Source organism: Dermochelys coriacea, chromosome 2, assembly GCF_009764565.3.
Source record: "Dermochelys coriacea isolate rDerCor1 chromosome 2, rDerCor1.pri.v4, whole genome shotgun sequence".
NCBI classification, from domain to species: domain Eukaryota; kingdom Metazoa; phylum Chordata; order Testudines; family Dermochelyidae; genus Dermochelys; species Dermochelys coriacea.
The window spans coordinates 58,239,072-58,354,266 of NC_050069.1; the positions used below are offsets into that span (position 1 = coordinate 58,239,072).

The 115,195-nt window shown below is 41.6% G+C and overlaps 3 protein-coding genes across 9 annotated transcripts; 1 reads left to right on the plus strand and 2 right to left on the minus strand.

The window, feature by feature from the left end:
• Positions 1-6,931: 6,931 nt before the first annotated feature.
• RDH10 (retinol dehydrogenase 10) lies at positions 6,932-45,749 on the minus strand. 2 transcript variants are annotated; one of them, XM_038388961.1, is made up of 6 exons: positions 44,522-45,590; positions 43,096-43,331; positions 14,273-14,371; positions 11,535-11,680; positions 10,310-10,441; positions 6,932-8,343 (listed from the first exon to the last, which is right to left on the minus strand). In XM_038388961.1, exons 1-6 carry the CDS (start codon positions 44,811-44,813, stop codon positions 8,220-8,222), a joined length of 1,029 nt encoding a protein of 342 aa, XP_038244889.1. In that variant the 5' UTR covers positions 44,814-45,590; the 3' UTR covers positions 6,932-8,219. The 2 variants fall into 2 exon arrangements, with proteins under 2 accessions (XP_038244889.1, XP_038244888.1); XM_038388960.2 differs by having other exon boundaries at positions 7,643-8,343; positions 43,096-43,334; positions 44,522-45,749.
• A 532-nt stretch (positions 45,750-46,281) lies between these two features.
• On the plus strand, positions 46,282-60,692 carry RPL7 (ribosomal protein L7). 2 transcript variants are annotated; one of them, XM_043507712.1, is made up of 7 exons: positions 46,282-46,310; positions 49,472-49,574; positions 50,261-50,427; positions 51,299-51,436; positions 52,232-52,341; positions 54,486-54,696; positions 60,627-60,692. In XM_043507712.1, exons 1-6 carry the CDS (start codon positions 46,297-46,299, stop codon positions 54,692-54,694), a joined length of 741 nt encoding a protein of 246 aa, XP_043363647.1. In that variant the 5' UTR covers positions 46,282-46,296; the 3' UTR covers positions 54,695-54,696; positions 60,627-60,692. The 2 variants fall into 2 exon arrangements, with proteins under 2 accessions (XP_043363647.1, XP_038244891.1); XM_038388963.2 differs by lacking the exon at positions 46,282-46,310 and adding an exon at positions 47,988-48,127.
• A 23,381-nt stretch (positions 60,693-84,073) lies between these two features.
• C2H8orf89 (chromosome 2 C8orf89 homolog) lies at positions 84,074-109,218 on the minus strand. Of its 5 annotated transcripts, none has more exons than XM_043507713.1 (8): positions 109,041-109,213; positions 106,716-106,767; positions 99,777-99,937; positions 98,501-98,657; positions 96,588-96,689; positions 91,082-91,192; positions 88,487-88,551; positions 84,074-84,393 (listed from the first exon to the last, which is right to left on the minus strand). In XM_043507713.1, the coding sequence occupies exons 1-8, from the start codon at positions 109,072-109,074 to the stop codon at positions 84,242-84,244; spliced, it is 834 nt and encodes a 277-aa protein (XP_043363648.1). In that variant the 5' UTR covers positions 109,075-109,213; the 3' UTR covers positions 84,074-84,241. The 5 variants fall into 5 exon arrangements, with proteins under 5 accessions (XP_043363648.1, XP_038244892.1, XP_038244893.1 ...); XM_038388964.2 differs by having other exon boundaries at positions 88,487-88,590; positions 109,041-109,212; XM_038388965.2 differs by having other exon boundaries at positions 88,487-88,590; positions 98,501-98,654; positions 109,041-109,211.
• Positions 109,219-115,195: the final 5,977 nt, after the last annotated feature.

Below are 115,195 nucleotides of genomic sequence, written 5' to 3' on the forward strand. Positions count from 1 at the left end.
ATCTCTCTGGAGTGCCAGGGGTGCCATCCATTTGTGTTCATTGAGTCAGAGGAGGGAGACTTCCTGTTGCCGGAATCTGAGACAGCAATAGAGCCATCAATGGTAGAAGCTCTGAGCATGTCAGACTCAACGGATCATGACGTTTTTGATTTGGACAGTATTAATTGAGTGGGTATCACTGGCACAGAGTCTGGTACCAGTAGAACCTTGGGTTTATGGGCTTTAGAGTCATGGCCGTAGGACTTAAAATGTACTAAGTTTTTAGGGATTGAATGAGCAGATTTACTTGATTTAGGCAGAGTTGTGTCAGACGTCTTCAAAGCAGACCTAGAAGGAGACCTGCTTTTATGCTTGTGCAAGTGTTCTCTGCCTCCTGGATGAGACCCTGACAGGAGGGCTGTTGATATGGAGTCCCCTGCAACAGAGTTAGACTTCATGGCAGGAGGCACACGCCATGTTGATTCAGGCTGATGTACTGGAACTTGGGGATGGGGGGGTAGGGAGGCCTACAGCCTGGGTCTGACTGTGGCATCATTGCCTTCTCCATGAGGTGTTTTCTAAGGCAGGGTTCCCTTGCCTCACAGGTATGGCTAGGGAAAGAACAGCAGATATTACACTTAGCTCTGCTGTGCACCACCCTGAGACAGTACAAACAGCACTGGTGGTTGTTGCTGACCGAGAAGGAAAGGGGGCAGGACACACCGTTTTTAAAGCCTAGAGGTCTGGGTATAGTCCAATATGTGTAATGGGGGGTGGGGAGAGGATTCCCCAAGGTGAGGAAATCACTAGAAAACTATTAGAAACTTACTAAGTATAAAGACCTTTACACAATAAGACACAAAGGCAAACTTTGAAATAATTGCAGATTGAAGAAATCAAAGGAAAACTCTGGACAGTGGAAGTTCTGACCCAGGCCAGGCATCAGTAAGAAAGAACTGGAGAGGTTGTTATTCCGCTCTGCTCTGCCCTTTATGCCTTCCATTGAAAGCAAAAGGCAGGCAAGGGCACATGCGCGGACCAATGGACACTGCTTACAAGAATGCTCCAACACCAGGAGCATGGAATGCATTCACACACCTACAGTGGAATATAAATAGGGACCAGCACTTGATGAAGAATTTACAGTTTGTCCAGTCCAAACTACTGCCAGGCCATGTAGTAATTAAGTCTAATATTTATACAATTAAACATGTAAAAATTCCATCCACTTCCTGCTAATAACTTCCCAAATAACTATTGCCTGCCCAGGCTATGAGCTCCAGGTCAGTGGATGCCTACAAGGAGCCCCATTAACTTCAATTGGTGGGGTCTGCCTGAATGCAGCACTTTGCAGGATCAGACCCTAAGAATGTGAACTGTGTCCAAAAAATCAGTTCAAACATGTTTACTCCCTTGCATGGGTGTAACTTGTTTTGAATCCACATCTTTGTGCAATACAAGTACGGACAATAATAGGATTTTAATTCTACATTTCAGAGGCTGGACGCAAGAGAGATCACATTTGTGACTCATCAACTGATGGTGACGTCAGAGACTGGCTTTTACCTGCAAAATTCCCAAGCGTTCGCTCTGCAAAGTCTGAAGGCACCAGCTGTGGATGTCTGGTGAGAGTTCAGGGAAGTGTGACACAGCAGAGAGAATGGTAGTGAGCTGCATTTCAATTTTCTTTAGCTGCTGTTTTGCTTGGAATGTCATAGGCTCACATCATTTCACATGAAGGGATTTAGAAGCCTTCCTATAAAATGTGTGTTAAATCAATGAAACCTGTATGACATTTTTTCCTCCAGTGGTAATTTGGCTCCTCCGTGTCAGTGTCAACTAGAGTTTTTACTGTGTGGGGTTGTGTTTTCAATATATATCCCTTTGGCTCCCCAAAAGAAAAAGAGAACCAACGCAGACTCAGCCCAAACAACAGAATAGCCACCCCAACAAAAGTCTTAGCACTGGCTCAGACTTATAATAAAATGAGACAATTGCTGCTCTTTTGCCTCCCTGAATGAGGAAGGACAACACAGATTTTAACTGCTGAAACATTATTTAAAACACCTGCAAATGCATGCCCCCTAAAAGGAAGACTTTTTTTAAGGTGGAGAGTAGAGAGGATGGGAGTTAGCAGAGTGTGTGCACTGTGCCTTCTGCCTGGTGTTGCATTTTTCTAATGTCAGAGATGCCTTTGTTTTAAGCCACCGAATAGCTCTGAGGACAAGCAATTCAATCTCTCCCCCCTGTAGCTGTAATTGAAATTGGGCTAGAAATCTGTGTGCAGGCCAGTCAGAAAATGCCAAAAGAATAGCCTCTCTCACTTTATTTCTCTCTTTCTGAATTGCCTGGTTGGGCTCAGAGACGCAGAGGCAAAAAACAACAGTAAGCAAACAAAAATGCATAGCACCTTTTAACCCCCCACCCCTCCAAATAGTTTCCATTATTTTGTACCCAAACCAGAGCATCCATCCTCAATGAGAAATACAGCAGAGTCAGATACTTTTATCTCTGGCAGGTGAGAAACTTCAGGCTTTCAAACACAAAATCCTGTCATGAATGGTCTGGTTTACTTGGTCTTGCCTAATTGACCTCTTAAGGTCTCTTCCAGCCCTACCTTTCTATGATTCTGTGCTGCTGGAATTATCTTCAAGGACTACAACTTGAGGAAGAACTCCAGGCAATGATGGAACAGGAAGTTACAGCAGCTGTAGAATCTGAGGTTAATGATTTTCCCAGTGGGGCTTTAGCTTTTGCTCTGTCTCATTCCCTCTGGCCCAGAGTGCTTTATTAGTTTCACTGCTTCCCAGCCCTCTCAGTCCCACAGGCTACTTAGCTGACAAATTTTCAAGGCAGCAGATTGTGTTATAGGTCCCATGTGAGAGAATAATTCTAAGTCCAATTCCAAATGTTTAGTAACAAAGGCTCAGCTTCCCAAGGTGGATCCCAGGAACACTGAAAGCATCTCCACATCTGACTGTTCATGCATCAGAAGAAAAAGGAAAGGAAAAATGCAGTTTCTGGAAAACAAGAGATTTGGGCCTCACAAGCATATGAATTACGGATTTGCATGTGTTTTTTTGCCCCTTCAGTAAAAGGGGATGGGTTTGGTTGACCCAACTGTTCTCATTAAATACTCCAGGTTTTCAGATGAGACCCTTCAAATGGGACTGCAAATATTTACATACCAAAAATTCAGGGGAGGGAGGAAAGTTGTTTGGAGCATCTGCCTCCCTAATCTAGCCTAATTGTTCACTTCAATTAAAACTGTGTCTTGAGAAGAGACTTTGGGCATGGCATTTCTGACTCCCTGGTTTGACTTTCTTAGGCAGTGACTCACACTAGACAGTTTAAATGACTGCCTCTCTCTTTAAGTGAGGTTGAAATGACTTGTTCGCTTGAGAATACCGCAATCTCATCAATAGCTGTGGTTGATAAGTACTCTCCTCAAACTATAAATAAGGCTCCCTTATTAAAATACTTTTCAAATTATTTTTTAAAAATTTCTTCCATCAGAAAGGTTACAAACATTTTATGGTCTTTGGAGGGTTCAATAAAGGTAGGCCTGTTGCCCTAACTAGTGAATTTGCTTATTTGTCTCTGTATTGATCAATTTCCTCTAGCAGGCCATAAAAGTGTTCTAGAGAGAGACCCTTTACCTAACCACTTGAACAGCCTGCACCTTCCCCCTTCTGCAGTATTCCTCATACATTCCCAGCTGTCCTTGGAACTGACCAAGTGCCTTATTTTGCAAATACTGAAAGATGTATGTCAACAACAAATTAAACTTTAATGTAAGATTGTGGTTGTTTAACAGAGAGAGTTAAACTCTGGAAATGAAGCACAGAGAGCAATCACTACACTGATTTTATTTTAAGCCACAGCAAGCAGACATAAAATGGCATTTGTCATTTGGATAGGGGATATTAGGGAGATGAAAAAGTTCACAACATTTTTTAGGACCTGTTCTCATTTGTTGTCCTTCTGTTGGTAGCCTTGATCTCATCTGCACACTGCCTATTTCTCAAATTTCCTACCACTCCTAGCACTGGTGTAGACAAGAATTTGGCAGCCACCATCACTTTAAGCATGACGATACATAGACCTGCTCTGAGCAGTTAAGCAAGCATGGTACTTAAAAACAACAGCCATCTGCTACTGTATGTACATTTAGTGGTCTCAAGGTTGCTACCACCCCTGGAGCTGAACCAGTACAGTGGGAACTTTGGTGATTAAGGGCTAGTGTAAACATCCAATGAACTGATGAAAAAACAGCAGCTAAAATGCACAGTATGTATCCTTTTGGTATGCTTTATAAAGTCACCACCAATGAAAGCTCATCATAAGACTTCTTAGATAAAACCACTAGCTGTACTGATGACTAGGCTTTAGCTAGTCCCAGGTATCACTGCTGCAGGAGTAATCAATACAGGGTAATTTGTTTGAAAGATAATGAGGCTTTTAGTTAGGACTCTGATTTTGAGAGAGATTTTGGGAAATATTATAGCCTGGATTGATATTAATTGTAATTAGTACAGTCTAGGGAGAGGAAAACAAATACCCTACTCAATTAATCCCTACTTTTGACCTGGTATTTAGGTGTCCCATCTTATAGTTTGAAAGCTTTTTATGGCAAAGATTTATTTGTGTAGTGTCAGCACAAAGTGAAAAAGGAAGCACATATCTTAAAGTACTGTAGTCTTTAATATTACTTAAACATAGATAGCCCCAGGGTTTAAAAAAAAAAGTCATGAATTTGCTTAAATTGGCAAAAATCAGTCATGGGCTTCTCCCTACTTCCATCTCATAGCCATGCTGAAGCACACCAGACTACTTGGGATTGTTTATTTAGCACCATGTTGCTGACTCCACTGTCACAGAAATATTGGCAAAAAGAACAGGAGTACTTGTGGCACCTTAGAAACTAAAATTTGTTAGAGCATAAGCTTTCATGGGCTACAGCTCACTTCATCAGATGCAAAGATATATACATAGATACAGAGAAGATGGAAGTTGCCATACAAACTGTAAGAGGCTAATTAAGATGAGCTATTAGCAGGAGAAAAAAAAAAACTTTTGTAATGATAATCAAGATGGCCCATTTAGACAGTTGACAAGAAGGTGTGAGGATACTTAACATGGGGAAATATTGCACATATTTGAATCTAACCCAGCCACTCTCAGTCTCTATTCAAACCCAATTTAATGGTATCTAGTTTGCACACCTTCTTGTCATCTGTCTAAATGGGCCATCTTGATCATTACTACAAAAGTTTTTTTCTCCTGCTGATAATAGTTCATCTTAATTAGCCTCTTAAAGTTTGTATGGCAACTTCCACCTTCTCTGTATGTGTGTATATATCTTCTTACTATATGTTCCATTCTATGCATCCAATGAAGAGGGCTGTAGCCCACGAAAGCTTATGCTCTAATAAATTTGTTAGTCTCTAAGGTGCCAAAAATACTCCTGTTCTTTTTGCGGATACAGACTAACAGAGCTGCTACACAGAAATATTGATCATTCTAGCTTCTTTGGAAGGAAAGAGTGGCAGTCTAGTTAACTATCTGGAATTTAGAGTTCAGAGTTTTATTACAAAGTCAATTTAAAATCAGATTTCTCCATCAACTATTGCTTCCCCAGTCTGTTTTGGGCATCTTATACTCCTTCCTGTGTTGATTTTACTTTTGTGGCAGCCAGTTTTATTTCCCATTCTTTGGGTACTTCGAACAGTCATTCATTTGCTACTTGAGTACAAGAGACCTATTTCATACGCAGCGTTTTCTTCATGAGGGTCTGCTTTGGGAGGGAATGTATTCAAATCACTATAGACAGGCACAGGCACACTTCATGGCTCAAGTTTTAAAGGACTGCCATTTGTGCCATGACCACTGGGCTTTGTTAGTGTCACTAAGATGAGAAAATGAATGAAAGTGATATGGAGGGGCTTCTCAGAGAACTTCCAGATCAAGTATGAAAGCAAGCATTTAATTTCAAACTCAGGATATTACAGCAAGAAAATGAGGGGAAAACAAGAAGATTCTACAATAAAAAAACCAGTTAATTCCAGAAAAGGACAGAGTCCAGCTCATTCTGGTATAACTGTATAGGGCTGCCAGGGACTAAGTAAAAGCTTATTAAACCAGTTCCAATTTGAAGTCACTATCATAAAGAATAATTTCTACAATAACACAAACACTTGTCTAACACCTTAAAGGAAATTAAGCAGCTTAAAGCTAGCTTCTCCCTCCTGTGTTACCATTACAGAAAATACAAGCTCTTTTGAAGGAGCAAATTTGGTAAGTTCATCTAGATATAGACAGTATAGCCTTGAAAAACCAGCATTTTTTTTTTTTTAAGTTGGTAGTTTATATAGGAGGATTTAGTACAAAGACTAGAAACTAATATACTGTGCGTAGACTAAACAAATTGAAGTAGCATATAGTCAGCGCAGTACAATCCCCTCATATACATACTGTAACCACAGTATTTATTGGCATTATGGTATTTTTACTGAAACAAGCTATAGAAACAAGCACCTTTTAGATTGTTACAGTATAACTGTATGTACAGTAGGGGGTTACAGTGCATTGTCTATCAGTTTCTGAACAGATGGAGTTAAAGTGCTGCCAAAACCCAAAACCAAGATTGTTTAGACAAATCCTAAGCACATATTTTGAGTGGCTTCTGTAACCAGTTAGTTAGTGAACGAGATCTGATCGCTTTGAAACACTGTAACCAGAGGCCTAATCCTTCAGTTCTTACTGAGGCAAGACTTTCATTACCTTCATTAAGGGTTGCACCACCAGGTCCTATAACATGCAGAAAGTCAGTTCAGGAAATGAGTAACTGTTCATTATTTGAACTAGGTTGAGGCTAAAGGCTATGCAACTGATATCAGTAAGTTAGTACTGTGACATCAATAAGCCGTTCAAGAAAACATCCCAATCACGGTTTAAGTAAAAGGTGGCTCACTTTAATAAACAAACATTGGTCACTATTTAACAAGACATTCTAAAAAAGTAATCACATAATTTGTTTGATAGTAATTTACAAGTGGATGGTATACATTAAGATACAGAGGTAGAAATTCACTTTTACAATGTTTCACTAATACACAAATTACCAAATTCAAGGCACAAAATTGTTTGCTTTACAAAAAATACTGTAAAAACATCATTTGCTGTTCTACAATGCAAATACAACTTTCAAAAAAAAGTCTTTACACCTTTCCATATTCCACATGTAAAGTTGCATCAAGCATTATTTTCTTTTTCTTTTGTTAATAGTTGGCACAAAACCAGGACTTGCATAAACAATTTGTATCTCTGCTGGAGTTGCTTTGTATTTTAGGCAAGAGCCCAGCTACAGAAATTTAATACAACTTCCTCGGAGGGTGTGGTGGTGGGGGTGCAGTGGGGCTGATGGAAGCAAGATTAAGAAGGAAGAAAAAAAATATAGTCTGCTAGGGGAGGAGTCTGCCATCCAGAGTGATGGACAGAACACAGAGCATATTTCAAGTCAAATGACTTGAAAAAGAGTTGGATGGCTTAAACTACAGACTTCATTTCTCAGGAAGAAGAAAATGAGATGCCCAATACAGCTTTGCTCTGAAAAAATTCCAAAGACATCTATTTGCCTTTGAATTGGAGATTTACAAATTCCTTTTTAAACACAGAAGGCATGCAGTCACTACGTAAGAGAATTACACCACAGGTCAGCCCTGGGTCCTTTACAGCTTGGGTTAACATGTGGAAAGACGCATTCATAATCAGTCCTTGAATTTGCTAAAAAGGTCACGCGTAGAAATAGTTTAAATTACATGATTTTGTTTTAATACATAGAGAAAGAAAAAGCAATTTCTGAAACACTGAAAATCTTCTAGTTGTAGACAGCTTTAAACATTGGCAGTCTGAGGAAAAGATCTCACACAGTGCATCTCTACAAAAAGTAGTATAACTAGCTTTACTGTACATACAGTAATAGTCTAAAGAACAATGGTGGCAGCTACATTTTAAATTCACTTTACCTATCACATTTTCCAAGTACTCTATAGTCAGTTTATTTACAGCATGTAAAAAAACCATTGATTTAAAGTTCAATACACAGGTTTAAGATCCAAGAGAATGCCACAGTAAAATGTTGACATTTGCATCAGCTAGATGCAAGTGCACTTCAAAATTCAGTCATGTAACATTTTTGATCATATTCAGCTACAAATGCCAGTCCGTACAAAACAGTATTAAATTCCATTTTTTGCTTCATTGTTGTTTGTAGCCTGTTTTCTTTGAGCAATGAAAGGGTACATACACTTGTCTGCTCCCAAGAACCGGTACATGCACACAACTGCTTCAAAGGGCAGGATGCTGAAGAAAAGGGGAGAGGTTATAAAACTGTTATATGGCAGTGGAATGAACTTACGGTGTACCATGATCACTTTTATGGAGACACAGTTTAGCCATTTCTGGGCTACCTAAGGGGCAAAACATTTATGTTTCTCATTTCACTAGGATATTTATGGAGAATAAAAATACAAGTCTGCTCAAACTACATAGATGGCCTCTTTCTTTTGTCTCCTACTCATTTCTAAGCCTTTAGCATGGAACCCTTACATCCTCTTCATGACCTGGCCCATGCTGCCTCTGTCAGCTTCTTGATTAAAAACAAAAGGTCTGCTAAAATCTAAACCTCCCCACAAAGCAGCATTAGCAAAATAGGCCATTGTACATTTAAGAGACACAAAACTCCCAAACAACTGTAGAGATAAAGATGTGCAGTAACTCCACAGCTTAATCACTTACTGTCTGTGGCAACCCATATCCCCATCTTTTGGGCCCAATTATCCCTCCCATAGAAGGTACCCCAGAATAAGAAGGAGTGAGGTTCCCCTCAGTCTTCTCCAAGGAAATTCCAATGGGCAAAGCAGGCTTTCCACTCTCCTCCCTCCACTCATACATATTTGTATTACCATAGCACCCAGAAGCCCTAGTCATGCACTAGGTGCCAAGTAAGATGTTGGGAGCTGAATGGCTGCTGGATTGGGACCAATGAGGCACACAGCACGATCTTAGCTGTTAGAATGCAACTCCTCCACTGCCGGAGCATTGGGAGGTAGATGTTGCTGATGCAGGTTCTGCGGCTCCTGGTAGCACTGCTTGTGCAGTAACACTGGAAAGAGGCCTTTGATCTAACTGCTGCTGCCTGGGGCATGGATTGCCCAGAAGCTGCTGGGAGGGCCTTTGATCTCCCTGTTGGAAAGCTGGAGCGCTAAATGGGAGACCCCAGGAGAGGCCTTTGATCTGGCTGCTGATGCTGCATGGAGCACAGTCTGTGCAAAGAGACCGAGCCAGCCTCAGAAGGAGCCACTGAGCACGCTGCTGCTCCAGCCAGTTCTAAAGGAGTTGCCGATAAAGCTTGTTGCCAGAAGAGGACAGACTCCCTCCCAAGAAGGGCTGACATGATGCTGAGGAGCAAAAACACCTCCTAGACTCTTGGGTGTGTCTGTCCACCATGATCGGGAGCTGCTGCGTTATGAATGGAGCAGAACCCTCAAACTCCTAGGTCCAAATTCCTCACAAGAAGGCAGTAAAAAAGGGTTGAAAAAAAGACTTTGCCATGTTTTAAACACTCTTCCTATGTGCTGCATACTGCAGAATAAAAATCTAGGAATAGATCATCTATTGAGCTGCCAAAAAGCAGCATGAATGGAGTGTTGCTCAAGTGGGTGGAATCCAGTCAGCTCCTTATGAGCAATTTGTCTGGTTCTGCCTCTAATATTGAGAGGAAACCCCAATGCTGGAATAGCCAGCTTAGCTACAGAGAAAAGAATCCCCACCACTTAAAAAAAAAAAAAAATCACTCAACTGAGTGGGGAGAAAGGAAGGTTTCTGTTCCCCTGCCTTTTCAGAATGAGTAGTAGATTCTACTTACAGATTTCCCCCTCTTCCCCACAATCTGTGTAGATCCCAGGGAATCTGCAGGAGGCTAGGGCCTTTGCATTGACTCTGGGGCTTGGCTGCTACAGATTCTTCTGCTGGCAACTACCTCAGGACCCACCCATAAATGTGATTCTACAGCGTGGAAGATGGCTGCAGGGAAATTAGTGGAGCCTCAGGCTTTTCTGGAAAAGGGAACGGGGAAAAATAAACACACAGTGCCATGTCCAGGGTAAGTCCCCAAGTCCATGGAGCTCATGTTGTGGAAAGCGATCTTGTGAGCCAAGGGAGAGATCTGTGCACAGAACTCCAGGGAAATAGGCCTCTGACTAAGCTTTTTGGATTTAAAGCTGTACATTTGTCTGAAGTGCTTAGTAGCTAGTATTTCACAAGTTACCTTTTCATGAAGGTTACCATGTACATCAAGCGAGGTGTGCAAATCATAGGCTGATCTGTAAGGATAGCTCTCATAGCCTGCTTTACACAGTAGTCTGGTTTCAGAGGTGGGAGGAAAGGCTCAATTTCTTTTCTGAAAGATTCATTTTTAAAACAGGTTATCAAAAGTAGATAGATGAGTTTTGGTAAAATCTGTTTACTTCATTAATAATTAAAGCAGAGTGTCTACTTCTAGAGTTTATTAGCTCACTTGTTTAGAGTATTTAAAAATGAATTTTTTAATACTCAAGTAGCAGCAACTTTTCAATGATTCTGTATTAATATTTTAGCTTTGTTTATAAGATTATCGATGGTCTTTATAATTAGATTTAAGCTACACACAATACATATAATTTGATAACATTGTTCTATTAAGTGCCATTTTAATTCAATATCAAGAAACTCATTAAATTTTAGTGCAGCTGGTGTATGAAAGATTGCTTCAGGTAAAGACAAATGTCAATATTTTGCTGGCATAGATCCCTGCCAGGACTACTGTTAGAAAATGCATGCAAGAGATTAACACCATTTACTGTCGCTAAAATAATGGATATTTGTATAGCACTACAACCCGGGATGTCAGAGTGCTTTAAAAAAAAAAAAAAAAAGGCAAGTGTCATAATTCTTACTTCAAAAACAAAAGCTAAACTCGAGGGAAGCAATTCAACTTGCCCAGGATCACACAGCAAATCAGCTATTGCTATATCGACCCATTGCACACAATACCTTTAATCACTAGAATTTTATTGGTATTGGAATAAATGCATTTTGAGTAACATCTTACTTCAGGCATAATATATGATATGGAGGAAAAAAAATACAAAAGTACATTACACAACTGAAACATTTCTCTACACATGACTAGCAAGATATTCCCCAAGTCAGTAGTCAGTCACTCAACATATGCTTCACCAGTACCCACTCTGAAGTGAACGTGTCCCCATCTCACACCCATCTTTACTGCCACATGCTGAGAGGAGTTACATAAATAAAAGGTACTGCTGGTGTCATTTCAACTGTTTTTCCTTTCCTATTAATTTGCAATCCCAAACCTCAGTGTTTTTGTGGTTTTTTTTTTTTTTTTTTTTTTAAATAAAAAGTGCTCAGAATTAGAGGATTAAGACTAGAATTCCAGTGGTGTGGAGGGAAGGAGGAAGAGAGAAAGAATATGCAGTTGGTCTACTCACCTGATTCTACATCCTCTGAACATTCCTGTATCTACAAGGTAAGGACAGACCAGGGTTGTTTTAATGCCATCTTTGTCAGCAGCCTTCAATTCATGGCTCAAAGATTCATGGAAACCCACAGCTCCAAATTTGCTGGCACAATAATCCTGTGTAGGCAATGAATTAAGAAGAAAGAGGACTATCACAAGGAAGAGTATAACAGATTGAATGGGCCTATCCCTTTAACCTTTCAATCAAAGTTAAAGGTGATGATGGAACAAAGAATAAATAGTATTAAAAGGAAAGGCATGTGGTGTTGTGTAGCTCTATTTTCAAAGCGGCAACACGATGAAAGATGTGCATTGAATACACAGCCACATCAGCCCAAGTGTCATGTTACATTTAGGGCAGTTAACACAACTCCTCCGTAAAAGCAGACAAACTTGAGTTAAATATCAAGGAGATGCCCTTTGAAGTGTATTTAAATGGCCTTATTCAGCAAACTATACGGATAAGGCAGTTTGTTTAAAATAAAAGTTAGAACAAGAGACTAGAGACACAGTAGCGAGTAATAACTACTTTTAGAGTCAAGTTCTGAGAGTGCCTAGTCCTGGAGCCAGAAACCCCTTATTTTTAACCCTGGTTTCAATGTGTCACTTAAGTTGCTATGGATCCTTGAGCAAGTTACTTACTTTTCCCTCAGTTTCTCAACTGTAATATGGATATAGCTTTCCCATCTCAGAAGTGTATGTGGATTGAAGTCCAAGAGTTACTTAGTACATAGGTGCAATTCTAAAGTTTCTATTAGAATCATCCAGTAGAGATACTTGAGTGCTGATCAGTTCAAGCAAGCATACTTCCTTGGCCATATGGGTCCATTGGAAACACTAAGACGGGGTGCTATAATCTACAAAGTGTTGAGAGCTATGCCCAATTTAATTTTTATTCAGTGGTGCAAGTAGAAATCATTTCTTACTGGTACACTGCACTCATGGGAGGGACACGTGACCTCCCCACGTGACTCCTCCCTGCCCTGTCCCCAACCCGGGCCCTTGTGCTCTCCCTGTCCCCTCCCCATGATCCACATCCATCCCATGTTACCGGGGGAGTCCCTATCCTCCTTCCACTGCGCCGGAGACTTCTGCTGTACAGACCCCCAGGCAGGACGACTCAGGAGATTCCTCCTGTATCTTACTAGTACGGTATACTGGACCGTTCAACCGTACTTGAACCACTGGTTTTATTTCTATTCAGGGACTTCTGCAATTCACAGGTCTTAACCAGGCCAGCCCTAGAAAAGCTTGTACAACACTAGAGTGTTTCCAGTGTTTTGCCAGTAACATGGATGAATTTTTAGCGATTAACTATTTGAAATGGATTGTAACGGCACAGGGTTAGCTCATGCTTGCTGCTTTCCAGTCCCTTGGCTCCCAATACAACTGCAGTACACAGAAGTCTTATTGCCTATTCTGATGCACCAACAAGTTATGCAAAAAGGCCAAGATTCAGAACTGACTAGTTGTTTTGGGTGCCCAATTTGGCATACCTTAAAGGGGTCCGATTCCAGGTCAGTGTTCAGCACTTTCTGAAATATTAGGTCCCTTTAAGATGTCTCAGAGTAAGCACCCAAAAAAGTCACTAGTCACTTCTGAAAATCTTGGCCTAAAAGCTTCAAGAGTAGCGTTAAAAGAAAAGGAGTACTAGTGACACCTTAGAGACTAACAAATTTATTTGAGCATAGGCTTTCCTGAGCTACAGCTCACTTCGCTGAATGCATCCGATGAAGCGAGCTGTAGCTCACGAAAGCTTATGCTCAAATAAATTTGTTAGTCTCTAAGGTGCCACTAGTACTCCTTCTCTTTTTGCGAATACAGACCAACACGGCTGCTACTCTGAAAAGAGTAGCGTTACGACACTTATGCTTAACCCTCATCCACATTCGCAGGGTATTCGTAGTATTGTACCCAATACGCATATACGTTGTGATAATGCACCAACTATTGGCCATGCAACTATGATGTTTTAGGACATTCAATTTGCTGATTGATAATGCACTGCATTGACAGTGGTTGCCGCATACAGTCACTCTAAGGAAGGTACTCCAGAGTTGTGTGAAATCTGCATATAGGCTCACACTGAACAAGACTCCTACTAGTTCTTTCAATTTGCTAGTTAAATAAAGTGGTGGGTTTTTTGTTTTTGTTTTTTTTTTTCTCAAACTCAGACAATAAAGAATTGTTCTTGGTTTCTGAATGCATTTGGTAAAATTGAAGTAGGCAAAAATTAAAGTCAAGTCAATGTAATTTTTTTTCTCCACATTAGGATGAAAGTTAGGTTTGACAGCATTCAATGTTTACTGTTTGGATAATATTGAGGTTTGTTTTAAAGCATTTTTTGTGAGTTTCATGGATTTAAATTTTCACAGTTGCAGGAAATTGGTGACAGCAGTCAGACAAATTATATAACAGTAAATGTTGAGCTTAAAAAAAAGTTAAAGCTTTATAATTATTAAAATAAACTGTCAACATCACGTCAAAATACACTAAAAATTTCTCAACCAATGCTTTTCTTACTTTGCCTATTTGTAAATTTTGGTAAATATCGATAGAAATACCTTTTCATCAGTTTGTGTACAGTGAAATTGACATTTACTGACAAAAATCTAATCTTTCCAAACCTACTTACGCTATATTGTTTACAGGAGAAGGCATTTATCTTTTGTGATAAATATGTAATCTTTATTATACAGTTAAACAAACCTCCACTCCTGCAGTACTGAACAATCCCAGGGAACTTGCAACTGTCACAATGTGTCCATGATTCATCTCCAGCATCTTGGGAAGGAATGCTTTAGTGGTCTATAACATGAAAGAGAGAAAAAGAGTGCACGCAAGTCTATTACTGTAAGAATAAAGAGTTAGTCATTCTAAACTCTATTCCAGTTCAGTATCAAATGCAAGATGGTTACACATGATTTTGAACTTCTGAGTTTTTCCAAAATTAATGCCAACAGAAAAACTATACTATGTTCTTCACATCAGACTATGGGGCATAGAGGATTATAGCCTGAGAAATCCTAAGGTTAAAGGATCAGTTCAACTCAGACATGTTTATTTTTCTACAAGCTACCGGGAGGTTTGGGGGGAGATTGACTTCCATTTTAGGGTCAAACTATTTTATGAAAAAAAGGAAAGGAGAGTGTTTAATTATACCATGGTTGTGTTAAGACTAGTGAAAAGTTACCAACTAAAGTTGCCTGTTGGCCAGGTCTTTTTTAAATTGGGAGGTTCTTGTGATTATCATCTGATTTACTCATTATCTTCTTGAACATTTTACAAGAGCAGAAAACCTTGCCTCTAGTATTTTGGTTATTACCTTCCACATATAAGCTAAACTACCTATCTGTTAATCTCAACTACTCATCTCATGGTTACTGGCATGGTTATAATTAATGATAGGTCTATAAGCTTTGTTATAACTAATGATAGGTCTATGTTTTTATTGTAAGACTTAAGAGTTTCAAAATTCAGCAGTAAAACTTCACTTAAAGTAGAAGCTTTGCATGTTTGATTTTTGCCCACTTCAATTTTACTAAAGGTTATTGCACTTATGATATTAAATCAGATCTCTTAATGCTATAAGATTGAACATAAGTCGTCAAGAGATTCAGACTCTGGGCTGAATCTCCTATTATGCCCAGAAGCTAAATGTAAACTCTGTACATGCTAAAAGATTTAAATTACCCAATAATTGTATTGCAATTAATCACACATTTCTAATCTGAAAAGAAAGAATAAAAATTTAAAGTCTAATCCCAAGCAATTAAATTACTTTATCAATGAAATAGCAAGATGTCCAATAGCCGTTACAATATTTTAATAAAAATGCTATCACAGTTATGATTTACATTAAGTTCTAGTACAATAGCCTGGATCAAAGTGTTCTTAAACTACAGCAACCTTAGGTAGTTTTAAGAACAGAGGAAGTTATTACATTTAGAAGCACATTTCTGGTTAATAACCAGGTCCCATGAAAATCATACCAACAATTCTTGATCTCAATACCAACTACCTCTAGCAGGGCCATTATTCTAATCATTCAGGGCCATTATTCTAATCAAGTCAATACCACTGAGGACTGTTTCAAAATGTCTTTTGTCTTCCCCAAAAACAAAACTTCCCGCATAAAACTTAGAACGAGACTCAAAGCACGTAAGAGCCCCAATAAGTATTTGCTACTTAATTGATGTCAGCTGCATACTTTATTAAAGTATAAAACTTCAGCTGGATTCATCTAATTCCATTCTTACGCTATCTGCATTTTCTAATCAGATGTCAGGACAGTTTTGCTTCAACAATTTTCACATGTTCTTGTGCTACATTTTTGCCTGCAGGTGTTAAATGACTAACCTAAACCTAACTCCACATAAAAACGGTTTTCAGTGAACAGTTGGCAAGTGATAGAAGATTACACAGCCCTGACTCCTTGCCTCTTCTGTTGATTACCATACATCTTTTAGATTCTGTTTCAGCCATATAATTAATTTTTTCCCCAGAAAGTCTGAAGTGAGTTCCCTCTTGTTTATTCCTCCCCTCATGGCAGGCCACGGTAAATTTCTTATGGAGTTTGAAACAAGAGTTCAGTTCACTTGCCAGACTAATCTGTGCCAGGCAACACAGAGTCCAACTTCTCTTCCCGTGCTGCATGGCAACAGAACCACTTGTTCTAGGGCACCATGGTCTGAAGTGTAACAGGCTTCACCCTGAGGGTACAGTTGTTTTAATGTCCGTTCCAGCCTCTGACACTACTAAGTTATCAGAAGAGGTGTCCTACAAATCATTCTCTTACAATATTGAAGTGGATGGGAACTGGGAGAAACACACCAGAGGTTAGAAACAATTTATATTCTAACAACTGGCTAGAGGCCCAATACAATAGGCTGAAAGCAATGCCAGAGCTACATGTTGCTGTTGCTTCCACCACAAAGCTCTACTTTTATATCTCAATCCTGAGCTGAAAGTCTTCAGCTCAAGGAAGGCCCAAGATTACAATAAATTAGAGACACAAGGTGGGTGAGGTCATGGGATCAACTTCTGCTACAACTACACTGCATACAATAAATACAGATGCAATAGGTGAGCTAATAGACTTCAGAGTCATCTAAACAGTTGGCTTAGGCAGTTTGTATGTTTTGAGTTGTCATATGCTGTCATATCCCTGTTGTGCATTTTAACTGGTATAGTGTTCCCTTTTAAAAGATGAGCCCAATAGTTTGGGTGGATAGTGATAACTGCTACCATTGGGCTACAGGCATCCTATGTTGATTTCTCATTTCCATTAAACCTTCCTCTTAAGTTGTTTCAGAGGGCAGAATTTACCCCTGCTGCAGGCTGGGTTTATTCCTTCCAAAAACCTGCAGCTGCCTTTTGATCTCTGCACCGAGGCACAGTGCTTCCACAAATCCTAGTCTCCACTCCCTTCCTTATGAGAGTCAGGCTCCCATATGGTCTCCACAGGGAGCTGGCCCAAATGCCTCCCCCACAAAGGCTTTATAGGTGGTTCCACCATCAGCTTCTATTCAGAAGTCTAGACGGTCATTCTGAAATGACCTGGACAGACTGCTCCCATCTCATGTTCCCACAGAACTGCAGAGCCTCACTATGCAGAGTGAAAGCAGAACTGTTGGTATATGGTGGAAGGGTTGGTGAAGAAAAGGGCATTCACTTTGGAGCCAGCATGCTTCTGCCTTTTGGGGGACTTTCTGGCTTTTTTTGGGGGGAGCCCACCATGCAATGTTGTGAAAGGGTGCATGTGATCTATCAAATGATACACAAATCTTCTACTTCACCCAAGACTCAGTGATGTGGCTCCTCCAATGGACTCGCTGTTAAACATGGTGTTTCACAACATTTAACAAACGAGTGTAACAATCAGGGTGTATCCATAAGTAATGTTAGAGTTTGAAAGATAGATATCTCCCCCTCTCCCTCTCCTCAATAAAGAGAGTGTCCAGTTCACCAGTATATATTCAAGGAAAGTAACTAACAATTAGACATCTAAAAACAGCTCTAAAAGCCCATTCTTATGTTACATTCCTTCAAAATCAGAGAATATAGATTTTTTGCTGCATATCCTCAAGGTCAGATTTGGCCTATCTTGGACCAAGAGGAAATAGAGAATACCTTGCTAACAATCCTCATTAAACCAGTTTCTGTTGGTGAGACACAAGCTTTCAAAATTTACACAGAGCTCTTCCTCAGGTCTGGGAAAACATACTGAAGAGCTCTGCAGAAGCTTGAAAGGTTGCCTCTCACCAACAGAAGTTGGTCCAATTAAAAAAAAAAAAATTCTCAATCACCTTGTCTCTAATATCCTGGGACCACCACCACCACCGCAATCCTCATTACAGACGGTTGGAGATGCGCCTCCACTTGTTCAGCTAGAGACCAAGCACCTCCACCAGCAGGACTGAAATCATATTAAATAGGGAGAGCTAGTCTCTTAAAAGAGCAGGTCCCAGACCATTTAGGGCCTTATAAGCCAAAAGTACCACCACCCTGAAGCTACTTAACACATGCAAATCCTACAACACCAAGGTCATATGCTCATACTAAAATAGTCTGTTCAACAAGACAGCACCTGTACTGTGCCTCAGAGTCAGTTTTTGAATGTATTTGAAAGATAGTACACTACAATAGTTTATCAAAATGAAGGCACAGATGTCACTTGTGAAATTGGCATCCTGAAGTAAGCCGTCAGGCATAGATGAAAGAGAAAGGCTTCTCAGACATTGCCACGTCCTGATCAACTGCAGCAGCTGGGTATCTAACTAGTTAAAAACATGCATCACAAGTTATGGACACATGGCTTATTGGAGGGACACAAATGTCTAGAATCAGTGTATTTGTTACAGGATAGGCTCTTACAGGCCTACCCATTGGTCCTTCCAGCCTCTCTCTCTATAGGAAAAAAATCCCCAAGTTAAGTTATTCCCTCCTGGGCCATGAATAGTCCCCAAATAAGAAAGAGACCTTATTGAGCTTCTGGCCCAATCTACACCTGTGATCAGTGCAGCCTCCTCCATGCTCTGGTCCCCAGTTTGCTATTACTGTTGGTTATCTAAAGCAGCTAGACCTGGTTTCCAGCTGAGCTACAGCTGCCTTAACCTCACAGATCCTTAATCTTTTCCTGCCTAGTCCCTGAATCCTAAATGCAGCACAAGGGTCTGAGTGTTATGTGCCTCTTGGGTGGCCCTGGTGCCTGAAAGTTGGGAGACCTAGATGGACAGTATAGCCCATACCAGTCATCAAAAGTGGTACACATGAGCTCTCCACAAAATATTAAGCTACAGGAGACTTGCAGTATTGCCAACCTAAAGCATTCAAAAGTCACGAGTCAAGTCCCGCAAAAACACTCGCTCAAGTCATGGAGATTTTAATAAACAGATCTCAGACTTAATTGAATTCTGAGCATCCCCTGCCCCTACTTTTTCCCTTTGCAGCCAGGATGGATGTAGAAATGTAGCTTTAAAAAAAAAAAACCACTCTCTTATATTCACGTGACTCAGAGCTGGTGCTCTTAATTTTCATAGGAGCGGGTGGGTGAGATTCTGTGGCCTGCGCTATGCAGGAGGTCGGACTAGATGATCAGAATGGTCCCTTCTGACCTTAGTATCTATGAAAAAAACGACACCAAATATGAGACTTGCCAACACTAAATATGAATCCACTGATGATCACAGAACAGTAGGTAGAATAAAGTTTAGCATGATATGGTGGGTCAGAGCAGGCATGCTGGGATAGTGATTATGAAAAATAAACTTTAGTTATAATTTCGGTCAGTCTAATGTGTTCTAAACTAACCATGGTTATACAGAGAGTTAGAAAGAATCCAAGACAACTTTCTAAACTGTAGAATAGTTCACCAAGGAAGCTGATGAAAGACCCACTTGAAACGCAATGTATGATGAACAACCCGGCACTAGCAGGGGGATTGACTAAACAGCTCTTTTCCCAACTCTAATTTTTATAAAAAGAAAAGGAGTATTTGCAGTACGTTAGAGACATTTGCTCCAACCCCTCAGACAGAAACAAACACCTACAAGATCTCTATCAAGCATTCTTACAACTACAATACCCACCTGCTGAAGTGAAGAAACAGATTGACAGAGCCAGAAGAGTACCCAGAAGTCACCTACTACAGGATAGGCCCAACAAAGAAAACAACAAACTGGACAGTCTACGTAAAAGAATAAATGGACACAAATCAGACATCAAGAATTAGAACATTCAAAAACCAGTTGGAGAACACTTCAATCTCTCTGGTCACTCAATTACAGACCTAAAAGTTGCAATTCTTCAACAAAAAAAAGCTTCAAAAAACAGACTCCAACAAGAGACTGCTGAATTGGAATTAATTTGCAAACTGGATACAATTAATTTAGGCTTGAATAGAGACTGGGAGTGGATGGGTCATCACACAAAAGTAAAACTATTTCCCCATACCTCCCACTGTTCCTCAGATATTCTTGTCAAGTGCTGGAAATGGCCCACCTTGATCATCACTACAAAAGGTTCTTCCCTCCCCCCCACTCTCCTGCTGGAAATAGCTCACCTTAAGTGATCACCCTCGTTACAGCGTGTACAGTAACACCCATTATTTCATGTTCTCTATGTGTATAAATCTCCTCTCTGTATTTTCCACTGAATGCATCCGATGAAGTGAGCTGTAGCTCACGAAAGCTTATGCTCAAATAAATTTGTTAGTCTCTAAGGTGCCACAAGTACTCCTTTTCTTTGTGAATACAGACTAACACGGCTGCTACTCTGTAACCTCCAATTTTTATGGATTCTTTAAATCAATTCCTTGCTCTCCAAGCAGCTTCCTCAGAGCTTCTGAATACATCACCGAAAGAGCATGGACGATCCCTACAAGCGAAAATCAAAGCTCGTTTCCTGTGCACACAGCTTTAATGACTTATTAGACAAATGTGTGAAACTGAACAAGCATTTACATGTCATTTCATAGCTTTAGTAATCCGTTCTCAATCTTTTGGTTTACGGCAAATTAACTTCTAACAGTCTAGCACTTCTTTCCTCCCCTTCCCCAAATTCTTTAGTTTCATTCTTGGTGCTCTTAATGAAACAAAATTCAAAAGATTGTGCAACACAAAGAGCAGTGCAGCTGCAGTGTCAAAACAAATTAGTCTAAAGTACAACAAATGAGAATATGAAGAAATACCATGTTTGGGAAAGTCTGATTTTAATTAAATTTTGGATTAATTAGGTTTTAAAATAGTAAGTTAAGCATCACAAAATGTCAGCATCCATAGCTGTATACAAGTTCAGGACTAAGTGCAAAGGGCTACAGGAGTTTTCCCACATGAAAATGGGAAAAGGTCAATGCCTCCCCATGTACACAAAACTGTCTTGATTTCATCAAAAAGGAGCAAGAAAGCCTGTACCAGCTCAGCAAATATAAATTTAGGGAAGGGGCTTTACAATACAGTGGAAGTTTTCGTAACTTCTGACTCTTCATTCAAGTGCCTAATAGCCCCTTTGCACCATTCTGGCAGCACAAAGGAGCTGGTTAAACTGGCTTTACAGCTATGCAGGAATTCTGCTTATTGTGACACAACAGTTCCATACTACTACCCTCCTTATAGCCCCCTCATATAAGGGGAATGGTTAGAGGAAAGGAGCATGATTATGCTTTTTACTTTAGGGTCTTGTCTATGCAGGGAAGTTTACCGGCATTACTATAGCTGTGTAATCATATTGTTATAGTTATATCAGTATAGTAATGCCTGTAAATTTACCCATGTGGACAAATACTAGCTATTCTCAGCTGCCAGAATAGCCCACTGGACAGCAGTGTACATTAAAGTAGCCTCCATCTGGCTCCATCTTCAGCTGAAGCCCCTTCCTTTGAATCAAAGTTCTGTGTTAAGCACAGTTCAGTCAGACCCAAGAATTGAAAATAGTCTAATAAGATGGATCCGATTTAGAAATTTCCACCAAGCCTGCAGCCATAGGGAACCTCACCTCAGTAAGGACCAGATGATGGGTTAGCTACTCCTGTTCAAATGCCACATGGTGCAGAGTAAAAGTTGCTTCTTGTAGATTGAACTCTGGAATGAATAACCAAAGATCCTGGAGGAATGGGGCACATCCGAGGTTCTAGCCTCCTCAGGCAGAATAGGAAATCACTAACTCCCTTTACAACCAACCAACCACCTCTAGACTTACTTCCTATGCACAGCCATTCAACAGAACTACTACATGCCCCAACTCCCTGCACAGCTGTCCATGGAGGGTGGAGAGAGAGACAATGTATCCTTAGCCTAGCAGAGGTAGTACCCAACTGATGGAGGCACAGAGCTGCAGGCTGTATTGCACACTCGTTTATGGAATAAACTGAGTGTGAAAAAGACAAGAATCAGTGGGTTTGTCACTGGAAACATGAAATGTTTTCAACTATGATGTTACAGGAGGATTTGTTCAAGACGACAGCTTCTTTAAATTATTTTGTAATTTCAATCTAACTTTGTTGACTGGACTACAGTTTCAGAGCCATCCCAAAAACAGTTGAGAACACACAAGAAGTTATCTGTAGAACCCTCTTATTAGTTATTTATGCATAGAAAGCAAACTATATCCCAAAACTGTAGCTTGACTGAAATACATTGATAGAAGTCAAGGCTTTGTTTTTATTTTTAGATCTTTTTACTTAAGAGATTCCAATCCAAACTGACCAAATGAAAGAGTTTAATGTACGGAGAGCTATGAAAACATAGTAACATTTTCAAATAACTGATCAGCACATCTTTTTGAATATGCAGAAGATAATATTTTTAATTAGTAGCAAGACATTTACAGTGGAGTTTAAATTTTAGGATAAGAGTGGCAACTGTGCTAAAACTGAGGTGTGTGCAGTAACAAGACCTGTATGAATTGGAGAGTGCATGAGCAAGAGTTGGGGGAAGATAACGTGGCACCATAAAACAGTAAGCAGAGCTAGAAAAGTAGAACAGAAGGTCAGCCAAACTGCACAGTTGCGTGAAAAGAAACCTGGTACATAGTGTTGAAACAGACCGTTTTTCCCCTACATACAAAGCTTTTCCACCACGTAAGTTATTGTCTGCGATATTCTGCCACAGTCACAGCATGGGGACACCAAGCTGGTGCAAGGTTGCTGCAACCCTTGTCTAGCCGGAGAGTAGCCTGTTGAGTCTGGTCCAGGATCTATGATCAAGTGTGGACAAGGAGGCAGGTACAGCAATGGATTCCTGAATTTGCTTACTGTGTTAGACTCTTTCCAACTGATGCTTCCATTTGGTAAGGATGCAATTTTCAGCTCCCTGGCGGCACTGTCTGTGCACAATAGACCAGTAGCTTTATCCAAGACTCAATCTACACGAGTGCCGACACCTGCCTGGAACGGCTGATCAGAAAGACTTCACCACAAAAAACTTGTGACCATTTCAAGGGGATGAGGAAATTAAATGGTTTCTTGGTTTATTTTATTGTGATGATCATCTTAGATTCTAAGCCTGATAAAAATATTTTAATTCTGCACCACAATTTGGAATGGATAGTTTTGTTGATCTGAAATAGTTAATTTATACTGTTCTCTGATTTACATATAGATTGTTTCTGCTCTCAGGCATCTGGATGCATCAGAAGATTCATATTATTTTTCCTCAAGCCAGACCTTCATGAAAATAGGCATCTATCTTAAAATATGAAAGGAAGCTATTCTAGAAATCTCCCTCATGTGTGTCTGAAACAGGCCTTCTATTCACAACAGAAAAGCTAGACCTCCCAAGCTTTTATTTCGAAAGAAGTCCCTTAGTTATTTAGCTCCTAGCAGGCAATACAACCTTCAATTTCTCACTAAAGCTTCATTTGCCCTTCACATAAAAAACCCACTGTTTAGAAACCATGGGGATTCGTTTAATATTGAACTTCAACAGTAGTTAATACTTAACATACATGCACAGGAATATTGTTACAGTTGCCTTGCAACCAGAAGCTTATAAAAGAGCAAGATGGACTTAAAAAAGTCTATAATGATGACACAATAAGCAAGCAACCACCCCCTCCCCGCCATATTAAGCGTGCTTGCCGATGAGGTGAAAATTGAGAAAGTTTGTCCAGGCTCAGAAGCTGGAGGTAACAGAGTAAAGGTTGGTAGATGGAAAACTAAAGAATTTGCGGTAGCATAGAAACTATTTGTCTTAGACTATGCTTTTATTTATATTTAAGACAAATATATGAATCATTTTCCTCCAACTCTGCATGACATTGTTTTGAAGTTACATGAAGCACTTGTTTTAACATTTACAGTTCTAAGAAGTTAACTATTATTTCACATACACTGGATTAACATTTCTTTCCTTCCCACTGCCCCTAAAATAGATACATCAATATGGGCTACAGCATTTGCTCAGAATGTGACTGACGCTACTGAACTGAGATACAAGTGTCAAAGTTATGTCTCTCCAAGATTAAATCCAAATGAAACTGATTTCTGACTTAAACTACTATTAAAAAAATCTGCAGCATACCATCTACAGGTACTATCTTTTGTTATAAATAGGTCTAAATACACCACTCTTAAAGACTAAACATAACTAATGTGATCATGTAATGATCAATTACAAAAATTCCTCTAGATTGAGATCTTTGAGTACAATTGCTATTCACAACCATTTCTACTGCTGCAGTGCTTTTCTTGTGTTCAGTAAGCAAACGTGCAATGTATCAGAAGCAAACTGAAACTGAATTAAGTAGTTTTCTTAATCAAAACTTAGTCCCACAAAGCTCTTCACAATGGGGAGACAGCAGAGATAAGATAAGTAGTTCTATACAAATCATAGATAGCTGGTGGTATTAGTCTGCTAGAAGCATTAGTCAGTTTTCCATTCTTTACCTACTATACGAGTAATTGTGTCACGTCTATGACAGCTGAACACAGTCTGGCTAAATTAAATCTCATACACTGTATTAGAAGGCTTACTGGGGGGGTTAGAGGAAAGTATGGAAAATTAGAAGTGTTTTTTTACATAGAAAAATGAACGGATGCGTGCGTTACTGTTGGCTCATTCATGTAGTTACGTAGGTGCCCTTACGTTATCTAAAGAGCTCAGTTTCTTGTGATCTTGTGCAACTCAAGGCATGTATGCGACAGTGGAAAGGAGCTCTCTTTTTTTGGTAATCTGCAGATAAATACTCAGACTGAAACTAATGGGTTACTTGAATAAAATATGATTAGGCCATGTTCTGTTCCATACAGGACTACATTTTTTTCTACTTTGAGTGGAGACTATAATTGACTCCAGAAGTTTCTTTCCTTCCTGAGATTCTTTTCAGATAGGGGTGCGGGGGGAGTATCTCAGGTTTATGTGGGGTTAATGTATTCAGATTCCCATTTGTCTTAGATCACACTTTTCTAGAGAGGAAGAAAATAGCAATGAATAAAGGAAAAGTAGAATACAATTCCCCTGGGTTTACACACAAATACCAAAGGAAAACGTAGTAGTGAATTTCCTCCTCTTAATAAAACCCAGTTTTTCCTTTAACATTTCACACACCCCGGGCCTGAGAGAGACCATCATCTTCATCCCTTTCTGGGGGTAAGGAGAGAAGATTGGGAGAACCAGTTGCGCATCTCATTATACTATCAAGGGGAAAGTTACAGCTTTTATCTTGTTGGCATGCAGCCTCCTCCATTTCTTTGCTCATAAGCTGGTACATCCCTGTTTCTCCTGACAAAAGAATGGCAAATGCTTTATTTTTTAAAAAAAAGTAAAGTAAAGGGGAGGGGAGGGGGGGCTTTTCCTGGGTTCAGTGTGGGAACTGACTGGCCAGGGATCTTTTACTATGATAGTCTTAACATTTCTTGGAGTGGTGAAACTGAAAGATGACAACTTGCTGACAATTCTAGAATGAAGAAAGCACCTGTTCCAGGTAAACACCCATCCATCTATGCCCCGGAAATCCTTTTTGTCAGCAAATTACTAAAGTGAATATTGATGCCTTGGAGAGGTTTAATAAGCTACAAAAGAAAGCATGGGAAATTAGCTCCATCTAAAAACCTGGCAGATCATTTGGAGCTGCTCCTGCACGAAAAGTTCTCCTGCATCACTGGACTAAAATTCAGGCAAACATCAACAGGCTGCTGAACTAGGATGTAGCCACACGGAACAACCAGAGACATGCCCTTTTAATTCCCCACCTTCCACCTCTGGCAGCTGGATCCACAGACCAGCTTTGGACTTCAGGAATTTGATTCTTTAACCTGCACTTAGATGCCTCCAGTGAATACTGTCCGCTGCCAGCTTCTTGAATAGGTACTCGTGCATCTCTCTAAATTTCGGGTCTTATCAACCTCACAACAATGGCCCACTAGCCTACTGTTGTCAGTATTCAGCCAATTGGCAGCTTACTGGGAGAATAATTTCTTGGCATCTTTGTTCAAGTGCTGAGGAACCACAATAGTAATAATGTAGCAGGCCGTGAGCTATGTGTACAACAAACACCAACCTGGTGTACTTAAATTATGTAGGATGAATGTAGTGCAAAAGTAGCGAGTACATAGAGGGGAAGAAAATAGAGGTCAGAGAATTATGAGAAGGCTCTGAAGGACTATTGGCACTAGTGTTGATTAGCCTGCATCGACACTGCACAACTCAAGTAGATATGTACTAGCTCCTAGAGCTAGTGCACTAAAAATAGCAGCATGCCAGGGTAGCATGTGCAGTGGCTCAGGCTAGGTGTCTGAGTACAAATCTACCCAGACCTTCTGGGCACAGAAGCTGCCACCTCTGCTACCCCCAGCAACATGACTCTCTTTAGCTCGCCAGGTCAAGTAGAGGAATAGGCATCTACTCAAGCCATGAAGCATGCTCCCAGCTGCAGTGTAGACATACCTTTAGAGCCATATTCCACTCATCATACAGTTCTCAAATGAGCAGAAAGGGGCTAAACGCACGTGGTCTGGACTATAGAGTTCTACCACAGTTGTAACACAATTACCACTACAGCTATTACTACTACCACCATGTTGCTGTTTCACCTAGATACATTTGCCAGTGAGGAAGACAGAACATATATCGATTCAAGTAACAAACTCAGTTCTTGGAGAGTTTCCACTGGCTCAGTACTGTCCTGAGTTAATGGGTACTCTCCCTCCCTTTCATAAAAATTAGGGGTTCAAGTCCTGGCTGAAATCAAGTGACTAAATATATTATTGTTTATAGATAATCTAGAGGCCAGGGCTTCAATTAGCAAAAGTACTGCAAAGCTGCACTCACTGTTGTGTGAGTAAGTCTCTCACCCTCATTAATATACGTTTGTAGCAAGTGTCCAAACCAGTTTGGGGTACAAAATATATTTATCTATCCCCAAATATTGGAAAGTCTTGCCAAATATTAAGCAGTTTCCAATTACTGTACGACTCTTCAATTTATGTATTCCCTTAACTATTCTGAAAGGAACTTTATTGGGTGTTTTATTCTGTTAGATAAAAGAATGAACTCAAAATGCTCTGTTCAGCAAATAAGAATGCAGACCAACTTTTAAATGCAGATTTTTTTCCTAGACAGAACTTGCCATAAAGCTTAGTCATCTTGTCAAACATTTGGCATAACTTTGTTTTACTCAGCATGATCTTCCGACAGCTTTGTTCTTTATTCAAAATGTGTGTATTTTTTAAAAGAATTTATAGAAATTATTCATTAATATTAAAAGGTTTCAGAGTAGCAGCAGTGTTAGTCTGTATTTGCAAAAAGAAAAGCAATACTTGTGGCACCTTAGAGACCAACAAATTTATTTGAGCATAAGCTTTCGTGAGCTACAGCTCACTTCATCAGATCAATTAAATATTAAAGTGAATGATGCCTTTGGACTATGTGTTATGTAACAGATTGTGCATTTTCAAGAAGTAGATAATCTTTAGATAAAAACGGCAGAGGTTGTCTAAGTTTTAGATACCTTAAAGCTGCTTTTTCACTATGACTACTGTTTACCATGGTATTTGTATGCAAATAGGAATTTTTTAGTCAGCTTGCTCTTCCTGCTTAATGCATTCAGCAATACAAACACTGATTTGTGTTAAATGCCTTATTATAAAAAGAGTGATTTTACCATCACCGAACATTCAACAGGAGGGATACGCCTCTTGCCAGGAAAATGTTTATCTTTGTACATAAGCATCTAATTAGTAATAAAAGAAATACAGGAGTTTTTACAGTTGAATGAAGATTTGATAACAGTAACATGTGTTTGACTATGAAATAACTAAAGACTGCTGGTAGGTCCAACTTAGTGTAGAACAGTGGTTCTCAAACTTTTGTACTTGTGACCCCTTTCACTTGCATGTCTGAGTGTGACCCCCCCGTTATAAATTAAAAAACATGTGTTTATATATTTAACACCATTATAAATGCTGGAAACAAAGTGGAGTTTGGGGGTGGAGGCTGACAGCTCACAACCCCCCATGTAATAACCTTGCGACTCCCTGAGGGGTCCCGACCGCCAGTTTGAGGACCCCTGCTGTAGAGTAATTCAAATTACAACTAATATTTTTATACATAAAGTTTACTGGAGATTTTAGAAAAAAATGGATAATGTATTTACAGAGATTCACTAATTGGCTGTACCAAGAGGAAAAGGAGTACTTGTGGCACCTTAGAGACTAAAATTTATTAGAGCATAAGCTTTCGTGAGCTACAGCTCACTTCATCGGATGCATTTGGTGGAAAATGCATCCGATGAAGTGAGCTGTAGCTCACGAAAGCTTATGCTCTAATAAATTTGTTAGTCTCTAAGGTGCCACAAGTACTCCTTTTCTTTTTGCGAATACAGACTAACACGGCTGCTACTCTGAAACCTGTACCAAGAGTAAGAGTTCTACAAAGATAAGATTTCCACTTCACACCCTCAAGCCAAGAGATGTTAAATTCACTGCTCTGGTCATTTTAAACAGACAACTGTTATAATTTCTATCTTTAGGCTGTCTGAGGACCAGCTAGGCTATGCTAGTGCCCCACTTGCTACAATACAACTATTACCTGGTCTTCGATTTCTCAGCAGCATCACTGCAACTTATTTCCATATACTTTTTTGGGGGGAGGGGGTGGCAGGAGAGCCACATACACACATCATATGTCTTTCAACAACAAGAGCTATAAGAGAGCCTGAGAACCTACAACTTCTATCAGCTTCAATAACAGCTCCGAGTACTTAGTACATTGGCAGGTCTGGGCATCATTCTACATGTTGTCTACAATTGTGCATGACTGGTCTCTTGCAACATCTTTAGCAGGTTTTTTTTAAAATGTAGATTGGGAAGTGATGGCAGATTGCAATGATTAGGAAGGGTTTAGGACTATTCAACTCTTTAGATCATTTAGACCCTATTCAGGGAAATGCCCCCATTTAATAGAACTCTTAAGCATGAGGTTAACTTTAAGCAAATTCTTAAAAGGTAAGCACATGCTTCAGTGCTTTCCCAAGTCAGGGACATGGGCAGGATATTTGAGAAGCTGTCACAAAAATTTAAACAAACAGCAAATGGGGGAAAACAAAAAACAAAAAAAACCAAACTACACCCAACCCAAATGCTTATTCACAAACCAATTTAGGCATAGAATTTAACAACCAAACAAACTTGAATTTTCAAAGGATCGTGTTAAAATAGTCACCTTTCCACTACACATTTGTTCCTGTATTCCTGGAAATTCCCTCAGCCTATTAGTGCCTTCCATTTCCAGCTGTGACAGTTCACTGGTGTTGAGTCTCAATCTGATTATCACTATGAACTACTGCTAAGGTGCCAATTCTCTCACATACTGAAAATGTGTAATTATTTACATGGGCAAAACATTCCTAAAGGAATTTGTTGCAACACTGAGTTTAAGAACCCATCCACTTGTTTTATAAAATATATTTAATATTTTCTTCAATGTAAGCATTTCCCCCAATTTCACAAAGGCTTCAACAATCTAAGCATATTTACAAAGACGTACAATCTACACATATTTCAGAATAGCAGCCGTGTTAGTCTGTATTTGTAAAAAAGAATATGTAATTCTATTAAAACTACACATATGAAATTACACTTCGAAAAACCTTATGCAGACTAAAATGTTGAAGCTCAGAGGAAAAGCTTACGGTATCAAGTGCCAATTTAACTTCTGTTTATGGAAATGAAAAGACTGCCGTTATCTTCCATGGAAGATAGATTGAGCCTCAAAAGCTTGGTTCTGCAATTAAGTATCAAGCTTTTTTTTTTTTTTTTTTTTTTTTTTTTAAAGAAGTGGGAGGGAGGAGAGGAGATCAGTTATCTGGACAGGTACTGTAGGGAAAGGCATATAAAACAGATAATCGTACAAATAGAATGTGTTTTTGCACCACATTGGAGACTAAGGACAAAAGTTTAGGGCTCAGTTACACCCATAGCTTGTTAGGTGGTACAATAAGATGCAGAATTTGACCCACTGTACCCAATCTCTCCATTTTTTTTAAAAAGGGGTAAGAGGACTAGTCAACAGAAATTTAATTAAACTCTTCTGAGCCTACCCCCATCCCATACACACAAAAATCTCGCTATCCCTAAATTGCAAAGTAAAGATACGCAATATCAAAGACTGTGTCTGAGATTATAGTCAGTCAAAAGACAAAGCTGATTAAATTTGCATATTGAGCTTGGCATCAAGTATTCTAGAGGATGAAAATGCAGAATTAGCCAAATCGCTTCTCAAAAGGCAGGACACTTGCCATTTTACATGTGGTAGCCATAGTAGCCTGAAGAATTCATTAGAGAAGAATGATCACTTAGGAAGGCTGCCTTTATTAAGTTAACTGGAAGAGAAAGTCAATAGCATATTAATGACTTCTGCAAGCTATACCAAGTTTAGAACTTGGAAGGACGTGATGTAGCTTGACTTAAGCAAAGCTTATGATACGGTCTGCCACAGTATTATAGCCAGCAAGTTCAAAAAGTATGGATGGGATGAATGGACTATAAGGTGAATAGAAAGCTGGCTAGATCGTTGGGCTCAACAGGAAGTGATCAATGGCTCAATGTCTAATTGGAAGCCGGTATCAAGCGGAGTGCCCCAAGCATCTGTCCTGGGGCCGGTTTTGTTCAACATCTTCATTAATGATGGGATGGATTTCACCCTCAGCAAGTTCACCGACGACATTAGGCTGGTGGGAGAGGTAGACTGGAGGGTAGGGACAGGGTCCAGAGTGACGTAGACAAATTGGAAGATTGAAGTTCAACAAGGATAAGTGCAGAGTCCTGCACTTCAGACGGAAGAATCCTATGCTCTGCTACAGGCTGGGGACTGATGGGCTAAGTGGCAGTTCTGCAGAAAAGAAGCTGGGGATTACAGTGGACGAGAAGCTGGATATGAATCAGCAGTGTGCCCTTGTTGCCAAGGAGGCTAATGGCATATGGGTCTGCATTAATAGGAGCATTGCCAGCAGATCAAGTTAAGTGATTATTCCCCTCTATTCGGCACTGGTGAGGCCACATCTGGAGTATTGTGTCCAGTTTTGGGCCCCCCCCACTACAGAAAGTGTGTGGACAAACTGGAGAGTCCAGTAGACGGCAACAAAAATTAAGGGGCTGGAGCACATGACTTATGAGGAAAGGCTGGGGAAACTGGGCTTATTTAGTCTGCAGAAGAGAAGAGTGAGGGGGGATTTGATAGCAGCCTTCAACTACCTGAAGGGGGGTTCCAAACAGGATGGAGCTAGGCTGTTTTCAGTGGTGGCAGATGACAAAACAAGGAGCAATGGTCTCAAGTTGCAGTGGGGGAGGTCAAGGTTGGATATTAGGAAAAAATTATTTCACTATAAGGGTGGTGAAGCACTGGAATATGTTACCTAGGCAAGTGATGGAATCTCCATTCTTAGAGGTTTTTAAGGCCCAGCTTGACAAAGCCCTCTCTGGGATGATTTAGTTGGGGTTGCTCCTGCTTTGAGCAGGGAGCTGGACTAGATGACCTCCTGAGGTCTCTTCCAAACCCTAATCTTCTAGGATTCTAAAGAGAGATGGAGAGACTGGAAAAACAAACAACAAAAACCTGAGGCATGTGTCATTGATTCCCATGCAAAAAAACCTAAAAAGGTTAGAAATATGCAAACCACCACAAATTGATTCACTTGAAAAATGCAAGTGAACTCAAGGGAAGAAAATTGTTCTAAACACAGTATTGAATGAAACAGTGAAACCTGGAAAGTAATAATGCCCTAAGGACTATAAAACAATTGTCCAAATTTGCAGGACTAAAAATGCAAATGATTGGGCAGGTGAACACAGCCTCCATATTCGTCAAATTTGTTTAACAGAAGTAACTGGAGGGGCTGGAGAGACTGGATTATAAAAGAATGAGAGCTAAACTACAAGGTGTGGCTAAAGCAGAGGTGGGCAAACTATGGCCTGCAGGCCACATCCGGCCCATGGGACCATCCTGCCTGGCCCTTGAGCTCCCGGCCAGGGAAGACAATCCCCAGCCCGTCCCCCGCTGTCCCCCCTCTGCACCCACCCACCTCCCAGGCTGTCCAATAAGCCTGTTCTACCGCTCTGAGCGGCATGGTAAGGGAGGGAGGTTTGGATAAGGGGCAGAAGGTCCCGGGGAGATAGTCAGGGGGTGATTGGATGGGAGGTGAGGTCCTGGAGGAAGGGGTAGTTAGGGACAGGGATCCAGGAAGTGGGGGGGATTGGATGGTTTGGGGTCCTGTCAGGGGGCAGGGGTGTGGAAAGGGGTCAGGAGCAGGGAGGTGGGGAAGTTGGATGGGTCATGGATTCTGAGGGGGGCGGGAAGTGGGAGGGGGCAAATAGGGGGCAGGGGCCAGGCTATTTGGGGAGGCACAGCCTTCTTTACCTGGTCCTCCATACTGTTTCGCAATGCCAATGTGGCCCTCAGGCCAAAAAGTTTGCCCATCCCTGGGCTAAAGCATACTAAAAAGAGCAAACACTGATGTGCAGAATTTTTGGTAGTATGTGGGGCATAATCCTAGTCACATCGTAACTGATCTACTTTTACTCAAAGCACATGAATAGGCCACTCTTGTTTCAGAGAAGTGTGCTGTGATCATTTGCTTATAATAGCATTAATGCTGATATCTCAAGTATTTGTAAAATAAAACCAGATGTGTTGTGGAGTGTTTTTAAGTCACCAAGAATCAAGACACTGAAACAGCAATGATCCAGTCAGTCAATGGTAGCTGGATTTTGCTCACATAAGATTTCATACCTCAATGATGTTGCACAGTATAAGAGTATACAAGTCCCAAAACATGCTAAATATGTTTAGTCATATACTTAATGATCAAATCTACTTTCATATGTAGTTACAGCTTGACTAATATAATTAAGTACTGCTAATTCTAAGTAGAAAGACAAATGTCAATGAAGGGAAGTCTTCCCCCTTTTCCCTTACCAACACCCTTCTGCAATGGGAGATGGCATTTCACTTTTGAATGAAGCAGATTAAAAAAAAAATCCTACTAAGAAGAAGAATTAAGTTAGGGGACCATTTTAAAGGGGAAAGTAGATATCAGCAAGTCTATGAATGTGTAAACATGGTTTCATGAGAACCAACCAGGTAGCTGCTTGATGAGCACTCTACTGCCACAAAAACAACCCAGTTTTGTTTTCTAATACTCTGCTGCCTGTGGATGAAAATCTTCTGTACCAAACTTTCATCAGGACACAATGTATTCCCCAGCCACATGAAAGTCATGTACTCTACCTTTGTAGCCAAGTTTCCCTAAAGCAGTGAAAAACTAATCATACATTGCTAGTGAGGATGAGGCCCCACACTGGGAAAGACCACAATAATTATGTCTGAGGTTCTCCTGCTTCCCCAAATTCTCAACTGCTAATCCTATAATTTCTCTGATGCCTTTGTTCAGATATTGTTTATTTTGCCGATTCTTTCCGTAAGAGACAGGGATTTAAATTCCCTCTGATCATTCATCCAGGACCAGTGCTTAAGAAGAGATTACAAATCCTGAAAACATTCATATGATTTGCTAAAATGTTTGTAGCCTTGACAGGTTATGGGAGACCTGAAAGTCTGACTCCTACTGTCTTACTTCCTTATGACATACTCCAGTTCCAATTCCAGCTTTATTTTAGCAGCTGGTAGAGCCATGAGCCACTAAAATTAGATAAATAAATTTGTTAGTCTCTAAGGTGCCACAAGAACTCCTTGTTGTTTTTTTTGATACAGACTAACATGGCTACCCCTCTGAAACCTAAAATTAGATTAATACGCTATTCCTGAGGTTCTCAGAATGGCATGTCACAGACCACATCTTAACAGATGTAGCCTTCAGGAATACCTCCCCTTTGATATGCAGTTGTTAACTAGTCTGAGACACTTGCAACTGTTTACATGGAATATTAGAAAAGCAGTACATTCTCTATGCATTTTTGTCATCTTCATATAATTTAACAGCTGGAGACAAGGATAAACCAAATAATCAACCAGCTGTCCATAGACCACAACCCACTACTTAGAGACCACCAATAGTTCCTAGGCCAGTTTGAGAATCATTGCTGTCTACCACGTCAATAGGCCAAACTTCAAACTTCTTCCAATTTGTATAAGACTTAGTTTCTAGCATTTGTGGTCTGAAATAGCAGTTGCTGAAGTCATGTCATAATTGAAGTGGGGAAAAAGCAAGATATTAATCTGAATGGCAGTTTCATATCTGTCATAACTCACTGGAGCTACTATCAAAATGTTTTACACCACAAGAAAGCTAGAATGTTACTAGTCCTACTGATTCACAAGATATTGAAGCTTAAAGTTTACAGTGGCGATCCAATTGCAGTGCTGTTTTGCTCCAGTGCAAGATTAAGTATAGCAAGTTCCAGACCAATGCGATTTTCAGCCTCTGATGCAAGAGCAACAGTGTTGTGTCTGCATTAAAAAAAAAAAAAGGATTAATCACTGCAGTGCAAAGGCCCTTGTACACATGGGAAAGCTTGTGACCAGGAGGTTTGGTGATAACATGTTCAAAGGCTGTTTTCAAAACACTTATTAGCTGCCTTGATAGAAGCATTCCTAATTAAAGACAGAAGCAAACTACTGTGGACCATTTTGTTTATGCACCACAGTATACAACTACAAGTTTGTTATCACAGAGGTCTGATGATACTAGAGAACAGAAAACCACAACTGAACAGACAGCATCAATGGACTTCAGGGAGCAGTGTTCTGTAACATATGTACCACAGCTAGAATTGAGTAGTGGATAACAGTTCTGGAATTCAATTATGCATGCTTGAGTTTGCATAGTCTGTATATAAGGCAAAATTTAGAAGGGCTTCTTCAAAGAACTAAGACTTTTTTGAATTCAACATGGTTAGCTATGCTTGCTGACTGTTCAAATGAAATGATGTCTGAAAAGTCATCTTTGCCTTGACCATGTCAAGAACACTGCCACACACACTCCCTTCTATAACCTTGGATTAAGCATATAAATAGGCACTGAGGGTTTTTAAATTTGTTTATTTTTAAAGAACCACACAGAAGGACCTTCAGCTCCACAAAGACAGATGATTGTTGGGGGCCTGTGATAATAATTCTAGAAGTATTAAAAAGGACTAATGCAAGATAAATAGACATCCTGTGTACTATTTCTAGTGGATGGCTGCCTGCCTGCAAATTTATATGGTGACAATTTGATTGTCCTCAGCAGAAGACGACAAGATTCACACAGACTGCAAAACAACAAACAGTTGAAAGAAAAAAGCTTTACTGCAAGACAGCTCTATTGGCTACTCAAGCTCCAGAGATAAATGTCCAGCAAATCTAAAGAAAAAACTCTCATTAAGACCTATTTTCCATCCTTGAAGGATGCTGTTTTCCAAACTACATTTCCTGAAGATGAAAAGATAAAAGCATAATTAATTTCCCTATTTGAAAGTGTTTTCTTGAGAGTCACAAATGGTAATGGTACTTACAGAATGTAATGGTACTTAGAGAATCTCTAATCCTCCCATTGCTATGGCTAAGGCCAGTCTACAGTAAAAAGGTAGGTCAACTCAGCTACGACTCTCAGGGATGTGAAAATCCACATTCTCCCTCCACCCCCCGAGCAATGTTGTTAAGACGACCTAACCCCCAGCGTAGGCAGCACTAGATTCATGGAAGAATTCTGCTGTTGACCTAGCAACCGCCTCTCCGAAAGGTAGATTAGCCACAGTAACAGTAGAATACCTCCCGTCTGTGTAGGTAGTGTCTACACCGAAGCACTACAGTGCAGCAACTGCAGTTGTGCCACTGCAGTGTTTACAGTGAAGATGAAGCCCGAGAATCTTATTGGGGCTTCTCGAGAGATGTTGCCAAGTAGCACAATACGCACTATGTGCATGTAAGTCATGTGGACTGAAGAATGACAGAGAATGGGACTCAGTGCTGTCACCTGTTGGTGAAGTTTGAGAATAGCAGCCAACAGCTGCTTAAGAGCTACAGGTTTCAGAGTAGCAGCCGTGTTAGTCTGTATTCTCAAAAAGAAAAGGAGTACTTGTGGCACCTTAGAGACTAACAAATTTATTAGAGCATAAGCTTTCGTGAGCTACAGCTCACTTCATCGGATGCATTTGGTGGAAAAAAATAAGAGCTACAGATGGCCAAGAGCTCCACAGGCAAGGAAGCTCTCTGCTAGCATCTGTTGGAGAGCAAGGAGAGTTGACTGAACGGGCAGGGCCTTATTCGCATGTGTGTTATGTGAAGGTTTGGGGCATTTTGATAAATGTTAAATTTTGCATTTGGGGGCAGTTAAATGCAATTGACCTTGCTGGGAAATAACACAGCTGTCCAACATGTTGGGTAAGGAAACCTGGACTAAGCTACAGGAAGAGGAAAGAGACTCTTGCTTGTTACTCGGAGGGCCTCTTTGGTGGTGAGGAGTTTGTCAAGTGTCCTAGATCCCTCCCTAACAGCTAAGCTCAGACTGTTGGATAGTACAAAGTGATGGCAGATTTGAGGGAATAGAGGCAGACAGGCAACACCAGACAATGCAGAGAATTAGTGGCAGCAGCTACATGGTGACCAGCAGTGCAGACTGGCAGAAGCAGCAGCAGCTTCTCCAAGGCAACAGACAGCTCAGATGGACAGCACAGAGCAGCAGTAGAGCTAGGTAGCTTGGGCTGAAGTCACAGAGACGGCAGCAGCCTACCCAATGGACTCTGGCACAGACCTCCCTATCCAACAATTAAAGCTGAAATCATTATAGCTGGGTTAGGTAATAAAGCCCCCAGAGAAGCCAAGGCAGCACTGACCTGCTAGAATCCTTGGACTTCTCCAACCCAGGACAGTTAACTGTGAGTGGGGAGGAGAGAAGTGATCAGAACACATTAGCCATTTACAATGGCCAAAAGAGGACTGAGGTTGGGACTACTGTTAAGACCAATTCTTTCTGTTGTCTCTCCCCCCAACACACAACAAAGTTCTCTTTGCTATAACTCCTGAACTCAGTGCTTGTGAGTGGGGAAGAATTGCCCACTAGGGGCACCTAGTATGGTGTATATAGATTCCCAGGTTTCTGGGGGAGGTTCAAGCTGGTGTTAATTAAGCATTTAAGGAAACCCCAGCCTAGAAACCTGAACCCACCCCTTTTTGCTGCCATCAGCACCTGGCAGAAGGGTATCTATGTCCTATATAACTGTAGTTTGCAGTATTCCAAGACTTTATCCAACAAAAGGACCAGAAAGAACAAAGGAACACTTGCAAATACATAATCCTTTCAACTATCTTTGCTAGAATCCAGATTTCCTTTTGAGAGATTGGGTTAGTGACAAGACAAACATTAGATTTGAAAGAGCACCGGTTAGTCAAAGTCAGAGTTCCCCATAGCCAATGGCTCACTGAGTTGATGCAGTTAAGGGACACCAGTTTCATAACCACTGGTACATAAGGGAGCGATGTGGCAAGCATCATGTTCAACTGCCTTTAGCTACCCCAGCCCAATGGATCAAGTACTCGTTTTGCAGCATGGTGAACTGGTGGTGGCTGTTCAGTGTGAGATTGAGTGAGACTCAAACCCATGACCTTCAGGATTTTAGCCCAGCACCTTAACTACTCAGCCACCACAATTCACCATAGTTAACAGTAATGCAATTTACCTGGCCATCACTCAAATACTGTAGTAGGATACTGTCGCAGCTGACGCTATAGAAAAGCTTAAGATAATAATCTCTGAGGGCAAAGATGACCCATAATTAATTAAGTTACTAAACAGTATTGTTGGCAAATCAGTTATATGCTTATTACCAAGGACAGACACAACTGAACCACGGAACATGTTGAATGCACCCATATGGGTCACTCACATAGTCCTCTCCACCTAACATGAAGGTTGCAGTCTCAAGAAGTTGTCACATTGTTATGGATCCCTCCAATGAACTATTCAGATGACATTTCCATGAGAACCAGAATTTCTATAAGCCTGTTGATGTCCTTTGGGCCTAATCAGATTATTAGAGTTTGCTTTTTCATGACAGGGCAAGCCATTTGCCTAGGACACGGGATACTTTTCCTATTGTAAAGGGTGCATTCCAAACTAACATCTACTGTATTGCAGAGAAACATTTTTTGTGTTATTATAGAAGCACTAATATATTTAGCAAAGTCAAGAACCAAGACAACTGTTCACTCAGTACTCCATCATGTAAGCAATCTAGCCAGTTAGGAAATGTCTAGGGACAGGGTATTTTGCCCAGATGTCAACTCCTTAATCAACTGACTCTAAGGTGGGGGAAAGGGGAGAAAAAAGTCAATCGTGATAGAAGCCAGGTCGGACCATACTTCTTCCCTCACACATTTGGAGCAGAACTTGACTTGGTTCACTGTTAAAAGCAGGCAAATACTTTTAAGTAAGTGTCCCTTCTGCAGTCTTGTACTTCTGAGGACAAAGTTAGTTATTAGGAGCTGTAAATGCACTATTAAGACTACCTATATTTATCATTTTGAACACAAGTAGAACAGCTATTTAGCATCTTGACTGACTAGCATGTGCATTTAAAGGTAAACATACATAGTAAAAATACTAAAGAAATTAAAAAAAAAAAGTTATCTGCCACAAGTCACTATGCACATAGCCCTCAAAACATTAAGCCAGAAATATCTGTAGACCTGCATATTTAAATATATATATATATATATATATATATATGCACATTTATACAGAGCAAATATATACATTTATATAAAGGTCAGTTGAAATATGGCACATTTGTACATGATTATTTCAATGAGAAAATTTAGCTTAGGTCTCAACCTGAACAGTTACAAGAAAAAAGCAAGCTCTATACCCAAAATATGGGCATTATTGAACAGTACTAAAATTTTCTGAAGATTGAACAAGACTGGTGTAACAGTTTCAGTACTACAAGACACACCTGGATCACAAGCCTTTGGAAAGCACTATAGATAGTAGAGCAACTGCATGAGTATGCATTAGATTTATTAAACACTACATTATGCAGTTTGTACTGGCTGGCTTTTAATTTCCTGAACAAAACATTTAACATCACAGGCTTTAGGCATTTCACAGAGAAGAATTCCCTGCTTAGGAAGGAGATAATTAATGAGAACTTTTCAGACAGTAGGTTCTCTTACCTGCTTAATATATCAATATAAATAAGTCCGTCAAAGATTTAGGCTCCAATTCCACAAAGACTTATATACACGCTTACACACAGAGTACTCATAGCACATAGTTAAGCATGTGTGAAAGTCTTTCCAAGGTAGGACCCTGTATAAAAATTCTGGAGAATACTCCAGAACTGGAGTTAAATGCTTTTGCTTCCCCCTTTTGGTTAGTCAAAGAGAAAGCTGATTTTACTGTGATGGGCAAGATGCTATTCTTTTAGAAGAGGTAAGTTTAAGCTGAAAGTTTTGGGAAAAAATCCATAGATGTCAGAAAAACAGCAGAATTACTACCAGACTGATCTCCCTCAGATTTGGATCTTAAAGATTTGTGCCACAGACCTGCAAGTCTTCAGATTCCAGTATTTTGTTATATTAGAACATTTGTTCAAAAGTTTTCATTCTAGCAACAAGACCTAAAAAAAGCTCCTAGTAGACACCAAATGTCTACTGATGTGGAAATAGCATAATCTTAATCATATATGTACTGGAAAAAGAATCTGAAAGACTGTTCCAAGATGGATAATATGGGACAATATTTAACCAAAGATATACCACAAATAAGAAAGATTCCTATTTAGTGCAATTTCTTTTGTTGTTTATACACAATGCCTCATTGCTTAGGCACTTGGGTGTCTCATCAAGTATTGGTCTTTATTGTAAAACAAATAATCAAGTAATAGGAATGATCCAGTCATCAGTTAGAGAAGGCTAACCAAACAGATAAGTCTTGCATTGTGATCTGAAGTTTATCATCAAACCGAAGTTCTAGCCATCATCATGGGGAGAGAAAAAGTCTAGGCGGAATTTAAGAGTAAATTCCTGGAACTGAACAACAGGGATGACTAAGTAAATCATAACTACTGTAAGAGGGTGTAAGGAGAAGAGACATTACATTAACGTGCTGCAGTTTTATACACCTGTGGGCTACAAGTAGTACAAGCTTTGTTCATAAAGCAGCATACTTAGTGCCCCTTAACAATTTTCAATATCGGAAGCGTTCTTGTTATCTAAAAACTGAATTACACGTACACATTGATAATTTTATTCAGTAAAGATTGCAATAGTTAGATGCAGTGGTGACACATGCTATATAAAACTCCCATAGAAAGTACTAATCAAATCATGCATGTCAGTGAAATGAAAGGTATCTTTTGGCTGAGGCATGCCACCAAAGCTTTAGGCATTGCCAGTCTGACATGGTACAGTCTAGCTGGCTCACAACAGCAGATATATGACATGCCTTTCACTCCCCACATGCTGGAAAAAGTAAATAGCTGCTAATACAAAATTAGAAAGCTTTCATTTGTTCAATTTACTTGCAGTTTTCAGCAAAAAAGTGTGCCCATTTCACTAATTTCAGAAGGATAATGCCAAAGTCATATTTTTCAGTTATTCATACACAGGTGCATTGAAACTTCAGAGTGCTGTTTTAGGAAGTGGGAAGAATTTTCCTTTTATAATATTATTTCAATATTTTTAAGTCACATGACAAGGAATGTGTTTTATTGTAATCCACTCATGGGTCTTCGGGACTAAACACCCTCCAAAGACAGTCATAAGTCAAATGCTCTGGAGTACTAGGTTTCGCAGCTGTACCAGCAATTTAGCTGACATGGAAAAGTCTGATTTCATACATCTAGACACACTGTCCTAGTTAAAGTCAGCATTAACTTACACCAAAAAAAAAAAAAAAATCTGGCTCCAGATCTGGCTGTTTCAGATGGTATCTTATGAGTTAGTTTAAAAAAATAAAATAAAATATAAAAATAAAAAAAGTCCACCCACTTTTGGTCAAACCAGCCTTTTGTGCAACCTGGAGAGGGAGGAGAACAGCTCTGCCAACGCCAAAAACTGCCAAGCTTCCCCTCACCTCACCTCCCAAAAAAAGCCAAAAACGTAGGACACGGGCTGATCTCTTGATCTAGAGAAGGAGTATATACAAGCAGGTCTTCAGTTAAATGAAGACGGTGTTGACAGCTCCTTAAAAATGTTAGTGAATCCAAGTTCAGGAGACCCCCAGCACTGATCTTGCAGTAGCTTTAGACTTTAGGCTAATGCAATGTAAAACAAGCATTCCAATAGAAAAAGTTTGACAGATTCAAAGTTTGGAAGAAGTTTCCTTTTAAATGGAAAAATATCACAAAAATTGCTCAAGTCTAACTTGGTTTTCCTATAGCAGTTAGGAACTCAGCAAATATAAAATGGGTGCCTTAAAACAAGTTCTCTGAAACAATGCTGTAATTAAGTATCTTGATTTACATGCCTGAGGGAAGAACAGCTGGAGAATCTAGGAACCTCCCATGTTTTAATGTACAGTGAAGTCATAACTGAGTTTCCAAGAAGTCTAAATTCTGTATTTAAACCACATCTTAAAAGCACCACAAGAACTCTCATTAAAGCTAGTGGATATCCCTGCTTTTGTAAGCATCAGTTGGACTTCTTTTCTTTTTGATAAAATGCAGTGAGTACTTGTGGCACCTTAGAGACTAACAAATTTATTTGAGCATAAGCTTTCGTGAGCTACAGCTCACTTCATCGGATGCAATCACTGCATACATCCAATGAAGTGAGCTGTAGCTCACCAAAGCTTATGCTCAAATAAATTTGTTAGTCTCTAAGGTGCCACAAGTACTCCTTCTCTTTTTGCGAATACAGACCAACATGGCTGCTACTCTGAAACCTGCATTTTATCAGTGGACCGTACAGAGCTTTTGGATCTTGTTGGAGTTCAAAAGATATTTTTAAACTTTTCAAGTTTCCTTTAAATGCATATTTTCAGAGTTAAGTCTCCCAACACAGTAGCTGATGTGCATTGAAGTTTAAATATGCTTTATAGACAAGTTCTACAATACTTGGGAAAAAGTTAGACTGCTCTGCCATTAAGTGTTTCCCAGTGTTGATGTGAAGGGGCTCCTTTAGGGTTATGAAACAGCATTTAACTCCTATGTTAAAAAGTTACAGTAAAGAGGCATGTGAAGTTTCTGTACACCATATATTTCACAAGATTTTAATATTACACATGCAGGAATAGTTTACCAGGCATCTGCTGAAGTAGATTTCAGATTGCTTAATTCTTTAACTGTTTTGGAAGTATATTTCATAACCTTATTTGAGGGACCAAAGGACAGTTCTAATGCCATGGACTTAGTCTGACAGCTAATGCAGGCCCAGTGTGCATCATGCCCGGCTTTAACATTCTAGTTTATATAACTCTGTTGAAATGAGTACCCCCTCCCCCCAAAAGAAAGAGCATCAAAATTCAATGATAACATGAATATGTAGCTTAAGTTTTTCATTTAGCATTCTTCAGATACTAAAACAACATCACACAAGAATCCATGTAGCTCTATTTTACTACTAATGGTTTACTCTGGAGAACGAATTATAATTACAAATATGCAAGATTTCTGATAAAGACTTTCTAGCTCGATTTTCCTTCGAGGTTCTCTTCTCCTCCCTGCCAAGTCTTCAGAAGTTACAGTTTCCCTTACAGCCAACTTTAGCTACATATCAGACAGGGCTTTTAAGAAATATTTAAGTATCTTTTGAGAAATCGGTGAATCAATACTATAGCATCAAATGTTATCTTAAAGTTGCTAAAATGCCAGTACAAGGCTACAAAAAGTATTAACTGAAAGCAGCATACAAGATTATTCAGAAGTTGTTCATACAGAAAATGTTATACTGAAAGTCATGTAAAACATTGATTTTACAATTAAATAGTTGGAACAAAAACTATTTCTTCTCCCCTTGCCACTCTCCAACCCTATTGGGTATTAATCCAAAAGAGTGGTAGATTGTATGTATAAGTGCAAAGTCATATACAAAACTAAGGGACAGAACACCCTTCCCCAAATAAATTGAACAAAAGTGAAGCATAAACAAATGTATAGTTACCCAGAAGTGTGCATGGCAGTTAACCATCATGGTCCTTTCAATAAGCTCATCAGGACACTCTAGGAGATGGTGCCCAGAGACCACACCAGCATTGTTAACCAGGACTGAAACCTCTCCAACCTCTTGGCGAACCCTCTCAGCTGTCATGTAGACATTCTCTCTCTTGCTCACATCACAGGTATATGTATAAACCTGCAAGCTGCAGTGGGGCAGCACCTCTTCTTCACCATCTCCAGCTGCTAAGGAATCCAGAATAGAAAGGTTACATTCTCAATTAGACTTCAACATTTAGGTAAAAAGTCACAAAGCAGAAAGAGAGTAAACACTCCTCCATTACACTTTAAGAGTTCTATTTACTTTGGCATCATCACAGTAAACAAACACTATATTTACTGTTCCTGTCTGAAAAAGGTAAATTTGAGGCTCCAGCTATCTGAATCAAAGGTTATATTGATGAAAATGGTCTGTGCTCTTCCACTCATGAAACTCTCTTCCTAGCAAGGAATACAAGCACACAAACCCCACTCCTTCCTGGGTGGTCAGATATGAGTGATTGCAGGTGTGGGATGAAATCCTTGCTTACAGCTGGGTTTGTAGGAAAATGAAAAATCCAACCTCGTTTAAGTCACAAACCAATTCCCTGGTCACCATCAGGCAGTGTGGTGAGGAAATAGTCACAAGTACTAAAGAATCCCAGAAATACCCCCTCTGGATGTTCAGCTCTAACTACCATTTTTCCTTTCCTGGCAGGAGGACTACCACTGTGATAATGCAAGTGACTTTCTTGTAAGCACGTCATTTAGCGACCCTTCCAGAAGCAGGTGAAAGATCGTTTTATGGGAAGTTAGGATGAAGCTGTACAAAAATAATAGCATGGCAATACTAGAGCCCCGCAGAAGCCATCTCCAGAAACGCCCCCTCCCATGAAATACTCCCCACACATTATAAACTGGGTACTTCCTCCTCACTAGGGGTGCTGAAACAATTTTTTATGTGGGCACTGAGAGCCATTGAACCAAACTGTAAACCCTGTCTATGATGGAAACCACTTCAAGCCAGGGGCTGTGGCAGCATGCCCAGCACACCTAGTTCCAGCACCTATGCTCCTCACCCCTGGCTGAGCACCATGAGGTGTAGCACCAACCTTCTGCCCCCCAACAGACAGACTGGCAGGAAGGTAGGACCACTGCCTCATGGGAGGCTAACCCAGTAAGAGTCCGCTATCCCAGAGCCACACTGTCCCCGATCTCAGGCACCGGGTTGTTCCTGTAGTCCCTACATTTATGGCGGGGAGGAAAAAAGAAAAAAAAAAAAAAAAGAGGGGGAGGCGGGGGAGATGCAACATGTATTAGATCTATGTTAGGATCACAAAATACATTAGCATATGGACCCAGCGTATCCACCCTGAGGTGGGCAGCGCGGTTACCTTGCTGGGCAGCGGCAGCCGCCTCCTCGGCGATCTCACGGTAGATGTGGCGCACCATGCCTGCCGTCTCCTCGTTGCTCTGAGTATTGATGTCCCACAGCACCAGCAGCGCCCGGCGCCGGGCAAACTCCAGGGCGAAGAGGCGGCCCAGGCCGCTGCCTGCCCCAGTGATGAGGCACACCTGCCCCGCCACACTCTTCTCCTTGGGCCTCACCAGCCACTTGGCCGCAGCCAGCACGAACGCCCAGAGCACTTTGAAAGTGACTACGAAGAACTCCAGCAGGATGTTCATGCTTGCAGCGCTGTCCCCCAAGGGCGCAGCTCCAGTCCCCGCTGCCTACCGCGGGAAGGGGCGTCTCCGGTGCCCTGGTACAGGGGAACCTGCCTGCTCTGTGCGCCAAAGGGTCCCGCAAGCCGCTCTCCAGAGAGCGGAGCAAAGCCGTGCGGAGCGCAATGAACTTAAGGGCCACCGGCAACCGCGGCACAGTCCGCTCAGCCTACAGAGCAAGGGGCGGCGCAACGCTTCCCCGCAGCAGCCAGAGGAGGGAGGCAGCAGCGTAGGCACCCCCTACCCCCAACACCACGCACTGCCCAGGCGCCACACCGCCTGCAGGCACCTGGGGCTGCTACTGCCTGGGAACCGCGGAGCTCGCCGCCTCCTCTGGCGGCTCGGGAGCCGCTGTGCCTGCAGCGCTGGCTACAGGGCCGAGGGCAGGGAGACTTTAAAGAGGAACAAGCGCCCTCTGCGCTACCCGATTTCCTTCCCCCAGGGCGGCAGCTCCTGGCCGAACGCCGGCCAGCAAGTTCAGCCCCCCAATCGAGCCGCCCTAAGTTTGCCGACAGCCGGGGCTCGCTGCCGCTAGCACGGGCGGAGGAGAAGCTAGCACTAGCGCAGGGTGAGGGGCCACCTCCCGCGCTCCGCCAGGGAACGAGGCGCCGGGTTTCCCTCTCCTGCGCCCCTGCCTAGCTCCCTCCTCCGGCGCTCTGCACCCCGCCACGGGTTGGAAGGGAGCATCTCCACGCTCCGCGCGCTATATACCCACGGCTGGGAAACGGGTCCCCTCCCCGTCCCCAGGCCCTCCCCCAGCCCAGCCCACTCTGCATTCCCAGATCTTCCCTCAGCCCATTTCCGCCTCCACAGCACCCGCCAGCACGGCCCCACCCCTTCCTCACCGCCAGGTCCGCTCCGTGCGCTCCCCACCCCATCTCCTCCCACACCGGGCCCAGCCACCGCCGTCACGGGGCGTCGGTGGGATCCGCCCCCGCACGCCAGGCCCCGCCCCCACTCCCCAGCGGTCCCACCACCACCGCGCGGCCAGCCCAGAGCCGCTCTCCGCCGCTGCCGGAGACACACGCGGCGCCTCGCACAGCGCTACGTGCCCAAGCCCCAGCCACTCACATCTCTCCCCCCGGCCCCCGCCGCTCAGCGGGCCTTCCGGTCCCACTTGCTGCCAGGCGGCACAAGACACATCTCTCCACGGCGGGGACCTCGCGGTTGGGTTAGAAACTGTCCTCCAAATCGTCCAGCTAGAGGAGGGAACGGGAAGGGACTACATGTCCCAGAATGCAAGGCGGCCCCCTTGGCCTACAGGTCCCAGAGTGTAGTGCGCCATCTTGAGTCCGGCGACTTCAGGGACTGCATGTCCCAGCATGCAATGCGGCCTACAGCCTTTCAACCCGTCCCGGAGCCGTGGCCAAAGTGGAACTTGGTATGATGGGACTTGTAGTTACCACCGGCCACATTGCTTCTCGGGCGAGCCCACTGTTTGAGGGTGATGTGTAAACTGACGTACGGACCAGTTCGTAGTGTTCGACAGAGAAAAAAGTTCAGCATATTATTGATAGTCAAATTCTTGCTATAGGACAATAGTTATTCTAATATAACAATTTAATTGAACATTTGCTTGTGAATGTATTTTTAATTCCCCTGCATAATGACAGGTTTCAGAGTAGCCGCCGTGTTAGTCTGTATTCGCAAAAAGAAAAGGAGGACTTGTGGCACCTTAGAGACTAACAAATTTATTAGAGCATAAGCTTTCGTGAGCAATGCATCCGATGAAGTGAGCTGTAGCTCACGAAAGCTTATGCTCTAATAAATTTGTTAGTCTCTAAGGTGCCACAAGTACTCCTTTTCTTTTTAATTCCCCTGTTATTTACTGTAGTTTTAATAAGATTCATGAGTGTAAGGTGCTGTACTAGTATAAATTAGTATTACCATTTGTTTTTACATCTATAATACTAACATAGCTGTTGTTCAAATGCCAATGTATTATTATTAATTCAACATTTTACAATAAGAGTATCTAACACCTAGCATACTTTTGGATGCTGTAAAACAAATAAATTAAAATAATAGATAGTAACACTGTTAATTATTCTGGGACAAACTGCTTAACCCTCGCTACACATTCAGTTCCATTGTTTTCTATAGGACTGCTCTGCATGTGTGTAACTCTACTCCAAAAGCAGTTCCACTGAAGTCAATGAGAAAACTGGAGTAAAGTTTTGTCCCTATGTAAGCATTTGCAGGATTGGGGCCCTAGAGCACAGTGGGTGGCCATCTGTAAAAATACTTAGATGAACAGACTATTTTAGTCAAGTGGATGCAACTCCATTGAAGTTCATCTGTTTATGGCAGCGAAGCCTTAAATGACTTTTCAAATTGCACAATGAATCAGCTGGCTGCAGAGATGGGAATGGAACCTAAGAAACTTGGGACCTAAAGCTGCAAAGACTTAAAGTCACATTGAAGTCCGTGGGACAATTCACATGAATGAAGTTAAACTTGTGCATAAGTGTGTGCGAGACTGGGTCTTTGCTCAATTTCCAGTCCCTTTTTCTCACCATTAGGTGAGACCCAAAATAAAATTAACAAGATTATCCATTTAATGCATGATTAAAACTAGTTAAGGCCACAAATAAACAGAACATTGTTAGATTTTAACAGTAATAAGCAAGTTTCTTTCTGTATCAACTTTTTGAGATTTTCAACCTCTTCCGTGGCGTAAATTGTGTTGATATATGTGTCGTGTCAGTACTCGGCAAATAATAAAAATAAATAATAACCCTGATCCTATTAAAGTCAATATTAACACTCAGGCTCAGGATTTAGCCCCATAGAACATCTCTCGGAGCTGAAGTGAATCAGTCACGCTATGGAAATGAACTATTTAATGTAATAACAATAGTGATTACATTTTTAATTACACCTCTGGGCCTGAACACTGTTGGGACTGTGGATTGCACCCAGCTCAGCATGCTGAAGCTATAGCGAAGCTGGAGCGGCTTTAGTGATGTTTTAAGAGGGAAGTGTTTATAGCCTCTTCCTCTGGGTCTGTAAAAGCTTACTGTGTGTTTCAATGAGACATCTACCCTCCGCTTTCCGCCCCTACATTCCCATCCAGCTCTGAGCCCCTTCAACTTGGCCACCGGTACAGCTCAGGCACTCACGTAGTCAGCTCCCTATTCCTAAATTGTATTCAGGCACCGCGTTAGACAGCAAAACCCAGGGCTTTTGGCGTTAGCCCCTTCCCGGACCCGATTCTTTAAGTGTATGATGCGCATGCGCGCGCCCTCTTTTCCGGTGGGGATCATGGCGGGCGTAGAGTAAGTGCCGCTTCTTTGCCAGGAAAATCCGCTTCCATCCGCGGCGTGGTGGCCTCTTCCCCCGGCCGGCTCCCCGAGCTCGACCGCCGGGGCTCTGCCTCTCCGCTGCCGCTCGTATTGACCCACCTCAGCTCCTCCCCGGCGACCCAGACCTGCGTGTGGCCGGGGCGGCCTGGGCTTGGGGCGGCAGCGGGGGTTGGTTCTCCGCGCCAGGTGTGCGCAGGACTTGATGGAGAGTCTCTTGGGTGCGGCGGAGTCCGAGGGATGCGGCCGCCTGACTGCGTAGGGCCCTGGTGTTGGAGGAGGAAGGGTATCTGGGAGCGGGGCTGGGGTTGCTGGGGGAGACATGTCGCTGTTCAGGAACCATCATGATGGGATGGGGCAACAGCGTGTACAGTCTCGTGTCCCATAGGTAACGCAGCAGTCACTCCTCTCCTTTCTTGCCCTCTTAATGTGCTGTATGAAGCATTGTTTAGGGCCAGGTGCTGCCTTTAGATGCATGGAGCTAGTGGGAGTTGTGCCCCTGCATCCAAGGGCACGGTTTAGCTCTAAATGGACGATGCATTACAAACTGATGTTGCTCTTCTAACATTATAAAGTGACTTCCTAGAAGGTCTTTCAGACAAACTCCCACAAAACTTAGAAGTTGAATTACAAGCGTCAGTGATTGTGACCTTAGACTTCCTTCATAATGAAGTATCATTATGAAATTTAATTGGTATTCAAGCTATAGCCAGGGATCGCTACAGCCACCACTGCAGCAGTTTGTCAGCAGTTCTTGGACTGTCCCTGGACTGACTTGTATTCAGAGCTAAAAGATCCGTTTTTTGAGAGAATTTGCCTCAATTTTAAGCCAGAATGATGGTTTTTAAGTAGAATGAAAGAACAAAAAATTTTACACTCCCAAATGGTGTCTAAAAGGAAAGTGTTGGATGATCATCTTTCAAATTGCTTGTTGCTTTTAATTTGTAAGTATTCAGATAAGTGGTTGCTTTATAAATATCTAGAAGTAGCAATAAAGGGCAGTTATTTTGTGGTGAGATGTAGCTATTTAGCTACATACAACAATACTAGTTTCCTTATCTGTGGATGAAAGAGACTATAAGTACACACTATAATGCTACGCAGGAGTTCAGGCCTGAGTAAGATACAGGGAGGCAGAATGTAATTGTAAACTGGTTCAGGACACTGAGGCCGGCATTTTTGTTTCCATGTGTGGTTTATGATCTCAAAGCTGCTTATAATAATTCTTAGTTAAACTAAATTTGAAGATACACCTTTCATTCTTTGTCATGTGAAAATTATAAATAGACCCTCAAGTCTTGTTGTTTTTTAATAATTTAGAGGAAAGAAGGTGCCATCTGTTCCAGAAAGCCTTTTGAAAAAGCGAAAGGCTTTTGCTGATATAAAAGCCAAGCGTCTGAAGAGGCTAGTGGTTCAAAAGAAGGTAAATATTTTAATAAACTTATTTGTTTGAATTGTTTGTTTATACAGTAAAGGCAACTCTAATACATAGTGATAGAGATAGAATTTTAGTAGATCTTAAATCTGATATATAGACAGCTGTTTTGTTAATCACTGACATTTTGCAGGGTATTTTACAATTCATTCACGGATTATTGATCAAAAACAGAACACGCAGTCTGAGTACTTTAAGTGACGCAAAACACAATACCCTTCAGAAAGAACAGTAATTTATGAGAGAGTAATCTTAGAGGCCGTATTATGATTTGAAGTTCAGAGTTTAATGTTCATTGGTATATGGCAGGAAGATAGCCTATTCAGTAAGAAATTGTGTATTGGTGCACTATGACATATTTATTAAAGGCCTTTTTAAATTGTCCAAAATATCACTAGTATTACTCTAAATAGTGTAGTGTCCAAAGTGTTGCATAGTGTCCACTAGTGTCCAAAGTGTTGCAATAAATTGTTGTATGCACAGGAGATGCTACAGTACTTTAAAGCTGAAGTTGATTTTTTTTCTGCTTTCATGTGTTAGGATGGTGTTGTGTATCTATTATACACATTTTGTAAAGCTTATTAATCACTTGGAATGATATAATTGAGCTGTTGTAAGTAAACATGATTATGAACATGGTGTACTTTTGGATGACATTTTATCCCTAATTTCAGCTTCGTAAAGCGCAAAGAAAACTCATCTATACAAGAGCTCAGGCCTATCACAAGGAGTACAGGCAAATGTATAGACGTGAGATTCGTATGGCCCGAATGGCACGCAAAGCTGGCAATTACTATGTACCTGCTGAACCAAAACTGGCCTTTGTGATCAGGATCAGAGGGTAAGATATTTACCATTTTGGACTATGGTTAAAATTCATGGGGAATAGATTCATTTTGTTAAGAGCTGTGGGGAAAATTTGGCCTCCCCGTATTTGATACAGCAGCACTAGAGTATTTAAAAGTTCATATCATTTGTAATAAAACCCTTCCACGAGTAGGACACAGGTAGGTGTGGATTGATAGTACTAGCAGAGGACTCATTGAGTCAGTCTAGTTCCTAACCACAAACCCACAAATGTGTTCGGATCAAAGCCCATGTTTTGGCATTGTCAGTAAAGAGGCAAAGTAGCAACTGTGCATGGAGAGTGAATTATTCTCATTTACATTGCAAAAATTAGTATTATTTACTTTTATAACATAAACTGGATAATATGAATAAGTCTGCAGACCATTATTAATGAGGCATCATAGAAATCTCTCTCTCCACGTTTCAGAACAGCTTGTTTAAAGGTGTACTAGGAGAGAGAAATTAACTAGTAATCCAGGAAGAAGGCTGTTTAAAGAAGGGTGTGCCTGGTTCTCATTGAAGGTGAACTATATCCCCGGTTGTTTTCTGGTGGGGGCACTGAATTGTGAATCAAGAGTATCACCTGCCGGCTTTGCTTTTGCTCAAGAGTAGGTCAGACTGAGCCCTTGTTAGCTTGTTGAGGAGAGACACTAGATTAAAAGTAGATCTGCTTTGAATGAAAATTTCAGAGTATAAAATAAAGATGGTAAAACATAATACAGTTCAGTACAATTGTTACTTTGAATCATTGGTAAGCATATAGCTGATTACTGAATCAAAGCCACATAGCCATGTAGATCAAATTAATTGATTATTATTACAGACAAATATAAATCTAAGCATATCACTTATGTACTTTGTAGTATCAATGGAGTTAGCCCAAAGGTCCGTAAGGTATTGCAGCTCCTTCGCCTGCGTCAGATTTTCAATGGCACATTTGTAAAACTCAACAAGGCTTCAATTAACATGCTGCGGATTGTTGAACCCTACATTGCATGGGGGTAAGTGAAGTTTTCAATTTAACTTTATCAAGTGAATTTGAAAAGCAAAATACAGGATGTATTGCTCAACACTGAAATAAGTAGCATAAAAAGTAAACACAAGACCTGGTCTGACTCTCTGTCATGAATTCCCATTGGTGCAACATGAAGCATTTTGCATCCATTGTGTTGCACTGGGTTGTTACCCTTGGCATGCTAAGGTCCCTCTAAGCTGCGTGGCTGCACAGCTGCCTATTGAGCATCTTGCTGGTGCTCAGGGCTGCAGCAACAAGAGAGAGCTCTCTCCAAACCCTGGACCTACTGCGGCGCCCAGCCCTGGACCTGCAACAGTGGCAGGACAGGCTCCCTGACCCAGCCCGGTCGTGAACTTACCATGGCCAGGGGATGGGCACCCTGGACCTGCCATGGCTGGGGAAGAGGCACCTCTCCCATCCGGCCCAGGTGCTGCTGCGGGGAGAGAGAGCTGGGAGGGGGTAGGGGAGGGGAGTCCTCTCTACCCACCGTAGCCCCAGGTAGCCCCACTGCACTCCAACCCTCTGTCCCAGCCCTGAGTCCCCTCCCACACTCCAAATCCCTTGGCCCCACCCTGCCACATGAATTTGATATATGCACCAATATGGAGGTGATGTGTGCTCATAACAAAATTTATTCCACACAAGTGAGAAAAATTAGAGGAAAAACGGCTGGTATGTGCGTTGTCCTCATACTAAACTCAAATAATTTAATATAGAACTTCATTTTTTGGCATTATTGAACGAGAATCCCAATCACTTCTATCTCACTTCTGTATTTCAGTTACCCCAATCTGAAGTCTGTGCATGAACTGATCTACAAGCGTGGTTACGGCAAGATCAACAGGCAGCGCATTGCTCTGACTGACAATTCTCTAATTCAGCGGTGTCTTGGTAAATACAACTTAATTTTTTAGCAATGACTTTGGTTTAAGATTATCTGATTTAGCTAAAAATATGAGCTTAAAAATTCTGAACACTACCTCTATCACTAAAAATAGGCTTTAATATGACAATAAATCACTGTCTTGGCAACTTGATGCAAAGCAGGAATGAAAGTATTAGCTTTTCCTATTAGAAATCAAAACTTTCAAAATGTAAGGTAAATTAAAGTTTTACTAACTTTTATAATTTGACTAGGGTATTCAACTATAAACCTTGTCTCTCAGATTGATTTGCATTGATTTCTAATGGAAAAACTGATAGGTCAAGCAGGAGCCTTTTAAGAATGAAAATATCTGAGAAATCATTACCACTAAGAGTGGAAATACTGAAACAATGGCAGGTATTTCTAAACTGTTTTGAAATAATTTCCTAAGTAAATATGCAGTTGTCAGGGTTTCCTCCCCACTCTGAACTCTAGGGTACAGATGTGGGGACCCGCATGAAAGACCCCCTAAGTTTATTTCTACCCGTTTAGGGTAAAACTTCCTCAAGGCAGGAACTCTTTGCCCTTGGAGGGTACGCTGCCACAACCAAGTGATTTAACAAAGAATCAGGGAAAGGACCACTTGGAATTCCTATTCCCCAAAATATCCCCTTCAAACCCTGCACTCCCCTTTCCTGGGGAGGCTTGAGAATAAACAAGATGAGCACAGACCAGCCTTGGTTTTTTTAGGACACTAAAAAAAAATCAGATTCTTAAAAAAAACCAGAACTTTATTAAAAAGAAAAAAAGGTAAAAGCAGCACCTCTGTGAAATTAGAATGGGAGATAATCTCACAGGGCAGTTAGATTCAAAACACAGAGAATTTCCCTCTAGGCAAAAGGTTAAAGTTACAAAAAGAAAAACCAGGAATACACCTTCCTCTCTTTCACAGAAAATCACAAGCCAAAACAAAAGGAAACTAATGTATTTCCTTGCTAGTACTTACTAATTCTAATGGAGTTGGATTGCTTGCTTTCTTGATCTCTCTCCAGCAAGCACACAGAACAGACAGACAAAAGCCCACCTCCCCCCATTTGAAAGTATCTTGTCCCCTTATTGGTCCTTTTGGTCAGGTGCCAGCCAGGTTACCTGAGCTGCTTAATCCTTTACAAGTAAAAGGATATTGTGCCTCTGGCCAGGAGGGATTTTATAGTACTATATACAGGAAGGTTGTTACCCTTCCCTTTATATTTATGACCAGTAATCAATATCTTATATCTAATCAGATTTTAAGATTTTGGGATATTAGTTTAACATTATGGTGCAGGAAGTTAATTTCCACATTCCATATTACTGAATGTTGGTGAAACCTCACCCTCTCTATTCATCTGGAATTAAAGGCAAAATAGTTTGTCTGTTAACAATTCAAATTGTTCTTGTTTGCTTTACCATTATTTACCTGGTTCACTAAAAATAGCAGTATATGTTCTACCTTTATAATTTGCTGAGATCTGAAAGTCCATTATTCTTTACATTACAATGCTAAGAATTGGGTTTGCACAACACGAAACACTCAGTTCCTGCGTTGTATTACCAGATGCTCTTGGAAAATCTGAACTCTTGATGTTTAAAGACTACATTAAATACAGCAATGCCATTGATGCATTGTTCACTAAATCCTTGCAACAGTTAATGTGAGATTTAAAAAAAGATGAATTTCAGTTAAGTGCAAGTGTGTAATCTGTGTTGATTTAACTTAATTTTTCTTAAAAGGCCACTATGAAACAATGTTTACCAAAATTCCATTGGATTATCATGGTTTTCTTTTCCCTTTCATTGCTGGTTTAGTATTATAATATAAACAAGCTTTCTGTAGTGTTTTGCTCTCTTTTTTCATATGTAAGGGGGAAGCAAACCATTTGTTTTTGATTAGCAATAGAAACAGCCTTGAGGGGAAAAATAGTACACAACTTGTTTTGAAACATTAAAGCAGAGCATGCTGATTTGTGGACATTGACTTGATCTCAAGCAAACAACTTGAGGATAGCATTGGTTACTAATGAACATAACACTCAAGACACATTTTTAATTGTGGATAGTGTTTTGTAGGTAATCAGGCCTTGGGTTTTAGTCAGATAGTCCTGTATAATTACTGTTTCCTGGATTTCAGAGAAATATGGCATCATCTGCATGGAAGATGTGGTCCATGAGATCTATACTGTTGGCAAGAACTTCAAAGTGGTGAACAACTTTCTGTGGCCCTTCAAGTTATCTTCTCCTCGAGGTGGAATGAAAAAGAAAACTATCCACTTTGTGGAAGGTGGAGATGCTGGCAACAGGGAAGATCAGATTAACAGGCTCATAAGGAGAATGAACTAATGGTAAGACACTTAATGTCACAGGGCAAATGTACCTTAAAATTACCATCTTTTTTACTTTAAGTATGCAGTAAAGGACGTGAGCCAGTGGATGTGGAAGGCAAAGTTGCTTGATTTTGAGGGGGGTATGTAGTTGATGTATATTATCTGTTTCGATCACACTGTTAGAGTGTGAAGCCTTATTGAACTAGTTTGTCCAATATCTGATGATTAACTTATTGAGTGCTAAAATCTTCAAGGGTTATAAAAAACATGTACAGAAATTGTTTGAACCTTGATCATAACTGCTATGTATTTTTCCCCAACAACTTACTACTAACTTGCTAAACAAATAATTTAAATATTTAACCATTCTTGGGATTTGTAATGGAAATGTTGACTGCCCTTACTGGCATTAAAGGATCAAAAGTAGTAGTCGTTCCCAGAAAGCTTCTTGCTTTTGCTCTTAGCCATCAATTAACTTCATCTGGCCCCAAGGGTTCTTTCTTGTATCCACTAATTTAGGTACAAGTGGTCTCTTTGAATTTGCAGAGTCAGATGTGCTTATAGAAATGGCAGGGGACAGGGTATGGACTATAAAAGCACTTCTACACTTTTAATTGAGTGTGTGTATTAACATGACATCTCTGTTCCCTATATTAGCCAAAGTAATAATCTATTTCAGAAAACAGGCAAAAGGAAACCATAGAGCAAAGTTAGTATGGATTATAGAAATGGTCACAGGGCCTGAGGACTACCAAATTCCTATAGAGGCTGATAAGAAAAAGGTCGGCCCACCAATGTGCTCCATGGACAATGCTACGATGCATTTTATTAACCCATATGTGTTGGGTTTTCTAATGGTGCTATTCGTGGACTGTGCTTGGCACTAGAGCTCATCAGGAACTTTGACAAGGTTTTTGTTGGAACATGCCAGTTTGGCAAAACTGAACTGGTTAATGGGAAAGGATGTATTCTGTCAAGTTTTCAGCTCAGATTTTTAAAAATTTCAAAATTGTCAAAACACTTCATTATGACATCTGAATTGAAAAATTCTGGGCTTCTGGTTCAAAATGACTGTTTTGAAATTTAAAAAACAAATTCAAAATTACTGAAACTTTCAGTTGACCTAAACTGGAATCTTCTTGGATTTGGGGTTTGTGAAAATTTGAGATTGACTGTGTCCCCATTTGGAATGGGAAATTGTTCAGAATAATTTTTGTTGGATGGGAAAACTGTTTCTACTCGGCTGTACTTGGGACCTCTTTCATATCAGCCTTTGGTGACAGGCTGATACCTATGCTCTGAGGGTAATTGACCACTACACATGCGCAGAACTCATGTCTCCACAGATTTTTGTTCTGCCACAGAATATATATTCTGCTGGAGGGGGCGCTGCAGTTACACCATTTGCCCATTAGGGGCTGCTGTGGCACCAGAAGAGAAGGCAGCAGAGAGGGAGGGGGAGAAGCAGCGTTCCTCATAGTGGGGCCCAGATGAGGAGGCATGGGATGGACAGAATAGGGGCTGCTGGGGGTGGTCACAGACTGGGGTTTAGAAAAGCTAATGGAGGGCACAGACTGGAGTTTGGGCTTAGGAGCTAGTAGGGTAACAGCACTGAGCCAGGGCCCCGGGGGACAGGAGAAGATGTGCCTGACTGAACGGGAGAAGGTAGAGGTCAACCAGGGTGGGAGGCTCCCTAACAATTCCTCCCCCCCCCACCCCAAAAAAAAGCCCTGTTCTATACTTCTCCCCTCCACATCCAGCAACCCACCTGGTTCACTCCCAGGCTCCTTCCCAGCAATTGCTTCCCTGTCCCTCAGGTCCTCCATTATCCCTGACTCCCCCCGCCCTCCCAAAGTCTTTGCACTGCTTTTGAGGGGTGCTCGACGTACGTTTCTGTATTGTAGTTTAAATGAATTATTACTCAAAGGTCTGTATTAGATTCCTTACGAGGCATATTATTTGTCAAAAAACATTTCCTGAATCTTTTTTGGTCTGTATTGTTAGACATATTTGCTGACAAGTATTTTGAAATAAATTACTAAAATAATTGAAATTGGCATGATTATATTGTTACTTTGACAAATAAAATATGCAGAATTTTAAAATAGTATGCAGAAAAGAGTGCATCATTCAGTCTGCTCTTCCTGCTCTGAGCATAAGAAGGTTTCTGCTTCTTCAACACACCCTCCCTCTTCTTCATTTTCAGAGTTCTCTGTTCCTCTGGCAAACTCTTCAGTTATAGTACCTTCTGTTGCTGTTTGTAGCTTTCCTAAGCAGCAGCAGACTGAAATGGACTTGGTTCTTATTAGCTAACTGTTGCCCATGGGGTTCTAAATAGCAGCTGGTCTTATCAGTTTTCTTCTGTTGCATGTCTACGGTCTGAATGGTAGCTATAGAGATGCACTGGAGCTATGATAAGAGTTTTGTGCTGCACTGACAGAGCAGAATAGACTGCATACAAAGACTTATTGGGCCATTTTAGCAATAGGGCATCACAAAGCACTGCTTTAAAGAAGAATAAAGGAAATATGTACCCTCACTCCCTTAGAGAAATTATGCATTAGTAAGGCTATGATTTAGTCATAGTTAGGGCCCTACCAAATTCATGGTCCATTTTGGTCAATTTCATGGTCGTAGGATTTTAAAAATAGCAAGTTTCATGATTTCAGGTATTTAAATCTGAAATTTCACTGTGTTATAATTGTAGCAGTCCTGACCCAAAAAGGAGTTGTGGGGAGGTCGCAAGGTTATTGGGGCGGGGGGGGGGGGAAGGTTGCAGTACTGCTACCTGTACTTCTGAACTGCTGATGCTGCCTTCAAAGCTGGGCAGCTGGAGAGTGGTGGCTGCTGGCCAGGAACCCAGCTCTGAAGGCAGAGCCACCACCAGCAGCAGCGCAGAAGTAAGGATGGCGTGGTATGGTATTGCCACCCTTACTTCTGTGCTGCTGACAAATTTCATGGGGGGAGACTAGATTTCATGGTCCATGATACATTTTTCATGGTGAATTTGGTAGGGTCCTAGTTAGGAGTATTTTTAGTAAAAGTGATGGACAGGTCATGGGCAATAAACAAAAATTCACCGCCTGTGACCTGACTTATACTGTAAATATCCCTGACTAAATCTGGGGGGAGAAGGGGTGCGCGAAAAGTCACAACATTCTTGACTTCCATGACAGACACGGAGCCCTATGCATTAGTATACAGAAGAATAAGACAATTTACTGCAGTTGCCCTTTTTAAAAACCCAAGCACCTAAATTAGATTAAACATGCTCAACATCACTGAGTTTACTGTACTACACTACAAAATAGAAAGCCTTCAGATTACTTGCTCATTAGAGATTATGAACACCTAAATGCTTTTCTGTGTCCTTAAAGTAGGAGAGAAGGCATTAATTTTTAAAAGGTGAGCTTTTATGGCTGTGAAGATACCTTCCCAATGTCAGCAATTCAAATAGTCATTGAAACAATGTTTCAATTAACCCAAACTGGATTTTTTTCCCCATTTTTGGGTTGTTTTGCTCTTTCCATTAGTCCAGGGGTGGCTGGAGCTACAGGTGCCAACTTTCCAATGTGCTGATGGCAGAGCTCACTGCTCAACCCCGGCTCTGCCCCAGGCCCTGCCCCCCACTCCACCCTTTCCCACCCCCTCCCCTGAGCCTGCTGTGCCCTGGCCCCTCCCCCCCAGAGCCTCCTGCATGCCACAAAACAGCTGATCAGGAGGTGTGGGGAGGGATGGGAAAGGCGCTGATCAGTGGGGCTGCTGGTGGGTGGGAGGCACTGGGAATGGGGGAAAAGGGGAAGCTGCTGATGTATTAGTGTGGCTCTTTGGCAATGTATATTGGTAAATTTTGGCCCCTTCTCGGGCTCAGGTTTGCCACCCCTGCATTTGTCACTTAGGGTTGACTGGAGATGTGGAGTGTTTTCCTCCCTGTGGGTGAATGGGCTGCTTTCTCTGAAACTACCTACTCATAGCAGTACAGGTGTTTTGTGATGAGCTCTGAAATTGGCCTACTTACTGCTTGCTGGCTGTCTGTGTGCTTTAAGTTCTATGGATCAAAAGTTTCTGTAAGAGCTTGTTCTGTAGCTGGCTAGTCACATGGTGCTGGTTTCTTACTCCACCTGCAAGTAGGCAATTTAAAATGTTAAATATTTTCTAAGTAAGCAATTAGTATTTCCAGGAATAGATGGTTGGCTGGTGGAGAGGGTGGAGTAGACCATTCTTTGAAATGTTTGGGAGCTCTTCTGAATAAGACTTGGAGATTGGGATAAAATCATTGTATTACTATTATGTTAGTCTAGTGATCACACTTAAGTTTTGTAGAATTTTTTTTATTTGGTTCTGATGGGATAACTTTCTGGGTGGTTAACAGCGCAGTTCTTTTAACGTCTTTCCTGGAAATTTTAACAAATGTGATGAAAATACACTTCTAAAATGCTAGTAAATAAATCTTCAATCATTCGAAATTGAGCAAAACTGCCTTTGTTAGATGTCCGAAAACTGGATGGCAGTTCCCTCTTGTCTAAATAAATTGCTGTTTTTTTCAGTTTTATCCCAAGACATTGCTCTATAGCCTATATCAGTATGCAGTCTGCACTCCCATCAATGATCTTTGCCTTTTAAATTTACCCAGCATGATGGAACATCATTGTGGCCTAAGCTTCCCAGGAGCTTTGTGTAGGAAGGAAGTTTAAGCCATACTTTTTCCTTTCTTCCCCTGAATCTGGATAAGCTGCCTCTGTGTTCACATATACAGATGGCTCAAGTTCAGTGAAGTGGTGCTTGTCATGATTTTGATTGGTGTTCCACCTCAGTAACATTCCTTGTCACTAGCTGGGATCAGTTTCAGTCATTCTATACTAGTTCTACAGGTCAATACAAATTGCACTTTCATTTCCTTTTAATCACACTTCCTTGTTCTTATGCCCTTGCCATGTTATATTTGGGCTGCAGGTATCAGCAAAGCATTTATAAAAACTTCTATAGACAACTTCCATTGGTCTACAGCTCTTGTAAACACTTTTTTCCCTTTTGTTTCCATTCCTTGCGTTTTCTTTCCTGCAGAGAATCCCAGTTACTTTACTACTATCTACTGTAGTTGTTTATACACATTCTCTTTAAATATATGAACAATGAGTAACTCTTTGGAAAGACTATTCAGTTTTCTTTCATTACAAAACTTTGTGAGGAGGCTGAGAATTTTCTGCTAGTAATGTAGTGAAAACAAGCTCCCTGGCTGAATAAGGAATAGTGTTCATCTGAGCTAATGCCCATGTAAGCAAACGTCTTCTAAAGGGCAGTATGCCTGAAGGTGAACATTAATTTCAATTTTACATACCTGTGAGGGTATGATTATTCTCCTCTGCCCCTTTGTCGACATTAGGGAGATTTTCTAAATATTTCTTATTGTTGACAGCATTGTCTCACCTTGACCAGTGTTTGTGATGGGATGCCCAATGCAGCTGAGTGCTTTAAGCTTTTTTTGCTTAAAATTCCCTTGTATAGACCCAGGACTCATAATAGTAACATAGGTGGAGTTGGATTGAAGTGCATTTTTATGCAAGTTTAGCATCAACATTAACAGCAGGGACTATGACTTGACATAGTGTTCTGCCTTAAGTACTAGCTTTCCTCTTCATTCAATGTAGTCTTGCTTCTTCCTTTTGTCACATGAATGTTGTTATATTAGGAGACATGTTCTAAAGCTACTGTTGGTAGACAGTGCTTTATTGTGAATAAAGAGACTTGGGTATTGAGGTTGGAGCTATTTGACTAGCATAGGATTCTAGTAAAGTCAAATTAAATAGTTAGCACCTAAGGGTCTTTTCAGTCTGGTTGAAAATATATATAAAGTCACATCAACTGTGATAAACTGATAGTTCTGCATGATGGTATTATAGAAATTAAGTCAAATAATATTGTTAATGTTAATTTGTCTTCTCTTTCAGGTGCCCAGCAGTGGACTTTCCTACTCTGATCTGTTAATAAAAAAAAATTCTGTGCATAAATCTCAAGTCATTTTGCCTGGGAATTTTTCTGTAGTATTCCTGCGTAGTCACATTGTCTAGAAGTGGGCTTTAATAGGGTATTCCCAAAGCTTCATAATTAAGTCAGTAGTAGAGAAATACAAGATACTACTACTTTTATTTTACTTCACACACGTTCTTCCTCTCCTCAAATATGAAGTACCTCCAGGGTAAGCCAGTCCTACCCTCTACAGTGGAAATTCAGAAGTAGAGAGGCTTTTTTTTTTTTTTTTTGGAGGGATGATGAGTAAGTCTTGTTTCTGCTCACTGACTGAGGCCCTAGGAGGGCTGCAGAATCCAGGTTCAGCTTGCTGCAACATACATCTGGCAAACCAGTAATTTTCCATCACCCTTTTCCCGAATTTTTTTCTGCGCTCCCTTAGTCAGTCAGGCAAGACTCTGCAAAGCTGCAGACTAGCTAAGGTACACACAAGAGTCCAGGCTCCTCAGGTCTGCAACAACAAAATAAGGTTCTCAGCACCCCAACACCTTTAAACAAGTTTAGACTGAGACACATGAAAGTTTTCAGTGCATTGAGAAACTAGTTTTCTGTTAGAACCCGTTTTTCACACATGAGTGCTGAAATAAAGGGGCACAAATGGGTCAGCTGTGAATATATCTCTCAAACTTGCTGTGGCCTAAAGATAGGATGCAATGTGACCAGCATCCAAAATGAAGGACAAATTATTCAGCCAGGAAACTTCGTAGTGTGGGATTCATTCCTTTTGTGTAAATACCTCTATATAACCTCAGTTTCATGATTCTTCTGATACAAGCAATTTTCAACAATAAGATAACAGATTTGTATTCCTGTCTCTGCTGTTGAACCATGACTGTGGCAAGAAACCATTGAGTCATTTAACTCATCTGTGTAATGGGTTCAATATCTACAGTTGTGAAACAGTGTCTCAGCTAATGAATAGCACAAATGTATGGAAGTGCACATTTTTATATAACACAATGGAATTGTAATATCAAATTACTGTTCTTCCCTGGCTAGAGATGTGAACAGCCCCGCAGATGAGATTTCCAGTATTTCAGTGGCTGCCTTCAAAAATGGCATGATAGTAGATTATGGAAGCACCTCATGGTTCCATAGTTATGGTCTTCAGTTTTGCACTCATCCAGAGTATTCTCCCCATGATTACAGAACTTCTGCTGTACATGAGTTTTCTGAGAATTTACAATTTTATCTCAAACTTAAGTTTAAAAATGGATCCTTTAAGAAAGTTGCATCTAGTGTCAAACATTTGCTTTCTCTCCAGTGATTATTGTAGTGAATAATTCACATGCTTCAAACTTCTATGGTTAAAGCTCACTGAACTCTTGCACATATACTTAATTGAAGAACTTATTTTAGGATTCATGGTAATTTTTCCCATTCTTCAAAACTAACAGGTTCTTCAGGTGCTTGCAAGTGTTCAGCTATAGAGAATCCCACAAAAACTGCCCTCTTTCAAAAAATCACTACTTTCTCCTATTCAGGGGACTGAAGTCATAACTGGCCCTGTTAGGTGTCCATTTCTCTTATTGTTCCAATAGGATTGAGGCCAGGGGCTGCTTTTAATGATAGCTGCTGACTTTATAATGGAAACAATGGGTGATGGCCATTGTGAAATAGGACACCCTAACAAGTTTGCACATACCAGAAAGATTGGGGGATGTAAATGACAGGACAGTGTACTGATACAGAGCGATCCAAATCACTTTGTAAACTGGGAGTGATAGAACTGTCTGTTTTAATCTGGCCAACTGTAAAATATGCATCTCAGAATAAAACATGCAGGTCATGCTTGCAGAATGCGGGTCCCTATCCTGGTAAGAAATGACTAGAAAAAAATCTTTAGCATCATGGAGGATAATCAGCTAAGCTCCCAGGACAATGCTGTGGCCAAAAGGGCTAATGTGGTCCTTGGATGTATAAATGGGACTTGAGTAGGAGTAGACAGGTTACATCTGTAATTGGCACTGGTGCAACTGCTGCTGGAATACTGTATCCAGTGCTGGTGGCCACAATTCAAGAAGGATGTTGAGAAATAGAGGGTTCAGAGAAGAGCTAGGAGAATGCTTAAAGGATTAGAAAACATGCCTTATCAACTCAAGAGCTCAATCCATTTGTATTAAAGAGAACGTTAAGGGGTGACTTGATCGGTTTATAAGTACAGTATCTACATAGGAGGCAGAAATTTGATAAGAGGGCTCTTCCATCTAGAAGAGGTACAACAAGATCCAGTGGTTGGATGTTGAAGCTAGCCAAATTGAAATTAGAAATAAGGCATACATTTTAAAACAGCAAGGGAAATTAACACTTGGAACAACTTGCCAAGGTCTGTGGTATATTCTTCACTGGAAAATTTAAAATCAGGTTTGAATGTTTTCTAAAGGCTATGCTCTAGTTCAGGGATTCTCAACCTTTCTTTCAAGCCCCCTGCCCCAACATGCTATAGAAACTCCATGACCCAGCAGGGGGGACTCTAGGCCTCAGCCCAGCGGGTGGGCTTCTGCCCCTTGGGGCTGAGGGTCCAACTCAGGAACCACATGTGGCTCAGGCTCCTAGTGGCCCTGTTTGACAGACCCTCTGAAACAGCTAGTGGACCCCAAATGAGCTGTGGACCGCAGTTGAGAACTGCTTTAGTTCAAACAGGAATTAATTCAGGGAAGTCCTATGGCCTGTGTTATACAGAAGGTCAAACTAGGTTATTACAGCAGTCTCTCCTGGCCTTATAATGTATGAAATCTAAAAGTAGCTATGGCCTCAGGCCTATTGAGAACATTAAGATATGGCAGCCCTTCTGAAAGACGGCAATCCTGGGCTTGAGTTTTTCCTGAAGATTTTTATGCATCAGCCTTTACAGACAGATACCTTTAATTTTAAAGTAAAAAATTAACCTTGATCCTAAATATTTCTTTTCATAAGTTACCCATTGTGCCTGTTTAACTGGCCAGCATGATGTGGCTGCTTTTGTGCTCAATCACAATGGGGAATTTCACAGGAGATATTTTTTCTGCATCTCTTAGAGAGGTAGCACAGAACTCAGCCCCAGGTGGTTAAGCCACAATTTCACCTTCCTGATTCTGGGATACTAGAGACCTTTGGTGTAACTGATCTTAAATTAGAGAGCAGAGCACATCTAATTCACAGCAGCCTCCCTGGGCAGAATCTCCACCACCAGGTCTCAGCCCCTCCCCTAGAACCTTCCCACAGCAAGGCTTGCTAGGGGCCTGTGGGATAAAACCTTAAAGCTGTATACCACAGTGCTTATGCCAGGGGAATTCTCCCCCAGCTGGGAGAGATGGGGCTTTTAGGGCCACTTTGCACCCTCCCGGCCAGAGGTGCTGGAACAATTTTTATAGTGGGGGTGCTGAGAGCCATTGAACCAAACTGCAAGCCCTGCATATAATAGAAACCACTTCAAGTCAGGAGGTGCTGCAGCACCACCAACATCCCTAGTTCCAGCACCTATGATCCCAGCCCTTTTATGTAGCATAAAAGGGCAGAGGACGGGAGAGTATCTTATTCACTGATTTATTGAAGAGAAAAAATAAAAGATAAGTAACATATGGGACAGATTCTAATGATACAATATTGAAACAAGTAAATTTACATCAGAGGATCCCTTAGATATAAGAACTAGAAATAGTTATAAAACCAGTGATTCAATACAGGAGGGGAAACAAAATGCCAGAGGATTCAGAACAAATATTTCATGTTTAGTTCTCTAACAATGGTGAGATTCAAGTATTCATAATAGTGCTTTCTGGGATGGCATAATCAAATCACAAAAAGCAAAGTCCTGCATGCCCCACACTTGTGCTCTTCTTTTTGTCTCTCTATTCCCACTCAAGTTATTCTTGTTTAGCTTATATAAATTGTAAACCAGCAATAAACCCTGACTAGCGAGTACATACATTAGGTCAACCTTTTTTGCTGATCTTAATTTTACAATCTCTATTTGGTATTTAGACCTTTTACCTGTAACTTTTTCTAGCACTGCATAACCTTTTCTTGACATCTAGCATTGCAGAATAGCTTTGGCAAGGTAGCAGAACATATACTAAGGTGCAATGGTGCTTGATTTTTCTGTCTTTTATATAGGGTAATTCCCTGACAAACTCCTCCTCTTGGGGAGAAGTGTGCAATCAAACCAATGAAGAGTTTGAGGAGCATGAACAGTAGATATTTCTTTAATCCTAATGGCCAGAGGGCACATTAGAAAATGTTGGCCACATATGTAGAGAAACTGGTTAGAAGGTAGTTAATGAGTGGACTCCCAGACCAGATCATCTGTTTATGCAGGCTAACAGGCACAGCTTGTATTTATAAAGCTACACGTTTATTTCCCTCTTTGTGGCTTTGGCTATGTATTTACCCTGGTTTTAATCAGCAAATGTGAGTTCTCTCGCCAACACACCTTTTTGCCAGAGACTTATGTGTGGGGCATGATTACTTTTGCTAATTAAAGCCAGGGGCCCTATTGTTCATCAGATTTCCCTCGGGCTGTGGCAGTTTCATGTTCTATGATAAGGCCAAGGCTTGAGAGACAAAGTAGATACCTAGAGTGAATTAAGTTTGGTGGATGAAGATCTTCCTTCTGGTCCAGGAAACTTTTAACTGAATCAAACATGCAAATTGAGTTTCTCTGGAAGGAACTACTCCTGATCCCAGATTATCTAGTATTTAAATAGTTCTCAAGTGCTTTCAGAAAAATTCCTTAACTATTTGTTCCAGTATTTGTTCTGGTATTTATATTTAACTAACTGGTTTTGAATTGGACAGGATGTCCACTTTTATCCTTAGAAACTAGAATCACTTTTCCAATTTACAAGTATCTCACTTTCAATGAATTTTTTAAAATTACCATTCTGCAGTTTTCATGGGGTTTTTGAGAACCCCATATTGACACCTCATACTCCTATTTATTTCCATATATTCACTTTGTCTAGGCCCTTTCTCAGTAGCCTCTTATCAGTCCATTTCCTTTGATAAACATCTAGATTTTAATAATATTTTTAATATTGTGTCATGTGAGACTTTAGGCTGGGCAGAAAGCGGAAATGGAAACAGAAGAATACTTAGTTTAACATACCTGTTTTTTTTATTTGTTACCTTGATTTCTTCCCCTTTCTTTGACCTACTTGTTGACCATGTCCATCAGTTGCCAAATAGATCATCAGTCTAGATTATTAATTTGTATTGCACTAGTTTGCAGAGGCCCCATTGTTGAGGATGCGGTACAAAAACATTGGAAAAGACAGTCCCTATGCTGAGGAAATTATAATCCTTATAAAAGGGAAGGGAATGATGGGAAAGGGGTACAACTTGGAATCCAATGACATCCCAGTGTGATGGTGAGGCCAAAAGGGCTAATGTGAATCTTGGATGCATCAACAAGGGAATCTCAAGTAGGAGTAGAAAGGTTATTTTACCTCTGTATTTGGCACTGGTGCAACCATGGCTAGAACACTGTGGTTCTGGTGTCCATAATTCAAGAAGGAAGTTGATAAATTGGAGAGAGTTCAGAGAATAGCCACAAGAATGATTAAATGCCTTTTAGTGATAGACTCAAGGAGCTTAATCTATGTATCTTAACAAAAGGAAGAGTTAAGCTTGACTTGATTACAATCTATAAGTGGAGGAACAAATATTTGATAATGGACTCTGCAGTCTAGCAGACAAAGGTATAACATGATCAAATGGCTGGAAGTTGAAGCTAGACAAATTCAGACTGCAAACAAGATGTAAATTTTTAACAGTGAGGGTAATTATCCTCTGGAACAATTTATCAACTGCTGTGGTGCATTCATCACTAGCAATTTTTGAATCAAGATTGGATGTTTTTCTGAAAGATCTGCATTGGAATTATTTTGCGAAAGTCCTATGGCTTGTGTCAAACAGGAGATCAGACTAGATGATCAATGGTCCCTTCTGGCCTTGATGTCTGTGAATCTATAAAATGAAAGAGAGCCTGACAATGACATGTCATAGATTCATTGATTCCAAGGCTGGGAGGATCATTGTGATAATCTAATCTGACTTTCTGCATACTATTTTGGAATCAATAAATCTATGACACGGCATTATCAGGCACATGTCATGTTAATTTAATTTTAAAAAATTAAACTGACTAATCCAAATTCCCTCTTTTTGTTGCTAAATTCAAATCTAACCACCAAATCAGTGTTCCTTGCTTGTTATTTTCTGCCTTTTTTATTGCTGAGTAACACATTCTATACAGATAAGGGATATTGTTTAGAATGAAATGATTCCACCTGAGTTTTATCCCCCGATTCTATTCTTAGGCCCTGCTCCGGCAAACATGCACATGCTTACTGAGTAGTCCCACTGAAGTCAGTAGGCCTGCTCCTGAGTGTAACATTAATCACATGCATAAATGTTTTCAGGATTGTGAACCTAGATTTCTACCATTTAGGTTGTACCTACCTTTAACTTTTGTCAGTGTGAAAAATGTCTCATCTTACTAACATTCCACAATTTTGTGACCAGTTCAACATCTCTTCTTTTTTTCTAGCAAGGGGGAAAAATCCCCTTCCTTAATTTTTCTCTATTAGGTTTTTGATATCTGGTGTCTTCATTCTCCTGCAATGTGTTGCTGCAATGCCTTGGAAACCAATTAGTGAGGTAGGAGAAATTTTTTTTTGTGATCTAGCTTCTGCCAGTACAGATTAATGCATCTGACTCACAGTGATCAAACCCCGGGAGGGCAGAAGTAATTACAGAAAAGCCCATGCATCCATGAATTCCTGAGGAAAAGGAGGATTTGTGTTTCTACAGCTAGGAATCAGGATAATGAAGGAGAAGCTTTTTCTCTGAGATCTTCTTCCATCTTGGATTGCCAGGGGCTCCTAGTACAGTAAGCTGAATGGAAAGCCACTTATTTTCTTTAGAAGGCTGAAGTGCCAAGCTAAATTTGCCAGGATTCGAACCTGTGACTAAGACCATTAACCCATCCTCTCGGATTCTAAATAGCACTATACATAACTTATGAATGTTTAAAAAACTTCAGCATAATTGTTAGAGATGTGAAGATTTATGATGCAAGATTTAAGAATAGGAGGCATTTCACTGGAGAAAGTTGCTGCAATAATAAAATATAGGCCTACAGAAATATTATCCTAGTAACATCTCTATAATAAGCTACATATTAAAAATGTTACAAAAACAGCAATTGCTCTTAATATTTAGTAACTGTTCTCCCAAAAGGAATAACTTGGCAAAAATTTTGTGCCCAAACTAAAAACCAGCAATATCAGAAATATGTGTTTGATTGTCAAAATTATAATGGGGGCTGCATCCATAATGGAAAAATTAAAGAATCATAGCACACGTTGTTACACAGAATACAATTCTTTAGTTGGAGTCTTCACTACATGAAAGATCTTGACTACCAGTGCAGCAGAATTTCCAGAATGAATTCACCTCTTTATCTGCTGGAGAGTACCTTTACATAGCTGGTAAGAATAAGACCAGATACCCCAATATAACCTTTGCTATTCAATTATAGAAATACCTTCTTTAGATAATTTGGGTCTTTTTTCAAAGACAGAACTATGTGGAGGTAGATAAAGATTGTAGCTAATCTATAGACTAATCTCTAGATGGAGCCATAGGGCATCTATGTGAGCTCTACAGAGAAGGAAATGGCATATACCTTAGATCTGCTTTCACTGAAGGCTTACAACTGAGGAAAGACATTTTCACTTCAGTTTTAAACTACATGTAAAGATCTATCTGATTTCTTAACTGATTTATAGTTTTTAATGCCAGAAGGGACTATAGTAATCATCTGGTCTAACCCAACTGTATAACAAACCATATGATTTCAAAATTGGACATAAAATCTCTTAGAATTGGTGGAACTGATTACTTCCATTCACATACATCCTTTTTTGCTCCTATGTTTCTTTGTCTCCAATGTGTCTGCTTTGCCAGCTACTTAGCTTGCCTGTTGGCTTAGGAAAAATACCGTTTCTCACTTATTTTATGTTCCAAATGCTCAGAAGATATCTATGAAAACTGAAACATTGTCATTGCTACCAAATTTGAGTTATTCAAACTTTTAAACAGATCTAGGACTACACCTAGAACATCTGTTTCTTTTTTCGTTAAAGGAACAGCACAGTCTAAAATATGACTTATGAATAAAATAACCCTAACCTATTACACAAACTTTCATTTTTTCAAAAACTTCAAACATATGTTTTCATAGTGTAGATCACAGTGTAACAGAAAGTTTCTAATGGATCACTTTCCTTTACATTCTTCTTCACATGTCATGCCTTGCCACAACTACAGCTATTGCTTTTGTAGAAAAGAAATATTAAGAAAGGATTTCTATGTTTTTAGCTCTCTTTAGATGTGATTTAGCACATGGATACTAAGAGAGCCAGAATCATGTGACCACGACTCTTCCCTAATTTGGGAAAACCAAAGCAGCTACCTTCAGTGCATCTGGTGGTGGGAGGTGAACATTAGAACCAAGTTTCTAAAACTTTTATAGTACATTAGCCATGGTAATGGACCCTTACGATGTTTCAGTGATGTATTACTCAGGCATCGGTGGTCAGCATACATTAATGTGTGATCTAAGAGTGAATGAGGCAGATTCAGTGAGGTTTTGTAAGTAGAGGGATATGGGTAGATTTGGCATTCTAGCTCATATAAAAGATGGATAGTCTTGTGATTAAGGAACTAGACTAGATCTCAAGATATCTCGGTTTGTTCCTGGTTCTGCCACAGATTTCCTGTGTGTCTGTGGTTCTCAGTTCCCAGTCTGTAACTTAGGTATACTTTCCTTGTTCACAGGGATGGTATGAGGAAAGAGACATGGGAGGTGCTGAGATATGAATGTAATGGAGGCTCTGTAAAGACACTGGGATAGATTGTGAAAAGGTGAGTGGAGCAGGATGTTGCTTTGAGTCCTATGGTGAGGGCAAAATATGATTGATGGAGGAGCAGTGGAAGATGGTTGACTGTGGGGAGGATCTGATCTCCAACCTGTGGTAAACTATTTGCCAAATTTGACCCACATTTGCAAATAATTTGATTAGCCTGAAAAATACATTTTTTGACAAATTTACTATCTGCTGAAAAAAAGCCCAGTTCTACCCCAGGCTTCCCATCTCTATCTCCCACACGAAGTCCCAGGCTTCTTGTCCAGACAGTCCCACTTCCTACTCCCTCAGCTCCTCATCTGATGTCTTTCCCCCACCCTGGCATCCAATTGCTGCTCCATCCTTGCAGGGTCCCAGTCCCCATTCTTCTCTTTGTACAATCTGTTTCCCCATCTCCCCATGCACACAGGCTCCTTGCCCCAATCTCGTTGCCCCACCAGTGCTAGTTCTCCCATAACAACTCAACTCCTTCTCATATGTCTCCCCTCCCTATCCCACTAGTTGTTAGTCCTAGTCTCCTCCCCTACCCCTGTAGGTCCTCATCCAAATTCAATCTCCCCCAACACCTCCATCCCCACATTTCCCCCTCCAACTCCTAGTCATTCTTCTTCCCCCCGACACCGGACAACATACCAGCCGCCAGTCCCAGTCACCACTCTCCTCTCGCCCACCTCCATGGTCCTTGTTCCTTCTGCATTTGAATCAGGCAGCTTCCTCCTTCATGCTACTTGGGCCTACCATGGGGGCACTAAGAGAACAGGAGAGACAGGCTCCTGCTCTCAGTTCACATACTTGGATCAAGATCCAGCATGGCTCAGAGCTCCAACTGCATTAAAAGCTCTGCTCAGTAACAGGCTAGTGCATGCTCATTGTGACTAGAATCTTTGGGGAATTCAATTGCTAGCATCTGAAATGTCTACTGAGCATGTGCAAACTGCAGTTTTTCAAAGTCTTGTAACTTGGTCAAATTTGGGCAGCTTACAGGGATGGCGCAAAGGCCACTCTCCGAGCCAAATTTCAAGCCTCTGTTCCCAAGCAAGGGTGTGGTAGAATTTATAAAAGAAAAGATTGCCAGAATTTTTTAACCTGGGCAAACATTTTTGTCTACCATCGTTCTTGGAAATGGCTGGACTGTTTTGGCTGAAATTAAAAATAAAATAAAATAGAATCAGTCTGAGGTAGACACATGGCATGGAAAACATAAGCCCAAACAGCTGATGTTCAGCAAAGTTGTTATAAGCAACCGAAAACAGGGTCTAATGGGAAATGATGAGCAACTTTAATAATAGGCTGTGCTACCTGTCCATCCTGTAATGTTCTATTGCAATTCCAGGGTTTCCTTCCAAAAGGTACAGCCATTCCTTTTCTATTTCTCCCCTCTCCCTACAAACTCCCCTCCAACTTTTATAGAAGATCATTGTCACGCTGACTGGAGTGGCTCACAACTGTGAGTGCCTACGTCAGGGCAAACTGTCAGAAAACCAGGGTAGACACCCCCAAATTGGTGGTGTGTTCTATAATTAGATTTCACCAAGACAGTAACAAATGTGGGCTCCTGGATCATTATAGCAGTCTTATCATAGAGCAGTGATTCTCAAACTTTTGTACTGGTGACCCCTTTCACCTAGGAGCCTCTGAGTGCAACCCCTCACCCTCTTATAAATTAAAATCACTTTTTATTATATTTAACACCATTATAAATGCGGAGGCAAAGCAGAGTTGGGGTGGAGGCTGACAGCTCACAACCCCCACATAATAACCTCATGACCCCCTGAGGGGTTCCAACCCCCAGTTTGAGAACCCCTGCCATAGAGTCACAGACAGTCCCCTTAGACTCTCCAGTCTATCTTACCACCCTGACAAACTGAACTTTGTGATAAAAGGTCACTTAACCAAAAATCACATCACATCCGGTTGCTCTCTGGCACTTATCCTGGATCAACTGGCACTCTAGATCTTACACCAAAAACAACACAGGTAGCGAATTCTATAGTAAACTAACTAAAGGTTTATTAGCTAAGAAAAGGGAGTGAGAGTTATTGAGAGGTTAAAGAAGGTTAAATATATGCATAGATGAGTCACAGTTTGTAATTTCAAATGATGGCAGTGATGTACTAAAATGCCAGTTTCCCAAAAGTCTTTTCAGGGTACCCAGATTGTTTCTGGCGATCTCTACTTTGCATCTGGTACACTTCCCTGTCAGAGTCCAAATAGTCCAGAGATGAAGTTGCTTTCCTTGAATACATGCTTACCGCATAGCTTCTTCTCACGGGAAAAAAAGCTGACAGTGTCACTATCTACATGGGCTTTTCCTTTGATGACAGAGAGCGAGGAATGCAGTTTGAGTCTTTGACCTCCAATCAATGACCACTTGCTTTGAAATTAGCACTTTTCTGTTCAAGTTCTTCATTTGCATTCCACAAGGCTTCTTTCTCATTTGATGGCTTGTTTGATGGGTTATTTAGCTACAGGGATATGCACAATGTAAATGTTTGCAACTACATTATAACAGGGTGCAGACATATGAAAACAATGCAAGTAACATCCCTTTATTTTCATGAAGTTTAAACAACAACAACTATACTTTTACACATTTAACAATCACTTTGATCTGTACTAATACACAATGAATTGGCCTGGCTATGCATTTTAAGCATTCAGTGAGGTCTGGGGCTGGCATGAGCTTTCACCTGGTTTGCCAGTGTCACAATCACAACCACCCGAGTGCTCATTCTGGGATCAGCATCAAATGGAGAATTTAACTGGGGTGCAGTATACATGTCAAACCATAAAGCAGGTGCTTGGAGGTAAGCTCAGAGGGGAAAGAAACCTCTTTTGTAGCAGAAGGGCAAAAATTCCCTTGATATTGCTAAATACATATACCATGAAAGCTAGCCTTTGGAAGTATTAGGCAGGTGATGCGAAGCATTATCACAGGGATAACTGACTTGATGGCTGATAAGTGACCAAGGGTTCATTGTGATATCCTTTTATAATCCTTTAATGTTGTAGCTCTTTCAGGTGGTCGGAGGGATAGTGAACCAAACATTGGATTATTAACTCGCTCAGAGGGAATATGAGCTGGATTTATGTTGGTTACTTTTACTCAGCACAAGCTGCATTGTAGCAATAGTGATCTGGCTCAGCACAGAGAGACAGCCAATGCTTTGGCTGAATAGGCAAGCTACCACATGTAGGATTTTTAAACCCAATATTTTTAAATCCAAATTCCTTTAAACACTAAGATATCACAATGCTGTGGAATCTGTTGGCTTCTAAGAGCAGGCCAACCTCTCTAGTTGGTTACAGCAGGAACATTAGCTGTAGAGAGAAATTTGTCTTGGGATGCAAGTAGAAACAGAGAAGGAGCCACCTCCCACTGGTTACCCAGCACATGTTCATGGATAACTTAGTATTTGTGAAGAAAGCTCTTCCGTAGCAGGAAGCCAGGTAGTATCATATACACGTTGTGTATGGTAGGTCGTAGATCAGGCTCTTGTACCAGATATGGACTGGCTACAGAGCTTCCTTCCCAGAGAGATGCACCAGAGAGGTGTTCACGATAAGATCCTCTAAGCAGTGATTCTCAACCTTTCCAGACTGCACATCTTTCAAGAGGCTGACTTGTCTTGCGTACCCTAAGTTTCACCTCACTTAAAAACTACTTGCTTACAAAATCGCACATAAAAATACAGAAGTGTCACAGCACACTGGTACTGAACAATGGCTTATTTTCTCATTTTGACTATATAATTATAAAATAAATCAATTGGAATATAAATGTTGTACTTACATTTCAGTGTATAGTATACAGAGCAGTATAAACAAGTCATTGTCTGTATGTAATTTTAGTTTGTACTGACTTCACTAGTGCTTTTTATGTAGCCTGTTGTAAAACTAGGCAAATATCTAGATGAGTTGATGTACCGCTGGAAGGCCTCTGAGTACCACCGGGAAACACGTACACCTGATTGAGATCCACTGCTCTAATGTACTGTGAGGTATGGCTGCAGTTAGCTTAAATGAGATATATTATGCACAACACCTCCTAGCAGCTGAACAGTATAATACAGTTTAGCATTCCAGTAAGAGGAGCAGTAGTAAAGATGTCTCTAGGCAAAAATTCTGCAGCCAGACACAACCACACACAATCACAACTTCCGGGATGATACTGCATTTCTTATTTTATTAAAGGTCTCTGTTCAGAGTTGGAAGAAAGGAATCCATTCTTTACTATAGTCACGTAACAGTATTGGGTGCCTGTGATGGATGCAGAAGAAACCTTGGGAATGGAGGTTGTTTGTAACTCTAAAATGTTTGTAACTCTGAACAAAACATTATGGTTTTTCTTTCAAAAGTTTACAGCTGAACATTGATGAATACAGCTTTGAAACTTTACCATGCGGAAGAAAAATGCTGCTTTTAACCATCTTAATTTAAATGAAACAAGCACAGAAAGTTTTCTTGTCAATTTTTTTGAACTTTCTCTTTATTTTTTTTTTAGAAATTTAACGTTTAAGACAGTACTGGACTGTATTTGTCTTTTTTTTTTTTTTTGGTCTCTGCTGCTGTCTGATTGCATACATCCATTTCCAAATGAGGAGTGTGGTTTAACTGGTCCATTCGTAACTCTGGTATTCATAACTCTGAGGTTCTACTGTAGTAAAATGAGTAGATGATCTGGCTTCAGGCCCGTGTATTCCATAATGGAAGAGTTACTTTACTAGCATCAGAGAACAGTCAGCTCTTCATGCAAAATTTCATCTTCCTCCTCTGACATTGGTGGGATAGGGAGGAGGAGGAAGCAGGGCACCCACATTTCACATTCTGGGAAGGGCGCAAGAGGACGGTCCAGTTTCCTCCCAACAAACAATGTAACTCCAGCTGGATTCCACTCTGCTGTTTGCACCACATTGAGATTTCTGACCATCTCATCAACAGATCCCTCACTGGAGTCAGGTTAGGTCCCTTGAATCACTTGGTGTTTCTTTCCCCCCCCTAAATTTCTTTATTACTTTATATAGAAAAGCTTCAGCGTATGATAGTAAAATCACTGGACTTGTGTAACTCTTAGGGGCACAGCATCTCTCACATGGTTATACAACAGCAGAATAGGAGAACACCACTTTTGTGTGGATGTGATAGTAAAGGGTTAACTTTCCATTGTCTTTATTAAGAATAACTTCTACAAGATAATAGCTGAGTAGTTTTGGCTGGTTCTGTGGGCCCCTAATAGCTCAGTTTCAGTGGCCATTAGGCCTGTGCAATCTGGCACCTCCATATATTTGTAGAAGACATGTTAGTCAAATTCATTGACTAACATGTCTAGCTTAAACTCAGCCTTCCTCAGCATGAATTCTGTACCTTTTTTATACCCGGACTCATTATGCAGCGGCTGCAACTCCCATTGTTTTGATGTACTTTAGCAGCTCTGAAGGAGTCATTCCAGCCTACCATAACAATGATTTAAGAAGCCTCTTAGAAATCTTACCACAATAAACGGGAGTACAGTACTAGCATCTCCGTTTTATTACAGCTGGAGTTCAGTCACTGAAAAAAGGTAAACAGAAGCACTATTGGAATTACCTGACCTGAAACTTGTCCGCTCATACATGAAATTCAGCACCTACTTCTTAAGTCTATCCTGGGGACGACAGATCCATAATCTTAGTGCTGCCTGCCAGGTGGTCCTCCCATGCACTGTATTACTGTGCTACAGCAGCTCCTCCCCACCAGCATGAACAACTCGTCAAGACATGCTTCATCCAGCTGTTGTGCACCAGAAATGTACCCAGCAGGTGAAGAGGTGACAGATGAGCCAATTAGCTAAAGAATATTGATGGCAAGAACAGGGCAAGGCTGACAGCAGAAGGCAGGTAGCAGGAAAAGAGAGGGAAAAGCAGTTAGACAACGGGAAAGGGAAAAGGGAATGGGGAGAGGGAAAAAGAAATAAATATTGGAAAAGAAGAGACAAAAGAAAGAAACATCCCACTGTAAGCAGCCATTTCTCGGTAGTCACTGAGACAGCCCGATAAAAAATTAAAATAAATTTGAAATTTCAAAATGTTAAAGTTGTTTCTGTTTTGCAGGGTTTCAAAGAGACCAATTTTTCATTTACATTTCAATTAAGTGTTTGTGAAAGTTAGTGAATACATAAACATTTCAATAACAGTTCATTGAAATGGTGATTCAAATTGTGAAAAGTAGAAGTCTGTTATTTGCAAAAATGGGAGGGAAAGGGGCTGTTTTTTAAACAAAGAAAACTTTCCATTCAAAAAACTTCAACCTGCGTCAGGGACTGGGAGAGAAAGCTACTTAAAAAAGAGCTGATCCCATACCAAGAAGTGGTAGGGAAAAATTGGCAGGCCCAATTTATTGGGCATAACACTGGAAAAAATAATGGGAAATAGAAAACTGAGTTCCCAAGGGATACCAGGCTTCTAGGGAAGAAGGCAAGGAAACCAGGGAAGGGTCCCGGCTTAGACATTCGCTCTCTCGCATTGTAGACTTGGGAGTGAAAAGCTCCATATTTATTTTCTTGGTATCGCTTTCTCCTTGTATACACTTGCCTTATCATTTACTGGGATGAAATGCCAATCCCTATTCTAGGGCTTTATGGATGGACCTGCTGATGATTATATACTTTTCAACCTTTTATCCATTTATTTTCAATCTAAATGCCAAGTTTCCTGTTACTTACCCAGGAATAATCCAAGAAGGGGATGATTCAGCCCCAGCACTTGTCACAGATTCAGGAAAGCCAATTGCGGTATTTCACTTATTCAGTTTTGTACACATCTCAGTACCAAATATTTAAAACATGTTTTATAAAGCAATTTCTGTCTACCTGGGCTTTTGCACTGATCAACATCAATACCAGGGAAAACAATATTTTTGCCTTTTAATTTATATTAATATACTGTCCATGTTTAGCTTTATAATGACTATGTTTAGCTAAAACTACAGTTACATGCCACCGCACTTATGGCAATACCAAGAACCAATGCTGTGTTCTTTAAACAAAAGAATCAGTGAAAGAACTCTGAGCACAATGCAACACAGTTACATTAAAATAATTAAATCTGCTGTTGGAACCTTAAATATTTATTTTAAGGCAGACCCTAATTCTAGCTTTCACAGACTCAAGACTGGTTACCAAATAAGGCAGCAGATGGCTCATTTCCTTTGACATAAACCATTTATTTCAATATTATTAAACAGCCACTAGCCAACCAACCAAAAACTGGACATATTGGCGCCAGCTGTTCAGAATTCACTCCACAGCTTTCTGGATGCAAACAAGAAAATCAAAATAGGAAATATCTTTTATTATTTTTACAGAACCTGTTACCGTAGCAGCAGAGCAATTATTTACAGTCACAACATGAACAATTTTAATTTACACAAAACCACCCAACTTGGTGGCATTAAAAACACCATCCTTTTGTAATAACCAAATTCAAACACAAATAAACCAGACAAAAGCTAAGCCAAACAAAAATATCTGACATCATGCTGTGAAAGCTTCTAGGCTCCAGCGGATTTCCACAGAGGAGGGAATTCCTAGGGCCCTTAGCTGGGAAATCCCAGCTGCTGGGCTTGGAACCTTTAGCCCTCAGGAATGAACAGCAATTGCTTCTCGGCTAGGGAGGGGGACAGGCCAAGAAAGGGACTCCCAGCTAACCAGGTCCCACACCATTCAGGGCTTTTAAGAATAGTTTACAGATATAATTCAATTACAAATAGAAAGTCAGTGCAAAGAGTTGAGCCTTCACTCTGCCAAATGCCAGAGCCCAAAACACCACAGGGAAGAGAGCCCACTCCTAGGGAAGGATAAACTATTTGCAAGGATTCACTTTTCCTACCAGATGACCAGGCCTCAGGGCAGGGAAATCCCTCTCTGGTTGCTTTAGAGCTGATCAAAAGTTTGCTGCAAACATTTTTTTCAAAATTTTCCCATGAAGAAATGCTTTTCCTGCATTTTTCTGCTGGAAAAGGAAGCTGTAGCCAGGGAAACCCAGGGCTTCTGGTGCCCTTCTGCTTGGTTAGATGGCTACAACTTGGGAACTGTCTGCCTGAACCAGCACTGGCCAGCCTGCTAAGAAGTGTCAGTAGGCAAACAGGGCATTGTTTATGTCCCTCTGCTTTATAATGCTTATATAGCACTTGAGTTACAACTGGAACAGTCGTGAGCTGTTTGGCTTCCCATATGGGCTCCTAACTGGAGGGGAGTGAGTCTCTCTTTACTACCACCCAATACAGTAGTATTGGGCGGTTTTCCCTTTTACATTGACTTGATGGAGGATACTTATCCTCTCCAGGTGCCAGGATTGCTGGGTTCTTCTGTATCAAATGAAAAAAAATCCAGAACTGAATGAAATTTCAAGGAGCCATGCAGGTTAGGACACATGAAGTCCATGTAGCTGTATTCCCTTGTTCAGAGAGCTTTGGTGTAGATTTCAAAATTCCTGTATAGCTGCCCGAACTTTGGCTGTCTGGAGACAGATAGATACAGAAAGCAAACTTCCTAGACTGTACAAAAGGGGTCAGTGAAACCCTGGCCAAATTTATTACAAGTTTTAGGAACTAGTACAAGTCTAATGGCCAGTAGGAGGCACTTAGATGACGGATCTCTGCAATCCCCCTCATGTTGGAGGTAGCAGCTTCCCTGTAAGAGTTTTGGAAAAACAGCAATCCTCTGCCAAACCGAACCCAACAATGGAGGTTCAAGTTCCTGAGGCACAACCACTGGTACTTTTGGTGGTCAGTGGCCTCCTGTAAGTCTTTAGAAACTATAGCTCCCTGATGAGATGGTCATGATGACCAAGCAGGTAACTTCTTTTTGAATCTCTGGATGATAAGGGGGAAGGAATAAAACAGTTTAGCTCTTTCAGCCAGAAGCTAGATGGTTCCTATCTCCAAACTGATTTCAGTGAATATAGAGAATATAAATGTATTGCTTCAAGTGAAATGAGATCATAGGCCTTATATCAAGAGGTATTGCACCATAAGGCTGCATCTAAAGCACTTTCTGAATCAGATTTTCAAGGGAATAAATTCAGAACCTAAAGAACCATTATCAGGAAGAGCTAAACTGAGGGAGGACATGTGTGCTCTTGACTGTGGGGCAGAGAAGGATCTAACAGGCTTATTTTTAGTTCAGTTTGTGGCATCTTGGAGTTGGATGTCAACATCCAGTTTAACTACTGTTAAGGAGGAAGCAGGGAGGAATGAGAGAGAAGCCCATCTCTTCAACTTTAAGGCCCTTTGAGCATCAGTTGAATGTAGCTAGTGTGAAAGCCTTGGGTCTACTGAGACTTCCTCTTCTACCTCTCAAGCCATGACTGTGTGGAAGCTGAAGATTTTATTAATTGGGTCTGCTACAGATGAGTATTCAGCAGCTTTGCACTGAAAACAGATTTAAGGAGGTTGAATTGCACTGGACTGCCACAAAAGAAACAGTTTTCTCTGGCTACTCACATTTTAAATTCACTAGATGGAGAAAAAACTAAGTGACAGAATAATTTAGGAAGTTGTGTGGCACCTCAGTACTTATAATGCAAACTCTGCTGCAAAAGTTTCTTCTAGACTAGAGGTGGGCAAACTATGGCCTGTGGGCCACATCTGCCCATGGGACCATCCTGCCCAGCCCTTGAGCTCCTGGCCGGGGAGGCTAGCCTCTGTCCCCTGCCCTACTGTCCCCCCTCCCCTGCAGCTACACCGCCACGCGGGCAGTGGGGCTGCAAGCTCCTGTTGCTCTGAGCGGCATGGTAAGGGGGCGGCAGCGGCACACGTGTGCGCGACATTGGGGGCCTGGGTAGGAGGTCCTGGGGGGCAGTCAGGGGACAGGGAGTGGTTGGATGGGGCGGCGGTTCTGGGGCAGTTGGGGATGGGGAACAGGTGGGGTTGGATGGGAGTCCTGGAGGGCCTGTCAGGGGGCAAGGGGTGGATGGGGCCGGAGCAGTCAGGGGACAGGGAGCAGGGGAGGTTGGATGGGGGGTGGGATCCTGGGGTGGGTGGTTTGGGGCATGGGGTCTTGGGAGGGGGCTGTCAGGGGACAAAGAGCAGGGGGGTTGGATGGGTTGGGGCTTCTGAGGGGGCAGTCAGGGAGCAGGAAGTGGGCAGGGGCAGACAGGGGGTAGAGGCCAGGCTGTTTGTGGGGCACAGCCTTCCCTACCTGGCTCTCCATACAGTTTCGCACCACAAAACAATCCTGTAATTCCACTGTGTGCTCATGAATATTCAAAGAGTGACATAAGTAAAAACCCATCATGTTAGACTGACTGTATCCACTTGGCAGAGTCACTATTGTTTGAAACAAAGCCACCTGAAAGTGCATTTATCCTGCTATATATGAGGTGATTCTTAAAGGGAATATAAAGCACAGGCTTTTTAAGATTATAAAATTGAGTGTGTTTAGCCAGTCTGTTCACTTTTCTGGCATAATATTCCTAATCCTCTAATTTTGAATATCATCCCTAAATTTATTCCACTGTAGCTGAAAAAGGGGAGGGAGAGAGAAAAGCATAGAAAGGGAAGACCACTGCTTTAAAACGGAAGTTATATACACTGCATGCTTTTCTAGGAGGATTTCACAAGTTCATTACCTACTATCTGAAACTTGTTTTCATAAAAATAAGAGGGTGCTTCATTCACATGGCCAGCAGTGGATTATCTATGCATTTATATTGTTATAGGTTGGGATAAACCTCACTGAAACTAGGAGATGTATCCATTTCACTTCATGTTAGAAGCATGAAGCTCCTTTTTGGAACCAGGTAGTTGAAACAATGGGGATCCCCCCAACCAAAACACAGTCACATGTCACCACCTAAAACAAAGGAATATGTGAAGTAGATCAGGCATTTGGACTCTGTGGGTGGAGGAGCTTTGATGGATATTGTTCGAGTAGAGGTGTGCGAGAGTGAGTAGCGGGAAAGACACCACAGAAACCACAGATAAAGAAACGGAGCAGAAAGCCAATGATACAGCCTAAACATGCCTGACCTTGAGGAAAGCCTGGAGAGTGCTTTTGGGTGAAAGTGCTCACTGAAAGAGACTTGGAACTGTGAGCAAAAAAAACTGGCTCCTGTTTGAGACTGCCTTTTTTCAGAGAAATAGGACTTCGTACATTCTTTGTAAACCAATAGGATTGCACCAAAGAAATAGCTGACTGTCATCATGGAAACAACTTGCAATAGCCAAAATTTAGGGTAACTGCTCAGGTCAAAAAAGGGGCAACAATATCATGTTCCTCATCATGATATCAGAGCATGAATTATGATCATCCTAGCTTCACATATCTGCATTATTCACTGAACCGACTCCTGCTTCTTGATGATTTCAAGTTGAAGTACCATATAAAGCACACTGGGGTGCCCAAGTAGTGGTGGCGGCAAAGGCAGAGATAACTATAGCAAGTAAAGAATAACTACTGTGCTGGATTGGATCAGTAGTTTACCAACTTCACTTTCTTTCCTTTGGAAGTGGCCAACATCCAGTGCTTCAGAGAAAACAAAAGACTGATTTCCCCTACATTACAAGGGGAAACTGCAAATATTTTTAATTGTAACTTTACCCACTCACTTTAAAAATGCAGCTGAATGTTTAACTCTAGGCCCTCCTGCAGCAGTGCCTTCCACAGGTTGACTAAATGAAGTAATTGTTTCCTTTTACTTTAATTTAAAAGTTGCTTATCATTCATTTTATCAAATAACCCCTTCCTCATGCATTAAGTTGAGACAGCATGAAAAACAGACTGACTAGTTTCCTTTTGCCTTTCCTAATCTCTAAATATCACCTGTACATCCTTTGACTCTTCTGTACAGGCTATAAAATACCGATTGATGCCCCACTCCATACCCGCCCCCCCATACATCCCTCATACTTCTATCCATTTTCACTATCACTTCTCCAAATATTTTTAATGGTGTGCTTATCAGCTACGCTTTCACATGCAGCAGTGGCCTGAATTTGAGGTGTTAAGCATCTACAGCTCCCATTGATTTCAGAGATCATGAAAAATCAAGCCATGTGATTTTTTATATTTTTTTTAAAAGACTTCCATCTGCATGTGACACATGACATGTTACAAATCTATTTTTTGGCACTTGGCACATGCAGAGTCAATTACCATATTATTAATCACCTACTTAATAAGCTAAAATTTTGGGTTAATTTTAGGAGTGTTTGCAAAGGTTAGGTGGCTTTCATAGGAAAACTCCAAAGTCATTTCACAGGGTGGAATTAACTACTTTTGTGAAATTTCACAATCAGATTTTGCAAATGGGCATTTTCTACCAATTTTTCAGCCTCTTTTCTGTTTAACAGAAGGATGGGGGAGAGAGAGGGAGAGACTTTTTCATCAAAGGAAAAATGAAATGCCAAGATGTTCTAGATCAGTCCCATAGGTTCAGCTAGGTTTTCAGTGCCCATTTTCCAGCTGTTTTCCACCCTATTCAAGGCTAACAGAAATACCATGAAGAAAAAAAGCTTTACACCTGAAAGATTGTTTTGGTTTTGATTAAGCTGACTCATGTTCATTTTAGTGCCTACATCCTATAAATAGATTGCACAGAATGTTCCTTAGCAAATCTTCTCTGAAACTGCAGGTACAGCCCAAATAAACTGGCAATAAGATTTGCTTGGAAGTCTCTTCAAATACAATATTATTTGACATCACCAATAGGCAAACATTTAAGGTCTGTATTCAGTGTCCAAGCAGCTCTAATATGACGCTACCATAACTGACGTTAAACATTCAAAACAGAAAAAGTGTTAGTTTATTCTCATTTTCCCATGTGAAATAGCTCAATGAATTGCATATATATTTTTATTACAAGTCATTTCCATAGTAGGGAAAATACCCTACAAGATCCAGAGCAGGCAGCATTTCAGTGGTCAGGGAAGTTTATTTTAAATATGTATAGACTTACTGGATTAGCATGCCCTAAGATCCTTCGAGTTGAATGATGCTATATAAAACATAAGATATAGTGTTTACCGATAGGAGAATGGCAATTGATATTCCAGTTGTTCTAATATTTGCGATCCCTTGCTTTTGTTGGATTTGGACAGAGTAACTGAGAAAATATCAAGTTACAAACCAGGAAGAGGAAACATCACCACTTTTACAATGAGATGACTGATGTCACTCAAACATTACAAGTCATTTTTTTCTTTGTACTGTAAAACAGGTATTGTAAGTGTGAGTTCCTGGAAGAGAACCAAGGATTATCAAATTTCTAGTTGTACACACTACTTGACGTATTGCTTTACCAGCCTTTATTAAGGGCTTTTAAAGAACATTAGACGTGCGCTATTCTTTGCCTAGCAGGAAGTTTTTCTAGTTACTTGCAGAAAATTAGCAGCATATTTTAAAAATAATGTTGGCCTAACATAGTTTGTGGCAGTTAAGGATTTCATTTCCTCTAAGCAGCAATAATCTATGTGGAGAAGACAACTGAGCTTTCAAGCTGCAGTTCTTAGGAATTGTTCCATCATGAATGCAGAATTTGCTCATTCTATTCGGAAGCAGTTTTGGGGTTCTATCTTAGGGGATCCAGAGGAGACGACCGCTGGACAGTACGGCTCTTGCAGGAGCCATGTTTCCAAGGACTTCCCTTCTTCTACCCCTCCAAAAGATACTTTGTCCTCTGATGGTATGAAGTAATCACAAATTAATATATAGACAAAATTTATGTTGGTTTCCCCAGAACGTTTGGGATGTGAAGGGAAAAGGAGAAAATCCAGGGAAACCTCTCTCCTCTTGCCTATCTTCCACAATTCTGAAGGTCATCCCTCAGAGGAGCTGCCATAGGTTTGGGCAGGAGGAGGGAACATACTATGGAGGAAGGATTTCCCCCTCCCTCCTGGATCTCCTTAGTGCCAGATCAATAGAGGCAAGTTTTATGAAAGGGAGGAAGCTCTGGGCCCAAAGTTTATTTATGATATACAAATAGTGGATTTTATATGGGAGTTTAGTGGGAGTAACTATACCACACAGTGGAAAATTTTTCTTCCTACTTAATTTTTAGTGTGTTATGGGAAACAGGTTTCTTTGGTCTACTACAAACTCTGAAACAAGGCTCAATGAAAAGCAGACCTGTAAACAAATCTGCATACAGATATTGCATCTTTAGTAAAGTGACCAAAACCAAATATGCTCATTATTAATTGAGCAGTAATTGTATATATTAAACTGTAAAAATGAGAAGATCATAAAAATATATATACAATTTTCCTTTTATCTAGTACAGAAGTAAACTTAAAGATTAAATGCACTATAGTTTCCACCATAGAATTACACATGAAAAATAGGCATGTAGCTGGTTTTTAGTGGCAGAGTTAATACAATCAAGGGTCTGCTTCTCCTTTAAAGATTATTATATAAACTGTTATCCATATCTTTAAGACTCAAGTTATGACTTTTTAAATGAAAACACTGCATATTGCTCTGTATAAAAATATAAAATATTTATTAAATATATCACAAGATTTGGTATTTACAGTTTTATTGATATTAAACAGGTTTTCAGGTAAATTTAGCATCATACTGTATTTAAAAGCAAAGTTTTTGTATTTCAGTGAGCAAAACAATCTAAGCTCACAAAACAGTATGCACATCAGCTTGTCCATGTTTCTTCTTTCTTGCCCCATTTCAATTTTTTGTTTTTCTCTTGATGTATAGTTTCACGTTGAAATGATTTTATTTCAGAGAGTCTCTGTATATATTCAGGTGGAGCTCCAGCAAAAGGATCTGTGAAATGGTGATGACCTAAGTGTGGGGGGGGGGGGGGGAAACCATTGATTCTACCGTACTAAATCAGGTAGGTCTTAAGTACCTTTAATAAGAAATATGTCTTTAGCACAGTTACTTGAGAAGTTGGTTTGTGTTTAATGAGTCACTTGTCTGACCCTAAAATTTGGCATTCCACTTTCAACTTAAAACCTCAACATGGGGATGCAAGATTCTAGAAAACAAGTCTTGACAGTATATGCATTTTTAAATGGTGAACATCAAACAGTCAAATCCACACTGAAAGGGGCAGTGGACAAGCCAAAATATGTATGATACTGACATTTTTAACTATAATATTTTTGGCAAATTATGAAAAAAACTGATATCGGACTGGTTTTCAGTCCCACTATTATTCATTTTCTCCTACTTCTTTTCACATTGCTTTTTAGCTCTTCTACCACCACATGTAGAAATATTTTTACATATGGGGCTTTTAATAAGAGGTACGCATTTCATCTGGAGACATTTTTATTTCAGTATTACAAATATTAAACTATTACACAGCATACTGCTGACAGATTAATTTGCTACCTACTAATTCTTCCAAGCAGTATAAATACAATTGTGGTTTGGAACCAAGCTAACCTAAAACCAGTACTTGCTAGATCAATATTTCAGCATAACAAAGTTTAAGTGGCCAATATGGTCAAGTGAGTTTAGAAGTAGCACTTTCCAGAGATATCTTCTAATGAAAAAGTCACAACACAGATGTTTCACGTACTTTTTGGTAGTTATTTTCTTCCTCAAATATAGGGACACTGGCAGTCAGTCAGTGGGTTCATTCAAGTCATCTTTTCTCTGATCTCATCATACTGTTTAGAGCTGTGGGCCGAGGGATGTGCTGGCCACCCTTCCCACAGCCCCCCTTGGCCTGGAGCGGCCAGTGGGAGCTGCGATCGGCCAAACCTGCGGACTCGGCAGGTAAACAAACCGGCCCAGCCCACCAGGGGCTTTCCCTGAACAAGCAGTGGCCCTAGTTTGAGAACCACTGGTTTAGAGACCAGTATTCTACTCAGTGAATCACAAGATTAGCGACCAGTAACTTCAGTTCTAATCCCAGCTCTGACAGATGTCCTCTCTGGCCTTGAGTCAGTCGCAGCCTCTGTCTCAGTTTCCCCTTGTGCAAAATGTGGATAGTGGAAGATTCTGTGAAGTCTACAGCTACAAAACACTTCATAAAGCCCTCTGAGTGCCAAGTATCCTCTATTATAGTAATCATTTTGTATTATTTAAAATTTCTTCCAATCACAGCCATGAAAAAGTGAAATGTCATTGCCTCACAAATGACATGAGTATGTGTGTTGTGTCACATTACTCTTTCCATACAGAGAACTATTCATGAAACTGAACTGACAAATGGAATTCTGAGCGCTCCTCCTCCCACCCAAAAATCAAATCCACAGAAAAAAACCAAGAAACATCTATTCATGTTACTATCATCTTAGAACAGGAATAATTCCCAATAGTTGATAACGGTATACTCAAAATAAGTGACTTTTACAATTATCCAACCCAGCTTTTCTCATTTTTAGCTTCCTGCAAAAGGTGTTATTTCTTCATACACTTCACTGTAAACATTATCCCTTCAATATATGTATGTAATCACTAGAACTTCAAGAAGTTTTATCACAGAGGAAACAGTTTTCAAACGAACAATGAGGAGTCTGGTGGCACCTTAAAGACTAAACAGATTTATTTGGGCATAAGTTTTTGTGGGTAAAAACCCCCCAAAGAAGTGGGGTTTTCTACCCATGAAAGCTAATGCCTAAATAAATCTGTTAGTCTTTAAGATGCCACTGGACTGCTCGTTGTTTTTGTGGATACAGACTAACATAGGTGCTGACTTTTGGTTTTGCCAGTGGGTGCCCCATCCTGGCTCTGCCCCTTCTCTAAGGCCTCGCCCGCACTCCACCTCTTCCTGCCCCATCCCCCAGGCCCCCTGAATGCCGCCTCCTTGTTGACCCCCGCCCCTAAATGCCTCCCACCTGCCGCTCACTCCTTTTTGCCCCCTCCTGCCTTAAGGGCAAGGTGCATGTGCTGGAGGGGTGCTCTGCCAGTTTTGAGGGGAGGCTAATTTCAATATATTTATACACTTTCATTCTAGTTATTGAAAGTGTGTCTATCATTGGTATCTCCCCTTCCCGATGTTTCCCAGTTCTTGCTCTCCACCTGTGTTCTCTTTTCCCCATCTCTTTCTGCTCCCCACCTCCTGGTGGCTCCGTTTAGTGCCTGCTCCCACCCACGCACTCAATGCGGCTCTGTCTCCCCCCAGCCCCAGCTGCCGCCCAGAAACTGCCCACCCTGAGACAGAGAGAGAAATTTAATTCAACAGTCCAGCATAGAAATGGCCCATTCATTCATCCTGCTGTGTGGCTCCTGTGTCACTCCAGCTTCTCCCAGTCCCCAGGGATGCACCCCACCCCCGCTTTGAAGCTTGCTTGCTGACTCCCCCACACACTCTGCAACTTTTGTGGGAGGGGAGCCCCTGGTGGGACCATGGCCAAAGGGGGGGGGGGAGGGGTTGCTTCCTCCACTGTGCTGCAGCAGCCCAGCACCTTGAAGCAAGATGAGCTCAGGTGTCCCAAGGTGAAGCAAGGCAGCCTCTCCTGACTTGAAGCTGACACAGGAGGGTGGATGCAAGGGAAGGAATTCCCTAAAAGCTGCAGTGGGGGAGAGATGGATCCAGGGGAAGGAAATCAATCCTTCCTGATGCAGGGAAGAGGGGATGCTGATCAGCAGAGGAGGGGATAAACTTCCTCTCTGGGAGGAAAAGCCCCTTAGGCAGGCTTGATCTGGGTGTGGGGAAGGAGGAGACAGCTTTGGGCTCGGCAAGCGTTACTTTCCCAGGCATGAGAGCCGACCATGGAGAAGAGCCCATGGGGAGGATGTGGCTAGAAGCACTGGTGGGGTGTTGCCCCCTCCTGTCCCCCCCCCCACACACACACACACAGGGGAAGGGATGCGGAGCCCCGGGACCTAGGTCAGAACCGTAGGGGTTGGGAGCTCCCAGAGCCCATGTGGGAGGGGTCCAGGCACAGGCAGGGTCTGTGCTGGGAGAGGCTGCTCATTTGCACCTGGGGCTGAGGCTGCAGTGAAGCCTCTCTCACCATTTACCATGGCTGGGCGCAAACTCCTGGCCCCAGCCCAAGTTCACTCATCAGACACAACGGCAAACTTTTCTTAAAGGAGCCATGTCTTTTTGGTTTGTCCCTCTGCCCAGCACTAAGGGGGTCTGCAGCTGGTTTCTCCTAACTGGAGGGGGAGCACAGGTCCTGGGTGAGACACCAGGGTGGGCTGAGAATTTCCTTGAGAAACCCCATGGCCCATACTCCCCACAGCAGCCCCAAAGGCTAGCTGAGAAGCTGCCCGCCCATCTCCCCCCAACCCCCTGCTGAGGGGCTGCTCACCCCATCTCCCGCACCCCTCTGCGGCTAGCCGAGAAGCTGCCATGCCCTGGCTGCTTATCCCCCCCAGCCCAGCTCCCTCTGCCCTGAAAATTAAAAGGGCTCACAGAAGCCCGCTGGGGACTTTGCACCAAACAGCTGATTGGCCACAGACAGACAAAACTGCTGCCCATGCTAAATAGCTGATTGCAAGTTGCCAACAGCTGATCTTCCCAGTGGGTACAGAGCACCCACTAATTTTTTCCATGGGTGCTCCAGCCCCGGAGCACCAACGGAGTTGGGACCTATGCAGACTAACACAGCTACCCCTCCAATACTTTTCAAAAGTGGAATGGAAGCACAAGAAAGCTATAATGTAAAGCATTGACAAGTTAGGGCTTGTCTACAATAACAGTGAGTTTTTTGGCAAGCTGGGGGTATAATTCTCTTTCAAAGAGGACTAGATCAAAGCTCATTAACAAACTGTTAATGCATGTCAGCAGAGTCCACAAAGGCAGTTAGTATGTAGCAGGCTAGGGTTGGGGTAGATTCATACCCCAGATGCCACAAACTAACTGTCCATGTAGACAAGCCCTTAGAGTTGCCCCTTCTACAACTCCTCAGTTCTAACAGCATCTGACAAGAGCTGAACACTAAAAATCATACACAGATTATACATTTCTTACCAAACTTGTATCTGGGTCCCACTGGAAGTGAACATATGCTGGAAACGTGGTTATTCTTCTTGGATTTATGGATGTCACAGTGAAAAGTCTTGGAATTAATATATCTGAATAAAAAACACCCACTTTATAGAGAGCACAAATAAAAAAAAATAGATTTATTCACTGTATGGAATGTTATTAGTGTCTTTCCTAATCATGTTCCCAAATATCTGAGGGAGTTAAGAAAGACTATTTTGTTGCCAAGAGGTTGAAAGGATTCTTGAATTCTATAATTATTTTACATTTCCAGAGCCCTTTCCATCCAAATGCCTAAAAGCACTTTAAAAATATTAATTCCTTAACACTGATCTTCCTATGAACCTCATGTTGATGGTAAACTGAGGCATGGAAATTATGCTTTGTGGCATAGGGCAAGTTTATCAGTGGTAGAGGTGGGAACAGAACCCAGATCTGCTATAGGGCTCAGTACTCTAGATATAGGGCCCCTTTCAAAGTACCCACAATCAGTAAAATTTGAAAAGCTCAGAGGCAGAAACTATTAAATCAATTGCTACCAGTATAGAAAATAAAGAACAGCAAAGAAAAAAAGACTCCTAAATTTCATTGAATGGAATGGGAAGGATTAGTAACCACCTATTCTGGCTCTTTTCTGCAGACAGTACTTTTGGGTCAGGAGGTGGTAGGTCAAGCCAGTCCAACTCCAAAAGTAACTATAAAGAACATTTTTGTTAGCTATATAAAAATAGATGTTTTCTTTATGCCACCAGGGATTCCCCCTATAACACAGGAGTTTGCAGTTGTCCTCTTAGGACAGCCCTTCATACTACCAGAATGGCACAAAGGGATTGAGCAGAGGGCTAGGATATACCCCTTGATGTTTAGGTCTAGTGAATATGAAACCATCCTACTCTGGTATTTAACTGTATATGTTCCATCTAATTTTAAAGTAGTAACCACCTCTGTAGCCTTTTTAACTTTTTCCCATTCTGGAATTTTACTTCACCAGACTATAATGGCCTCTATGTTACTAATTACAATAAGTAAAACATTGAATACAAAGGTGAGAAAGCATCCAGTTTTCTGCCCAATGTTTTACAAACAAGTCACTCCCTGGTCATTTGATTACAGACCTAAAAGTCACCATACTACAACAAAAAAAAAAACCCTTCAAAAACAGACTCCAATGAGAAAATGCTGAATTGGAATTAATTTGCAAGCTGGACACCATTAAATTAGGCTTGAATAAAGACTGGGAGTGGATGAGTCATTACACAAAGTAAAACTACTTCCCTATGCTTATTTTTTCCCCCTACTGTTACTCACACCTTCTTGTCAACTGCTAGAAATGGGCCATCCTGATTATCACTTGTGGCAAATTGCTGGCACTACGTTGATGGGTCTCACGTATTCTCTTCTTGGGGGGGGGGGGGAAGAGTTCAGGGCACTGTTTCTTGCCCCTGAACTGGGGTATTAACTGCCCTACTAGTGTAGTAGAGGAGGGGAGTGGAGAGGGAAGGACCTGGGCCCGCCCTCTACTCCAGGTCCCAGCCCAGCTGCCCTAGGAATAGCAGTAAACCACTAGAACTAGCAGTTCCTTCCCCTGGGCTACTTCCCTCTCCTGCCCTTCAGCTTGTGGGGCTTCCTGCCCTCTCTCTCCACAGACCATGTGTCCCTTTATCTAGGGTCTTGGTCTTCTTAGCCCACCACAGCACTTCTCCAAACTCTCCTCTACTTCCCTCCAAACTGCTCTCTGCTCCAACACCAATCCTTCCTGCTCCTGTCTGGTTGAAGCAGGGGGGTTTTATCATGTGCTCTAATTGGCTTCAGGTGCTTTAATTAATTTATAGCAAACTTTCTTCCCTCTACAGGGAATAAGGCTCCCTTCTAAGACTCTCCTGCTGCCCTCTGGCCATGTTGTATCACACACTGCAAAAGGTTTTTTTCTCCTGCTGATAATAGCTCACCTTAACTGATCACTCTCATTAGAGTGGGTGGCAACACCCATTTTTTCATGTTCTCTGTGTAAATATATATCTTCCTACTGTATTTTCCATTGCATGCATCCGATGAAGTGGGTTTTAGCCCACGAAAGCTTATGCTCAAATAAATTTTTTAGTCTCTAAGGTGCCACAAGTACTCCTCATTCTTTTTGCTGATACAGACTAACACGGCTACCACTCTGAAACAAGTCACTAGAAAGTAACACAAGTGCATATATATGAAACTTTTTGCCTGAGGAGCACAGAACAGTCTGATCTTTTCCACCAACATCCTTCCTCCCTCTATCTACCTTTTGTACAGATTCCTTTCCATATATGACTCTCTCCAGTGCTCTGCCATTTCAGGCCTTGTCTACACTTAAAGGATTTGCAGGTTCAGACACACCAATAGAACTATACTGGCAACTCTCCAAGTGGAGATGTAGCTTACACAAGCAAAAAAGTTATTTTGACAGTAACGCTTAAACCACTGTCCCACTGTCCTTCTGTTTCTCTTTTCCCTGATTCCCCCTTTCCTGTAGACGTGCCATATCATGTGTTTCTTTTCATAAGGAAACTGGGGACATTTCCCCCACCTCCACTAAAAATTCCTTACCTCAAAGCTCCTATCTCTCCAGCTCCATCATGAATGGCTGGCATCTTCAGTGGACTTGGGTTCCAAGAATCTAGTCCTCTCTTCTGCAGATCCCCCACAGGTATGTCTCCCCTGCAGAAGGAAGTAGTCCTCTTTCAAAAAGTGACTGAGAAGGGCAGGATTTCTATTTCAATTGGTATTGTGAGGAAGGCACTGCTAGTAATATTGATTTTCACCAGTTATTTCCCCATCACTCCCATCCCTACTGTGATCCCGCACCGAAAACAGTGTTTCCCAAATGGGGGGTGCATCTTTTTGGGGGAGCAGGTGAAGGACTAGCCAAACCTCTCAGTTATTCTCCAGAATCTTCATTTAAACAAACCAGACAGCTCTGAGGTGTGAACTGTCACATTTATTTCAACGGGTGCTCCCAGCCGTACCCCCTGCCCTTCTAGGAGCTGTGTCTCCATCCTCTTACTACAGCAGCAGCCCCGCTGGAGAACAGGGCAGGGGGTGGGGTGCTGCTGGGGGTTCTGCTCCTTTCCCCACTGGGAGAGGAAGCATGGAAAGGAACAGAACACCAGCAGCTCCTCCGGTGGCTGTACCGCCCCAAGCCCCGCCCCCCTCCAGCCCTGTCCTCTGGCGGGGCTGCTGCTGTACAGATGGAGCCGGAGGAAAGGCAGTTCCGTGGAAGGGAAGGGTGGTACAGCCGTGCCAGAGGAGGCGCGGGGTTGCCAGTTCCTCCTGTGTCTTTCTGGTACGCCGTACCAGCTATAAATATCTTGCTGGTACGGCATACCGGAGAGTACCGGCCTATTTCCACTGCTGTTTGGAACTGACATTGAAAATGGATTAAGCTAAAATGCAAAAAGGCACTCTTAGTGCAGAATAAATGTGTCCATACAGGGAGCTAGTGCAGAAGAGGTCACTGTACTTTAAATTCATATACTAGCTAATTCATGCTAACTTTCCTGAGAATTCCCTGTCTAGACAAGTCTATAGATTTGGTTTTGAGGAGAATCCAACATGTGGGAAAATGAGTAAATTTTTTTGTTGAGAGGTGTGGGGGTGGAACTAGGAAAGAAGGTACTGGTAGTATCTAAGGGTATGTCTACAATGCAGCTGAAAGTTGTAATTCTCAGCTTGGATAAAGGTACACATGCTAGCTCGAATCAAGATAGTGTGCTAAAAATAGCATTATGGCCACAATAACATGGGTGGTGGCTTCGGCTAGTTACTTGAGAACATACCTAGAATCTTGGACAGGATTGTATTCTGGTGGCTATCACAAGCTGTGAAGCCACACTGCTATTTTGAGGCTATAGTCCTCAGTCAGAGCTAGTGTGCATATGTCTACCCTCACTGCGAATTACACCTCTCAGCTTCAGTGCAGACACACCCTAAGACAGGGTTCTCAAACTTTTTTTACTGTGACCACTTTAACACAGCAAGCCTCTGAGTTCGACCCCCCTTATAAATTAAAAACATGTGTTTATATATTTAACACTATTATAAATGTTGGAGGCAAAGCAGGGTTTGGGGTGGAGGCTGACAACTTGCGACCCCCCATGTAATATCCTTGTGACCCCTTGAGGGGTCCAGACCCCCAGTTTGAGAACCCCTGCCCTAAGAGATATTCAGTCAGTGCCAACAGTGGTAAATATTTGAGAACTTTTTTTTGCCCCCATTATGAAGTATATAGGGCCTGAAGAATATAGTTAATCAAAGACAGAATATCTGTCTAACATAAACTTTCTTAAAAAATAATACTTCTGTCAAGGGTGGGAAGAACTGGGAGACAAAAGAAGAAGAAAAAACAAAACACTTTCTGTAGTAGGTTCTCCACAGGCCACAGGAATGAATATCCCATTAAGGACAACAATGTGTTAAAATAGAAGAGGACAGTGAAGGGAATGTGGTGTGGTGGTTAGAATACAGGATTGCAAGTCAGGAGTCTTGGACTTGTTTGTCCTGGATCAAGTCTCTTCACCTCTCTTCCTTAATTTCCCCACCTATAGGAAGAGGATATTATTTATTTACTTCATATGAGCCTGCTTGCTTAAGGTTTTAAAGCACTTTGAGATCCTCTAAATTATGGTATAAAAATGCAATGTATTTATTAAAGTAAGATGAGAAAAGCTGTGAGGGGGAGAGCTCATATAGAAGTTAGGTCTGGGACACTTCAGTTATCTGATCTAAAATGGAATTTATATTTCTAAGATGTAAAAGCAGCTCTTTCCAGATAGTGGTCATCCCTGAGTGGGGCTTTCCATAGTGATCTCGTATTGAAGCCTGCCCACATGAGAAGATTGGGCCATGCTGGATGTATTCAGGTAGAAGGACCATCTAATTAGTCCCCAAGCTACGAAGGTGGTCCTTGAGGAAGAGTAACTGGGAATTGCCTCATCAAGGTCAAGACTGCAGAAGAGAGTGTGCTCTCTCGATCTACCAACAATCTGAAGCTAAGTGCCCCTCCCATTCCCCTTGGGCAGACCACCCAGGTTAATAGAAGAAGAAGACTCAGTTGTTGGCTATGCGAGTCTGACCAGCCTACTGCTATCGAAGACCCCCTCAGTGGTGCCAAGAGCTCAGATCAAGCTACTACATTGCCTGGCTCTAGTAACTGCCGCAACTAAGATCCCGAGACCACAAAGCAAAGTTCATATTCTTTTTTTAGGTTTTGTCTTAAGGGAGGGGTGCCTCCTTATTCTATTAGGGTGAGAATGTATCAGGTCTGAAACCTGAAAAGCAAACCCCAACTCCGCCATCTAAATTGGTAATGAGGTAAAAGACCTATTATACAGAGCTGCTATTTGAGACTTATTCAGTAATCATCTCTGTTCTGTGGTATTTGTGTGAAGTGGGAACGAGTAAGAGTGTAGAATAATAGCTATCATAGCAACAGAAAGTTTTAAGGAGGAAGCAGAGTAGCACTGAAGTTGTGGACAAGAAATTTGGTCTCTGTATGTCCTTAAGACTAGATGAGTGTAGTGTACCTCTCTGTGCAATCTCCCCAGGAGCATAGGCATAGGTGGGCCTGCGTCGGCCATGGCCCACCCACTTAGCATCCAGCCCCCCCTCTTGTCCCCACCCCAGCTCTGGCCCCAGTGCTTGCCCCGCTCCGTCAATCTGCCCAAAGCTCCTGCCAGGGTCCAGCCAGGGAGCAGGGGCTTGCTCCACTCTGCCTGCCTGGTGCTCCTGCCAGGGCTGGTCGTAGGGTGACCAGACGTCCCGATATTTAGTTGTTTGTCCTGCCTCCTGACCAATGTATGGTCGGGACACGATTTGTCCTGATATTTTGCTTTGGCGGCACTCCAGCTTTTTTCTTTTTTTCTTTTTTTTTTGCTTGGGCGGCAAAAAACCTAGAGCCTGTGGCTGTCCCCCCATGTGTCCCAATATATTGTTCTTGTCATCTGGTCACCCTGGCTGGGTGGATGGAGCAGGGCAAGCCCCTGCACCCTGACACTATGCACTGGCTGGAGCACCAGGCAGACAGGTGGAGTGGGGCAAGCCCCCACACCCTGACCCCACTCCCAGCTGTGGAGCACTGGTGGGGCAGTTGGAGTGGAGCAAGCTTCTGCACTCCCACCCCGCTCCCCAGCAGGAGCACTGGGCGGGTGGAGCAGGTGGGGTGCAGCAGTGCCCATTTCTCCTGGGCCCCAGGTGGCCCAGTGGCTAATCCACCACTGGAGGAGGGTGAGAGAGTGTGGGCGGGCTGCCATCGGTAGAGGAGATCTTAAAACAATGTAGGCCTGCCATCTGGGGGAGCTGGGCCCAGTGAGGGACGGTGGGACCTGGAAGAGAGCCAGGAGCCATGTGCGCTGGAGAGCAGCGTCTCCTCCCAGAGCTGGGTGCATGCCCGGAGCCACAGGGAACCCCTGGCCAGAGGGTCCATCCATCATCCCCTGCAAGCCCGGCTGCAGGGGGGTGGGAGGAGGTGGCCCCCCATTCCTCCTGCTCTCCTAACACCCCCGCATAGTTGCCTGCCCACCCAAATATGTCATGCTGGCTATGCCACTGAATCTCCCTCAGTCATTATCTAAACTCAAAACTGACAGTCACATCCTAGGAGGGTGGTGAAGCACTGGAATGCATTACCTAGGGAGGTGGTGGAATCTCCTTCCCTTGAAGTTTTTAAGGTCAGGCTTGACAAAGCCCTGGCTGGGATGATTTAGTTGGGGATTGGTCCTGCTTTGAGCAGGGGGTTGGCCTAGATGACCTCCCTGAGGTCCCTTCCAACCCTGATATTCTATGATTCTACATTTGGTGAATCGATTTCACAGTCAAGACAGGATCCATCGGTTGGGGTTGTTAGATTAAAGGACAACAACTACCTCCTTCAGTCTCTTGATTAAATAAAAGCAATTTTTCCTTAAGTCAACCTCATGATATAATTTGATTACCTGGTTATTAATTTAATGATTTGATAAATGATAATCTAAACTATTTAGAGAGAGAAGGTGGATGAAGTAATATCTTTTATTTCCCTAACTTCTATTGGTGAGAGAGACAAGCTTTCAAGCCACACAGAGCTTTTGTCTCTCACCAACAGAAGTTGGTTCAATAAAAGATATTACTTCACCCACATTGATTCTCTAATATCCTGTGACTGACACAGCTATAACTACACTATATATCTAAACTCATGTCTCTGTTAACTCATTGATCGACTGATTTAATCTCAATTGTGACCTTAATTAATTATTGTATTGTTTCATTCTTAGTTTATTAAAGTTATAGTAGTTTTAGCCCTATCAATATATTTGTTTAATCTAAATATGTGCTTATTTATTCTTTTTAGTAAAAGCCATAAAAAGTACACAGACCTGGTTCTTTCAAAATGCAACATGGGTCCAGAATCACAAGGAATAAGGTAAAATTAGCCGTATTATCTGAGAACCACTTGGCTCTCTTCCTAAATTAAAATGTTTGTCCCTCACAAGCAATATTGCACTATATACTGAAAGTCTAAGAATTCAAATTCAGGAATATTACCAGGGCAGAGAGAATGTACTACTAGAGCAAAATGATTTTGTTTGGTGTTATGGAAAATAGGACATAAGTTTTACTCATTAGCATGCATTAATTAATTTGTATTTGAAAGGTAGAGCAATTAGTCTCCATCATATCCAGAAGAAGCCACCAATCCAGTTTCTTAATCACAGAAATAAAAGGTGGCAACATTTCATATTGGAGAAGGGAGACAAGGTGGGTGAGGTAATATCTTTTATTGGACCAACTTCTGTTGGTGAGACAAGCTTTTGAGCTTACACAGAGTTCTTCTTCAGGTCTGTGTAAACTCAAAAACTTGTCTCTCTTGCCAACAGAAGTTGGTCGAGTAAAAATATTACCTCACCCACCTTGTCTTTCTAATATGCTGGCTACATGGCTACAACAACTCTGCATACATATTGGAAAAAGGCAGTTAAGAACCACGTTACTAAGATCTCTTTGCATATTCAGTAACTTAAATCTTTCCTTAACTTTCAGGAATGGTGATACATAATAATTTAAAATGGAGACAAACCTTTTTTTGCAAAACTCGTATCCTAAGTACTGTGATGAGGTCTGTGGCAGTATGTATGAAGTTGGCACACAGATATGCTCATTGTCATCTTTACTATAAGAGCTAAAACAATTAGAACAAGATTTAAACAGATAACAGAAGTCTGTACTAAAATGATAATCCATTGTATAACATGCTTCACTGAATACCATCCCAGAACAAAGATCATTAACATTGTGAGATGACGTGTCTGAAATAAATATCCTTTAAGTAGCATTTTTGATTATAAAATCATAGAATAATTATGACTAAATTTCAGCTACAGTATGTTATGAGAGACAGTCCAACAAAATTTCAATTATGGATGAATTTCTGGCAAATTGTTTTAGTAGTAAGAATGCATGTATGAAAGGCCAGTCTTGTTTACTGAGAAGAGATTATATTACTTGGTAATTAATTATTGTTTGCTTTATCATTATCAAGAACAATGATTCAGAAAAGATTCATTGGCATGAGCAAGTTGTAACAAAAATATGAAGTGCAATACGTGCTTATGTTAGCAGAATATTATATATACTGAACTTAGCTCTAAACAGCATATTTTTAGGAACTTAGTGTGTTGAAAACTAAGTACCACATGCTATTTTTGCCATTGTTTACCCATCATATTTATTTACTTATTTCCAGAAGTGACTACAGATAGACAGCTTATCCACACATGGCAGCAGTTTGTAAACCATACTGAAAAAAGAAAAAGAAAAGAAGAAAAAAGTCCCAGACAAAGCTACTTTGTGGATAGCACTAGTGTAATTACAAGGAGGGGACCTGTCCCCCTCATATCTTTTAGATGGGGAGGGACCAAGGGATGGGAGACAGGGAAGGGAGTGAAGAGAAACATATTTGTTGAGAAAAGTTACTCCCCTGCTTAGTTATATACGTAAGCTTGGTGGACTGCTGTGTAGAAAGCACTTAGTCCCAACTGAAGCAAACAGAGATCAATTATTAGATACAACAGAAGCACAGACAATATAGTAAGAACACTGTGAGACAAAGCAAAATGCTGAGAAGGAAGATTGAAATACTGGAAAATTAACTTCAAGGTAATAATCCTCATAGTCTTTCTTATACAATGACGATTGAACATCTGGTCACTGTTAACAGAGAAGATGTTCTCTGTATCTAAAAGGCATTCCTGATGCCTAAAGGAGGTATGAACTAACTTACTATCTTGACTAACACACAAATTAGTTCTAGAGGGCTAGACCCAAGATATAAGGATAGAATTATTTCAGAAATGTGTCTAGAAAGGTACTTTCTATAAGGACAGTAAGAAATCTACATATTTCCAGATGTGGATCCTCTTTTTCCAATCAAAACGATTAACTTATTTTCTGTTGAAGAAATCTTCTATTTAGCAGAACGCAGAAGCATCATTGCCCTTCACAGCTACACTTGGAATTTACTAGGAGGACAGCTTTATTTCTTGTGATTCTGGTAAGGTGAAAAAACTGCCAATTGCCCTCTAGCAATGGCTTCAAGTCTGACATTGGGCCATGTTACAGAATTAATATTGACTTTGAGTGTCAGTGAATTAATAGTATACATGGGATGTGCCTTGGAACCTACTTTGGATTTGGAAATAAGACAATCTTTGCTTTATTGCTGCATTGACTCAACAGGAGTAAATCCTTAGAATTATCTATAATCTGTATGTTATTCTTCTGCATTACTCAAGGCTGATGTGGGAACATAAACTACAAGTTTCACTTCCCACTCTCTCCAGCAAATACTCATTTGACAAAGCTATCAAATACCTGGACTCTTTTGCAATTCTTTTCAGAGGCAATATGCCCAGGGTGCACTTTGATTCTAAAAAGCTAAAATGTTCTAAAATAAATACTTTTTCTATGAAAACATTGACTGTGGACGTATACCCAGTTGGAAATGGTTTAGCAGCACCATATGCAAATCCTTTTTTCATCTGCAGAATAGGAGATAGGTTTTCTTGATAGCTCTGGACTCCCTGAGTAAGGTTTGGTATTGCAGTACTCTCCTCGCAGTCTCTCAAGCCAAAGGTTGAAGAGTATTCTGCTTAAAGTAGATATTCACAGAAGTGTACATGAAATATCAACATCTGATCATAATTAGAACACACATTAAGGATTATAAATTAGATGAGTTAGTTAAGCTCCTTTTACTAAATATGAAATCAGTAGAGATATATCATCAGGAGAAAAAACACTTGGGTTGTTTGTTTTTAAAAAGTGAGGCCACTTCACAAAAACTACATGTCTCAGTCAATGCATGGTCATATAAAACCCTTAGAAATTAATAATTAAATCTTGCTCCTCCTGAAGTCAATGGTTAAGGCTATGAGTTTGTCACGGAGGTCATGGAAGTCATGGAAGTCACAGATTCTGTGACTTTCCGTGACTTCTGCAGTGGCCGGTGCACCTGGCTTAGGGGCACCTCAGGCAGATCTGCCAATGAGAGCTGAGGGGGTGGTGCCTGAAGGCAGAGGCAGCGTGCAGAGCTGCCTGGCCATGCCTCCGCCTAGCCGCTGAGCGAGAGGGATGTCACTGCTTCTGACGAGCCCCCCAGGTAAGTCCCACCCAGAGCCCACCTCAGCCCATCCCAGGTCTGAATCACCTGCCCCCACCACACCCAAACTCTGCTTTTGTTGCGGGGGAGGGGGGAAGGCACAGAGCCAGGTAGGGAGCCTATCAGCCACACCAACCTCACTTCCCAGCACCAGTGGGGGTCCTGAGCCAAGTGCCGCCCCACCCCCAGCACCTGGGCCTGCATAGCCCCCGGGCAGCCCCGCCCCCAAGTTTTAGTCTCAGATATTTTTAGTAAAAGTCATGGACAGGTCATGGGCTGTGAATTTTTGTTTACTACCCATGACTTCTCCGTGACTTTTACCAAAAATACCCATGACTAAAACGTAGCCTTATCAATGGTTAAATTTCTATTAACTTTAAAGGAGAAGGATCAGGTCCTTATAAAGAAAAGACACACAGAACAGACTGATATGTAGAAGCCTTAATCCTTAAGGGGCTCTATAGGGCTGTGAATGCCAAAAATTAAGCTTGGAGATATGCAGCACTAGAAGTTCTACTCTCCCCCACACATTTGTGGCACTGGAAAGAACAGCTTCTTAGTGAAGCTAACTACACTATAGACCATAAAATTACAAGCTCAATCATTTACCTTTTTTTATCCTTTCTGTCTTTAACAATGCGCTCCTCCAGCTACTTTCAAAGGAAAAACATCCTAATGATCTTCCTGAGGCTTCATTATTCAGATATTTGTAGTCAGAGGTTAGACTTGGCTTTGTTTGTTCTTTTGATGCTTGAGATGAAAGTGATCTGCTGTTTCAGATATGAAATGCAAAAGATACAGTGGATGCAAATGCATGTTCAAAGAGTAAGGTGATCGATGTTTTTCAAAAGTTACAAATCGTGTTGCCAACATACATAGACACTTTGAATCAGGACTTCTCAATACATGGGAAATTACCCATAAGTGGACTGGGAGGGGGAAGCCTTGCTGACTAAACAAAACAAGTCAGTAAAATCCTGTGGGCACTAGGACCCAGCAGGAATATGAGCAAGAGATGGAAAGAATCACTTATTCTCCATCCAACTCCTGCCTCCATACTACTCCATTCCCAACCCTTGCTGCAGGTTCTCAGCCATTTCTTCCTCACCACACACCACATTCAGCTCCAGGAGAAGGAAAATATTACTTCAAGAGGCTGTTTAGCTGGCTCCATCACCTCTTTAAGCCGCAAAACTCCCTTGCTTAAGGCTGTGCATTACAGAAGGCAAAACAGTCTCAGGCAATAGACAGTCACAGCTCCTCTTCCCCCAACCTTTTTGCATGTATGCCAACTGTCAATAACCCCACAAAACCCCCAAACCATCTGGAGTTTTTTGCTATCAGTCTAATTTCACAATTTTTATAGCAACAAAGGACTGTGGGATTGGGTGGGTTGCCTTAAACTAATCTGGTTTTGGATCCCTAGTACAAAAAAACTTAGCATCATGGGCTTGAAAATTAATATGAAATGTATTTGATTTATTAAGAGAGAGCTTTAGTAATGTGTACTGAATGCTCAAGAACCAGGGTCAGTTTTTTTTTTAAATAATGAAAACAACTTTTTCTGGTCACAAATATACAATCCTGCAAATCGCTGGGGGCCACTATGTATCAGCATCTATGGTGGTGGTAGTGCTGTCAGCCACTACAAAACCCCACAGAAAAAGTTACCTGCCTTATTCAACCTCTAAAGATAACTTTGCATCCCAATCAAGAACAGAAGTGGATGGTCATTTGGCCACATCCTTACTCCATTCACCCAAGAATGAGTCAAAGAAAAAGGGGCATAGATTTGTGACCAGAAAACACTCAAAAGCTTTTCTTCCACCCACCGAGATAACAGCAGAGAGCTAATGGAATATTGAGGCTACTGAATACAAGCTACAATATGAAAATACAGGAGAAGGACTTTTCAGTGGTTAGGATGCTGGTCAGGGGCTGAGAAGAGCTAGGTTTTATTCCCAGCTATGAAGAGATGAAAGTAACTTAACGGACTTACAACACCAGCAGGACATCTACCACATCTTTGTTGACTTCAAGAAGATGTTTGACAGAGTATGGCATGAAGCTCTCTGGGCAACCATGAAGAAGTACAATGTTGATTGTAAGCTTATTCTTACCATTAAACAACTGTATGCCAAGGCCAGCAGTGCAGTCCTCATCAATGGCACAATAGGAGAGTGGTTTCGCACCACTGTTGGAGTCCGGCAAGGCTGCCTTCTTTCGCCCACACTGTTCAACATCTACTTGGCGCACATAATGACTGATGCCCTAGATCATTTATACATAGTCCACACTGGGGGGCGAACAATCTCAAATCTTCAGTTTGCTGATGACATTGATGCCTTGGCAGGCAGCAAAGATGAACTTGCCAACTTTGTGAAATGACTGGATGAAACCCTCCTCAAAATATGGTATGGAAATCAATGCAGAGAAAACCAAGCTGATGACAAACAAACGTGATGGGATCAGGTCACTTATCACTGTCAGTGGACAAGAATTGGAGATATTGAAACAGTTCAAGTATTTGGGGGCAATCATCACTGATGAAGGATCCAAGGCAGAAATTCGGGCAAAAACTGCACAAACAACAGCAGCGGTGGCAAAGCTAAAGCTAATTTGGAGGAATAAGAACATCTCCCTGGAATACAAACTGAAACTGCTGCACACATCCAGTTTTCTGTATGTGTGCGAGACATGGACCCTTACGGCAGAACTTGAACGGAAAATACAGGTAGTAGAGATGAGATACTTCTGTAAAATCCTGGGCATCTCCTACTTCAACCACATCACTAATGAAGAGGTTTGCAACATTATCACCCAATGCACTGGGTCATATGAAGACCTCCTGACGACCGTGAAGAAGCGCAAGCTGAAGTGGTATGCCCATGTAACAAGATCATCTGGATTATCTAAGATCATCCTCCAAGGGACAGTACAGGGGAAGAGAAGAAGAGGTAGACAGAAGAAGAGATGGATTGACAACATAAAAGAGTGGACAGGAATGGACTTCGCAGAGACTCAAGCACTGACACACAACCATCAGAGGTGGAGAAAATTGGTTGATTGCTCGTCAATGATGGTGCCCCAATGACCAATCCAGTTATGGGAGTGATGATAATGATGATTGATGATGATGATGCAACTAGATTTAAGTGTATGCCCTTTTGTGAATTTCATGCAGGGGGGAATTGCCACCCCTCCCTGGTTAGCCAGAGATGTAATGCAAAGCTCAACTATCTACCATTACAGAACAGTCAATGGAAATCGATCAGACAGAACTACAATTAAATGAAACCACTTGGAGGTGAAAAAGAAACAATGTAATAGACAAAGGATTGCCCTCTATGAATAAAGACAAAAGACTGTTACAGTATAACAGAGCGGAAAGAGGCACTCTGGATCCATTCATTGATGAGACACCTTGTTGAGCAGGGGTATTTTTCATGAAAGATTGGATTCCTTTTCCTGGGAAGCCAGCCAGCTCTGTAACAGACTGAATTTTGAGGGGAAAGCCTACTTTATAAGAACGGCCATACTGAGTCAGACAAATGGTCCATCTAGCCCAGTATGCTGTCTTCTGACAGTGGCCAGTGCCAAATGCTTCAGAGGAAATGAACACAGCAAAGCAATTATTGATTGATCCATCCAGTTGTCCAGTCCAAGCTTCTGGAAGTTGGAGGCAGAGCTTCCGGGGGGAGAGCAAGTGGGGCAATTTCCCCCAGACCCCTGGCCCCGCAGGGGCCCCCACGAGAATGTCTGAAGTCTGAGATCTGAGACAGGGAAGGGGCCAGTAGTGTAGCTGGGGGGGAGACAGGCAGCGGCCACTCTCCACTGAGCACAAGTGGCGCCTTTTTAATTTTTTGGCGCCTTTTAATTTTTACTCACCCGGCGGCGCTGAGGGTCTTCGGCGGCATTTTGGCAGTGGGTCCTTCAGAAGACCAGAGCGAGTGAAGGATCCGCCGCCGAAGTGCCGCCAGGTGAGTACAAGTGGCTGGCAATGTTCCCTCTAATTTTTGACAGGCCGTGTGCACAAAAATTTCTTCCGTGCAAATGTTGTGCTTCTGTGCAAATTTTTGTGCGCGTGATGTTTCGCCGTGTGCACAGTGTTTAGGATCTGTGCATGTGCGCACACGCACACAGCTTAGAGGGAACAGTGGTGGCTGGCACCTTTTTTTTATGTCTGCTCCCCCTGTTCACTCCACCACTGGAAGGGGCTCCTGAAATTGCTTTGCCCCAGGCCCCCTGAATCCTCTGGGTGGCCTGGTTGGAGGTTGCATCCCTGACCATCTTGGCTAATAGCTGTTGATGAAACTATCTTCCAAAAACATATCAAATTGTTTTTTGAACCTGGTTATACTTTTGGCCTTCACTTTTGGCAATGAGTTTCATAGGTTGATTGTGCATTGTGTAAAGAAGGACATCCTAATGTTTGTTTTAAACCTGCTGCCTATGAATTTCATCAGGTGATCCCTGGTTCTTGTGATATGTGACGGAGTAAGTAACATTTCCTTATTTACTTTTCCACACCAGTCATGATTTTATAGACCTCTATCATATCCCCGTTAGTTGTCTCTTTTCTAAGATGAGAGACTAAAAAGACTGGACTATTCCTCATATGGAAGCTGTTCCATACCCTTAATCATGTTTATTGCCCTTCTCTGTACTTTTCCCAATTCTAATAGATTTTTTTTTTTGAGATGGGGCAACCAGAACTGCACTCGGTATTTAAGGGCGTACCATGGATTTATATGGTGCCATTATGGTATTTTCTGTCTTATTATTTATCCCTTTCCTAATGGTTCCTAATATTATTAGCTTTTTTTGACTTCTGCTGCACATTGAGCAGATATTTTCAGAGAACTATCCATGATGACTCCAAGATCTCTTTCTTAAGTGGTAACTGATAATTTAGAAACAATCATTTTGTATATAGAGTTGGGATTATATTTTCCAATGTGCATTACTTTGCACTTATCAACACTGAATTTCATCTGCCATTTTGTTGCCCATCACCCAGTTTTGTAAGATCCCATTGTAATTCTTTGCAGTCAGCTTTGGATGTAAACATCTTGAGTAATTTTGTATCATCTGCAAACTTTGCCACCTCATGGTTTACCCCCTTTTCCACATCATTTATGAATATGTTGAACAGCGCTGGTCCTAGTATGATCCCTGGGGAACCCCACTATTTACCTCTCCTGACTGTGAAAACTGACCATTTATTCCTACCCTTTGTTCTTAACTTTTTAACCATTTACTGATCCATGAGAACATTCCCTCTTGTCCCATGATTGCTTACTTTGCTTAAGAGTCTTTGGTGTAGGACCTTATCAAAAGGCTTTCTGAAAGTCCAAGTACACTGGTCATCCCTGTCCACAAACTTGTTGACTCCTTCAAAGAATTCCCATCAATTGGTGAGGCATGATTTCCCTTTACAAAAGCTGTATTGTCTGCTCTCTAACTTATTGTGTTTATCTGTGTGTCTGATAATTCTGGTCTTTACCTAGTTTCAGCCAATTTGCCTGGTACTGAAGTTAGGTTTACTCGCCTGTAATTACCAGGATTGTTTCTGGAGCCTTTTTTAAAAGTAGCGTTACACTAGCTATCCTCCAGTTGTCCGGTACAGGGGCTGATTTAAGCAATAGATTACATACCACAGTTAGTAGTTCTTAGACAGGAAAGGTATCTACTAATAAGCGAAGGCTGTAGTTTGCGTTTTATTATTTTGTTTGATATTGTAATCATTTGTTTACATTCAAAAACCAACCAAACAACAACAACAAAAAACCCCAATGCTATGATCCAGGTGCTCAGCACAGCTTGGAAGGGAAGTATGGTAAAGATAGCTTTGACACTTTTGTATCCAGTCTCAGATCTTGAGGTCTTTTGGATAACACTTCAGTACTCTGCAATACTTGGAAGTAGAACTGACAGTAGTTAGTTGTATTTTACGCTGGTTTTCTCTGACTCCAATGGGCTGTTCTGATACCAGGAATAATGTAGGGCTTCCTCAACAATATGCCCCTCTGTTGGAGGGATGGCCTCGGATGGGGGGATACCAGTATAGGAACCATTACAGTGGTTTTATATCATTCTTTCAGACATTAAACAAACAGATGTAACACTGGTATGTTAATGGAAAATTGTTTAGGTAAATGAAAAGAAAAGCTATTAAAAACCCATAGTGTCAAGAAATTCTTTAAGTTCTTAGTGATATGGAACAGAATTGCCCACTGGAATGCAAGCAGATATTATTAAGGCAGTTCAGTTTTTGAAAGCAATCTCACCAGCCTTGAAGTGAGAGGTTCTGGAATGAACTATATCATGCCATCTCTTACTTGTGGTTGGAATTTTAACTCAGAAGTGTCAGAAATAGAGATTCTAATCACCTCACTAGATCTCCAAAAAAATTGCCTACAGGGTGAGGCAACAACATACATGAGGATTTTCTTGTATGTTTTAATAAACATTGTGTTCTTCCAATTCTGTATTTTTCCAGGATAACCCTGGAAAGAATTTATTTTATAGATTCTATTTTCATAAGACAGAAGAGCATAATTCAAATTAGATTTTGTTGTCAGTGATTCAAGAGCACAGTGGTTTAGAGGGTGTGTGTGTATGTGTGTGTGTGTGTGTGTGTGAAAATAAACAAAAACAAGTTTAAAAGAAAAAAATCTACACACTCATTTTGAACTTCAGAATTGTTCAGAAAATACAAGGAACTTCAATGAGATGATTTTTTGCACAGCCTTCAATGATGACAAAAAAGGTTTTCACTCTGCATAGTCCCGACCAAAAATTCTGATGGGGATGCAATTCTCCCCAAAGATATACACAGATGAAAATAATTCACTAGCATATTAAAACGTCACACATAAACATACATTTTTTCTGTGACCTAATAATTCTGGTGGATTGTAACTCCTAGGAATAATAGTTAATTGAATACACATTTGTTTTGCAATTTTGAAGCAAAAAAACCAACACAATACTTGGGCTGCAGAGCCATCAAAGAGCATGAAGGTACCAGCCATCTCTATAAAAGCCTCCTAAATGTTTAGGATTACATGACTAAAATTTTTGGAACAGCAAATTGTAGGAGAAGACACATACCATACCTCACATTCATAAAAAGAATGAGAATCAGACAGTATAGCACTGTATTCTATTTATCTAAAGTCCAAATATGGCATAAATGATATACACAACTCTCCTTTCTACCCATGAAAGGAGAACCGTATATGACAATAGGATAGTCATACAATCTCTCTCTTCTTCAAGATAAAAGATCGCCTCAAATGTTGAACTTATAAATATTATTTAACACAACCAGTAGCTTGATAAGTTCAGAAAAAGACAATTTCTACCTTTCATGAACCAATCTCTCCATATTCTCCTTGACCTATTCTGGTATCAAAGCATAGTTAGAGTAGGCTACTGGTAAATCCAATTAAAAAGAAAATTATCCCTAGTTTTTTAAAAAATACTTATTTTGTGAGAGAATACTGTTCTCATTTATGTCACACACCATATTAACAGACTTACCATTCAGAGAGGAATGATGACTCTGGGTATTTAATTTCTTTTACATATGATTCTGCAAAACAAAAAGTGATAAAACTATATTCAAAATCAGGAAAACCAAGTTCCTATGTATAATACCAAAAGAAAATGGTAAACAAACACTAATTACCATTTACAGTCAAAATCTCAAACAAAATTATGTAATTACCTTGCCACCAATTTGTTCTACCACAGCCTTTAATATAAGTGAATTGATAGGATTTGTTTTCCTTGGAGTTAGTATTAGCCCTAATGTCCTGGCCAAATTCCAACTTCCTATCCAAATTCTCTGAATTTTCAACTGGATTGGGTACTCTTTACTTCCTGTTCTAAATTGTGTAGAGTGCTATACATTGCTGAACAGGTGTCATGTTTCACTATTGAACTGTTTGTATTTTAGCTGTGGTTGGTGTGATTCTTATATGCAGTTTGTAAAGCAATTTGGGATCCTTCAAAATGAAAGATTCTATATAAATGTATAAATTGCATGTATGTAAGGCAGCTTATAATTAAATCTCACTATTTTTAAGGAGAATTCCCCATTAAGTCAATAAGGAGTTCTGCTTAAAAGTCAATAGCAGGAAATGGCCTGATTTTATTGAAAGTATATCTTTTTTAAAGTCTGGGTATATTTTAAAAATAAATAGTTTATAAAACAGATTTTTGTTTCCAGATTTCAATAACTCATAACTGCATACCACTTTTGTTAGTTATCTGTGTTTAAATAAGTATCTTTTTCACAGCCCCATTTTCTTCTGCTTAATGTTCTGGTACACATGTAAATTCTTCCAACCTAATCATTGCCCTGGTAATAAATTGATACTGGATTCCCTGCTGATCTCCCTTTTTTATGAGTAGAGTTTATATTTTTTCCTAAAGAAAATGTAAATTCTGTGCTTAAAATATTTGATGATGCTATCCTTTACATAAGTAATAACAGTGCATCAGAACACAGGCATTATTTTGTGAGAGAATTATTATTATTATTATTTAACATTTATGTTGCAGTATCTTAGTTTTCTGAAGTATGTGTGTATGTGTGTGTACTAGTACCTTAATTTACTAACAGGAAACAGCCTATTAGAGATTCTGCAAGCACTCTAGAAATGAGAACATCATTTCCGCGATGCAGCTAAACTATTTGGAAAGCCAAAGTCCCAAGGTTCTGTCCGTTGAATATTCTCAGAGCCTCACAAATGTTGTTTGCAGGCAATTATTTATGGCTTTGAAATTAAGATGTTTAGGAAACAAACTAAGTTCTTCTATTTCCTCCCCTTTTTGTTTCCCATCTTCTTTGAATTTTCCTCATTATAATGATCAAGATGTTTTGAAATCTTATCAAAATCATTCAAACATTACCTCTTATGTTGAAAGGTCAGGGTTTATAAAGTACTGTATTTTAGCACTACATTTTAGTTTTGATGTCTCTCATAAAAATGTCAGGTTTCAGAGTACCAGCCGTGTTAGTCTGTATTCGCAAAAAGAAAAGGAGTACTTGTGGCACCTTAGAGACTAACAAATTTATTAGAGCATAAGCTTTCGTGACCTACAGCTCACCGATGAAGTGAGCTGTTGCTCACAAAAGCTTATGCTCTAATAAATTTGTTAGTCTCTAAGGTGCCACAAGTCCTCCTTTTCTTTTCTCATAAAAATGTGTACAGCATTTTGCAGTCATGAGCTGTGCAAACACAGAAGTAGGGTGTAGTTTATAATACCATTCAAATAACATCGGTACAGGTGACCAGGCAGAGCAGGATGAAGAACCGCATTTCCAGGAGAAGAGGGATAAAACAGAAGGATCAGAAAACAGAATGCGACTGATTGATTACAGAGCTGCAGCCAGAGACAAGCGCCTGCTTGAGAGGGGACTGAAAGCAAGCCAGAGAGTCAGTTTCATCACGCCTGAGCTTTTCCGAATCAAAAGGCTTTCAGGGCGGCGGTTCCCCCGCATGCTTGGAAGTCTCTGCCATAGAACTGAGTGTGGGATTGTGCTGAGAATGGGGGGGCGGGGGGGGGGGTCACCTGAACACGGAATACATTAGGGGGCAGAGGAATAGCTCAGTGGTTTGAGCATTGGCCTGCTAAACCCAGGGTTGCGAGTTCAATCCTTGAGGGGCCCACTTAAGGATCTGGGCCAAAAATTGGGGATAGCTCCTGCTTTGAGCAGGGGGTTGAGACTCGATGACCTCCTGAGGTCCCTTCCCCACCCCAGATATTCTGTGATTCCTCTCACACAGTTTCTTCCGACCCCTGTTCCCCGCCCATCGCCCTGCCCCCTGCAGCCCCTTCCAGCTAGAACCCACGTACCCCGGTGTCCCCAGCGCGGCTGGTCCCCGCTCATGGCGCCGCTAGCTCGGGACTCGGCTCCCGGGAGGGGGCGGGGAGGCGCCCGACGGCAGCAGCAGCAGCCTCCCCGCCCCGCTACAGAGTCACCGAGGCGGCGCCCACGCGGCTGCCGCTGCGAGCCCGGAGCCTGGGAGCGGCCCGGCCGGTTACCGGGCAACGGGGGGAGCCACGCGGGCAGGGCGGGGCCTAGGTGGGTGCGGCGGCCGCGGGGGGGGGGGGGGGTTCGTGGGATTGAGGCGGGAACGGGGAGTGTTGAGGTGAAGGGAGGGGGCGACTGCGGGTGGCCGGGGGGTGGCTGAGGTGGAGTTGGGTGGGAGGGGAAGAAGGTGGCTGAGGTGGGGGGAAGAAGGTGGCCGGGGGGTGGCTGAGGTGGGGGTGAGGGGGAGAAGATGGCCGGGGGGTGGCTGAGGTGGGGGTGGGGGGAAGAAGGTGGCCGGGGGGTGGCTGAGGTGGGGGTGAGGGGGAGAAGATGGCCGGGGGGTGGCTGAGGTGAGGTTGGGTGGAGGGGAAGAAGGTGGCTGAGGTGGGGGGTAGAAGATGGCCGGGGGTGGCTGAGGTGAGGTGGGGTGGGGTGGGCGGGTAGAAGGTGGCCGGGGGGTGGCTGAGGTGAGGTGAGGTGAGGTGGGTGGGGGGGGTAGAAGGTGGCCGGGGGGGTGGCTGAGGTGAGGTGAGGTGAGGTGGGTGGGGGGGGTAGAAGGTGGCCGGGGGGTGGCTGAGGTGGGGTTGGGTGGAGGGGAAGAAGGTGGCTGAGGTGGGGGGTAGAAGATGGCGGGGGGTGGCTGAGGTGAGGTGGGGTGGGGTGGGGTGGGGTGGGGGGGGTAGAAGGTGGCCGGGGGGTGGCTGAGGTGGAGTGGGGGTGGGGGGAAGAAGGTGGCTGGGGGGCGGCTGAGGTGGGGGTGAGGGGGAGAAGATGGCCGGGGGGTGGCTGAGGTGAGGTTGGGTGGGAGGGGAAGAAGGTGGCTGAGGTGGGGGGTAGAAGATGGCGGGGGGTGGCTGAGGTGAGGTGAGGTGGGGTGGGGGGGGTAGAAGGTGGCCGCGGGGTGGCTGAGGTGGGGGTGAGGGGGAGAAGATGGCCGGGGGGTGGCTGAGGTGAGGTTGGGTGGAGGGGAAGAAGGTGGCTGAGGTGGGGGGTAGAAGATGGCCGGGGGTGGCTGAGGTGAGGTGAGGTGGGGTGGGGTGGGGGGGTAGAAGGTGGCCGGGGGGTGGCTGAGGTGGAGTGGGGGTGGGGGGAAGAAGGTGGCTGGGGGGCGGCTGAGGTGGGGGTGAGGGGGAGAAGATGGCCGGGGGGTGGCTGAGGTGAGGTTGGGTGGAGGGGAAGAAGGTGGCTGAGGTGGGGGGTAGAAGATGGCCGGGGGTGGCTGAGGTGGGGTGGGGGGGGGTAGAAGGTGGCCGGGGGGTGGCTGAGGTGGAGTGGGGGTGGGGAAGAAGGTGGCTGGGGGGTGGCTGAGGTGAGGTTGGGTGGAGGGGAAGAAGGTGGCTGAGGCAGGTAGAATTCAGGGGGAGGCTGAGGCTGAGGCTGAGGCAGATGGCGGATTGGGTTTGATCCAAATTGAGGTTGGGGAACAAAACTGTCTGGAGCAACATGGCAGGTGCCCATAGGGAGAGCTGGGTACCCACTCTGGGGAGTGTGGGATGCAACCAGTCCAGGTGAGCAGCAGCTTTCCCTGTGCCCCATAGGTATGAGCCCAGGCTATGCCTACACTTCTACTCGAGCTTCTCATACATATGCAGCTCTGGCAGAAGTGGCTTTCTCCACACATCTTAACATGTGCATGCTAAGGTGAATTGATCCAGGTTTCTCTTGGCCTTGGCCTGTCTGTTAAAAAGTGAATAATGACTGAAGTGACTAACTACGCAGCACCTTACACAGTGCTTCCATATCACTTTTTCACATTTTATTAGTTTTTTCTTTGCATGTTTTGTCAAGTGTCTGTGTGTAGGAAAACGATTTAAAATCTTCCTTTAATTTCAATTTAGCACTACAGAGCCATAATCAGAAAAAGTCTTGCAATAGAACCACTGTCCATACTACAAGCATGTTAAGTAAACTAACCTTGTTTAAAATAGGTTAACATGGTTTGCATCCGCATTCAAACTCTTGAAAGCTAATTTACGGTAGTATTTAATAGCTCATGATGAGCTCACATGAGTGTTTAAATCCTCAGCTGTAGATGAGGAGTACACAATGTGGGAGAGACTGAAAAGGTAGCACAAAGTTCACCTTTGTTCTCTGCCATTTCTGAGCCAACTCAATGCCAGGCTAGTTGCCAGGCATATTATAAATGCACAACATGTGGTTTTCTATTAATTTTATAAACAACATAGCAGTAAGCAGTTATTCAGATGTCTAGCTCAAAGAAAAATATTATTTCAGAGCCAAGCAGTCCAAACTTGTTATCCATGGAGTACATTAAGCAAAATAGGGTGGAACTGCTGATAGCCTGCTAGGAACAGGTATGACATGGCATTCCCATAAACTGGATAAAGTAGATTGGCCTAACAAGCTATAAGATCCAAAACATACTTGTCATAAAACAGGACAGCCAGCCAGATTGACTTATACAGATTTTGAACCAGGTCTATCAAATCTAGCAAATGGAAATGGTCATGGATTTCAGATAATGACTAAACATATTACATGTACTGTGAGTTTGAATATTAGAATTCGGTTCATTCCAGGCCAGACTGAGCTAGTTTCAGAGGAATTAAGGAAGTTACAAGTTTTTTTGCTGCCATACACAAGACACACTGGCTGGATACAGGAGAATTCAAAGTTGGAAATTATACTTTCCTTTATTCTGGACATTCAAATGGACAAGCGAAGCACAAGGATGACGTTACTACAGAAATGGACAAGAGGACATTGAACAGATGAAAACCGGTGTCTGAACAGATTGTCATAGCAAGGTTTACTACTGCCTATAGTGAACTGTGCATAAATGTGATCTGCTCTTATGCCCCAACAGAAGCAGCAGAAGAGGAAAAGAAGGTCAGATTTTATCAACAGTTGGACAGCACTGTAGATCAGAGTCCTGATCAAGATATGATTTTGATAATGGGAGATATGAATGCAAACGTTGGTAGTGGACCTGGTAAGCAAACAAAGTGTTAGACTACAAAGCATTGGGACAGCTAATGGTAGTGGGAAAAGGTTAAGAACTTGCTGTGAGATGCACAGTATGATTATTGGGGGGATACTTGGATTCTTTAGAAAGATTACGTGGACTTTACCAGATGACCCAATCAAAAACCATATCGACCACATTATTAGTATCAATAAAAAGGCATAAAAGGTCACTGTTGGATTTTAGAGTCCATAGAAGTGCCCAGTATAGCAGTGAACATGAACTACTGATGGGAAAGATTAATTTTAAGTCCAAAAAAACCCTGGGTGGAACTAGACCCAAATTTGATCTTAAGTTAAAAGGAAAGTTCTATGATGGAGGCATACAAGGTGATGTTTGGCAGGCCTTTCAGGCCATTAATTTTTGATGATGAAGAAATCTCATTTCAGACTGGGATATGAAATATTCAAGGATGCATTTCAAAATACACCTTCCAGTATCTTCCTCTGCTGTAAGCAAACAATGACAATGGTAAAAGTGTAAACAAGCTGACTTCTGGACAAGTAGAAGTAAAAGTGTTGTGTGCCATGGTGAAGAAATCACAAACATTGGACAAGCAAAAGTTCTGGAAAAAAGAGGCTCCAAAACTAGAGGAGGCATCAAGAAAACAAGATATAAAAAAAAGTTGTATGCAAACACAATCAGGTCAACAATACAAGCATAAGAAAGGCTAACAATAAACTGACATCAAATGCCAAATAGGTGCTGAAAGTTTGGAAAGAGCATTTTGAAAAAAGTGATGAATCCTGTAATATATCCAGATGCAAATATTCTAGACATGCTAGATGAACAGGGCAGCTTGTAGGGCAGAACAGATACCAGCACTGAACCACCGTAGAAAAGGAAATAGAAAAAGCAATGAAGCAGTTAAAAAATGGGATGTAAAGAATCCAAGGGAAGTGAATCCAAAGGCAAATTTGATCCACACTCCAAATACAAGAGGCTCGTTGATGATAACCTCTGAGCAGGGAGACACAGAGTATTTGATTCTCGGTTCCAAAATTGGAGATACTTCAGAATCCCTGAGCAGTAAAGTAGAAAGAAAGAGCATGAGCAGTGTACAGTATGAGCTTGACTGAGTATCCATTGCTCCAATTGAAGTCAGTGAGAGTTGCCAGAGCTTAGCACCTCTGAAAAAAACCCAAAACAACAACAAAAACAGGTTCCCTATCATAGCTAACTGTATTAATATAATTTTAATGGAAAAATAGTAGTTGTGCTAAAAATGCTTTAATATGAACTTTGGCTTGGGTTTTATATTTTAATACTTGTATTAGGCTCTCTCACCAGACTTCTATTACTTCTGAAAACTGGGAAAATATAATGCATGTAATTGAGGAGGGAATTTATTCATATTTTATGCACAGCCTTGTCTTAAATGCCTCTGACTCACAACAATTATTTTTGCACTGAAAATAACATTTGTTTTCCCCCAGATCAGCAGTTTCCAGAGCTATGAGGAGCTTCCAGTTGCTGCTTGTTTCCTAGGCTCCAGAAACTGTCTGCTTTAGAATCTCGTCCATGTAAAAATAATCCTATGTGACCATCTCAGCATCTAAGATAGCACAAAATAAAAACAACATGAACACAGCTCCATAGTACATTATATTCAGTTATTTTTAGCAACCCTGTGCACTACCATTGGTTACCCGTTGCTAATAACAGTTTTGCGGGCACACCTTGTTTCTTTGCAATAGAGTCATTATAAAAATTCTTGGCTCTGTGCTAGGTTTCTGTGGCACCAGAGATGGATACATTTTTATTGACTTAATCTGACTAGGAAATATCTGCCACACAATTGGGTTGTTGCCTGGCAAATTATTAATTGTGATGACACCACATCCATCAAAGTTGTTCTGATGTGGAGCTGGTGTTTAACTGCTATTCTTGCAATCTACTCAAAAAGTGGGGAAAGTACTTTAAAAAGGGTGAAATGAAAGATATATATGCACCATGGATAAAGAAAAAATATCATTGAAAGATCTCAGGTCCTTTTACTCTCTTTTCTTGTATAGCTAGCAGCTCCATTTCTCTGATCCAGACTCCTAGCCACGTCCACATTGGCAGGTCTGTTCTTCAGCACCCCAACAGTTTCTCTGCATTCTGCTTCCTGCTGAGCCTCATACGTGTTTCTAGGAGCACAACTCAGATGCATTGAATCAGTCATGTGGGAGCAGCACAAATAATAGAGGGGAAAAAAGAGGAGGATGATTACTGAGATTAGGGAATTTGACTGGAGGGTCAAAACCCACGTATTATCCACAACATGTATACCTCAAATAAGTTTTAAACAGAGGCAAAATAGCGACTGGCCTCTGTGCAAGGAGATAGCAAGGATGCAAAGGGCCACCTAGCTTTTATGCACCTGGCCAATCATAGTGGCAGTACTCGTGCTTTCCTGGATGCAAAGACTGTTCCCTGTTGTCAACGCTAGTACCTCAGAGGGCATGACTATAACCCTCCTTTCTTCCATGTTAGCTAAAACTGGTTTTGTGCTCTCTCTGCTCCTGGAAACATTGTGCCTCATTAAAAATACAAAGCCTCCAGGAAATCCCACTGAGATGGTGCACCTCCTTACCTACCCTTCCACTGAACAACCTTGTAGTGAGCCAATTTAGCCCTTAGACACCACAGGGTAACGCTCTGCATCTCCTGGGAGTTTAAATCAGGAGGTAATGAAAATCTTGCTAGAAACCCTGATTTCCATGGCAAAGACACTTAGAAAGGCATCTGAACAACAGGTAGAGCTCTTCCAAGGTTTTGCAGAGCTAAGAAAGACATTTAGACAGGCTTCAGACATCCACCTAACGCATCAAAGGTGGTGGACTGTTTAACACCAGTCAGATTGGGAATGGGATGCTTATTACTCGGGATCTGGGAAAGGATGGGTCCCAACTTCATCTTTCAAGGTGGGCTGTGATCATAGGGGGGAGAGGGACAGCTCAGTGGTTTGAGCATTGGCCTGCTAAACCCAGGGTTGTCAGTTCAGAC

Coding starts and splice junctions, on each gene's coding strand:
- RPL7 (XM_038388963.2), top strand. CDS start 48,075: ATGATGCGCATGCGCGCGCCCTCTTTTCCGGTGGGGATCATGGCGGGC. Junction 48,128..49,471: donor GGGATCATGGCGGGCGTAGA/GTAAGTGCCGCT, acceptor TTAATAATTTAG/AGGAAAGAAGGTGCCATCTG. Junction 49,575..50,260: donor GGCTAGTGGTTCAAAAGAAG/GTAAATATTTTA, acceptor CCCTAATTTCAG/CTTCGTAAAGCGCAAAGAAA.
- C2H8orf89 (XM_038388964.2), bottom strand. CDS start 109,074: ATGAGCGGGGACCAGCCGCGCTGGGGACACCGGG. Junction 91,193..96,587: donor TACGAGTTTTGCAAAAAAAG/GTTTGTCTCCAT, acceptor TTCCTTCTGCAG/GGGAGACATACCTGTGGGGG. Junction 88,591..91,081: donor GGAGAGATAGGAGCTTTGAG/GTAAGGAATTTT, acceptor TTTTTTATTCAG/ATATATTAATTCCAAGACTT.
- RDH10 (XM_038388960.2), bottom strand. CDS start 44,813: ATGAACATCCTGCTGGAGTTCTTCGTAGTCACTTTCAAAGTGCTCTGG. Junction 43,335..44,521: donor GGCTGCCGCTGCCCAGCAAG/GTAACCGCGCTG, acceptor TGGATTCCTTAG/CAGCTGGAGATGGTGAAGAA. Junction 8,344..10,309: donor ATGGTAACCTTCATGAAAAG/GTAACTTGTGAA, acceptor CCTTTTCTTCAG/CATCCTGCCCTTTGAAGCAG.